Raw genomic sequence first — 144,179 nt, 5'->3', positions numbered from 1 at the left:
AGGGTCAGCCCCAGCTGGGCATATCAGCCATGGCCCAAGCCCAGGACAGGGAGATTCTAGGAGGATACCATTTTTCTCTCTCTCCCTTTAAAATGCATCTGCTGTCTGTATTTCCAGCTACATGGTCAGGTGTAGAAGAAACACCAGGACAGAATGAAGCAGAGGAGAGGAGCCAGCCCCGGCCCTAGGGTGGGGAGAGCTCCCCAGGAGGAGCAGCTACTGACCTAGGGCCAGATTAGTCGCAGACGGAGCCTCCACAGCACTTCTGGGCAATGAACAGACCAAGGGGCCAGTTCACCCCAGGTGTAACAGCCCTAGAGTTACACTCCGGATGAATATGGCCCAAGAACACTGGCGACCTCCCTGCTCTAGCAAAGCAGAGCAAAGGGCTAAGAGAGACCTCATCACAGCCAGCAGGCCAGTCACAAACACTGAGTGCACATAAGCCAGACAGAAAAGTGGCCACCAAACCACACGAGTGGAGCCTTTGTGGAGCAGGTGTAGCCACCAGGACCAAAGGAGTGGGCTCAAGGGCTGCCAGCCAGGCACCAAGCCTTTCCCCTCTCACTGGGTCCAATCCAGCCCCAGCTCAGAGGTGACTACGAGGTATACCTATGTGATACCTATGTGATACTTTTACAGTGCCGTGAACTCAGTGACCTCAGCCTACTTCCAAAGAGATCGGTGTCTGGGTCGCAAAGCCCACTCTATCCAGTACTTGTTGGCAGCCTCACCGTTGACGGTTGGAGCAGAGAAGCCAAAAGCTGATTGTGGCCGATGACCAAACTTCCTGCTCCCCTTAGGCCTGAGCCCCCTAGGAACACACCTGGCAAGGGGCAGCCTGGAAGGGGAAGACGCACTTGTGGATACAGCAGACTTCATTCTCCTGGGTTGTTGGTGCACAAAGCCCTCTCAGAGACACCATGTGAGAGAGACTCCGGCACAGGCCACATGGTGAGCTGGGGACAAGGAGCGTACCAGCCAATAGCGCCCCTGCTTCTGTTCCCGGATGGACGGTGGGCACTCCCTGCTTGATCGCCAAATCCTGTTCCATGAATGCTTGACACAAACCCACCTCAGCCCCAGGGATGCCCACCAACAGCTCATGGCAGCTATCTGAATATTCATCCTCCCAGCTGGGTGATAGGTCGCTTTGGTCACCTGCTATTGTCTATGCCCCCTCATTGGGCGACTCACACTTTTATAAACTAGGAAGAGGGCTCCGACAAGCGGCTTCTGGTTCAGACCAGCCCACAGTGCGTCTGCAAGGCTTCTGCTTCCCACCAACCACCTGGTACGTGAGCATTCACTGAGATGAATGCTCCTGGGGAAGGGCTGCAGGCACCGTCGGAGCAAAATGCTCAGGGTGGCTTCCTCGCAGGGTTTGGCCAGCTCTGGAGATGCTGACAAGACCAGAGGGCATCTCCATTCTCCAGGGGCTTGCCAGACCAAGCAAAGGGGAAACGCAGTGCATCAAGGCCCTGATTCCCCATCAGGCTTCTCAGTGGAATAACCAGCACCCCAGTTCAGTTCAACCCCTGCCCTTCTGCCTCAAATTGCCCTGAGATGCAATTCACAAGGCAGGACCTGATCCTTCACCCCACAGCAGGGCAGAGGGAATCACAGCTGGTGCCTGCTGCAGCTGCCTACAAACGAATGAATGGTGAAGGGACCATGCCCAGGTGCACCGTTGCTCAAATCTTACTAACCAGCTCCGAGGGATGCAATCCTTAAAAGCCAGGCTCACCCCAACCAGCATCCTGGCCATTCCTCACCAGCACCCCCACCCCCGACATTGGGAGGAGCCCTCCCCTCTAGCAACCTCAGCCACTGATGTGTCCCCTTCAGTCAGGGACTCCCAGTTCCTGGCAGGACTCCATTTATGCCACTGGCAGCCACCACCTCCAGCCGCCAACTTCCACTGGCCACCAGCCGGGGCCTTCTCCAGCCAGCACTCCCAGCCACCTGGGCCAGAACAGAAGCCCACATCGGGAAGAACTTACGGCAAAGAATGTCTCAGACCCTGGTCACCCGAACTCCAGAGGGAACCTCTGTGGGCATTAGCACATGTTGCTCTTTCTGAATCGCAGCACCCAGAATAACCCCGAGCTCCTCATCAACCCTCACCCCCTCCAGGATCTACTCCCTGGAGTAGAGAGTAGAGAGCTGTTCTCTCACTTCCTCTTCCCTTCTCCCCTCCCCCATGTTCTCAGCCCCAGGGAAAGAGGAGCCCATATGGTGAGGGGCAGTGGGCTGCACCTGGGGAAGTACTGCCAGAACTGTGAGACCCTGGATGGGGGAGCAGGTTGTTCTGTGTTGGGCTCACACCTGGTAGCAGGATGTAGCCATGGTTCCTGGGAGCCTTCTCCTTCCATCCTCCCAAGACAGGCCACAGCTGCTATCTCCCTCTGTGCCTGGGACCAAGGCTGGCATTCAGTGGGTGCTGGGTTCCTCCCTCTCCCCTGCAGGGAGCCTGGAAAGGGGGCTATGCTCACCAGTGGCCTCAAATTGCCTGCTCTCCTCTGGGACCGACATGTAGATCCAAAGCAGACAGGTGGGCAGGGGAAGTCAGATGGCAAGAGAGAGGAGAACAGACAGGCAGACAGAGAGGAAAACTGCGCAGTGGAAGGGCCGTAGGAAGCTACCTGCTCGGATCCAGCGCATCCTGAGTGCGGGTGACAGCGGATGTCACGCTCCAGCGTCCCCGCTCTCCTCCTCGGTCATCCCGCTGTCTCACTCGGCTTGTGTGGACCCCAGCACTGCTGCCGGCTGGGTTTTCTATTCTCTCTGCGAGGGGTGGGGGGCCAAGAAGGCCGGGAGGCTGCCACCTCTGCGCAGCGCCTCACTCTAACAGGCACCCTCCAGGATTTGGGTCTGCGCGGGGATTACCGAAAGGGCTGGTCATGTGTTTGTGCTGTACCAGCTTCCCCAGGGCTGTTCTGTCACAGGCTAACTCTGCTCAGCGAAATTCTCCACACAAAGCCTCTTAGCTTCCTGCCCGCAACAAAGAGCCCCTAGCGAGGCAGCCACCCTGCGGGGCCACTGTCCCCCATCCTCCTCCACGCAAGCATGGCTGAGCTGGACACCAGCCCCGGAGCAGATGTGTCCTGCATTCGGAGCAGGTGACCCACCAGCTCTCCTGGGGGGCGGCGAGGGGCTTTCTGCATTCACGCACAGGCCAGAGCACCCTGCGGTTCCCCACTCAGTGTCTGCACCCCAACTGGCTGAGGTGTGATTCCCCAGGGAAAGCTCTCCTCAGAAATGGCAGCAGTGGGGAGTACTCAGAGGAAGCCAGTGACAAAGGCTGAGGGGCAGCGGCATGGCTGAGCCAGCAAGCCCTGAGGCCTGGACAGCAGCGCAGCTGAGCTGGCAAGCCCAGTAACCAGGGCTGAGGAGCGTTTGTGAAGCCCTGTTCCTGGATAAATGCAGAGCACCTGCTGGTGTTCAGTATATGGGGCTCTTCCCTCTGAGTCAGGAATGACCCAGCCCCACAGCATAGCCCTACGAGATCCTGGTCTGCTGGAGGGGCCATCTTCCAAACGAGACATCAAACTGAGGCTCTGATCTCTTATGGTCATGAGAGACCCTCACAAGAGGAGGGGTGTTAATCCTGTTTTCTGGGCAAATTTCAATTCAAATAATTATGTTCCGCCAACAAAATGCTCCCTACATTCTTAATTAGATACAGCATCATGGTCAGTTCCTGTCCCAAACTCATATGAAACGTTGCTGTGTGAGCTAAAAGCTGCCACATTCCACCCCAGAGGTGGCTGCATTTCAGTGATGTGGGAAGTGACCCCTACTAAATATACTAAAGTCCTTTGGGAGCCAGCTGGATGAGAGGTGCGGCAGAGATGCAAGCTCCCTGCAGTCCTCTCCCTGCTCTGGTCTCACCTCCAAGCACCACCCCACCCCTCTCCATGGAAAATTCTGCATCACCACTCCCATTCCCACAGCCACCTTTCCTTTGCACAGGGCGGTGGGGAGGATTTCAGAGCCGGGGCACTCTGAGGCTGTGGCGTCAGACGTACAGGGTCACGGATTCAGCCTATATCCGTGTTCACGACACTTCAGCAGTATTGCCTCTGCCTCCTACACAGCATCCCTGCCTGGTGTCTAGGCATGCAGCCTCCAGCTTCCACCCTGGAGGCCCCAGGCCTGAAGTCCCTTTGCTCCCACTATGATAACCCATTTGTGCGAGTTCTGTCACAGGAGACCCCCAAACTGTCCATCTGGGTCCCATCATAAGCCCCCTCACACCCCTGTAGTCCTCAAATCAGCTTCTCTCTGGCTCCTTTGGGACCCCTCAGTCACACCCTCACAACACCCTGGTGGGGCAGGAACCTGAAACTACCGCCTGTCTTGAGAGGCCTCCCTATAGGCTCACTAACAATGAGCCAGATCCTCAGCAGACAGAAATCAGCCAAGCTCCAATCACTTGAGTGGGGATGCTTTGCCCCAGCCGGGGACCCAGTGGTGGGGTGGAATTCTGCTCCATCTTTCTTCAAAGACCAACTGATTTTTGCTCACCCCTTGTGTGACTGCTTATTGTTCCACTGCATTACCCAGTCTACATGGAAACATTAGGGTGACACAGACACAGCACTCAGGAGGTGTGAAAAATTCACACCCCTGTGCACCGCAGCTATGCCGGCCTAACTCCGGTGTAGACATGGCCACGCTGACCTAGCTACTGCCACCCAGAGAGGTGGATTATCTACAGTGACAGAAAAAACCCTCCGTCACTGTGGGAAGCATCTACACTATGGCTCTCCAGCAGCATGGCTGCAGTGGTGTAGCTGTGCGGCTGCATTAGCTATAGTGCAGACATGACAACATGCCAACAAAAGGATAGGGAGTGGTTAGACCAAGGGATGAGAATGGGAGTCAGTAGTTCCAGGTTCAATTGCCTGCTCTTCCCTCATCTGACCTTGGGCAAGTCACCTCAACGCTCTCTGCCTCAGTTTCCCCATCTGTAAAACAAGGATGACAGTCCTGAGCTGCCTTGCAGAGGGGCTGTGTTCCTTAATGATGTCTGGAAAGCCAGCTGAGATCCAGGATGGAAGGCACCAGAGAAGGGCACTGTCTCAGTCCCATTAATACACACACACTGACTAAACATCCACTCGCTCCCTGGTTGATAAACAACGATACACACTCACTCATTCACACTCACAGCTAAGAGATTCCTGTGACCCTTCAGGCAACGACTAACAATTCAACAACAGGGCTACGGCAGCCCTCGTGAGCATGCAAGCAAACACAATCAGTCTGTGTACACACACACACAGAGGCTTGCTACACACAGAGAAACTTTACCCACTAACACCCTACAAAAAGATTTAACAGGCCAACCCTCAGACAGCTGCCAAGACGCTATCCACCCCCAGTCCTGCTTGTTCTTCCTTTTAAAGCCGCTCGGCACATCTTTCCCGATGTACATTCTTTAACTACCTCTTATCTCGTAAATTAGCCGAGAGAGAGAGGGATCCCGAATAGCTGAGCTCTTTCGTAACTGGTTCCGTCGTGTGAGTGTTAGGCAGGGAAGAAGGTAGAGTTTCTAGCAGGATGCCAGCCAAGGGTCAGGCTTTTTATACTCCCCACCTTCCCTTTGATACAAAATACAAACGCTCTAGGTAAACAGTGAACACTGTGCAGAGACCAAACTTAATTCCTTTACCTTCCCCGCCAAAGCCTCCACCATCCCACTCTCTGCTGCGAGGCTTTCCATTTCCTCTGCTGCAGGCAACTCTGCTGGGTGGTAATGTGATGGGCTGTAGCAAAAACTAAGGAACAGTCAGACCCAAACAGCTAGGTTCTTTTGGACTAAGGATAGGGAAACGCCTGTCCAGAGAACCCTCAGAGCATACACTACCAACCCCAGCATCTTCCTTTCATCAGCAAAGCCTGCACCCAAACCTCCTCTAGATGCCTTCAAAGCCTCATTCAATCCAAAATCTCCTCATCCCTCCCAAATCTCAGAGCAACGTCCCAAACATTTCCATTCTCTCTTTATCTCCTTTGTCTTCCCATACCTCCAAGCTCCGTGCCAAAGCAGCAAACTCCTATGGGAGAGAGATGGGTAACTCCAGTCTGACTGAAACCAGGAAATGTCTTCCTGAAATAAAGTCCCAGCTCCTTAGATTTTCAGACCCAAGGGGAACCAGAATCAAGCTCACACCTCACCAGCCGGACCCAAAGCCAGGGATCTAAGGGATGTTCACACACAAGGGAATGGCTGCTTAGGCAAAATGCAAACTTAATGATGATGCTGTGATCCCAGGAAAAGCTTCTATCCCGAATGCCGTATCGACACCAGTTTAAACATGGAAAAATAACCCTTTCCCCATAGAAGATTTCAACAGTTCTCTACAGAAGGATTTTGCTATGACTAGATGTGTAAATACCAGAGGCAGCAATGTGCAGGGAACTGGACTAGCTGACCTCCTGAGGTCCCTTCCAGTTCTATGATTCTATGTCGAGCAGACTGAATATGAGGCTAGGGGTTAGGATCTCGTGGGTTTTAATCCTACCTGCTTCCCAAAAGGTTGCAAGGATTAATTAGTTAACCCTCGTACAGCACTTCGAAAATATCAAGTGCTAAAAGATTATTCATAAATATGGTGGAAGTGCTAACAGCAGACTCGGATCTGGTGAGACTCAGTTTATAGTGAAGTAGAATGGACTCCTTGAATTATTTCAGCATGTTGCAATGTGCAGAAAGAAATTCCCGTTACTGTGAAATCTCCACTTACTCAGAGGGTGCTATGGAGAAAGAAAAAGGAATTCACTCTATGAGGGGAAGTCTTGATTCAAACGTGCAGCTTTCCATGGGAAGCAACAGGGATACTCAGTTTAAGAAGTTAATTGTGTGGATATGAATCAGTCCTACAAACAGAGTTTATCCTTGTAAATGAATACACGTCTAGCATGCCGAGAAGAAACAAGGTATGTTTGTTCACCTGTATACTACCCGTCTGGAGATCACTGACCTCTCAGGACACTGAGATCCCAAGTTAAATCTGACTCCTTGCTGGAAATCTAGCAAGATAGGCACCAACCTTCAGCTCCTAATAGCTGATGATCAGTTTCACCGTTCACTCCTTCAGAACACCCTGGATAGCTGGCATGTATGAGAGAGAGAGAAAAGAATCTCCTCATCACCTCTTTCCATGGGCCGTGATCCTTTGTGCTAAAGCTTACTCCTCCATTCCCCTCTCATCCTCACCTACCACAGTGTAATAGACATGGATTAACACAACAGAACAGGATGAGCTGCCCATGGGAAACAAACTGCCATGCTGCAGGCTGCAGTGCAAACTAAGAGCTAAAATAAAAAAGTTACACAATTGAGCAACTTGCAGATGTGAAAGAAGTGTCCCGCAGCCCCGGCTTTCTTCACTTTCCATTTTCACAGGGGAAGGCAGGGGCACGAGATTTTTAGGGTTCACCAAAAATAAATCAATCAGATGGCTCTCGAAACCCTGTGAAATATAAAACACCCCCCTGAAAGTGACAATGAGAGAAAGGCAACCAAAGTTCACTACTTCTAAATATCACACAGCACAGCACGAGCGGGACAGCCAAGGGTGGGGGGTGATGGAGCTTAGAAGCTAGGAGACTGGTGTTCAGCGGGTTGAGGATGCGGCTGGACTGGGAGTGGGGCCACCAGGAACTATGTCCAACTGGACCCCAACTGAAAACAAAGGCTGACTAGGACGCAGTTTGGTGCATGTAAGAGCCTCTGAAGCAAGGCTTCCTGCCTGGTTAATCCTGTTCCACATGGGACTCAGGATCACGACTAGAAAAGCAAGAGAATCTTTTCCTTGTGAGGAAAAGAGAGAGAGGAGCTATAGAGACAACAAAGGGAAAGATTTCACAGAAACCAGAACAGGAGAAGGAACAGAAAGAGAAGCAGCCATAGTCCAAACCATTAGATAAAGCACCTTCCATTGACCATGTATTCATTTCCCTACCATCTGGGCAGCTTCCATGGCAAACAAGCTCATCATCATTTCCTCATACAATCCCCATCCCCTTGTTCCCCGTGAATACAGTATCAGCAAGCTGCACTCCCCAAACACAGAGCGAGCGAATCTCAACAAAAATACCAGCAGGAGGGGGGCCAAACTCTGGGCTTGATCAATCGATTAATCCAGCCCTCAAGTCAATTGGCAATTATATCGTCACCAGCAACAAAAGCTCCCAGGACCTGCTATAAAAAGAGAAACTGGCTAAGATGATCCTCCATATTTTCCCTTTGCCACAGGCTCTTTGTGCAATGAGCTGAATGCAAAGTGCAGATATTCTGCACATGCACACCTGAAACGTTAGTCAGTTTCCCACTGCTGCCGCCCTTCCCCTAGGAAAGCAAGTTAACAGAGACCACAGGAAGAGGGCTCTTGGGGAGACTCGGGACACCTAACGAAGGGAAAGAGAAAGAGGGAAAGAGGAGAGAGAACAAGAACTGACAAAAAATGAAATGCAGAGAGACAGAGCAAAGAGAGGTGCACAAAGACGAGGCAGTGAGGAGAAACAGTGAGAGGAAAGATGAATTAAAACAAAGGTCAGAAATGGTGGCAGGGCCCCAACTGCTCCATAACCTTCATTCAACTGAGTGATTCTTAATGCAACAGTTTAACTTTACTCACTATTCAGTTATTACTAAATGGTCACGTTCTACCCTTCATCTTTGTCCAGAACCCAGCAAAAGGGGCCTGATTCTCCTCTTGTACCAACATTACACCACCATAGCTCCTCTGGCCTCAACGGAGTCACTCCTGATTCACATTGGCGTTAAAAGGAGAATAGGAGCCAAGGTCTTCTGTGGATTGCGGGGAATCTGTGTCTCTGATTGTGCAGCGCCAGCCTACGGAAGCTAATTAAAATGGTGATTTAGGCCCCAGCCCAGAATATTATTGTAGGCATTATCAATCAGAGGGACAGTTGGAGCAGAGCAGGAAGAGTTCTGTAAGGAGTCCCTTTCCAAGGGGACAGAGGGAGCAGGGGAGGGAACCTGTGCTGATGTCCTTGGTCTGGGAGCAGGGGGATCTATACTGCAAGCCATGGGGTGATGGAGATGTGCTGAGGTCCTCAGTCAAGGAGCCTGACATCCATGGCTCAGGGACTAGTCTGGAGGCCTTTGGTCTGGAGGTGACTGTAGAGGCTGGCCTGGTGCTGGGCTCTGTGTGACAGTGAAGACTACGGTGGTGGCATGTGTCTGCTGGGAGCCCGTGTCCCTGACTTGGCAGTGCTGGGACTGGCATGGCCCTGTTCAGCGGTAAGGAGGCGGCAGGTTGATGGCCTTGTCCCCGTGGTGAGCTGTGCTCACGGGGCGACGGGCAGAGCCCATGCCTAAACCCCAGTCTGGGTGTGGGGGGCTTGTGTTCAACTTCCTCCATCTGCGGTGAGGCAGGTGCCCAGTCACGAGGGTGGCCACCGAGGCTCAGCTCCCCGCTAGGGGTGCGAGGGCTGGGGATGGGCGCCGGTCTCTCCGACCAACTTCTGTGCCCAGGTCCCTGCTTGAGGGTACAGGCGGGGGGGACGGGACGGTGGCCTGCACCCAGGTCCCTGCTGGAGGTGGGTCGTGTTCTCGGGTGCCTGGGCAGACGTGTGGGATCAGTGGGGATGCGGGGGGGGGGGGGAGGCTGTGGCCAGGTGCTGGCTGCGGGGTGTCTGCGCCCCGCTCTGGCCGCGGGTCCCGGGCTGCCCACCGCGGTCTCTCACCTTCGAAGAAGCGCTGCAGAGCCTCCGTCTCATCCACCACCTCCATAGCTGGGCCATGCACCGGGCTGCCGGGCTAGTGGCCGAGCCCGCAGGGGGGCATCCCCCCGGGCACGCAGCGGGGACGCCCGGGGGCTCGGGCCGCGCAGCGCCGGCGGGGACCGGCCCCTGAGCGCTCCGGGTGCCCCGCTCCGCTCTCCCGCCTGCTCCCCGCGCCCCGGCTGACCCGGCTCCGGCGCCCCCGAGCGCGCCCCTCTGCGGAGCCCTCAGCAGCCGCCGCGGCTCCCCCCGGGGGGTGTCGGCCCCGTCCGGCCCCGGCAGCTGCCCATCGGCCTCCGAGAAACAGCAGCAGCCCTGACACTCAACTTGGGCGGCTGGCTCCGGGCGCCCTGCCCGCCGCGCGGCTCCTCCCTCCGGCCCCGCCGCTCCGCCTCCCGGCCCGGTCCGGCCCGGCCGGGCCCCTCTGCCGGCCGCCGCGGGCAATGCAAGCACCCTCCATCGCCCTGGGACTGTCCCGCCGCCTTCCCGGGGGCAGCCGCGCTCACCTTCCTCCCCCCACGCTCCTGCCCCCTAAGCCTGCACAGCGCCTGTCATTCCTGCTCCCCCACGGGGGCTGGGACCCTCATTCCCCCCTTCCCCGCCAGGGAGGGTTGTTGTTATTGTAGGATAGCTCTGGGAGGTCCGCACACCCCCAGTGACTCTGGATAACAACACCCCTCCCCCACCGTTTGTTATTGTAGGGTGGCTTGCATAAACTTGTTTGTTTTTTAATAAGGTCAGTCACAAGCGCTGGTTTGTTACTGGCCTTGCCCTTTGTCGGGCTGAGCTAAGCCCACTGCTTTGTTAAGGTCAGGAACAGTGGTAGGGGAGGGGCTGCACACGGTGCTTTGTTAATGTAAGGTCACTCACAAACACCAGCTTGCCCACACTGTCTCCTTACTGTAGAGTTGTTTGGGGGTTTGGACTGAACACAGGGCTTTGTAGAGTCACCCACAAACACTAGCCTGCCCACACTGTAGGCTGTATGAAGGAGTCTGGACTGCATTGATTCGCTGACAGGAGCTAGACTGCCAGCCCTGCTGAAAAATAACCCCAAAGCGTGTGTTTTGGGACAAGAACATGAGCTAGTTCACAAAGAGATCTGAGAAAGCCCAGTCAGACCTTTGGCCTTATTGCCCAGTTTCACCTCCCGAGGTGAGACACTACTAACCGATTTCTCACTTTCAGAAATGCCCTCTGCGTGTTCCACACAAACTACTTACCCCTCCATCACCATCAGTGTCATGAGAGAAAGCGTGAGTGTCCTGCCACTCCACTTAGGTTCTGAGCACTCAGCTCCCAGCCCTAGGAAGAAGACCCAGAAGGAAAGAAAGACACAATCGTTCCTAGACGCCCCCTTTACAGACAAGAGCCTCATTAACATGATCATTATTTTTGCCAATCACAACTGAAATGTAACAGCAAGAGGCCAAAAACAAACGGTTTGAGACCTCCTCACAAGCCCATGGGTCCAATCCTCATTCTTAAAACTGGTCATCTTTCTTTCTTTCCACGGGGGGGGCAATTTGGGTTTTCTTCCCCAGATGTGTCCACAATCAATAATAATGCCTCAAAAAAACATAGCAGTTACAGTTGCTAAATGAAGTTACAGTTATCTGACCACAGTTAACCAAAGGCAGAGCCCCTGCCAGCAGAAGACTGTGGGCCCATTATCTTCTGGGCAGATAAAGCACACAATGAGGTTTTGTCCATCCCCACAAACCAATTCAGAAGGGCAGATTCTCTTATATATATAAATATATTTTTCTCTCTCACACAGCTGTGCAGTGACCAATTCTTCTCTGGGGAGCGGGGAGGGGGCTGAGGTTTGGGGATAGTAATAGGTCTATTCTTTTGGGGTTGGAAAGCAAGAGCTCAACAGCCTTTTCCCCCTCTCTCTCTCTCTTTCCATTAAGACAATTGTTATTCTCCATTATATCCCATCCCCCCTCCCCACACACATACTCCCCCTGCCCACAGACACAAGCTGCATGCACCCGGGGAGGAAGCAAAACGTTTCTCTGCGGAGGCTGATGTTAGCCACAGGCCTGAATCAAAACCCAGCTCCAAATGCTCCCCCAAAGCTGGATCTGGATGTAATGAAGGGTTCCCCACATGCAGTGATGGACTTTGAACCAGAGCCTTGGAATTAGACACCCCTGAACCTCATGATACACAGAACAAGCTCTTAATTGGCCAGGACCAATTCTAATAAATTTATTTATTTCCCTCTGTTTCTGCTTGGAGATTTGGGCTGTTGTTTGATAGTTTAAGGCCAGATCCAGTCACCCTTACTCACAAAGAGTAGCTACATGCTTCTCATGTAGCACAGCTGCGTGCAGACTAAGTTGCTACTCGGTGTGAGTGCAGGTGGCTGGATCTGGCCCTTCAGAAGCAAGTGCCTCACATGCTTCTCTGCTATTTCAGTTACTTTTCTCTCCCTTATTCTTCTGTTTGTGGGTGGGTTGGCTGATTTGTTCTTGTTTTTTAGAAACTTCCATGATCGTGTTAAGCATTGGGACAATGTGTCATGGGGAAAAGGGGGCTGAGGAGGACTTTACCCCCACCAGCTCCCTGTCCTGCCAGTGGAACCCCGTTTCTGCCCTGCAGGTCCCTGTTCATTCAGATCCTGCACTTCACTTTACTATGGGGCTCCCGGATGAGAAGAGAACGGAGATGTTGAAAGGCAGTCATTCAATGGGGCAGGACTTGTGCTTTAGCAAATCTGCCCCTTGATGTCTGTATTGTGGATAGGTCTCTGAAAACATCTGCTCAGTGTGCAGCAGCAGTCAAAAAAGCGAACAGAAGGTTAGCAATCATTAGGAAAGGGATAGATAATAAGACAGAAAATATCATATTGCCTCTATATAAATCCATGGTGCACCCACACCTGGAATACTGCGTGCAGATCTGGTCGCCCCATCTCAAAAAAAGACATATTAGAGTTGGGAACGCTACAGAGAAGGATAACAAAAACAATGATGGGTTTGGAACAGCTTCCACATGAGGAGAGATTGAAAGGCTGGGACTGTTCAGCTTGGAAAAGAGACGACTAAGGGGGGAGATGAGAGAGGGCTATAAAACCATGATGGGTGTGGAGAAAGTGAAAGTGTTATTTACTCCTTCTCATAACATAAGAACCAGGGGTCACCCAATGAAATTAACAGGCAGCAGGTTTAAAACAAACAAAAGGAAGTGCTTCTTCACACAACGCACAGTCAGCCCATGGAGCTCATTCCCAGGGCATGTTGTGAAGCCCAAAACTGCAACTGGGTTCAAAAAAGAATTAGATAAATTCATGGAGGACAGGTCCATCAGTGGCTATTAGCCAAGATGGTCAGGGATGCAACCCCGTGCTCTGGGTGTCCCTAGCCTCTGACTGCCAGAAGCTGGGAGTGGACAATAGGGGATGGATCACTCAATAATTGCCCTGTTCTGTTCATTCCCGCCAAAGCACCTGGCACTGGCCACTGTCCGAGGACAGGATGCTGGGTTAGATGCACCATTGATCTGACCCAGTATGGCCATTGTTACATTCTTATTCACCTAGATCTGGGCTTCACTCCCTCCCTTACCGCTCTGCCAAGGGACCCAAACTCTAGGCCAGATCCTCAGCTGATGGAAATCAGCGTAGCTGCACTGAAATCAAAGAGACAATGCTGATTTCCACCAGCTGACGATCCACCCCCTGTCCTAAAAGAAGTCCCCTCTCTAGAGGCCAGACATAGATTTAGGGTGGGATTTTCCAGAGAGCTCTGCATTGGCCATTAACTCCACATGCTGTTAATGGACATTGCCTCCACTGTGCCCCCCATTGAAACCAGTGGCTCATTAGACGATTTACTTCAACGGAAGCACAGCTAGGCCAATGCTGGGCACTGACCACTCGCAAGCCTCACTCCTATCCTGCACAGTCCTTGCACCAAGAATTCAGTTAATTAAATCTTTAGCTTAATCCCCCACACACAGCTCTTCCTCCTGACCACAGGTCTTCCTGCAAGACCCCCAAACTTGGCAAAGAGGGCAATTCAGTTTCCCTCGTCACTGCGAATGCTAGGAAAGGAGCGACATAGATTGCCATGTAGGACCAGGAGACTAACAGGCAGGAAAGAGGGGAGAACATTTGGGAGAAAATATGTTAGGTGATCGTGCTAGCTGGCTGCAATTCCAGTGTGGGGGTCAGCCAGGGCTTGGGAAATTACAGGAGCTCCCCGGAGCCCACTGACTCTCCTGTGAAGAACTGGGAGGCAGGAGACAATTTGCAGGAGGGTCTGTAGTCTTGGCTTCAGTTAACCAAGTGTGACAAAGCTACATCAGGAGATCAAGGTTATTGTGGGTCACTTTGCTAGTGACCGTCAAGCAGTGAAGAGACCCTGTAAACAGCCCCAGCCGGAAGGAGAACGAGCTCCTGTCGGTTGTGACAATCTGTCAGGGAGCAGTTTAAAACTGTCGGAAGATACTGAAGAGATTTTAGGGCAGGTTGGCAATAGTATTGATCTACCTTGGGTTTTATACCCTTCTGTTTGCAGACTGTGTAATTCTTTCAATGGGATTCGCCCCCACACTTCCCCAAGTGAAAAATGCCTCAGTGTAATTTGTTTTAAATGGAAAATAAAGAGCCTCCATCCTAGCCACGATGAGAAACCCTACAGCCCTGCATTGTGCACTGATCAGCCCCCACAAGAAACGCTACAGCCCGGGAGTGTGCACCGCTCAGCCCCATGAGAAATGTTACAATCAGAGGGTATACACTGCTCAGCCTCCACGAGAAACGCTACAGCCCGGCAGTGTGCACCGCTCAGCCCCATGAGAAATGTTACAATCAGAGGGTATACACTGCGTAGCCCCCACGAGAAACGCTACAGCCAGGCAGTGTGCACCGCTCAGCCCCATGAGAAATGTTACAATCAGAGGGTATACACTGCGTAGCCCCCACGAGAAACGCTACAGCCCGAGGGTGTGCACGGCGCAGCCCCCCACGAGAAACGCTACAGCCCGAGGGTGTGCACACTCAGCCCTCACGAGAAACATTACAGCCCAGCTTTGTGCACTGCTCAGCCCCCACAAGAACCTCTACATCCTGGCAGTCTGCACGGCTCAGTCCCCACGAGAAATGCTACAGCCCGAGGGTGTGCACTGCTCAGAGCTCACGAGAAACATTACAGCCCAGCTCTGTGCACGGCTCAGCCTACACGAGAAACGCTGCAGCCCAGCAGTCTGCACAGCTCAGTCCCTACGAGAAACGCTGCAGCCCGAGGGTGTGCACACTCAGCCCCCATGCACACATTTCCAATAACAGTGTGCAGAGCCCTGTACCCCTAGCACAGTACACAGGCATGTGCCACAGAGCAGTCGTGCGCTACCCTGCTGACTAGAAACAGAGAGGAGAGGAGATTTTAAGAATGGAGAAAGGCCCTTTGAGAGTATCCTGTTAACTACCTAAACTGTAACAGAGAGTAACTATTAACCACTGGCTAAGTGTCCTCCTACATAGTAACTTCTGAGCATACATTCAGCCTGTACCCTGGAGATGCAGGATAAACACATGCTGGTTTCTGGTGTCTGTTCTACAGAGTTGTTATAAGAACTACCAGGCCAGTGACTTAGAAATAATTTATGGAATAATTTGGTGACTTTGGGCAATAGTATCAACCTTGCCAGGTATTTGTACAGAGCTTATCGCCATGGTATCTGAGCACCTGCTAGGTTCTGTTTATCAGTGTATTATATGATCCTCATCACCACAGCATCAGGGGCACCTCACAGTCACTAATGGAGTTTGTCCTTAAGATAGGGAAGTATTATCCCCCAATTTACAGTTGGGGTACTGAGGCAAAGGATAGATGCAGTGGCTTCCCAACTTCACCCAGAAAGTGGACCTAGTTTTAATTCCTCAGACTTAGTCCCAGTCGAGTGCCAACTTCAGTCTCACTCAGTTTTTTACCCACATTCACTCTTCTCTCCCCATTTCCTGAAACAGGCAAAACCCTCATTCCCTTGCTCACCTTCTTCTACTTGAGTGAATTCCAGCATTGCCCAGAGGCCTTCATCATGATCCCTGGCCTGAAGAGGAACTGCTGCTGCTCACTCTCTCTGGATCTGATTAAGGGTAAGAGATGTGTCGTGCACAGGATGCTGAAGAGGGTGAGGAATGAGCCCAGTTTTAGCTGCTGTGGAAAGGAGGGAGAAGAGTCACTTCCAGAACAAGCCAGGACTTGCCATTACATAGGGGTTATTGTGTAATTAACAAATGAGCTCTAGGAGAGATTTTTAACCTTGTGAAATTAAGCGGTGCTGCTTTAACCCACCACTGTAACCTAAAAAGTAAACCCTGTGAGGGTCTAATCATGGGATCAGACCTTAGGGTCACCCCAGCCGGTGCCTCTCTTTGCTTTTCTCCAGAGTCCCCTTCATGGTATGTTGTTTGCTCTTTTTCTCCCTTCTGCTGCTTTCCTCCATCATTTTCTCTCTTGCAAGCTGTGTCTTCCTCCATCATCCTTCTCCCTCCCTCACACACACACTCCCTTCCTCATTTCCTCTAGGTCCTGCTGTCCGTAAACACTGCTCCCTCTATGTCAGGTACATTGATTCTGAGTGCAAGCCAGGAGGAGGGAGGGGGATTATTCACCCAAGGTGTGGGTGCTGCTCCCTTCAGCACTAAATCTCAAAGTCCAGAATTACAGCAAAAAAATAATTAAACACCCCCTCCAAATCCCAGGGAACGGCCAGGCCTTTCCGACAGAGCCAGAGCCTCAGAGCCCTCGGACCTGGTTCTTCTTGCTGTCTCATCACCAAACCAGGGCAGGGTCCTCATTCCCTGTAGAGTGGCTAAAGGGGATTCCTTCAGGTACAAGGCTGTTGATGTCACCTTCACCAAGGTGGGGCACACCAGCCTATAACAGCAGCCTATGGGTATGCCCATGTCTATTTCCAGCTGAAAGGGGTCAACGGGGCCAGAGGAGCTGGAGTCACTAAGCCAAGCTGTGGGGATGTAAATAGATACTATAGATCCCTGGAATCTCCTTTTACCTGCTGGTGAAGAAGGAGTGAGGGTCATTGTAACCCTGTCTGGGAACTGGGAGCGAGGGGCATTGCTACTGTGTCAGTACTGGTTATTGTGACCCCATGGCCACAGCTCATTACTTGTTATGGGATGGGTCTGTTGCGTTGCTGACACAGAACTGGAGAAAGAAAAGTGTTGTGCTTATAAATTAGCATGCCGAGTGTAGAGCAGTTCCCCCTTTTAATATCGCTACTTGGGTGTTTGGGGAATAGAGCTGTTGGGTTGAAAGAAGCAAGACCAGGGGGGAAAGTGGGCCGGTATGGGCCACAGCAGCATTTTAACCTCATTGCCCCTTTTGCCCCCCCAGGGCTGCCGACGCGGGAAGAGGGGGGAGGGCAAAAGGGGAAGCTGCCCCGGGGCCAGTGATTTGGAGGTGGCCAGGAGCCCCGGCCCCTTTTAAATCGCCACCGGAGCCCTGGGCGGTGCAGACCAGGTAGCGCGGATGGGTTGGTTGGGGGAGGCTGACTCCCAGCCCTGCCCCTTCCGCCCGAGACCGGGCCTCTGTACCAGCAAGAATTTAATCTTACTTTCACCCCTGAGCAAGACCATATGTCACTGGGCGTGGCTCCTTCTACCGTCTCCCCACAGAAAGGGCACATACTCCAGCGGCTGTGCCTTCACCGTGTCTTGTTATTTTAAGCCCCCTCCACCATTTCTACAACAATCTCTGTGCAACAGTCTATTTACAACAAGAAAAGGAGTACTTGTGGCACCTTAGAGACTAACCAAGCTCACGAAAGCTCATGCTCAAATAAATTGGTTAGTCTCTAAGGTGCCACAAGTACTCCTTTTCTTTTTGCGAATACAGACTAACACGGCTGTTCCTCTGAAACCTGTCTATTTACAACAGCACTTTTGGCCCTCTCCCCAGGACCCGAGGGGAACAGAGGTCCCTCCCGAGGTCCCTCCCGCACTTCCTTCCTTCCTATCAGCCTTGGGCTGGTGGGGTAATGAGCTCCTTAGACTTGCCAGCCAGCCAGCCTGATTGTCTAATTACCACCCCATCAGCTTTCTCAAGGGGAACTAATTAACACTGGAGTGATCAGAGTGCAGACGCGCCTGTTTGCATGCTGCACTCTGTCACACCATAGCTTGACATATTTTGTGTGGCGCTTCCCGGGGGCACAATTAAGGTTGCTGCAGTTGATGAAATTGTGTGGATGGGTCCTGTGGATGTCCCTTGAGATAATGTTACCATGGGATGTAGCGAGTGTGTGTGCCTGTTTGTTTAACATTTTAGGCACATATGGATTTAGAGTCTGATCCAATGCCCATTGAAGTCACAGGAAAGACTCCCATTAACTTAAATGGGCTTTGGCTATTTCCTGGACTCTGAAGGTTTGCGTCAATGGCAATTGCACGGGATCCACCTTAGCTCTTTACTAATGATGGTCTTGTGGGAATTCTCTAGGAATGAAGTGGCTGAAAAAGCTGATACAAAACACAACAGCCTGACTGCTGAGCAGCACAGTCCCCATGAACAGAACACCCAGGTAATCTGCTCTTTGCACTGACTCCAGGAATATCTTTGCCCTGATATTCAAAACCTCTCACTAAGTGCTAGCTATCTAAGAGATTGCCTTGGCTTCTGCAGCCATGAGCCTCCCATGACCACTATAGTCCACTGGATCAATCAAACTGTTGATCAATAAAGGGGGCGGGACCAGGAGTGCAAAAGACAGAACTTTCCCAGGAGCTGGGCTGGAGTAGGGAACTCACTCCTGCAAGAGTGAAGAATGAGGAGTGAGAATGACCACTTCCAGAAGCAAATGCAAAAGGCCCTTCTTTGGGTACATCTGGATTAGGCTAAATGGTGTGTGTTTTTAAGAACATGGTGGTTAGCATGTTATAAAACTCTAGAGCAGATGAGGCCAGTTGTACTTCGGCACACACTAGCTGGTCAACTTGAAGACTTAGGCAAGTACAACTTGCCTCAGAATGTGTTAGTCAGAGCATCATAGGTATCATGTTCTAAAAACACCTTTTATCCCAATCAAGACAAATCCTTTGACTTATCCCTCAGTAGGGTCTTCACATATGAACAGGCATTTAGCACGCTTGTAAAAACTTAGACAACCTAGAGCAGTGATACTGAGAACTCAGTGGTTCAGGAGCCAAATTAGCGATCAACATTACCCAAAAGAGCCACATTAGTGTGAATTCATCATTTGATTTACTCTCTCTAAATATATGAAGCCAGGTCAATGACTGTTTACCAATAAGAAGAACTAGATGATCAGCAACAAGTGAAGGAATGGGATCTCCCCTGCAATAGCGGCTGCCATTTTGGAAGTCTTGCAAATTCATTCCTAACCGGCAGTGGCTAGATGTATTGGGGCCCATGGAGAATTACTCTAGTCTCAGAGCCTTATTGGGCAGTGGCTGCTTCTCTGTGCCCTTTCACTGGAAATGCCACTTCCTGGGTGGGGTCAGTTCTGTAGTAGACAGTAACAGCGCCAATGAATAATACTTGGCAATTGGCACTTTCCATCTTTCAACATTAATCTGCTCCAGCATCCTACCCTGAGCCCATGTTCAAAGACCCACACTCAATAAGTTATCTTACAGCCGCATGTGATCCACAAACTGCTGCTCGTGCACCTCCATCCTGTAACCTCCACACACAAACAAGCCCCCCTTAGTGGGACACTTCTACACAGCCCCAGCACAGATGGACACACTCCCTTGTGCGACCTCCTTTTATTTCTTTTAAATCAATGGTGTAATTTTTGCCATCTCAGGGACAGGCATTCGTGGTTAATGAATAACCAACGGGAGATTTATCAGTGCAGTTCCCTTGCTGAGAAGAGATAACAGAATAAGCCCAGCTCTGCTTCCGTCTCAGCCAGCGAGTGGGCACGGGGGTCTCAGGGCGGGGAGCTCAGATTTAGCCAGTGAGGTGTCCCTACACAGATGGACTTTCATTCCCAGCACTTGGGAGGTCCACATCAAACCAGACCACCCCTATGGAAGGACCCTCTGCTTGGACAGACCTGACTGTGCCCGCCTGTCCTGTCCATACTAGCGTACATTCGCCAGTGTGCGGATTCAGGGGTGGATTACTGACAGGCTTGCTCGTGTGTGTGTGTTTTCAGCTGGCACGTGGACATGTGCCCTTCCATCATGGGCTGTGAATAAAGATGCTGATGACTTTATGGCTATAAACCAGGGGTCAGCAACCTTTCAGAAGTGGTGTGCCGAGTCTTCATTTATTCACTCTAATTTAAGGGTTTGCGTGCCAGCAATACATTTTAACGTTTTTAGAAGGTCTCTTTCTATAAGTCTTTAATATGTAACTAAACTATTGTTGTATGTAGAGTAAATAAAGGTTTTTAAAATGTTTAAGAAGCTTCCTTTAAAATTAAATTAAAATGCGGAGCCCCCAAACCGGTGACCAGGACCCGGGCAGGGTGAGTGCCACTGAAAATCAGCTCACGTGCCGCCTTTGGCACATGGGCCATAGGTTGCCCACCCCTGCTATAAACCATGCAAAGTGCTGAGGGACACCATCCCTGGCTTTGATTACCACTGGCGCTATAGGGGAATGTCGGTGGGGCCCACTGCAGTGGTTGCTAACGGAGTATGGGGACTGTCTGTGAATGGAGTACGGCTGTTCTCCTTTTGCACCCACGCTCTGAATCTCTGACTTGAAGGAGCCCACTCCGAGAGGGATTAGGTGCCTCTGCCTGACTGCTCCAAAACCGTCTGCCCAAAGGGATGCGACTTGCACTGTGTTCTGAAGACAAATGCTGCTCATAGGAAGTGAGGATCCTGAGTTTTCTTTGCCCCCCTGGGGCTGGGGCGAAGGCTCCTGAAGAGACGCTGTGGAGTTCCAGTTTGCCTGAAGCACTAGTGAGAGGCAGCCCAAGCAAGCAGGGTTTTGTTTAGGTGGCTGCACAACCCACATTATGAAATGGAAGGGTTCTGCACAGCTGGCCGGGGACTCCCATAATAGCCATGCTCGCTGACAAGGGGAAGAATTGCAGCAGTGTTTGAGGCCAAGGGATGCTATAACACAGAGATAAAAGCTATCAGGCAGCGCAGAGAGAGACCCACACACGCACAGAAAGAGAGAGAGATGGGGGTGGGGAGGAAAAGAACTAAATCCAACTTTAATTTTATAAGGCTGCTTGCCCATCACCGTGGAATCTGAGTGCCTGAGAGGGAGAGATCCATATAGCAGAAGGCATGCTGGGGAGGCCGAGCAGAGACAGAGTCCTGAAGGGCAGAAATGATATGAAGACAAAGACAATGAGAGAGACCACGAAATCTGGCAAGATATCAGCATGCCCTAGTGTGAGAACTTATACAGTGACAGCAGACTGTACCATTAGGGCAGCTGTGAGCTCCTGTTTTCCAGTGATACTAACTCGGTGCTTAATTCATTATCCCACAAAAGGGAGAGGTTCCTCACGGGCATGAGACTGTGGAGATTTACAGACTGTTGCTCTCCGGTCTGGATCCTCTTGTCCAGCCCTTAGCACAAGTTCGTGGTGTGGACCGTCAGGGAGAGCTCTCAGCAGCTGAGGTGCTGTGACAGTGCCATGGGAGGGGAGCGTCAGACTCGGAGGGAAAAGAATGGAAGTGCCTCGCTGGCACCAGCAGGGAATGCTCTCACGAGGCAGAGCTATGGATGGTTTATTTCCTCTCTCAGCCTCTTTCTCCATTGTGTGGAGATGGGCTGTTCCCATGGTGCAGGATGAAGGTATTCTGGGATGTACTTTACGTCACCTGTGTTGTAATCATTGCTAACTAGAATGTGCGAAAGCCAAGGAGGCCAACGACCTGGGAGTGAATGACACTGTCCCCTCTACTGCTCCAGCACTTCCTCCTGTCGGTTCCCACACTGTCATATACTCAAGACACCACATAGAAGGGTGGCTCTGACAACGCTGTAAGTTCAACAGAAGGAACCTCCTTAGAACAGCGCAGTTACAAAAAGCAGGCAACGTTCATAAGCTAAGGTTCCATAAGCTTCTACTCTGCCCTGGCCCCTGAATCCCTAATCCAACACCTCTGTCTCTGAGATGTCTTTACACCCACCTTCCCTTTCTTTCCAATAGGAGCCATGGATGCCTCCCCACATATGCCCTCCAGTACCAACAGAGTGAGACAATGTAGCTCTCATCTACCACCGCACCTATCAGTGTGATAGCAGAAACCCTCAATGCACTCACGTAAAAGCCAGTCCACTACCTCAGCCACCTAACCAACCAGATGCCCTCCACCAATTCACTCTCCCTCTACCAGCCAGCTGAAACATCTCCCTTTCAGCCCACCATACACAGACCAAAGTCCAGGCCCTCCCCTCCCCTCCTACCCTCTGTAGTCAAGAGACCATAAAATATGAATTATATCCCATACATGCAGTCCACAATGTCCTCCTCTTCAACCCTTCCGCTATAAGACACAAAGCCCAATCTGTCCCATGCAACCCCTATCTACTTACCTTATTCCATAGCCCAGTGACTTCCCCTCCACATAAAAACAATTAGCTACCTTAATAACTTTCAGTCGTCAGATACTGGCTGCAGTATCCACAGCACCCCATTCTACCCTGAAGACCTGATGAACGATGGAGTTGGCTGCTCTACACCGAAGGATGCCATGCATAAAAGGGCTGCCCTGGCCATCATTGAAGTCAATGGGAGTCACTGACTTCAGTTTGAGCTGGGTCAGGCCAAAAATGCGTCGTTCATTGTTCCTTTCAAAAGTTAGAAAAGTGAGTGATGTTTCAGAATCATCCTAACCCCCGTTACATGGGTGGGGCAGCCTTGCGGGGTTTGTGCAACTTAACTCTGAATTTTAATTTTTTTAAAACTACAATATTCGAATGTGGTTCTGCTATTCCATACTGGAGTGATTCCCAAAGGCACACAGGGGGTTCAGCACCTAACTCCCATTGGAAGGTGAGGGGTTTGGGCACCAAACTCCCACTTATGCCTTTTGAAAGCCTCCCCTTAAGTGTGTAGGTAGAGAGAGGAAATGTGGGATGGTGTCATAGAAAGGGTTTACCCACACAAGTCTGGGATGGCTGCAGTATTCACAAGTAGCAAAGCCACACAAGAGAGAGGCAAATCATTCCAACCAGCCTCTTCTAAAACTTCCATTCCACAGTGACAGATACCGTCTCTTTATGTACATATGGAACCAAAACCACACTGGAGGTATTCTGTGTATCTCCCCTATAAAGCAAGGTGCTGTAGTTGCCATCAGCCCAGCTGTGTATGGTTCAAAGGGAGCCATAAAAATAACTTAAAATAGTTTTAATACATCTAATCTCAAATACCTAAATGTAAGGTCTGACATGTTGGAGGCGTTCAGAGGAAGAAGCAAGTGCTGCTCCTGTTTCTAGTGCCCCAACCGAGATCAGGGCCCCGCTGGGCTATGTACATATTAGCCCTTGCTCCTAAGAGCTCACCATCTAACTAGACAAGACAGTGGGGATACAGAGGCACAGAAGGTATGTCTACATTGCAACTGGGAGTGTGAGTGCAGCATACGTGCACACTGAGCATGCTAAATCAAAATTTGCTGCTGTTGTTACTCGAGCTAAGACTTGAGCAGCATGAACACAGACCAGGGGCCTGGTCTGGCAAGGCTGGCCCATGCCACCGTGGCTACACTGGTAGCTATATCAGGTATGTCACAGCTCCTGATTGTACTGTAGGCACTAGAAAGGAATGGGGTCAACCAAGGTCACCCAGTAGACAGAGGATTAGAACCCAGGCCTCCTGAGTCCCAGTCTCGCACTCGATGCACTGGGGCCGCGCTGGGTACAGTTATGCAGCCCGCAGAAGCTAATCTTCCAGACCAGAGCGAGAGATTTGGGCTCTCAGGGCTCACACTAGCACTCCGGAAATAACCACGTAAACAGTGCTTTGAAGTCACAGCCTTGAAGTTACTGCACAGGCTGCAGCTTGGGCTTTGAAGCCCACCCCACTCCCTAGGCGTCAGAGCCCAAGGTCCAGCCTGTGCGGTAACTTTCAGAGAGTTTTGAACTTTCTATTACTACTACTCTTTCATAAGCCTCCTGCTGTGCAGCTAGGCTGACTTAGCATCACAAGCCCAACTGCACAGATCTCTGAGGGAGGGGAGCATCATAACTAGTACAGTTTAGAAACCTCTGAAAACTTTGGATCTCTCTTCTATATAAAAAAGTCCTGTAACTGTATCTATATGAATACAGAATACAAGTGCCTGATACAGGAGCACTGGTCAGGGGCCTAATCAGGGAACCACCTCTGCAAGCCCCCAGAGAACTTTCCCACAGACTGAGTGAACAGTACTCTGCTCACTTGGCTGTTGGCTCAGAGCAGCGGGGAGCCTGAAACCTGGAGGGAGAGGTGATTCTGCAATAAGGAAGAGCAGTGGGTTGAGTGCAAGGGAGACAGCGCCACCTGCTGCAGGAGAGAATGTTTACCCAACAGATATTACTCCACTGGTGTGGCACTGGGCATCTCTTCCAGTCTAAAAGCCACAGTGATCAAGGTAACGCTACATAACTCAGTTGGAGGCGTCATAAATCATTAATCTACCCTTCTCAAATAGATACTACACAAAATAGGGCCTAACCAATGGTTCTTTGAGCATCCCATTAGCACTTTTCTCCCCACCTGACATACTACCATTTATAATGGCTCTCGTCTACTTACAGGCCTGACAGCCAAGACCATCTGAATGACATTTTTAAGTAAGAGTTTGTAAAATACTGTCTCAAATGATTTAGTAAAAACTCCTAAGTACAATACAACTACACAGGTTATTACTAGTGTTGTTGATTAATTGCAGTTAACTCACGCAATTCACTCAAATTAATTGCGATTAAAAAAATGAATCACGATTAATCGCAGTTTTAATCGCAGTGTTAAACAATAGGATACCAATTGAAATTTATTAAATATTTTTGGATGTTTTTCTACATTTTCAAATATATTGATTTCAATTACAACACAGAATACAAAGTGTACAGTGCTCACTTTATATAATTATTTTTATTACAAATATTTGCACTGTAAAAATGACAAATAAAAGAAATAGTATTTTTCTGATCACCTCATACAAGTACTGTAGTGCAATCTCTTTATTGTGAATGTGTAACTTACAAATGTAGGTTTTTTATTGTTACATAACTGCATTCAGAAACAAAACAATGTAAAACTTTAGAGCTTACAAGTCCACTCAGTCCTACTTCTTGTTCAGCCAATCGCTAAGACAAACAAGTTTGTTTACATTTACTGGAGATAATGCTGCCCACTTCTTATTTACAATGTCACCAGAAAGTGAGAACAGGCATTCGCATGGGACATTTATACCCGACATTGCAAGGTATCTACATGCCAGATATGCTAAACATTCGTATGCCCCTTCATGCTTCAGCCAACATTCCAGAGGACATGCTTCCATACTGATGACACTCGTTAAAAAAATAATGCGCTAATTAAATTTGTGACTGAACTCCTTGGGAAATAATTGTATATCTCCTGTTCTGTTCTACCCGCATTCTGCCATATGTTTTATGTTATAGTAGTCTCTGATGATGACTCAGCACATTGTTCATTTTAAGAACATTTTTGCTGCAGATTTGACAAAATGCAGAGAAGGTACCAATGTGAGATTTCTAAAGCTAGCTACAGTACTCGACCCAAGGTTTAAGAATCTGAAGTGCCTTCCAAAATCTGAGAGGAATGAGGTGTGGAGCATGCTTTCAGAAGTCTTAAAAGAGCAACACTCTGATGCAGAAACTACAGAACCCGAACCACCAAAAAAAAAAAAAAAAAAATCAACCTTCCGCTGGTGGCATCTGACTCAGATGATAAAATAAACATGCGTCGGTCTGCACTGCTTTGGATCATTATCGAGCAGAACCCATCATCAGCATGGACGCATGTCCTCTGGAATGGTGGATGAAGCATGAAGGGACATATACATCTTTAGGAAAGCTGGCATGTAAATATCTTGTGATGCCGGCTGCAACAGTGCCATACAAACACTTGGTCTCACTTTCAGGTGACATTGTGATCAAGAAGCGGGCAGCATTATCTCCTGCAAATGTAAACAAACTTGTTTGTCTCAGCAATTGGTTGAACAAGAAATAGGACTGAGTGGACTTGTAAGCGCTAAAGTTTTACATTGTTCTATTTTTGAACGCAGTTATTTTTGTGCATAATTCTACATTTGTAAGTTCAACTTTCTTGATAAAGAGCTTGCACTACAGTACTTGTATTAGATTAACTGAAAAATACTATTTCTTTTGTTTTTACAGTGCAAATATTTGTAATAAAAATAAATATAAAGTGAGCACTGTACGCTTTGTATTCTGTGTTGTAAATGAAATCAATATATTTGAAAATGTAGAAAACATCCAAAAATATTTAGATAAATGGTATTCTGTTATTGTTTAACAGTACAATTAATCACAATTAATTTTTTTAATCGCTTGACAGCCTTAGTTATTACTTTGTCTGCCAGTTTTGGAATCTGATTAACAATTATCAAGTTCGTTTGGTGCAATTTGCCCTGTATTCACTTCATACCATCATCTCTTAGATAACCCCTACAGCTTTGCTCTCACTATCTCTTGTTTAGGAACAGAAATTACTTTCCAGATGGTAATTGCCAGGATCATCCTTTAATTTTACTTTTTGAAGATCTGTCATCACATTTGCTTCTCTAGTACCTGCACAGTACTCCATTTTTCAAAAATAATTCTCAGTGCTTCGTTAGCTAGTTCCCTTAACGCTGAAAGATGTTTAACATCCAGAGTGCCTGCTTTGTATATATTCACATTTTTCCTCACCAGTAGCTATATTTACATGGTTATTTGTTCCTGTTTATGGATTAATATAAATATAAACTCCTTTTTTCTGTTAGACATTTTTATAAGTAGTTCAATAGCTTAGTCATTTTAGGAGTTATTAATTCCCCCAACAGCCCTGGGTCTCACCTGGGAATGACCATAATAAATATTCAGAGAACTATTCCACTTGATTTATTAATCATAGAATCATAGTGTTAAAAGGGACCACAAAGGTCATCTAGTCTAACCCTCACACAGGGAGTTAATGGGGCTATTTTCTTTCTAGCACTCTTTCCCTCTGCCCATATATTTCTAACAGCTGATCATGCCCCTTTGTGCAGCATGATTTCATCCAGATTGCTCCCCATATTCTCCTTACCTGTGTATTCTTGTCTGGTTTCCTTGCTCCTTTTCCATTTCCAGGACAGGTTTACTATTATTATTCCTAAAAATAATGTGAGCAGCACTTTACATTCACAAACAGCTTTACAAGCATCGATTAAGATAAATCCTTTGTCTTGAAGAGCTTTTACTCTCAGATCTCTGTGAAGCCACACTGGTCACCACTTCTACCCTGCATGTTTCTTTTGCAGAAGGATTACGGCCTCTTTCTGATGCCATCTTTCCAGCATTCTTCCACACTGGTGGGTTTTCATACTTTTTTCCACTGCACACCTTTTCCCCAAAAGAGTTGTTTCTTTGAATCTACTGCCTTTGCTCATGTTAACCCCATTTTTCAGCATGTTGATTTCAGATAGCTGATAGTCACTAGCAGCAAACTGCCTTGTAACCCTCGTGTTCTTAGTCAACTCCTCCTTACTAGGAAGAAGACAATTAGGTTGCATTTTCTACTTTCTAGCTCATGAAGTTTCCTGTCGCTATCAGGATTCTCCTTTATGATCCATGTTGAGCTGCCCAGTGACACAGAGAGGCTGGTATGTTCAGGGAGAGATACAAGGCTTAGAGGTCAGAGTGGGTGCAGGGGATTGGGAAGAGGAAAGGAAATACAGGACCACAAGTATCTCCAAGGAGAAGAGGAGATACCAGCTCTAGAGCTGTATGGGGGAGAGATACAGAACCCAGGGATCTATAGAGGGGAGATACATGGCCCTGGAGATGACCTCAGCATCATCTGAATGCCTCTCCACAGAAAGACCCAGGCAGCTTTAATGACGAAGTAGTATCTGGTTGTTGCCTGGGCCTTGGCAATAGAGATAGGGTTATTTTCTCCCAACTCTCTCATCCTTGCTCAGTCCTTTAAGACATCACATCAGTCAAACTACATGGCTCTACCATTCTCCAGGCCAAGCTTGGGGAGGCACATACACCAGCCATACTCCTACATCCATTTTATACACAACTCTATACAATATACAGAAACCTTTATATACATATATCTTTATATAATATGCTATATTAATTTGTATCTTTCTTTACAGCAATATTAGTTTAGATCTTTCATACATAGGTACAAAAAAGTCGCGTGAGAATGGCACATGAAGAGAGCTTGAGTTTCCTTATAGCCTTCATGCTGGGGCAGTGTGGAGCAGGGATCCAGCAGGCAGCATTCCTGGGAAGGGCAGTGACCTCTTGAGTGAGTGTGAGAACATGGGCTCCTTTACTGCTTCCCCAGTGATTGCATATGAAGGCTCTCTAAGGCCCAGGAGAGGGAGTCGGAGCAGCTCAGGGCTGGATAGAAGGGGGTTGCCTTCTCCCCAGTGATACAAAGACTCTAAACAGGCGGGTGGGGTGAATGAGTTTGCTAGAAATTGCCCTGGTCCAATTTGCCCCAGCACAAGATGTGAAAAAGGGTGAAAGAAGCAGGCAGTGGGGCTTTCCTACACAGAGTGGCCTCGACTTCTGTTGAAGGGGGGGGAATGGGGAATGGAAAAGGAGTGTGATTTCCTGTACACAAACCTTTCTCCATAGCAACCATCATTTGGTAAAACCCCTCCCAAGTGCGAGGGCCCAAAGGCCCCATTAGAACAAAGCTGGGTGTTCTGTAACACTGAGTCCATGTAACTCGGCTCCATCCCAAGGGACATGCAACAGGGAAAGTGAGCAGACTAGGGCATAAAGAAATCTTCATCTGGGCTCCTCTATTCTTGCCATTTGCACATGAGCAGCAGCATACTTGGGAGGCCAGGCAGGCAGGCAGTTCTCCTTACAGGACTCTCCTGCAAAAGGCCAGACTAATTGAAAGAGTCTTAAAGGGCAGCAGCATCCCTTCTCCTTAAGGCCACCATTCTGACCACAGGGATGGGGATGTGACTCACCACCTATAAACCATTCACTGGATTTATCAACAGAGTCTGTCATTGGAGTGGAAGCTCGAGGCTCTTGCTTTGAAGTGACCTCTACACCTCTGACTGCAGCAGCTCGGCGAGGGAGCTTGGAGCAGAGGCCTCTGCATCGCAGATGAAGTCACTTCTCCACAAGACAGTGGCCACCAGCGGGCGCCTCAGACATGCTGATATGGGCATTGAGACGTGATAGGGTACAAGGGAGTGATCCATCAATCATACCTCTGATGCAAGTGCTTTGTATGCACCATGCCCCCAAAGTGTGTATTAAGACAAGACAGACCACGTGGGCGACTGTCAATAAATCAGTCTGAATGTTGAGTAACATATATGCTATGTGGGAGTGGAAAACGCCCCTCCAGTACTGCCCATGTACCATGTACTTTGGAACATCAGAACTTCACTAGGACTATGACAAACAGCAGAGAAGTGGAGCTCCAATCAAAATTGATGGAGGTTTTTGCCTACATTGCATTGTATTTATTTTTGCAAAATCATTTAAACTAGTGGCAAAATAACCATTTCCCTCTCTCATGGACATAATGGCTGGACGGACCCCTCCTATGTAAGAGAAAAGCAAAACAAGGCATGGCCATGTTAGCAGGGGATTCAAACACAGGGATGAGAGGAGCAGAGATCCCACCCCACTAATGTCAGAGTCTGGCATTGGAAAATCACTGTTCTAGAGCCACAGTCTAAGTGCAGTCAGTTACACCATAAATACAATGCACAGTTTAAATATAGTAAGTTCCTTTCATCATGAAATCTTGCAGAACAGAGCCATAGTTAAAAACGGGGGCAGTTTTGCTTATTATGACTAAATCTTCTGACCACCAGCCAGGGGACAAATACAGAATTGCATGACTGGCTAGACATAGTGCATGTCAGGGGTCACTTTCCCATAGTACAGCAGGAAACTGTCCTTGCCCAACACAAGATACCAGACTAGATCGATCCAGAAGGGTGACTTATATACTTGTGTGGATATGAGAAGGAGACCTGCTTCAGATCAGTCAGGCTTTGCTATTGGCACTTTAAGACAACCTGAGGGAGCAGGGGACAGTGAGGAAACATGGCATGGCCTAACCAAGATGGGAAAACAGAGACTGGCAGCCAGAGTGATGCTGGTCTAGTCCCCACCTGTCATCTCCCTTCCTTCCCCATTCCCAGGTAGGAGCACTGTCTCTGCAGGTGGGAAAAGGAAGCTAGTAGGCCAGGTGTCCTGTCCCAAACAGGATCCTTACATTGCAATAGAAAACAAAGGCACAACAAAGACATGAATCTAAGCACAGAAGCAATGAAAACATAAATGGAGACAACAAAGTGCTTGAAGGCAAGTTCGTACATTTCCTGATGTCTCCTGGGACCATTTCCTATGACAAAAGTCATATACATCTGGGAACTGGATTTGCTCTCTCCCTGGTTTTGTTTTGACTTTCCAGTGCATATGCCTTTACAGAGCCAAAGTTTATGCCAACAGCATCCTCACCCCCTCTCCTCCTGCTCAGGGTACAGAGTGAGATGGCTCTGAGAGAAGCACAGGGCATGAATTTGGTAGGGAGATGCTGAAGCAGAAACCTACTATAGTGAAATGTGGGAACAGAAGCAGCAAGGCAGCATGCTGCCTCTGGTACACCCACCTCCTTGAGGGAGCTGAGAACCCCACAACTAGCCTCTTGATGTGGGGAGACCAGCACCCCACACTTCTGGGACTAGAGTTCTAGTCTAGGGGCTTCCTTTCTAGAGAACTCATCACAATTCCAGTTACACAGAGATTTATACTCACAGAGATTTGGGTTTGAGTCTTTGCCCACCACATTAATATGGTTTCCTACCATCTTACTTGGCAGTGAAGCCCCTGACTCTTAAGAGTGGGGTGTAAAACACTGATCAAAGCAAACAGGAACTGCAGTCCCCATGGGATGATCCCTGCTGTATCACAACTTCCTGTCATGGGGGCAGAGGTGGTGCCAGGAGTGGCCTCTATCATAAGGGATTCTAGTAGTTAGGAAGGGAATATTACTAGCACATAGGAGACACACCCCAACAGGGGCTTGAGGCTGAAGGGAAAAGAACGCTGATCAATCCATTTCACAGATTCTTTATAAACTTTTCTGCAAGAGGAGGATGATCTAATGACTTGAGCACAGGCTTCAGAGCCAGGAACTCCCACATTCTAATCCTATATCTGAGACCTGGTCTACACTATCGCAGTAAGTTGATCTAACTTACGCAACTTCAGTTACGTCAACAACGTAACTGAAGTCAACATAGTTAGATCCACTTACCACGGTGGCTACCCTGCACTGTGTCGACGGAAGAGCAGCTCCCGTCAACTTCCCTTACGCTTCTCGGTTAGGTAGAGTACAAAAATTGACGGGAGAGCACTCTCCCATCAATTTAGCGTGTCTTCACCAGACCTGCTAAATTGACACTTGCTACATCGATTGCAGTGTATCTACTGGTAAGTGTAGACATGCCCTAAGAGAGACTCACTATGTGACCGTGGGCAAGTAACCACCTCCCTTTCTCGCTTTTCCTGCCTGTAAAATGGGGATAATAGTTGCCTAACTCACAGCAGGACAGTGAGGCTTGCTCAGTCACAGCATGTGCAATGGAATGTAACCTTGTACAATTCAGGAACAACAGTGGAGGTAACCCAGGGACAAGAGATGTGGCTCTGACATCCGTTAGTTTAGTTTCTCAGTTGACTGCAAATCTGGACATTAACAAGAGGCCATGAGATGCTCCAGCTCGGAAGAGAGTGGTGGTGGGAATATACAGAGACCTTAAATTCCACAGTAGTTACTGAAAAGGAAGAGCGGAGTTCCTGGTTGTGCCAGTCCTGCTGGAGGCTAGAGAGGGGAACAATCTCTCATATAGAAGACCAGAGGAGAGAACATCGGTGAAAAATGAGCAGTGGATTTCTAGATCATTCCTTCAGACAGCGTAAGAGGGGTTGTGTGCACTGCTTGTGAGGAATGAGTGTGTGTGTGTGTGATCTCTCAGTGACAATAAGGACTATTTGCTACTTGTACCAATGCTCTATCAGGCCTTCTCTGCTCCTGGCTGGAAGCGTCAGCACCCTGACACCACCCTGCCTGAAACAAACCCACTCAAGCTTGGGTACCACATGACTTAGTCCTCCATGAGCCTAGAAGATCTAGAAAGAGACACTAACCAATCAGGAAAGCACAGGCAAATTAAGAAAGTTTGCCTGCTTCATCCCAGGAGGGGTGGTGGGTGGAGCTGGGCCAGTAGAGGACTTCCTCAGTCCTAACCTAGAACCTGGGCTGGGTCAGGACCTTCATTTGCATGTTATGACCAAGCAGTTACTTTTTGTGTTCGTTTACAAGTTTAAAGGTGCGGAGAGCCAATTTTGAGTTTAACTTTACTTAACTATGAAAGGACCAACACCGTGCTCACTGCACATAATGCCTTGCTCTAGGCAGGCTGCCACACTGTTAAATCTATTTATCCTGTTTCCTTGTTTAATAGTTCATGTAATGTATCATTTTGTACAGCGTCTACCACACTAGTCATACGCATAATTATAGTATCCCTGTTTGTTCTATGTTGGGTTTTTCTTTTACACTGAGTCCTCAGACTTAATACATTACCCATTTAATCCATTACTCTTTTACTTCCCTCTGCTCTTATGATTACTAACTTTTGTTGCTAAGGAACAATAGAGAAGGAGCACGCACTTAGCTAACAGTCATTTACTCCCCAAATCACCCTAACCTGAAAGAAGAGGGATCAGAGGGATTGTCCCTTCACTCTGAAAAAATGCAGAGAAACTGAACACATGAGGGTTGGGGCAACATAACGAAACAATAACCCTCTTAGCAAAAACCCAGCTTCGGGTAGATTCAGATAGGCGATGTCAATGACAAACTGGGGGCAGTGCGGAGGGATATTCAGAAGAAGGAATCTGAGACTTAAACCGTACTACAGACCGAAAAAAAAGAAAACAATTAACTCTGCAAATTGGAGGAAGGCTGGAGGGACTTCGATAAAAGGCAGAACTAGCAGAGGTTTGCAATAGGTTAACTTAGGATGTCTTGCCAGCAAGTATTATAGGCATTTTATTTACTTAATCACCTTATCAAGAAAGTATTAAAATCTATGTGCTATCTACAGAACATACAAATCACACAGAGCTACTGTAACCAGAAAGAGTAGATTAAAAGCCACTGTCCTTGCCACAGAGTAGGAAAGTCTCTGCAGCCAGACTGTCTGTATGTTGTGTATATGGGGAAAAGGGATAAACTGGGGTTAGCCTTTTGGTTAAATGTAAGCATGCTTGCTTTACTTAGCATAATGAAGACCAGGCTCTAGCAAAACACGAGCAGGGGGGGAGTTCCCAAGGCATCTATTGCAGAGAAAGCGCTGCTCATCACGATGGGAAATTAAACATTATACTAGGCTGCCCTCCTGCACAATGTGAAGTGAGACTTAGCTGGAGCAGGCGGCATTTAAAAGTACACAAGGTACTTGCAAGTGTGTGCATGCGCGTGTACACAAGCAGAGGAATGGCAGATAGCCTAGAACTGAGCAGTCCAGGATACTCCAAGCAGCCACACTGAATTTATAATAGACCTACTTGTTCTGCAAGTAAAACATGCAAAGGAAAATATGCACATTTTGCATAGGCTGGGTGATATTTGTTCTGCCTTGTTAGTGGGGTGCTCCCCAGATTCCATACGAGAACCAGTGCTATGTAATATATGGAACAATGATCTGGAAAACGGGCAAGCAGTAAGGTTAGAACACTAGTAGATGACCAAAAAAAATATGTAAATTAGCCAAGATTGGAGAAGACTAAAACCTTAAGGGATTTCAGAAGGGCCTAGCCAAGAAAGGCAAATGGGAAACACACCAGCAGCTGAAATTCAGTGTTGATTAATGAAGCTAATGGGCATTGTAAGGAATCATTTGAACGGCTCATATGCCTTACTGGTTCCAAAGTAACTGTCACAACTCAGGGAAAAAGACCTGGGCATCGGTGCGGACAGGTCAATGAAGACCTCTGCTCAATGCCCAGCTGTGGTCAGCAAAGCAGACAAAACGTTGGAATGCACGAAAAATGGGAGAGAGAAAGATACTGAAAATATTATATAATGCCATTCTATAAGTCAATGAGATACCCTCCCCAGGAATACTTTGTGCAGTTCTGGTCACCCTATCTAAAAAGAGAATAGGGCAAGAAATAGAGGGGGGTTCACAGATGGGAGACAGAAATTATCAGAGGCATGGAAAAATGTCCATATGAAGAGATGGGTAAGATTGGGACGGCATAGGTATAGAGATGAGACAAATCAGAAGGGGACATCAAAGATATATAAAATACTGAATGATATCAAGATGGTAGATAAGGTGTTCCAGTACGAAGGAACATTCAAAAAAATTGAAAGGGACCGTACCTTTGACTGGGTAACAAGCCTTGTGGATGGGGGGGAAGCGGTACATGTAGTATATCTTGACTTTAATAAGTCTTTTGATACTGTCTTGCACGACCTCCTCATAAACAAACTAGGGAAATACAACCTAGATGTAGCTACTATAAGGTGGGTGCATACTGGTTGGAAAACCATTTCCAGAGAGTAGTTATCAGTAATTCAAGGGGGGTCCCACAGGGATCAGTTCTGGGTCCGGTTCTGTTTGAAAAAGCACAAGAGCAATATCCATCACCCAAGCACATACGCCCTTCATGGATCCTCACTACTTTCAGAGACAGGATTAGAGCCCATCTCTCTTTGACCTAGGAGGTATGGGAGTTAAACCAGTGCTGTTACAATGGTTTAAAGCCTCCCATGTTGTCCCTGAATGTTCCAAGGTTTCAGGGTTACAGTCCATCACAGTCTGCTATGGGCTTTGAAGATAAAACTTGCTATGCAAGTGCTGTCTCATTATTATTCAGCTAACCACGAAGTGCCTAATTGGGGAGGTTTCTTTGTAGGACTCTTTGGCAAAGCTGCATTGGTGTATTAGGTTTCACTTTATACATTTTAATTTTTAAGGTGCAGAAAACCCAGTCTCTCAGCTCCAGCAATTTGGGTGCCTTCTGCTCTGACTGTTCACTGGAACGGCACTCCAGTACTAATCACTCACTGATTGGGACGAAAGGCAAGAGTGTGCCCCAAGAACTGACACAAACGATTAACAGCTTAGCTGCTCTCTAACGTGTCAGGTACATCAAGTACTGACCCAGTCACATTATGATGTCCCACTGACCTTTCAATGGACCATCCAAACATTAAAGGCACAAGGTGGCTGCACAGGAGCTGCAGGATAAGATCCGGCAGTCAAGCAGTGAAGGAACCTTAAGTGCTAGGTATAGTTGTCTCAGAAAACGTATCAGAGTAGAGGAAAGACAGAGAAGGTGGAGTGCAGCATGGGATATGTATGGCGGATTAGTGACGGGCTCAGCGTTAAACACGAACACATCAGATATGTTCTTTTGGGTGCAATGGGAGGCTGCGTTTTGCAAATGCTCTCTATAATGCATAAGACAATGGGGTGGAGTTATGCATCAGTCACTTCAAGGGGGAAATTTAACATGTGTTTGGGCAGTGCTGGTGCAGAGAGCATGGGTTTACTCTGTGATTTCCCAGGAGGGGACAATGAAAAATGACTACAAGAGGGGAGGCCATGAGATACTGTCATTGGAAACTTTGCTAATTGGACCCTCTCACACCTCAACTCCCCTCTTCTTTGGTCAGTGGCAGCCCTGGGACACCAGAAGCTGCATATTTCCAACTTCTTGGCAGAAGCCCCATAGCCACAGAGCATGTAAACTGGGGAGCAAGAACACACCCTGCTGGCCAGATTCCTCTACCGCTGGTCAGGGAGAGAGCTTCTGAATTCCCTGTAATCCAATGGCTTGGAAAACGTAGACAGTGTTAAAACATACAACCGCAACAAAGCGGTGCCCAGGTCAGACGTGACATCTTAGTGCAGTAGTGTGACTCATTAGTTATAATCTGGTCACTTGTGAAATCACTTAGATGCTAACAAAACCTTCACTAACAGGGAAGCTATCTGATCCCATAATTTCTGTGACTCTGACCCCCTAATCTCCCAAAATTGGGAACTGGCTTCACCTAGCCTCAGCAGATTCTCCGAGGCATCTCCTAATACAGTAGGTACGTACCTAACTACTAGGGGTTGGGATGATTCCTTCATTAATGTTTGTAAAGTGCTTTGAAAATATAAAGCGCTAGATAAGTGCTAAGTGTTATTATTACTACCCGACCTCAGCCTACTGGGCAAGGCAGGAACATGCGCCCTTTCCCCAAGGCTAGCAGATGGCTTGAGGCAGGGTGTCACCCTGTCCACACTGCAGCACCCTCAGCAGACTGCTGCAGGTGGTGAGCCTAGCCTGCTAGTCCTACTCCCTAAATTCTGCAAATTCCCCTTGTTATTCTAAACTGTACTGCTCATTGTAATGCCTTCCTGAAAATCACCTTTTAATTCCCTTACCATGCGTTCTTGCCCTGCACTTCCAATGGAGGATGGTATTCATAGATATTAAGGTCAGAAGGGACCATTATGATCATCTAGTCCGACCTCCTGCACAATGCAGGCCACAGAATCTCACCCACCCTCTCCTGCGAAAAACCTCTCACCTATGTCTGAGCTATTGAAGTCTTCAAATCGTGGTTTAAAGACTTCAAGGAGCAGAGAATCCTCCAGCAAGTATTAATACAGTTGTTCTTGTACAGGTGCCAGAACCATTCATGTTGTCAGCACAATGCTGGTCAACTGTTGCTGCAAAACCAGCAAGGGGAACACACCACACTGCTCTTTTTGGTAGGGCCTATTTAAAAAAAAAAAAAAAAAAGAAGGAACTTTGTTGCTCAGCAACTAATAGATTAAAAAAAAAGATATTTAGAATCTGAAGGACATTATTTCCTCTGATTGCCGGAGTTTTAAGAAAGGTCACATCTGGAATCTAAACTACTGGGACAGTTAAAAAGATTTTGTTTTAGTATTTATAAATGGAAATGTCTGCACTCCCAGTGACTAAGCATTTCATGGTAGGGACTGGGGAATCTACCCTACATGATATTGTCACACTGGACACATAGGAGCCAATTCAACATTGTCATGCTGAGTGGGTGTAAAAATGTTCCTGTTCTTATTTGGTGCCATTTTACACTATTTTTTGTTTGGTGTTTGTACAGCACCTAGCACAAACAACCAACAACACACATGTACCATGATGGTGAACTGGACCCATCAAATCCTGTTGTGTAATGGGGCTAACCTATCAGAAGCATGGAATTCTCACTGTCCTGGGAATTGCACAGCCAAGGGCTCCGGTATGATGGGGGCATTTTACAGCTGACTCAAACAGGAGATTCTTTTCCGGTGAAGGAGGGCAGAGCTGCAGAGACACGGATTGATTCTGCAGAGTTCTGATATGAAGTCTTTTTCCAGTTAGAGGACTCTTGTAGGTCACAGTATGTTTAACTGCCTAGGCAGTTAGTCTCCCTCCTGCTTCCATCATCGGAAAATCCCTTCCATTCATTCAGTAGAGCCAGCAGGCTACCCTGGGCACTGGCATTGAGAGCAACAGGACTGGTTGCTCAGTCACTATTTTTGTTGACAATATATTGGGGCTTTTTAACGAGTTGTCGTGCAGCAGGGTGAAGGGGATGAACCCCTGTGGGGAGGGAGGCATGCAGCTTCCCCTTGGGCTTGGATCAAAGGGCCTCCACTTTGAAACAAGGATTTGCAATAACAGCACCTCCTGCCCCCTCCACTCTCCCCTCAGCCCCCACACTGAGGGAACAGCAAGGAAGGGGAAACAGAACATTCTTCTTGCTCCAGGAAGGCTTTCCAATTTGTGTAATGAATACCTTCTGAAAAGCTTAGCAGCTCTGTAAACATACATGAGATTTCAACACTTGGTAAAGGTTCATCTTTTCCCTGAACTCCGAGGGCAGAGACCAGTGTTGGTCTGTGAGGAAGGTGGACTGACGACCAGGAACAGGCCCAAGGAGGCTCCCTGGCACCACAGGGACCTGGCAGATAATGCTTGGCACTGGCAAGCCTTTTAAATACCAAAAGCTAGTTTAAACCAATCCATCCATGCGGTATTGAGATGAAAATCCTGTCAGTCTGTGGTGGGTGGGAACATCACCAGTTCCGAGTGTTCCAGGGAGCTGTGAAGTGATGAAGGCGAGACCCAAGAGACCTTCCCCACCCCTCTGGTGGAGGACGGATGCAGCAGTGGCCTTCGGCTCTCTAGTATATGGATTTCCTTTCTTCTCAGAAGAAGCCTGGTAGTCAGTGAACTCAGAGGTAATCAGGGAAGCGAAAACACACAGTGCCAGCCTGATTCTCGCTGCGCCTGGTCAGGGAGAGGGTGGCTGCATTCCCTGGGAATACAGATCCAATGGCTTTAAAACGGGAGAGAGTGTCTTATAAAAACAAACACCATGAAAGGGTGATGAATTGGTGCTTGGGTCAGACGTGACGTGTTAGTGCAATTGGGCCCAAAGTCGCAATCTGCTCACTATTGACACCACTTAAATGACAACGGGAGGTGATACACCCTTACTTCTGATAATCCAGTCCTCTCACCTCAGGGAATTCACCCCCTGTCTCCAGCAGACTCCCTCAAGCAGGAAATCTGAGCCCTGTGCCTCAGCAGATGCCCTGAGGCAGGGAATCTGCCCTCTGATTTAATCCAGTAGGCTGAGGTAGGGAAACCAAACATCTAACTCCATTGATGAGACCCTCTTAGTGTAGCAGGCTTTGAGAGGCAGAACATCTTCTCCCAAACTTAAGCATATGACCCAGCATACGGAATCCATCCCCCTGACGTCACGATGCCACCAGCAAGGCACCCCAGAAGGAACATTCTCAGGCGTCTCCCCCACTTCCGAACTGCCCAATGACCAGCTCCTCCAAGTGTTATCCCAGTATTCAGCTCATGGGATTGGCTCTTGGAGCCTCACCCCTCCACTCCTGCACTAGAGGGCTGAGATCATGAGGTCCTCCTGCTTGGCAGGGCTGGTCACATGACCAGCTGGAGTGGAAGTCCGGATTTTGTCAGTGACCAGGCATTCCTGGCTGCTCATGCCCGTGGGAGTGATGTCCATAAGCTCTCCAGAGGAACTCAGAGGGAATGAGGGGGAGACTGAGATGCCAGAAGAGGGATCTGCTGAGCCAGCAAACAACCTAGGGGGCTTGGGGACTAGGTTGGGCTCATACTGTGCTCTCAGCAGGATCTCCTGATCACTGACTGACTTGGGCATCTCAGCAAAGTCACTGGAGCTGTCAGATACCATCATGCAGTAGAGGTCCTGGAAGGAGCTGGTTTTGCTGTCCAGGTTAAAGAGGCTGTCTATAAATTCAGCAAACTCCAGCACTTGTGGACTGGGCACATCAGTAAGCCGTCCATTCTGGAGGGTCAGTTCCTCCTCGGGGACGAAGGAAACGTGGTCCCCTTCACTACCAGCCCCTTCCTCACTGCCGCGCCGCTGGGGGGTAATGCCACCACTGTTGTGCAGGGCCTCCGGGGGCTGGGTCTCCTGGGAGTGTTTGGAGAGGCTGTCGGCAGCAAGCAGCTCTGTCCGTGAGCTGAGGGAGGGGTTCTCCTCGGGGATAATGGGGTCTATATAAAAGCAGTGCGTCTCATCCTTCTCCATGACGACGTGGAGGCTGGGTGAACCGCGGATGCTCCGGAATCCAGAGGAGCGCCTCGACTCAAAGCTGTAGATGGATTCATTGTCAGACAGACTCTCCATGGTAGCGAGAGGAGCACGACGGTCCTGCAGCTCCACAGACAAACGCTCTTTGGTATCCAGAAGCAGTAGCTCCACAGGGTCCTTCTGCACAGGAGAAAGGAGCTTGGTCTCGTAAAACCCCTCCAAACTGATTTCAGAATGGGACTTGCTCCTGCAAAGAGACAACAGAAACATGAGGCAGCTGCATGACTCTGAAACCTGACTGATACCAGCTCATTCCTGTGTAAATGAGGGAGTCCCAGACACCATCTCTCAGCACCAACATAGCTCTGCTTACTGAGTGCATGTCAGACACCACCTCTGGGCCCAGCACCGTCACATATACCTTGGCAATCAGCATCTCACTCTCCACCTCCTACCTCCCAACACTGTCAGTTAAAGTTCTCGCCTGCCACAAATTTAACCCATCACCCTGTACCTAGTTCCCTGAGTAGCCTCTCACCTGGAAGGAAATGATGGAAAGTGAAGCAGCAGCAGGCTCCAATCCTGGACCGCCCTATCTCTGACCCTCCCTTTCACAGCACAAGGCTTGAGAAAGTAACCTCCTCTCCCCTTCACCCACCTCCAAAACAAGAATGGCCTCATATTATTCCACTCTAGAGTCTGCTCTGGCTAGAACATGGAAGTCTCGCTCCTCTGGGTAGTCAACAGCCTCTTCCTCCTCTCTGCTTGCTCCTATCTCCCTCTTTTTGGCTTCATTGTAGCCTTCACTAATCACAGAATCAAGGACTGGAAAGGACCTTGAGAGGTCGTATCTAGTCCAGTCCCCTGCTCTCATGGCAGGACTGCTCCCTCCTCTGGCTCCTCTACTGTCATGGTTCTGCCCCTGCCTAGCCTCTCATTCTGTCTCTGGTGATGGCTCCTGCTCAGGGCCTAGAATCCCTCTGTTTCCAGTCTTCTCCTCCCTTCTCATCTCCTCTTTTTCTTTAACTTCAGATACTACTCAGTTTTATCCCGGGGTGCAGATTTCAAAACCCTTAATGACTCCATCATGTTTGGCCTCCCTATCTGTCTTAGCCAGATAAGTGCACGGCTTCCTCTCAGCTTCCTTTATCTGAAATCTCAGAAACAGAAGTCCTTTTCTGGGGTAGAAGTGGCCCCTTCAAGCACAGCTCCGTCTCTTCACCCCCATTTGCTCCAACTGTCTATAGTCTTCCTACTCCATCTATCATGTCTGCATACTGGCCTATCTCCAACACAACCATGTCCATAAGTCACTCCCTCAACTTCATATTTTCTGCAGTCTTCATCCAAGTCCTCTCCTCCTCTCACCTTGACTACTTGCAACTCTCGTTCTGTGAACTCCCCAGTCCCAGCTCTGCCAACCCCAGCACGTGCATATGCCCCAACCCTCACACATGTAAAAAGGAGTGCAACCACACTTCTTCCCTTTCCCCTACACAACTCCACTGGCTCCCCATTCACTTCTGGTTCTGACTGAAAATTACCTTCCTTGTTTGTATAACTCTCCATGGTCTGGCTCCAGGCAGCCTCACAGTCACTGCCTACTCCCTTCCCAACTCTTTCTGCCCTGGCCTGCTCCCTGTCCCTCACTAATCTGGCCTCCCTCACTAGGACAGCCTTCTCTGCAGCTCCTGCCAGCCTTCCTGGGTTCATCTGCCTTACAGTCTCTCCATTTCACATCTCAGCTGGGAACATACCTTCCCCCCTTGCCCATGCTTCTGTATTTCTCTCTTCCTCTGCAATTTTCTGTAATAACGTTATTTACTCTGTAAAACATTTTGGGATACACTTTACATGAAGACCTATACAAAATGTAGCATTCTGCTCACCATGACCATCTCAGATCGTATCTATTACCATTGATACCATCTATTACTACCAACACCATCATATTTACAGGGTACTGGAAAATAGAAATCTACTCTGCAGGGATGCAAGCTTTGCCCCACCACCGAATCCCAGTCTTGTCCCAAGGGAAACCCCCCCTTTGTCCTGGAGTAAGAGGGAAAGTTTCAATGTCCTTTCACCATTGGGTTTCATTTTGCTGTATCAGTGGACTTTTAGCATGATATGGTCTTCGTTTTCCTAGAGCACTTGAGCAGCCACTGAATCTACACTGCACGCATGGGCCAGTCACAATTTTCAAAGGGTGCTTGTGATGCTGGCAGCACAGGTGCCAGCTCATGCCAAGACCTTAGGTCTCAACTGAACACTGACAAATACAGAACTGGAAACCAATCTGGCTCATGTGTGTTGGTATCATTAACGTAGGTCTTAGAGTACATAAGTGTGCTTAGTGTTTAGACTTTATGAAATGTTTGTAAACTGATGCATGCATTAATCTCACTGATAATACAGACTAACACGGCTGCTACTCTGAAAACTGATAATATCTGTATCCCATGTTATAAGTTAATATTTAAGTGCTTGCTCTATAACTGTAAAAGTATTTGCTCTGTAACTGCAAATTACCAGACAGGAGAGAGGAATTAACGAAAGCTAAATACTACTTTGCCATAGGAGATGTTAGCTCCTGCCCACCAACACCAGACAAACCATTGTGGAACATCAGAGGATGAAAGATTTTGTTCGTTGCTTCCGCCCATCCACCCCTGGCCCTGCTCAGGAAGAGAAGACAATTCCTCCCAACAGTTGAACTTGCAACTCGAAGCACAAGTGAGGAAGGAATAAAAGGCCCAAACAAGGAGAAACAGTATCTTTTATGCTGCTTGGACTCTGAGCGGCAAGGAAGACTAAGCATAAGCAAAAGATCCGCAGTGCCTAGTCTGTGTTAGCCCTAAAGGACATAGAGAGCTTGCTTATTATAGAAGCTTTTATTACCTTTTGAAATTTAGCACTGTAACTCATTTGTGTGTGTATGTGTTTAGCTCCTTTAACCTTTGTAAATAACTCTCTTATTTCCTTTTCTTAGTTAATACATCTTTAGATAGTTTATTATAGGACTGGCTACAAGTGTTGTCTTTGGCATGAGATCTAAGATGCAACTGACCTGGGGTAAGTGACTGGACCTTTGGGATTGGGAATAACCTGAATATTACTGGGATCTTTGGTGGGAGGAACCATCTATTGAAGGTAAGCTTACCTTGGTGCCAAAATAGATCCGAGTTCGCAAGGGGACTGTCTGTGACTCCATGTTAAGGCTGATGTAGTGCTTGGGGAGTTCACACTTGATAATAGCTTGCTGAAATTTAAGTACAGAACTCACAACCAATTTGGGGTTTGTGCCCTGCTCCTTAACAATCTATACAGGGGTTGGTCTCATGCTCTTGAGCCACTGCAGGACAGCTTCACAGTGATCAGGCATCCTGTGGGAGGCAACAACCCCTCCACAGGCCTTGGGTAAAGCTTTCAAGGAAATTAAAGGCACATCCTTACTTGACGCTGCTGTTCCTTCTGTCCACTGTTATGGCTCCAATCCCGATCTGTAATGAGGGTCCGCTGGGCAGGGGCTGATTCTGGAAGATCAATTCCGGGTTGAGATCCACTTCTGTTGGACTCACCATCACTTTGGCCGCAGAAAGCAAGGCAGTTTTGCCCTTGTTGTAATTCTCCAGGACCTAGTCAAAATAAGATCAGCTTTGCTCAGTGACCATTTCTGTTCTGACCTCTGAACTTCACCCAGACAAGCATACTTATCCCCTGATTTGCTTCTTATCAGCAGCCTTTGCAAGCCTAGAGGGATCTCAAAGGCAAGGATCATACCTAGGATCACACACTGATATTATATAAATATTGACACTAAAGCCACACTGTCAGTAAAAAGAAAAGGAGTACTTGTGGCACCTTAGAGACTAACCAATTTATTTGAGCATGAGCTTTCGTGAGCTACAGCTCACTTCATCAGATGTAGTAAGTACCGCTGGAACCCAGCAAGGGGAAAGCAACTAGGGACCTGCCTGTAGTAGCCCCACAATTAGCAGGGCCTAGGAGACCTGGGTAAAGCTACGTGCCACTGCCTCATGACTAGGACCTGTATTTGTACCATTCTACAGACCTTACCCATGTGTGCTAGTAGGCACTCAGATGAGCAGTCCCATTGACTTAAATAAGGGTTGTAAAATCAAGCCCAACGACTTGAGACACATCCTGCTGTGTGACATGCACATGCCTAATATTGGAAAGATTCTGCAGAGGCTCCAGCATGTTGGCAGGTGCTGGACAACTCAGGGACCTCCAGGTTATTAACTGCTGCCCCACTGCGGAAGTTGTGGCTTATTAGATTAACTTTGAATACAGAAGCAGTCCTTTGCCAGAGAGAAGCAGGGTGTGGGATGGGCAGGTTCTGAAGGAACCAAGGAGCAGACAAGATTAAGGAGACAGCTGTGGCTGGGGTTCACACTGTGCTGTTTTAGAAATGCAGCATGGTCAAGTGGACAGGGCACTTAATTGGGACTCAGAAGACCCAAGTTCTATTTCCAGCTCTGCAATGAATGAGCTATGTGATGCTGGGCCAGACTTGCCCACTCTGTGCCTCAGTTTCCCCTCCCACTCTTTGACTATCTTGTCCATTTAGACTGTAAGTTCTCTAGAGCAGGGACTAGCTCTTACTATGTGTATGTACAATGCCTAGTACAATGGGCACCAATCTTGGCTGGAGCCTCTAAGCATTACTGGAATACACTACTATGTATAAGAATTAATAAAACCAGGTGCCAGCACGTGACTTTTCGACTCTCCAACAAGTGCGTAGCTTTGGCTTGCAGCAGCTGAGTGGGGACTCCACCAGCTTACACCCTCGTTGAACCTCCCCATCTCCTGCCACTCCCAGGGTCTGGGACTCAGAAGCTATATTGCCGTGCTGAGTCTCCCCCTGCATTACCTTGTTGAGCCCCTCCATGACCACATAAGGGAGGTGTTCATGCAGCATTGCTGGGGAGATGATGACTTCATTAAACGCTTTATTGTCGCCCCAAATTGCAAAGTAAGTGGGATCCTCCTGTTCACAGCAACTGGAATAGAAGTCAGGGATCAAAAGAGAGGGAGAGGTGGAGACATGGGAGAGCATGTGAGTCAGAGAGGAGGAAGAAGGGAGAATGTGAGAAGGAGACAGTGGGGGTCAGAGACAGAGAACAGGAGAATGGGAGGGGGAAAGTAAAAGAGAAGAGACGCCGAGTTACATATACTGCTGCCACTGCTCCCAGGACCAACACTAACCAATCGTGATGCAAGATCTCCCCTCCTATCTCCTCCCCAGGACAGACACAACCATCACAGGATGGTGCTAAATAACTCCCACTTACAGACAAAGCAAGCTGCCAAAGAATGCCGTGGCTTTCCTGAAGGCTATCCTGTTGGGTCCCTTTCCAAAACTGAAGCGTGCCCCTGCACCCTGGGCTGGCTTGCAGCATGGCTGCAGCTCCAGCTGTACTTACCAGCACTGCTCGGCAGGGTGATTGTGCACCACATGGATGATGCGGCCGGGTGGATAGAGTGGCGTACTGGCAGACAGGGCAATGGTTAGGTCACTGGGGTGAGTCCAGAGACGGCTACTGGTCACTGAATTCCCTTCAGTCTCTTCCGGGAGCTCTGACTTGGGTATACACTTTGTGGCCCCCACAATGATTCGCCACTGTCCAAGAAGAGAAAAAGGAGGAGGAGGTGATGCAACGGATCGTGATGCCAAAATACAGAAAGGAACAGCGTGGCGATGAGAATAGGATAAAAAGCCAGGGGAGAAGGGGGCACACAGTGTCATATTCCTAGGGTCACTTCACATTAGATGGTTGCTGGGTTTGGTTAAACAGGATACATAACACCTTAAAAAGAAAAGAAGTACTTGTGGCACCTTAGAGACTAGCAAACTTATTTGAGCATAAGCTTTCGTGAGCTACAGCTCACTTCATCGGATGCATGCAGTGGAAAATAAAGTGGGGAGATTTTATATACACAGAGAACATGAAACAATGGGTGTTACCATACACACTGTAACAAGAGTGATCAGGTAAGGTGAGCTATTACCAGCAAGAGAGCGGGGGGGGGGGGGGGAGGGTGGCAGGAGGGGGAAACTTTTGTAGTGATAATCAAGGTGGGCCATTTCCAGCAGTTGACAAGAATGTGTGAGAAACAGTAGGGGGGGGGGAATAAACAAGGGGAAATAGTTTTACTTTGTGTAATGACACATCCACTCCCAGTCTTTATTCAAGCCTAAATTAATTGTATCCAGTTTGCAAATTAATTCCAATTCAGCAGTCTCTTGTTGGAGTCTGGTTTTGAAGTTTTTTTGTTGAAGAATTGCCACTTTTAGGTCTGTAATCTAGTGATCAAAGAGACTGAAGTGTTCTCCGACTGGTTTTTGAATGTTATAATTCTTGACGTCTGATTTGTGTCCATTTATTCTTTTATGTAGAGACTGTCCAGTTTGGCCAATGTACATGGCAGAGGGGCATTGCTGGCACATGATGGCATATATCACATCGGTAGATGCACAGGTGAATGAGCCTCTGATAGCGTGGCCGACGTCATTAGGCCCTCTGATGATGTCCCCTTTATTTTATTAAATCTCCCCACTGTATTTTCCACTGCATGCATCCGATGAAGTGAGCTGTAGCTCACGAAAGCTTATGCTCAAATAAATTTGTTAGTCTCTAAGGTGCCACAAGTCCTCCTTTTCTTTTTCCGGATACAGACTAACACGGCTGCTACTCTGAAACATAACACTTTAAAAGTGTCCCAAAACAACAAAATCGAGCTTGTGCCCTTATTTGCTTAATCAGAAAACAAAGGAAAGTTAAAAGGTCTCCCCACTCCCCAAGTTTTTTTTCCTGCTTGTTTTTACCTTAGAAATAGCTAAGTCTTGTCTTCCCTGTTTTTGCTGAAGGTTTCCTTAGAGGAGCCAGAGACATGGCGTGGAAGTGTTATCAGCCCTGCATTGGAGGGCCAGGTATGGTGAATCTTTTACAAAGAGATATTTTCTCATACCTATTTATTAGGCATTTGAGTTAAGTAGACATTAGCAACAAAAGAAAGAAAACAAAGTTCTAAAGAATCTGCATGAAAACCACTTCCCCTCTCAGTTAACCAGGTTTCAGTTTCCTGGTCCTTGTGAGATCATAATCCCAACAGTTTCACATACCCACAGAATACTGCAAGACAAGCAGCATAGACAAGAGCTGAATTTTCAATGTGAAAAACAAGCAGAGAACAAACACCACAAACCGACAAAAAAAACCCTTTTCAAGCATGTCACGCTACACAACCACACAAAAAGACACAGAGTCCTTTTCCCCCATTTGCAGGTCACCTTTAAAATCCTTGATATTAAAACTGCTACTAGTGTTAATAAGGCTTCTGTTATCCCTTAGATCAGGGGTGCCCAACCTACAGCCCACCAGAGCATTTCCGACGGCCCACAGCCTGCTTCAACATAATATATATTAATAGCCAATTCATTATTGTTTGTTTACCTCATTTTAGTTTACACAAGTGTGTAAATAGACAATACTGTACATAGAAACAACCTATCTAAATACATATGAAACAAGCTGAACTTAAAATATAACTCAATACGGGTGACTTTAAATCTTATTAAAACAGGTTGAATCTGTTTGGCCCACATAAGGTTGTGCTTAGGTTTATGTGATAATAAGGTTGGACACCACTGCTTTAGAATGCTGGCATTTCTCAGTCTGCTGGAAATGAATCTTTACGACATAATATACATATAAATCCTCCATCTCCAAAGTGTTAACATAATCCACTTAACCCAAAACTGCACAACCAGACAGAGACCATGGAGTCATGGGTAGAAAACTCCACACCTGCTCCATTACTTAGTCCATTACTGGCTATTGCTCTCTAAAGGCCAGGAAGAGCTAGAATTGGAGTGTGAGATCTTAAACAGGCTCAGCTCAGGACACCACCTATTTGTTCGGTCTGGTGTTTCCATGAGAATAATTGTCATGGCTTTTCATTCCAGGTGGATTTGAATCTTCTTACCTTTGGTTTGTTACTTCTCTGGAGAACATCAAGAAGCTGCCGGCGAAATCCCTCTAGCTGTGAGAGACCAATCCTGGAAGAGAGAGAGAGAAAGGGTGTTAGCTACAACTGCACAGGTGACTACCGAGAAGTAAGCATCACAACACAGGTACCAAGGAGAGGTGGGAATGACAGAACAGAAAAGTGAGATACCACAATACAAGAGATGCTACAAAGATTTGGGAGATGCCACGATACAGATGACCCAAGAAACATCACAGAGGTGTGAGATTACACAATATAGATAATGAGGTGTAAGAAGCCACAGATAAATTGATAAGAAAGTGTATAGGTATGAGACATGACAATACAGATAACCAAGGAGATGGATACTGAGGTGTGAGATGGCATGAGACAGGTAGATAGTACCTGGTGTGACATCACAATATGAGGAACCAGGAAAATGGTTCAGAGATATAAGAGACTGCAAAACAGGTAAGCCAAGGAGATGGTACAGCAGTGTAAGACACCACTATACAGATCATCAGGGAGACAATGGACAGATGAGAGATGTCATCATACAGATTACCAATAATAATACTCAGTACTTCAGGGTGCTTTTCCTCCAGAGATCTTAAAGCACTTTACAGAAGTGGGTCAGTATCATAATCCCCATTTCAAAGATGGGGAGACACAGAGTGAAATGACATGACTTGTCCAATGTCACACCATGAATTGATGGTGGAGCTGGAAATAGAACCCGGGTCTCCTGGTCCAAAGCCCCAGCCATTAGGCCACACGTCTCCAAGGTGATGATAAAAAGGTGTGAGATGTCCAACTCTAGGTAACCAGGGAGAGGGTACACAAGTGTGAGATGACAGAGAACATGGACCCAGGGAGACAGTACACAGGTGTGGGATGACAATACAGATACCATCAAGATGGCACAGATATATCAGATGTAACAATGAACATAATTGTGAAGTCAGGATATTCACCTTTTTACTCATACAGGCAACTGAGAGAGAGGGGAGGGATATGCCAATACACAGGTGTGTGATACACCAATAAAAGTGTCCAGGTAAAAGATACAGCAATACAGGTAACTAGGAAAAGAGGGACAAGTAAGAAGCACATGAGGACAGGTAAATGAGGAAACTGGAGATAGATATGATGTGGGGGGGTTCAGACAGGAAACGGGTGCCTTTGGTATAGAACAAGTGGATACTAAAGTGAGGAATTCAGAGATTTTTCAACTTGCCTGGGAACTAGATCTTTGCCAAGCACGACAGCAGTCACAAACTCTTTTGAGTACTCCATGGCATCCTCACTGGAAGAGAAATAGGATCCAAGAAGAACAAGTAGGATTTCACTAGCAAAGACCAGGACTCCATGGCCAAATTGCTCTTGGCCTCTGAAGGGTCTGATTTCCAAGAGGCTGGATTTGGGGAATTGTGGTGTTGTGCAGGCCACAATTTCTGTTCCTCACAGCATCTGGGGTTTCCACCTTGCTCCACAGATGCAAGGCTTGAAATCCATTCCTTATGCCCCAGGTACTAATAGCCCTAGCATACATTTGGGAAAGGAAGTACTCAAATATTGTGCCTCAAATTGAATGTCCCAAAGTCTTCAGATGGCCAGGACCCTTGAGAGAGGTAGGAAGGACAGAACATCCCATGCCCTTCTGAGACTGACATTACATGGTGCTCGTGGGATTAGGAACATCACTTTCTGCACCACACCACTCCCGCTGGCCCAAGGTAAGTGAGCCAAGGCTCCCAGATCGCTGTTCATTATTGAGATTTACATCTTCGTTGGCCTCTCTCTGAATCGTGGATAGATTCACAATAGCTAGAGGCCAACACTACTGACAGAAGTAAAATGACAGAGTCTACAGACAACACTGCAAACTGTGTTAGAGTGCAATGAAGATCAGAAATATGATAAGTGAGGGCACCCCCTAGAGCTATTGGATAGTCTGAGGTTTAACAGCTCACTCTAGCCATGGTTGTGTCCACCACAGCCTAATGGATTTCTGCCAGGGGAAATCCAAATAGATAAGCTACAGAGTTCCCTCAGTGACCGTCCTGGGGAATAATTCCTTTGACAGTCACTGCAGAGGACTCTCTGTCCAACAGATACTGTGGCAACTCCTATCATGGTAACGGACCTGAAGGATAATGCCCAGAGTGATTACCCTAATGGGAACCCCCCCTGGGTGCTACAGAGACCCAGGACTAACGTGATGGACGAGTCTCTGCAGCTGCCGTAAATACCCCCTGCAGTGACAGTCGTGACTACTCAAGGGACCACACCCCTTTCTATGTTGTTCAAGATGGGTGATTTTTTTTTAAACTCCTATATGAGTCACCTGCTGTAAATCTATCTACAATGGACAGAGGAGCACAGCGCCCTGAATCACATAATATACAGTGAAGGATTTGGGAAGGGAAACATTGTCTGGGCTGCCAGCCTCTTGACTGTGACTTGTGCTTGCTACTGTAAACAGGGTGAAGCTACAGTATTATCCAGGGGACTCCTGTGCCATGTGACTTCACAGATTTAGTGAGTGTCTGGGGCAGCTGTCCACCTGGCATCATAATCAAGATCCAAAACCAAGACAGATAGAACCAGGCCTGTTGGACACAACCAACAGCAACATCAGCTTCTATAGTAGATCGCCCCCCATGGCTGTAAGTTCTTTAGGGCAGGGACCGTCTCTTGCTATTTTTCAGTACAGCACCAAGCATAATGGGGCCTTGGTGTGCTATCATAGTACAAATAATACACAATAATGATCAGCTGCAACCCCCCAGTCAGGTCTCATCTTCCAACACATACCTCAGCAGCCCTCCTGGGGGAGAATAGGCATAGCACTTCAGCGATGGGTACTGCGGACGCAGCAGGAAGGACAGAATGGCAGCTGTTCCTGCCCCTAGGGAATGGCCCACCACAATCAGCCCATAGTGTTTTGTTCCTCTGCCCTGCAAAACAAAGACCAGCTGAGATACTGGAAGAATTTGGGCACCTTCCTACAATGCTCCCATGGCTTACCAAAGCTGACTCTCCCATGCACTAGTGCTCCAGACCTTCTCTCCTTCCACCAATGGAAATTAATTATGGCCTGGTAGGATGACACCTTCTGGAGTGGTAGTGGAATTCAGATTCCATGCTGCCTTAGTCTAGGCTACACAATGGACAGTTCTAGCAAGCAAATCCCATCCCTGCCCCAGAAGGACCCTTCTTCTGAAGTGAAAGTGGAATTCCCTCAATCCTAGGAGTCACATCCATAACTTTGCAGGGCCCCAACTATGCCCCATCTGATGGATGGGAGTACGACAGTTTTGTTACTACCTGTGAATTTGTCTCCTCATAGCAGGGAATCCATCAGCCTGGAGATAGAATGTGGGTAACCACATCCACTACCATTCACAGAGGCAACTTGAATAATTTTCAAGACAAGGGGGACAAGTGCCAGAAACCTTTTCAGAGGGAAACCTTAGAGATATGTGTGGCAAGAATAACCACAGATGCATATCTAACAGACTGGGCTGCTCCCAATGGGTGGCACACTTGTCAGGGAAAATGGTCTACTCTGGAAAGGAGGATGAATATAAATTTGCTGGAATTGAGGGTGATCAGGAAGGCCATGAAATGTCTAGTTCCCCTCTTGACCTTGTCTAGGTTCAGAGTGACAATTATGTAATAGTAGCTAACATAAATGGCCAGGAGGAATTTCAATCTCTCCTCCAAGAAGAGAGACTCTACGCATTTTATACTGGTGAAAAAGTGGAAGCTGCTGGTTTTGGCCACCTAAGTACAAAGCAAACACAACATTCAGGCCAACAGACTCTGTGCCCATGGAGAATAGAAAATGAATAGACAACCTCCATCAGTTCATCTTCAGAATGGAGAACTCCACAGATCAATTTGTTTGCCTTGTTGGACTTTTCTTGTTGCAGTCACTGGTAGAGGAAGGCATGGAAAAATTGATGCATTCTCAGTTCAGCAGTCTGATCCCCTAATGTGGGCATTTTTTCCTTTCCCACTCCTTGCTCATGTAGCCAGAGTACTCCTGAAAACACCAAGATCTGGCCCCACAGTCCTTAATTTTCCTAGCTCCTAGAAATGTCAGTTTGTTCCCTTGAATTTTATCTCCCACTAAAGGTCCAATCAGATGCCAAAAACTGAGAAATTCAAACTAGTGCTTGGAACTTGGATGGCTGCATCTTCTGGAGTTCAGATATTCTCAATATCTGGCAGACTTACTCTTGTAATAAAAAAAAATCCACTTCTGACCTTTACTATTGCATTGGGTGTATATTCAGAAGTTGAAGCTCTAGGCATGGCCTGAATCATAAAGCTTACCAATAAAAAGCTATGTTGGCTTTATTAAAGCTCTGAGTCTCAGTTCTCTGCATGACCAACAGCAGCACTAGGGGCCCCTAGGCTTTCTAGAGGAAAGGAAGGTCTACCATCACATCCTCAGTACTCCAAGTTTACCAAGTCAGGGATCAAACCTTTCCCTCCAGTTAAGATGGGAAATCAAATCTGGTACTAGGACACAAAATGGAACCATTAGAAACAATCTCTACAATACTGTTTTTGTTTTTCTTATCAGTTTAAAGTAGCATTCTTAAATGGCCAGCGCGTCTATTAGGAGAATAAGTGAAACAAATGCTTTGTCCATCAAGGAACCATTTCTTCAGCTTCTTTCTGGTAAAGTTGTCCTTCAGACAGCACTTGACTATTTCACAAAGTTGCTTCCCTGTAGCACGTTAATGGAGACATCTCCTTAACTTTTCCTGGGCCAGATCCTACTGAGCGACACCAAATTACACCTGCTGAAGATTGGACCCATCATATTTAAAACAATCTTACCAAAAGGCAATCAAATTAAATTGTCTTGATGTGTGATGGATGAGCAAGTATTATTTAGACAGGAACAAAAACAAGATTTGTGTGTACAATGTGCAGGAGAGAATTAAGGTATCAGAGCTTCTAACACCACTATATTCTTGCAAGTCTGGGCAGCAATTATTGAGATCTATGGGACAGCAGGAAAATTTCCCTCTCATGAGTAAGAACTCACTTAATAAGGCCAATTTCCACTTTCTACGGCGAAAGGAATAGAGCATCATATTAAGAAATCATCAGAGTAGTGACCCATGCATCCCTCCATACGTTTACCACACATTACAAGGTGGAAATCTCATTGGGGTATTTGGCTATCGAGTCCTGCAGTCTGCCATCCTTCCTTGATCCCTCTTTTCCTTCTTCCTCTCCTTTTTCGTTTCTAGATTCCTTGCTACATCCCAATAGTCCGTCTTCAGACCAAGGCCTTCTTTGGGCACGAGAACAGGGAAATCTTCTCATGGCAAGGAACCTGACAGTCCAGAGAAGCCCTCCCTTAGCTAAGAGTTAATCAGTCTGTCAGTGTGGTATAATTTACATTCACTTTGGAGGACAGCATTCTGGAGTTGTGGTATGGTCTTCTTCATGGTACAGGAAGATCAGCTCATGCAAAAAAATATATCTGAGCTGTCCAGATGAATGCTAGTGGGCACTGCTCCCCAGTCGTCTTTCTCTAAACTAATGGATTCCATGGGCATGAGATTTTAGTCTTATTGATATGTTTCTCTGCTCAGTGTCACTATGGGATGACTTCCTGTTTTTGCCTTGCCTTGAAAACTAGCTCTGGAGCTATGCAGTACTGGTGTGGAGAACCCTTCAAAACAGGGAGCATGGAGGAACAAGGACATTGGAGTAACGGGTAACAAGTTGGTGCTCTGATGGCTAGGATCAGCAGGAATCAGAAGAAAGCTTTGAGTGCCTGGAACCAATTCTACTACAGATGGTTCAGGGAAGTGTGGATGGAGGGACAATATCAGTGGCACAGGAGAATCCTATCTCTTAAACACTCTGCATGGGGCACAAGAGAGCAAGGACTCACCAAGTCACGTCCAAAGGCTTGAGAAAGCACCATCTCCTGCTCCAATTTCTTCTTGATGTACTCAGCAGACAACACCATTCCCTGAGGGCAGACACCAAGGAGCATAGACCAAAATGTGATCATTAGCATATCAGCACAGTCTCAACACACAGAGGCTAGCAAATTACTGCAAGGACCTAGTGAGCTTTCCAGCTAAGGCTCTGGACTGCACCCAAGGCGTGATGGGGGAAAGTACTGCCTCAGCCTTTCACTTCATTTGGAGAGGAATTAATTGGGGTATCAGCAAGTATGTGTCTAGTTAGCATGGTTGTGAACTGCTATACAGTAGCAGAAGAATGGTTTAGTTCACCCCTGTAATTATCTATAGTAGGAGCAAAAGTAGGGGGGAGTGATAGCTCAGTGGTTTGAGCATTAGCCTGCTAAACCCAGGGCTGTGAGTTCAATCCTTGAGGGGGCCATTTAGGGATCTGGGGCAAAAATTGGGGATTAGTCCTGCTTTGAGCAGGGGGTTGGACTAGATGACCTCCTGAGGTCCCTTCCAACCCTGATATTCTATGAAAGTAATAAATATTTATATTATGGTAGCACCCAGAGGCTCCAGTCAGGACTAGGGCCCACTGTCATTCCAAAGTATGAAACCAACATGTCTTTGAAAGCTTTCTGACACTTGGAACATTAGGCCATCTATCTTTGGTATTTACGGTCACACAGGAAGTCTCTGGCAGAGCAGCGAATTGAACCCGGATCTCCTGAGTGCTAGCACCTTAACCATGTTCCTCTTAATTTCAATCTGTAAATAAAAAATGTTAACTATTCTAACAAGTTAACGGGAAAATAATGAGAACATCAAGGTTCTTGTTATGCTTACTAGCAACAGAGAGTGAGAAAACTGTCTAGAAGCCCAGATGGGTAGAGGAATGGGTCCACTGGTGAACGGATACTGAACACATCAGAGTGGGTTTGTAGTTGTAAACTATTTGGGGGACTTTAGTTAGGTAGAATCTAGAAACTTCTGGAAGGTGGCTGGGGAACTGATAACACAGTTCTATAGAAAGCTGGCCAGCTCATCTTATTTGTCTGCCTTCAGTCTACACAGTGTTGAATTCAGCACACGGCTGTTTCTCATTCTATCCATAGTAAATATGGAGGCTGCTGATCCACACTGCAAGAGATGATTAGTGTTTAGTGATCAGCTAACACCAACGTATGAATGTGATGGGGTATACAAACCCCACACTGGGATGGAAGGGGTTAAAGGAGTTCCTGGGCCCAGCTAACCCTGCCACTCCAACCCAAGAGTATGGAGACACAGGTTAAAAAGGGAGCAACCCAGCTCAGAAGGGAGAGGCTGGGAAGGAGTGCAGACCTACCCAGAAAGCCAAAAGGAGCTGGAGAAGCCTCCTAGAGGAGACAAGACCATGTGCAGAGCCCAGCCAGGGCCAGCAGGTTTTGGTTTCCTTCTTTTTTCTTATCTGAGACCAGAAGCAGTGGTAGGAAGTGACCCAGGGAAGGTAGCTCAGAGGGCCCCCTGCTGGATGCCAAACACTGCTAACCTTCCTAGGACCCTGGGAGCCCAGTGGATTGGGCAGGCCCAGACTCCCCTACCACTGCCCCCGCAACGAGCCGATACTTACCGCTAGGCCCCTCTGCCCCCAGAGGACCCTATTACAATGAATCACCTGACTCAATCTGCCTAAAGGTGAACAATATGATAGGAAACAAGGGCCTGGATGGCCTGAAATAACTAAAACAGCTCTAAAGTAAAAAGTGAACATTGTCAAGTGTTGTCCATTAAGATATAAGGGATCCATGCACATTGCAAAAATGTGCAGCAACTTGGGTTTCTTCAAATTCTTCAAGATCAAATGTACCACTGAACTGAATGAAATTGGTAATGAAAGGGAAGAGCAGAACACTTATGAGTTTGTAAACCTACAAATGAGACATCTGTGATGCTAATATCATCAAAAAGTTGCTATCAGGATCATTTAAGTCTCTGTTCCAGGCCTTCTGACAATTCTTCAACTTCAACCTCATTCAAGAACAGTCCCTGTTCATCTTTAACTTCAATGGGAACGTCTGAAAATCAGGTCACTTATTTAGATAACTAACATGGATTTTAGGCTCCTATTTTTGAAAATCCTGACCTGAATCCATGATGATATGTTATTACTGGGTTGAATTAGTCAGCCTTATAGATATATTCTTGATACTGATAGTCTAATACACACAGTCATTTTACTATTATGGAACCATAGTCATAGCTTCATCATTATCGTTAGAGCTGCATTTAGTTTTCCTGTTAAACTGGGATATCATTCTGTAAATTATGAAGGAATAAAAAACGGGGCCTAATTTAAAAACTGGCACATCACTGGTAGGGGGCAGAAAGGAGAATTTGGGGAGTTACAAGAAAATACTTTGTACTGTTCTGTAGTTCTAAGGAGTTAAAAATGACTCCTTTTTGTAATCTGGGGAGTCTAATATTACTTTGGATCCCTCTAGCTCAAAACCCCTTCACATTTTCTACAGAGATAAATCTTTCTGAAAATCCATACATAGGCTCTACTGGAAGAAGAGAAGTTGTTATTAATTGTTATTAGGAACTGTTGTATCTAGCTGTTATAGTTAAAAGAGCATGATATTTGTCATAGCCATAACTTTTAAGGCTTTTTGTTACAAGACATGGTCCCTGTCTGTCACCCTGGCTAGCTTGCTACCAGGAAAGATTCCTCTGTTACCTTATTATTTTATTTCTTCTTTAGCTATTTGGCTCTAGATATGTTCATTGCACTGGACCATGAAAGAATAACCTAAGTTTTAAGAAGACAAGATGGGTGACGTAATATCTTTTATTGGACCAACTTCTGTCGGTGAGAGAGACAAGCTTTCGAGCCACACAGAGCTCTTCTATGGTTCGAAAGCTTGTCTCTATCACCAGCAGAAGTTGGTCCAATAAAAGGTATACCTCACCATCTTGTCTAATATCCTGGGATCAATATGACTACAACTAGATTGAGTTTTAAGGGCATTTTGCTCAATATAATGTAACCCTATGACTTTTTTTAAAATTATTTTTCCCATAGACTTGTGATTTTACACTACTTTTGCAATGATAACTGGCCAACCTTGAATATAGATATAGTCAAGGCCCCAGCAATAGCACAGGTCATTCTTAACTAATGAAACTATGACAACAGATGTGACTCAACCACTCCCTTCCTATTGTAGTTGTAATGAATCGGTGGTGAGGTCAGTACAAACCTGTCAAGAGTTTCCAATTGTAGATCACATGATAAACTGTACATGAAACAGAACAGTGAACTGGCTCAGCAAACGGAGGTGGGTTATTCCTGTTACTTGTGTATGTGTGAAAAAGTAATCAACACAAGAAAACAAAACAACTTATGGTAAGTCCCAATACTGCCATATACTTTTGTCAAAGATACATGTGAGTATGAGTGAAGCACTTCATTTATTTTCACATTAACTTTTGATTTTTATACAATATATTAAAAATGTATCAAGAGACATACAAAATATTATCTTATTTAGTCTTTCTTGGGAGCCAATAGCTTTTAATTATCTAGTAATTCATATTAATAACAGTCAGGACCGCCAACAGAAATTCTGGGCCCCAGGCCCAGGGCCTTCCCTGAGGGGGTGGGGCCCAGGGCGGAAGTGACAAATCCGTCACTTCCAGGACTGCCCATGCTGGCCAATCACACTGGCCTGCAGGACCCGGAGCGGTCTCATGTGCCTAGGAGCCCTGCGGCCCGTTCCCAGATGTCACCACTGCTACTGTGGCACGAGCTGGGAGCCCCTGGGCCCTTTTAAATCGCCCCCTCCACCCCCCGTCAGCAGGCCTGATAACAGTATTTTAAAATACAGTTGTATACGTCTTTGCTATTTATTATTGGGGGTTATCTAAGATCTGAAAAATATAGTCAAATATATTTTATAATTATAATTTGTTTTTATAAAATAAAAAACAAACTAAACTTCTTTTAGTTATATCTGAAGTTGCGAAGCCATTAATCAAAGAATAGCAAAGAAAATTTTAATAAAAAGGCCAAACAAAAATACAAAAAGAAAAAAGCAAATGCTCTGATAAATATGTAATAAAATCAGACATATTTATGCAAATATTCGAAAAAGATCAGTCAAGAGAAAATCTTTATCTCTAACATGGATTTTAGATTTGAACAATAGATAATAAGATACTTGTAACTTAGATTTTCAGTTTATTAATGTCATTTTCATTTGGATTTACATTTTATCTTTTTTATTTCATAAAAATTGTTTACAATTATTATTATACTATGTAATTTTGAACAAAATGCATTAGTTGAACAGCAGGAGATGTTAGCGCTAGCTCCTTTTGATAAGCATAATATTTAGTAAATGAAACGAGCAGCACAGACTTTAAATTTCTGAATGCCAATTATATGATAAAAACATTACTTCATTTATTTCTGAATATTATTTTGTTATGCTGATTAATTTTTGTTACTTCGGAAGCTTAAAACACAGCATTCACATTTACAAGAGCAAGAATGCAACCTTGGTTTCAACAATATGGCCCCATTCTGAAAGCCTATCCATAGATATAATCCTTAACCAAACACAAGAGTCCCAGTGACACCAGCTACAGTATGCATGTGAATAAGAACTACCTGCACGAGCAAGTCTTCACATTATCACAGAATATCAGGGTTAGAAGGGACCTCAGGAGGTCATCTAGTCCAACCCCCTGCTCAAAGCAGGACCAATCCCCAATTTTTACCCCAGATCCCAAATGGCCCCCTCAAGGATTGAACTCACAACTCTGGGTTTAGCAGGCCAATGCTCAAACCACTGAGCTACCCCACCCCCCCTTCCGGATCAGGATATTAGACCTCTATCCAGCCAAGGACTTGAGCATGTGCTTAACGTTAAGCATGGAATTAATTAGTCCCTTTGACTAAGATACTCATGTATTTAAAATTAAGCACATGCTTTAAATTTAGCACTTTGCTGTACTGGGGTCAAAGGTGTTGTCTATACTAACTAAATCGATTTAGTTACACCAGGCCAGATCTCTAATATAGACATGCTGCATCAATTTTGTTACACCAGTGTAAGTTTTCTCAATAGAGATGTGGGTGGGTCAGTGACCATCTGCCTTGCAACACTGAGACTGTTACACTCTGTCAGGGCTAAATTTATTTTTCTTTCGACTGAGCTTATCAGAATTTGCTGTCAGTGATTTTGTTTTCCACCTTAACAGATTCCTTTTATTAAAGTCGTATTTTTATTAATTGTGTATCTTTCTTTTCTTTGATTAATGGCACAGTGACCTTAGAAGGTTTTGGGGGTTTTAATAATGCCACTTGGCCATGGTACAGCCCGTTTTTTAATCCAAGGCTCTCAAATAATTAATGAATCTTACAACATTTTGGGGGACAGGGGTTGGGATTACACTGTAAAATTAGAAGGCCAAAATAAGCAGCATTTTCTGAGTACCTTGTGTCCCAGCCAGGTTCCATGGTGACCTTCAACTGGGAGGCGCTCTGCATCCCCTGTCAGGTCAGTCAGGGCATCCTGGAGGGAGAGAAACCAATACAGTTCAGAGACTGAGAGAAAGAAAGACAGCAAGAGTGTGAAATGAACTCTCTGCTTGTACCAAAGGAGATTCCCAAGGACCAAGCATAAGCTGGTGCATGCTAGTGAGGGTGAACGCCAGGGGACTCCCATCACAGAGCACCCATACCTTTGGAGACAGAGTTCCTCGGATGCTGATGACCACCTTCTTCTTCTCATGGTCCACAGCCACATAGAAAGGAGTTTCATAGACCTGGGTAAAATACATTACCCTGTTAAAACCTTCAGCCCCACCTAGCTGTGATTCCCCCCCCACACACCATCCCCACCCCCGCCACACACACACACACTTTCCCTCCCAGCTAGAGGGAAGCAGACCATCTGCATGACAGATCTCCTCTCTGGACTGTTCAAGGTCAGCAGGAACATAAAGACTTGTATACACATTGTGCGGTCAGTCCGGAGGGGGATCTCCAGTGTCGGGGGAATGGCTTAAGGGCCTTCCAGCCATGCTAGAGAGCACATAGCTCTCATGGGGAAGTGGCTGGGGAACATGTCCGGAGCACAGCAGGTGACATAGAGTCTCCTTACCGCATCATGACAGGAGGTGTAGACAATGTCCACGGAAGTCATATTCTCATCTAGGAAGTGGCGACGGATAGCGATGGCGTTGCAGCCACAGCAGTTATCCTCCTCAATGGTGACACTAGGGGCATAGCGGGGCCGCGAGGGGCAGAGACAGCAACATCTGCAGAGAAAAAGAACTACTCTGAGGAAAAAGGAAAGGTGGGGAGAAGTGGGGCTTTGGGAAGAGGGGCGGGCAAGCAGGAGAGGCACTGAGCCGAGAAGGGAAAACAGAGGGAGATACTATGTGGGCTTGAGAGACTCTGCATGCGAGTCTCTGGCCATTGTTTTTTATGCACTGGTGCCATGAAGCTGTATCACAGCCAAGAAGGAACAGACATTTTTACCACCTAACTGTGACCTGAGTAGGTTTAGATGCCATGGCGGTAAAAATGCCCGTGCTCCCCTATGCTACAGGTGGAGCTGCACCCATGCCAAAAAATGCTCAGTTTTTCCCAGAGTAGACACACCCTCTTTTTCAGTGTCACCATGTAAAATCATCATGAGGGGGTGCAATGTTGCTTGTGGACACCAGGAGGAGCAACAGTGCAACTAATGACCGAAGAATCAATGGTTTCAGAGTAACAGCCGTGTTAGTCTGTATCCGCAAAAAGAACAGGAGGACTTGTGGTACTTTAGAGACCAACCAATTTATTAGAGCATAAGCTTTCGTGGGCTTTCGTGCATCCAATGAAGTGGGCTGTAGCCCACGAAAGCTTATGCTCTAATAAATTGGTTAGTCTCTAAGGTGCCACAAGTACTCCTGTTCTTTTTGAAGAATCAATGTGACTGTGGGATCTTTGAACCCTGCACAACTTTGCATGCTTGGAGGGATGCTATACCTTTGTTACTGCAATCCCAAATGTCTTGTAACAGAAAAAGAGGCCATCCCTCATTCAGGTCTATGTCGGTAAAAAACAAAGCAGTTCTGGAGGCTAACCACCAAACCTAACCACCAAAAGGACTTGAAAAATGTGTTTCCCTACACCTCATGCACAAATGACTGAAAAGTGGACAGACTCTTATTAAAAACGTTCCTAAAAATCAAAACAACTTCTGGATTGAGACCGTGCCTGAAAAGCGTAGCTCCCCTCACCCCCCCCAAAAAAGAAAATAATGAGAAAGTTCCAAGCAACTGAAAATATAGAATGTTTAAAATGAAAGTGCTACCTCACTTTAACTGCAGTGCTGCTACCTGGAGGTGACCATGCTACTCCTGGAGTCAGAAATAAATGCCAGACAGCAAGGAGCACAGATCCTGGCCAAATCTCATTCATGCCAAATGTCAGCTCCTTGCATTTCTGTGCTTCCCAGAGCTGTGAGATGGCAATTCTGATTCAGTGAATATAGTCTTAATCAATTCCCCATTCTGGCTGTATGAAGCACATAGGTCTGGCAAGGTCTTTAGCATGTCAGAGAGGGCATACTGAGACACAGCCTGGATTATTTAATAGGGAGGACAGATGAGCAGTTGGGAGTAAGGGACTGAAAAGAAAGGACGGGAAGGGATAGGGAAAGTAACTGAGCAGACGAGAGGGAATGGAGCCTGAGAGGAGAAAGAAAAGAAAGAAGGAAAGAAGGAGAGGTGAGGAGAAGAGAAATGGATGGAAAGGGGAGATAGATAAAGAAAAGGAGAAAGAAGGGAAAAATGAGAAAAGGGAGAGAGGAGGCAAAATGGGGAGAGAGAGAGAGAAAGTGAAGGCAGATGGAGAGGCAGGGAAGGCCACTCACGAGCAGGATCTAGCCAGGCGACAGAGTCCACAGGTGGGCTTCCTCATCAGGTACATGGGCCAGCCATAGGCTGCCAGGGCAAACAGCATATAATAACAGACCTCTTTGTACCGCAGCATCTCTTGCTGAAAGAGATGAGAGATTAAGTGCCCTTCATATTCTCTTTGGTGGCGCTTGCCTCACCTAGCCTCCCTTATCCAGAGCTTTCCCCACCAAGAACTCCCTAACATGTGTTAGAGAAGTGCATCATTGTTTCCTCTTGGTGTCTGCACATTACATCAGGCCTCCCTATCCCCACCACCAGAGCAGCTACAGACCTTGGAGTACATCATCAGTTGCCTTGTGGAGGGCACATTGGTTATCCTGGGCCAGATCCTCCACTGGAGTAAATCAACCAAGCTACAGCAATTAACACCAGCTGAGGCTCTCACCCATAAATGTTTAATAACACTAAGAATTAGATCTAAAGATATTCCTGCAGTACAACAGCAAACTATCAGACTTTTGCAAGGGAAGCCATCCCACAGTGGTCTTAGCTCAATTACACTGAGGAGGTCCCAGTGCCAGTCCCAATCCGCACAAAACCCAGAGTGCCCTGCACTGCCCTAATTGAGGAGAGGAGATACTAGGTTACTACTTGTCAGTAACAGGATCTCTCTAACACAGGGGTTCTCAAACTTTATTGCACCGCAACCCCCTTCTGACAATAAAAATTATTACATGACCCCAGGAGCGGAACCGAAGCCTGAGCCTGCCCAAGCCCTACTGCCCCGGGTAGGGGGCCAAAACCACAGCCTCGCCACCTGGGTGGAGGGGCCTGTAACCTGAGCCCCACTATCCATGACCGAAGCCCTCAGGTTTTGGCTTCAGCCACGGGAGGTGGGGTTTGGGCTTTGACTTCAGCACCAGGCCCCAGCAAGTCTAAACCAGCCCTGTTGACCCCATTAAAACAGGGTCCCAACCCATTTTGGGGTCCCAACCCACAGTTTGAGTACTGCTGCTCCAACATATTGTTCCCATATAGCCACAGATGGTCATGGAGATGCACAGAGATGGAATTGTAAAGCCATTTTTCAAGTCTAGGGCCATGTGCCTCAAAGCACGTGTGGAACAGTGCTGACCTTGTCTATGAAAAGAGACACATAGGCAATTATCCACCTGTCTATAATGAGAGGCAGTCTGAAGACAAAGTGGAACACAGTGGAGCAGAATGGAACCACAGGTAGATTAATCACAGAATCACTTGATCAGAAAAGAAGCGGATTGGGTCATCCACCTCAACTCTTTTGCAACAATCCAGGAAGATGGTCAAAGTGTGCCCTCTCAAGGGCTGCAATGGCAACATGCCAGGAAACCAAAAGCTAAACAGAATTTGCACAAAATGGGACAGATTTCAGCTGTCTTCACCTTCATTAAAGAAATACAACCTTCAGACACTATTGGTTCCAGCATGCAATGTTCCATCTTGGTGTAGGTGGCCTTCTGCTCTGATCGTGATAGAACCCTGATCTTTGCTGACAGCACTTCTGTATGAAAGTCGTCTATTAACACCCTGCCTGTGTCACGGACTCCTCATTTGTGGCCTTGGACAAGTCAATTAATTGCTCTTTCTCCTCCGTGTGGGATAATACCACCTACTTCATAGGGACATGGTGAGGATAATGCTTTAGAAAGCTTTGAAAGACCCAGGCAAGAGCTAAGCTTTATTGTTATCATCATCTAATAGGTCTTTTTCATCTTTAATTTCCTTGATTACGTGAGACAGACAGAAATAAATGAAAGAGCAAACACCATCTAAGAGACAAAGGGAAACGAGCTATGAGAAGACAGTCAGTTTGCTGTTTGTTTTATTGCTCTGCACAGAGCAGGTGAGCTCATGGGCCGGTGACTTACCGAGTTTTTCAGATCCAGGTACTTGGTGTTCCTGGTCACTGGCATCCCAGACAGAAAGGCCAAGATGTCATTGTTTGCCTGTAAATCACACACACATATGGGTGAGTTCCCTCCATCCACAAAGAAACAATGGCTGTGCACAAGGGAAGGCAAGGTCCCATTGTTCTGTGCCAACACAACTCGCAGATGATGAGATCTTTTTTCCCTACCATCTGGTCAGTTTTCTGAGCTTATTTTTGTTCCAGTTCCCACCCAGTCTGATCTCTAGTCCCCTGATTTTGAATCTCTCTTATCACTAGCATGACAGCCTTGGAAAATTGGGGTCCTGGACCACTTTGCTCCCATGGCATTTTTCTGCAGGGGTATCAATTAGCCAAGTTCACTTTCATTAACTCCCTGGGTACAGTAACTATCCCTAATATTCCTCCTGCCATTTTGGCTGGATACAGGAATCTTCTTTACACAAAAGTATAGAAGGGGGCATAATCTTGATGTACATGGTTAAATAATTATAATGTACTACCCGGGGGTGGGAAACTAAATCTGCATATATCACCCACCTACAAAAAGAAAGGGGTTATGAGGTTTAATTCTTTAATGGAATCATAGAAATGTAGGACTGGAAGAGACCTCAACAGGTCATCTAATCCAGCCCCTTGCACTGAGGCAGGACTAAGTATTATCTAGAGTAGACCATCCCTGACAGGTGTTTGTCTAACCTGTTCTTTAAAACGATGGAGATTCCACAAGATCCCTAGGTAATTAGTTCCAGGGCTTAACTATCCTGACAGTTAGGAAGTGTTTCCTAATGTCTAACCTAAATCTTCCTTGATGCAATTTAAGCCCGTCCATTACGTCTTGTCCTATCCTCAGTGGTTAAGGAGAACAATTTTATCACCCTCCTTTTTATAACAACCTTTTACATACTTGAAGATTGTTATTATCTCCCCCTCAGTCTTCTCATCTCCATACGAAACAAATCCAACGTTTTCAATCTTTCCTTGTAGGCCATGTTTTCTAGACCTTAAATCATTTTTGTTGCTCTCCTCTGGACTTTCTTCAATTTGTCCACAACTTTCTCAAAGTGTGTAACCCAGAACTGTGTAGCCCAGTACTCCAGTCGAGCCTTATCAGTGCTGAGTAGAGTGGAAAAATTACTTCTTGTGTCTTGCTTACAACACTCCTGCTAATACGTCCCAGAACAATGTTCACTTTTTTTGCAACAGTATTACATTGTTGGCTCACATTTAATTTGTGATCCACTATAAACCCCAGATCCTTTTCTGCAGTACTTCTTCTTAGGCAGTCATTTTCCATTTTGTATTTGTGCAATTGATTATTCCTTCTGAAGTGCAGTACTTTGCATTTGTCCTTATTGAATTTCATCCTATTTATTTCAGATCACTTCTCCAGTTCGTCAAGATCATTTTGAATTCTAATCCTATCCTCCAAAGTGCTTGCAACCCCTCCCAGCTTGGTATTGTCCACAAATTTTATTAGGGCATGTCTACACTACAGCCAAAGTCAATATAACTTACATCGCTCAGGGGTGTGAAAAATCCCCCTACAAGCAACGCAAGTTTCCCACAGACATAGCTTCCGCTTCTCACCGAGGTGGAGGAATTATGCTGACAGGAAAGCACCTCTCCCGTCGACATAGTAGTGCATCTTCACCAGATGTGCTACAGCGGTGCAGCTGCATCAGCAGAGCTGCGCTGATGTAGTGCTGTAGTGTAGATTTGCCCCAGGTTTACTTGCTATGAAATTATCCAAACAATTTATGAAGATATTGAATAGAACCAGAATCAGGACGGATCGCTGTATGGAAAGCACTTTGGGAGTCTCAGATCAAGGTGTTGCAGAAGAAGTAAGTATTTTATATTTAATTCACAACCCAATGACTGGTAACAGCCCATCATACAACCGAAATGAAGTGGGCAGAGCCTGAGGCAGGTAAAAGCAAAGGTAAAACAGGGGCCAAGTGGAAATGAGTGAGATACACGCAGTCACAGAACCCGCATTGGGACCGTGCAATCCAGACGCACTCCATGCACTCACCTCATCTAGCACTGCATTGCGCTTTGCCCTCTGCCTCTGACGCAGGAGGACCAGGCCCGCGATGATGTCAGATGGGACTATGTCAAGATCTCGGAAAAACTCAGCAAAAAGGTAGGCAATTTCAGAGTATGCATCCTGTGGAATCCAGGGAGAGGGGAGGGTTAAGGAAGAGGAGTTTGGGGGAAGAAGCAAGAGGGAAAGAGTGAGTGGGAATCAGTATGGCAGCAATGGTCTCATTCCCAGAGTGCCCTTTGAAAACATTCCCAAAAGGACCTCATGGGGAAAAGTCTCTGGTCTAATAATTATTAATATATATTATTTATATTACGGTACCATCTAAAGGCCTCAGTTGAGATTAGAGCTACACTGTGCTGGTTGTATGTAGGGACTGTCTCTTAACATTAAATCAAAATAGACAAGACAGACAAAAGGGGAAAGAAAGGAAGTATTCTTAGCCCCATTTTACAGATGAGGAACTGCGGCACAAAGAGAGTATGCTGGGAACTGAACTTTGGTCCCAGTCCAGTGCCTTAACCTCAAGGTCAGCCTTCCTTTTTAATGCTGATTTAATTTGAACAATTCATGTTAGTAAGAAAATCCCCCATATTTCCTCTACTTGTTGACCCCATCATTCTCTAGCTCAGAGTCATAGGTTGATCACCTCTAGTAAACTGAAGCCAGACAGTCTCCCAAACCCTGCTGTCCCAGCCATACTGTGAAGAATGGGGGGAGATAGCGTATTATTTTTATAACAATTATCTGATTGCCATCATGTTTGTTACATGGTTTCAATGAGTTAAGTCAATCATGGGTGGTTTTGTACATCTGCAGGAAGATAAACAATGGCTATGGATAACCCCAGTCACCCCGACTTAAGGGGACAATACAGATGACAAACCCTTTAAGTCTAGCTCAGACTATGTTGAGGCTCACCACCTGCAGTGACACAGGGGAAAAATGGAACAAAGGACTCTGAAACTGTTAAAAGCTGAGCCCCTGACAGACAAAGGGGGAAGAGCACTGAAAGAAAGAGAAGACTGAGCAGGAGGAGCAACATGCAGGAGGATCCTCGAGTCGCTGAAGGACACTGCTCAAGACTCAAGTGACTCTGTGCAGGACTGAGGATCTTGCAAACAGGTGCTATTTTTGCTTAGATTGGTAACTCCCGTGTAACTGTATGAGAAAAGGGGGTATGGTTTAGAAGTTCCTTTGCAAAGTCTGTGCGTTCTATGCTTTAGTGGTCACATAGTCCCCAAAGAGTTAAACTGTTAACTCAGGTACCTAGGAGGGTGGAGCTCTGGGGAGAGCATGCCTATGCTCTTGGGGAGACATGGGGGGCCAGCACTGGCCAAGGGCAGTTGGGCCGCAGGGCCCCATATCCCAAGGAGGAGTCTAAACAGGAGAGGCCAGATTAAGAGAGAGTATCTGGATGCTGCTCAGATCCAGCAGGCTTAAAAGCAATGGGATCCAGAGGTTTGGTCCAATATAGCAACCTGGTATCTAACCACAAAGGGGAGCTCAGCTAGCGCTGCAGCACATACCTAGCCATTACTTTGGCTCTTCCCCATCACTTAATCTTTCCTGGAGGTTTGTCACAGTCTTTACCCTGAACTGTCGGCCCACAACTTTCAAAGGGACCTTCACCCAGCATCTAAATTTACAGCTGTGATTTTGTGTGCAATTGATCTGCATGTGTGAATGTGGTCATTAGACATGTAACTCCCTGACTGGAGAATGTGCTTGAAACCAGAGTCTGGTTTGGAGAACATGGTCTCCCTTCTCCTGTCCTACCCACTGCTTGGAAGCTCTTCTTTTCCAGAGGTAAATGCCTCCACCTCTGGCAAACTACGAAGGGCAGGCTTCTGGGGTGTGAGATTATTTCCCTCCATCTCTGGCACAGTCTGTGCTAGAGATCTCTATCATCAGTGACTGAACCAATGGGATTTCAAATACTAATGATGCACAATCTCTACACTAGCTATATTGATTTAAATACAGTTTTAACCTGTACCAATCCTTGCATTGCACTGCAGCATTATAATCGCACTGCCTTCTGGAAACCTATCCCACAGGGCCCTGAACCAGTGGCATGCGGGAAATGCAAAAGGCCTTAAGGACAAGAGGGGAAATTCCCATAAATCCGAGGGAACTGGTGAGATTTCCCAGACCTTTTGTCAAGATGGAGAGGCCAGCGTAAAAGTTGAGTTCTTATTCCTTGCTCAGCAAGAAAGTTTTGTGCTGGAGCTTTTCAAAAGTAGGTACAAGACCTCTGAGATGACTAGAGAGACAGTGTACATTGTTTGGGCAGGACCTGCAGTGCTCAAGACCAGCACTAATAGACTCATAGTTGCACAGGTCACTCCCCAATCCCACAATAACCATCTCTGTCCAAGTAGTTCAGGGTGATATCCACTTGGTGACACTCCACTTGTGTGTCTAGACAACAACCACAGGTTTCCACAGACTGATGGGGACAAGTTTTCCTTGAGGCCTGGGCCAGGCAGCCATGACTACAAAACTTCAGAATGAGGACAAAGACTTTTCTTCCCTCTCTGTGGGGAGCTGTCCCCAATCTTGCAACACTGGATCACAAAGATAGGAGCTCCTATCCCCATACAGACGAGACTAGTTTTTGCTAGAGCTGACAGAAGAACAGAACTTCCATCTCATAGAAAATTTTGATATTTTTACATTTGTTCTCACCCTGAATCAGGCCACTGAAACTTGTCACATAAAGAAAAGTACAAAAAAAAAAACCTGATTCAGAAATGTCAAAACAAAAAATGTTCACTTTCCTCAATCAGAATGTTTCATTGTGGGTTATTTAGATCTTAAACTATGTCTACTTGAGCCACTACAGTGCCGCATGGGTGCTGTAGTTTGGGTGCCTCCTGCCCTATGGGCTGGGCTCCCCGACTGCCGCACATCTCCAATGGTGCGCCTCAGTTTCCTCTCATCCCCTGTGATGTATCTGGGATGGGCAGGCACCAAAACTACAACTCCAGGGAGACGTCGCAGCAGCTCAGGTGGACACAATGGAAGAATGACTCAAACGAAAATGCTCAGATTCAGAGCAATCTGACCTGAAACAAAATATTTGTTTTTCCCAGCTGGATCTTCCATCCAGCAATTGACCTGTGGAAACTGGTTATGTTGGATAGTTACTGTCAGTTGGGAACCAATTTAGGGCTTGGAAGTTCCCAGGAAATGCTATGGCATTTGCAAGGCATTATACCCAGTACTGCAGGGGCATGTAATCAGGGTGGCCAATTGTGCCAGTCTATTGGGGGATTTCAAAAGTGACAAGTGCCTGATACTTTGGTGATTCTCATTAAGCCCCGTGCGGCTTGGTAACAACATCCCCAGGTTAGTTACACACTATCGAACAAAGCCTTCACTTTAATCTCTGATTTACAAATAGGACAAATAAGAGCATTCCGGTGGCCTTCTCCAGACCATCCACTATTTTACAGTGCTCTGAATCTTCTCAACCCATCTCCTCTCCAGGGTAAAGAACATAAACAGCCCCACATTTCTTTCAGTACCATTCTCTGCACCTGTCCTGTGTCTTTTTTTCTGAGATTAGGATACCAAAATTGCAAGCTGTAATTAGTGCAGATGTACTATTGATTTTGAATGCCCTCAGAGTTTTTCCATATTGTTCTCTATTCCCTTCTAATGCAGCCAAGAATCTTTTCTGATTTTTGGCCACCGCTGTACATTGACGTCTTTGCTGAACTGTCCTCAATAACTCCTAGATCTTTTCCTGAGAGGTTATAGCTAATTTAGAGCCCATCAGCGTGTACAAGTAATTTAAATTGTTCATTGCAATGTGTATTAGCTTGCCCTTATCTTTGATGACTTTCATCTGCCATCGGTAACAATTCCTTCATTCTGCCTGATCCTTCACAAGTTCCTCACAAATGCTCCATAGTTTTGACTAACCTAATTATTACTGTGTCCTCTGCAAAATTTGCCACCTTACTATTTACCTCTCCAGAAGGCCATTAATAAATACAGTGAACACCAGATCTAGTGCATGAATCTGCTCCCGCTGAAGTCAATACGAAAGCTTCTGCTGACTTCACTGGGAGCCAGGATTAAGCCATTAGGCCAGATCTGTGGGGGAACTATCTACAGCAGTGGTTTTCAACCTGTGGTCCACGGACTCCTGGGGCTCTGCAGACTATGTCTAAGCTTTCCAAAGGTGTCCACACCTCCAATCAACATTTTTTAGGGGTCCACAAATGAAAAAAGATTGAAAACCACTGATCTACATTATAAAACTTTCCACACTGAGAATTGGTCACTGTCTCCTACCTCAGTTTGTAAGCCACGACAAGACTTCACAGGAACACTTAATTTGACACTGAGTCACTGTACTTAGCAGTAGTTTTAGGCACTCCATCTGCCCGTAAGAGACCTCCTGCCAATTCTGGTGGCTTTGCACTTTCCTATTTTTAAGATGTCTCTCTTTCTCTCCCTTGCTGCTCTTTGAAAGGATCTCACAAACAACAGGGAAAACTGAAGTAAGTATTAATGATGAAGAAACAGGGAAGCATCAAAGTTCATGAAATGCAGAAAGTAAACACAATAAAAAACTTTTTTCTGCTCTAATCTTCATTTACAGCAATCTTAGGTGCTACATTTAACAACAGCAGGTAAAAAAGCTTCAGGCAGAAGTGTGATTTTAAAGCTGACAGCGTCCCTAGGAACTACTAAATTTCCACATACATAACCTTTTGTGAGGGAATTTCTTCGAAGGCTTTTTCAAAGTCTAAATGAACTATATCAAGTGTTTCCACCTTAACAACTACTCAGTTAACCCTTGCAAAGAATCCCAGCGCTCAGACATGATTTTCCCCTACTCAAGCTGTGTTGGGTTCTCCCTCTCATATTGTACTCATCTAGGTGCTACGTTATATCATGGAACTAAGGGATGGTTCACCCACACCCAGGGTAAGAGACTCTGAGCAACAACTGGACATCACCATAGTGATATTCAGATGGGACACAGCTGTATTAAATAATACTGTAAGAGAATGCCCCCTTTTATTAATCCTGGTCCCACGACTCCATAATTTCCAGGATCAGATGGGTAAAACGCTATCCACCTTTAAGAGACCATCACCCTGGCTGGGGACCTGCCTCTCTGGACCTGGTTATAGCAGTTATATATAGTCCTTCCTGTGCCGTACAGGGATTGGGCTCAGTGATCCAGGTGATCACCTTCCAAACCGATCCTCTAGCTTCTCTTATCGTTCGTATTCCTGACAATCAGCCAGTCTACTCTAGAAAACCTGTAACTCAAAGGAGGATGAGGGGACCACCATACTGCAAGACTTTGCACCCACCTATTCTGAGAGCTGTTCAGTTTATTGCTCCTAGAGGAAAATTTCCACTGTTCTCCTCTCCCACTGCACTTAGTGCCCCTAAATCCCAACCAGGTGAGAGTGCCCTCTGCTGAAACCAGTGAGACACTTCCTTTGTCAGTCCTGGGGATTCTCACAGTGCTATGCTCAGAAAAGCCCAGGACAAGGCTGGCTGGGCCTGGAATTTGCCCTCTGATGCAGAGCTGTTTGTTACTTACTGACTGGGAGTCCTTTGTCCGTGTGCAGCAAAGGAAAACTTTGAGCCGGCGAGTCCAGCTGCTGGCCTGTCCCTCCTCAAGGCGATGCCTGCATCAGGGAAACAAAGAATGCATATGGACAAAGGAAAAGCAGTTGCATAGCAGAGGTGCAGGAGTAAAGACAACAGCAACAAGAACACAGAGAGACAAGCACTAGGACCTGGTGTACAAACCATGCAGACTATGTGCTGTCAAGGATAATATACATAGAGAGCCTAATTCTCATTTCCACTAAGGCCCCTATACACTGCTCTGGCAGCAGTACAAAGGGGACTTAGTGGATTTGAGAGTCTGGCCCATGCTGTATATAGACAAACATACACAGGGCAGGGGAGATTGTTTATGAGACAGCACTCCACGTATGACTGATTGACAGCTAGTAGAGTGTGTTGGGAGGGAGGGGGAGACATTTGTGAAAGTTCTGACTTGTCTGGCCAGTGCTGAGCCTCAGTGCTCACATACATGATGTCCTTTTCTGATTTGGATGGTTGTAACGAGGACATCAATGTTCCATGGTCTGCTAGAAGCAGAATGTCCAAGGATGTCTCATTCTTTGGAGCTTGGAGGGGTACCTAAAGGTAATTGTTTGCAGGTGAGGTGCCTTCCCTAGGATTTACTGCTATTCACAAGGAGAGAACTTTTACCTCTATGGGACAAACTGACTCCTTTCAAACTGGATTTTACAATACACCATAGTGAAGCTCAAGTCAAGCCCAGGTGCCACTGGCCTTGGGGAACTACATTTTGTGACCAGTTCCTTTCCTGTTTTTGACTGAGGCACATGCAAAGCAAAGAGGATTAGATCAAGCAAACTGAAATTCATCTCACTTTAAGGCTGGGGATGGTAGTGCCTTTGATTCTCTGCTGAAAGTCTTTTACTATAGGGATCATCCCTTGGTATCCCAATCGGATACTTGCTCTGTTGGTGCCAGCACAGATGAATTAAGGTTTAATGTGCTTCAGTGTGATTAAAAACAAGTCACCTCAACCCTGTTCTCCAGGCACAGGATCCTGATTGGAAAAGCTCATGAGTACAGTGGGTTGCTTTTGGAAAAAGATTTTGGTAAGCAGGATGACTCCTATAAAAGCATGGGACCCAGTCAAGCAATTCAACATATAGTGCCAGAAAGGGGATATGTAAAGGTTTAAAAAGTAGCCCATAACTTGCAACTAAGATTCCAAAAGATGAACAAGAATATAGTTTTAAAATGGAGTTAGCACTGTACTGTAACTGAGCTAGAGAAAATCATACGCTTCCTGAAATGCTAAGGAACCCGGGTGGCAGAATTTTTACTTCCTCTGTCAGTTTCAAGGACTTCACAACTGCTCTAACAGGCGGGAGCAGGGGGGCACAAACCAGCCTTTCTGGGCTGGAATTTCATGTGTTTAGTCTTAGCCCAAAGGTGAATTTGTCAGGTAAGTCTGAACATAATTAGTTGAACTATCTTTGACTTCTGTGAGCATGAAAATAGCCATATAACACAACAGAGAGTCTAATAACAACAGCTGAGTAGCACAAAAAGGAAGCCACCAAAAATGAACTGTCCTAAATGTGACAAATAAATCCAAAGGAAATCTGTCATCTTGACAGGCTCTGTTAAGGGTTAAGACAGCGAAAACACAGCTCAAGTTTTAAATGCATTTACAAAGGTCACATTGACTCTTACATGTTACAGGCACTTGCCACTGAGGACTAAAGGCTTGATCCTGCAAGGCGGAGAGTGTCCTTAACTCCCTTTAATCCCAATGGGAACTGACAATGCCTGGCACCTTGCAGGATTAGGGCCAAGACCAGAAGATGATTTAAAAATAAACCTTTTGGGGGCTGTTGTTTTAATAAATAGATAAATAATAATAATAATAATAATAATAATAAATACATCATAGCATTTTTTCCATATAACATTATATTGCAGCAGATCTCTGGTTACATACACCAATCACCACTGAAATTCAGCCATCTCTGGGGTGGAAGGCTGTAAACATCAGGTACATAGCTGAGACGCAGCAGGGAGGGGGGAGTGTTGACCTGGGAATGTGGCAGGGAAGTTTCACTAGGAGACCTGAGAGCCTGTAACCTGAGCCAGGAGGGGGAGGGGGAGGTAACACCTCTGTCCCCGGAACGTGAACACAGGCTGCAGGAGAGAGCCTGCTAGCGGGGGTTTAGTTTCAGTTTGGTGCTGGGTGGTGGAACGCAGGGAACCCCAGGGCTGGGGTCTAAGCTCCCTGCTCCCCCAGAAGGACTTGACTGAGGGGTCCTGGTTGTACCCACAAGCTCTGCTTGAGACTGTGTTCCTATTGTTCAATAAACCTTCTGTTTTACTGGCTGGCTGAGAGTCTCAGTGAATCCCAGGAAGAGGGGTGCAGGGCCCGGACTCCCCCACACTCCGTGACAACTGGTGGTAGCGGTGGGATCTACTGCACCCCGTGGACGGTGCTTCCTGCCGTAAGTGACTGGGGAGCAGTAAAACGAAGGGGGATTGACGGGGACCAGGCGTGCTGAAGATTCAGAGAGAGACGGTTTCAGGGGGCGGTTAACCCCTGGAGGTGTGTGACCAGAGAGAAGGACTTTTGCAGTAACAGGGTCCCCCGGGGGATTGCAGCGAGTGGTCCCAGGGGCGGAGGAGTCTGCAGCTCAACCCTGGCAAAGACGTGGTGACCTCAAGAAGGACTGGCACACTAGGGGTTTTTCCTGGAAACCTTGGAAAGCTGCTCAGGCCTGCGAGTGGCCAGCAGGGAGATGTACGCTAAATGCCGTAAGAGCGACCTGGTGGAGCTGCGCAGGCAGAGGGGGCTGCGCATTGGGAGGTCCACCAAGGAACAGCTGATTGCCCAGTTGGAGGAGAGGGATCGCTTGGATGACCCGATCCCTGTCCCTGAGGGAAGCCGCCCGGTGGATGCAGCGTGGGCCCTGGGGCCTGACCGGGCTGGGAGGGGTCAGACTGCTGCCGAGGACATCCCGAGACCCTTCCTACCTATGCCTGGGTAAGGGGTTGGGAGAAGCCCATCGAATACCGAGGGCACCCTGACCCTGGCAGCCAGCAGGGGATCCTCCCAACGGAGCTCCCCATCCCTGGAGTGGATGCGCCTGGAATGGGAGAGGGAGATGAAAATGAGGCAGCTGGAGGGTCATGAAAAACAACGTCAGCATGAGCAGGAGGAGAATGAGAGGGAATGTCAGGAGAAGGAGAAACAAAGACAGCATGAACTGGAGCTGGCCAGGCTGAGGAGCAGTGGGGCCCCGCTATGGTGAGTGAGGGGGGACCCAAGACTGCAAGGAGCTTTGATAAGTGCTTCCTGGCCCAGCGTAAGGAGGGGGAGGACATAGATAGCTTCCTGACGGCCTTTGAGAATGCCTGCGAGATGCACAGGGTTGACCCTGCCAACAGGCTCCAGTTTCTCACCCCCTTACTGGACCCCAAAGCCATGGAGGTGTACAGCCGAATGAAAGGGCCGGAGGCAGGGGACTATGAACTGTTCAAACAGGCCCTGCTCCATGAGTTTGGGCTGACCCCCGAGATGTACTGGAAAAGGTTCCGGAGTCAGCGTAAAACGCCTGAGGTCACATACCTACAACTGGTCAACCGAATGCAGGGATATGCCCGCAAGTGGACAGCTGGAGCCCAAGCTAAAGAGGACCTGCTTGACCTAATCGTACTGGAGCAACTGTATGAACAGTGCCCTTCCGACCTGAGGCTATGGTTGGAGGACAAAAAGCTAGAGAACCCACAGCACGCAGGGCAGCTGGCCGACGAGTTTGTGAACAGTCGGTCAAGGGGTAGCAGGGAGGATGCATTGCCGATCCTGTGACCCCTGTCAGAGGGTGGGGAAGGCCCGGGACAAGGGGAAAGCGCCTTTGAAACTTTTGCCCATCATAGAGGAATCTTTCCAGAAGGTGGCCATGGACATAGTGGGACCTCTGAGCAAGACGACCCGGTCGGAGAAGAAATACATTCTGGTGGTGGTAGATTTTGCCACCCGCTACCCCAAGGCAGTGCCCTTAGCTTCCATTGAAGCAGACATCGTGGAGGATGCGCTCCTGACCATTTTCAGCCAAGTGGGGCTCCCCAAGGAAGTCTTGACAGACCAAGGATCCAACTTCATGTCTGCCCTGCTCTGGTGCTTATGGGAGAAATGTGAGGTCCGGCACAACTGGGCCTCAGCTTATCACCCCCAGTCCAATGGGCTGGTGGAGAGGTTCAATGGGATGCTAAAAATGATGCTGAAAACCTTTATGAACCAGCACCCGCAGGACTGGGATAAGTACTTACCTCACCTGTTGTTCGTGTACAGGGAGGCACCCCAGGAGTCTACCGGATTTTCGCCTTTCGAACTGTTATATGGAAGGAGGGTGAGGGGCCCCCTGGACCTGATGAGAGACAAATGGGAGGGGAAGGCCACTCCCAATGGAGAGTCAGTGGTGGAGTATGTCCTGATCTTCCGAGAGAGACTTGCTGAACTCATGGGCCTGGCCAGGGAGAATCTGGCCAGAACCCAAAAGAAGCAGAAGATCTGGTATGACCGCACGGCGCGAACCCGCGCCTACGCCACCGGGGATCAGGTGATGGTTCTCATCCCCGTGAGAAAGAACAAACTACGGGGCGCCTGGGAAGGCCCTTTCAAGGTTGTCAAGCAGCGAAATGAGGTAAACTATGTGGTGGAGCTGTCGAACCGGGCGCACCACCACTGGGTGTACCATGTGAATATGATGAAGCCATATTATGCCAGGGGGAATGTGGTGTTGGCCGTGTGTGGACATTGGGAGCAGCAGGGAGATGACACTTTAGTAGATCTATTCCCTGGGACCAGAGCTGGTTCCCCCCTGGAAACAATTACCCTCTCGGATCAGCTAACCCCTGCCCAGCAAGCTGAGATCAGGGGGCTGCTGCATCCGTACCGACAGCTATTTTTCAACCAGCCTGGACACACTAATCTGACTGTCCACTGGGTGCAGACAAGGTTGCACCTGCCGATAAGATGCTCCCCCTTCCGAGTCACAGGGAAAACTGCTCAGGACCTGGAAAGAGAGGTCCGGGACATGCTGGCTTTGGGGGTGATCCAGCTATCTGCCAGCCCTTGGGCCTCGCCGGTGGTGCTAGTCCCCAAAAAGGACGGGTCAGTCCGGTTCTGTGTGGACTATCGGAAGCTCAATGCCATCACTGTACCGGATGCCTACCCCATGCCCAGGCCTGATGAGCTCCTAGACAAGCTGGGAGGAGCTCGATACCTTACCACCATGGACCTTACAAAGGGCTACTGGCAAGTGCCGCTGGATGCAGATGCCCGGCTGAAATCAGACTTTATTACCCCTCTGGGGCTCTATGAGTTCCTGACCCTGCCTTTCGGCCTCAAGGGAATGCCAGCCACCTTCCAGTGCCTGGTGGATCAGCTACTGAGGGGGATGGAGAGTTTTGCCGTAGCGTACATTGATGACATCTGTGTCTTTAGCCAGACCTGGGAGGACCATGTGTCCCAGGTTAGACAAATGCTGGACCGATTGTAAAAGCAGAGAAGTGCAAGGTGAGGATGGCTGAAGTATCTTACCTGGGCCATTGGGTGGGGAGCGGCCGCCTAAAGCCGGAACCAGCTAAGGTGGAGGTGATCAGAGACTGGCCTGCTCCCCACACCAAAAAGCAGGTCCAAGCCTTTATTGGGTTGGCAGGATACTATCGAAGGTTTGTGCCCCGCTTTAGCGCCATAGCCACCCCCATCACCAAGCTATGCAAGAAGGGGAAGCCAGACAAGGTGGTCTGGACTGAGCAGTGCCAGGAGGCTTTCCGGGCGCTGAAGGAGGCTCTGGTCAGCGGCCCAGTTCTAGCAAACCCAGACTTTGACAAGCCCTTTATGGTGTTCACCGACGTCTCAGACACGGGACTGGGGGCGGTGTTAATGCAGGAGGATGAAAAGGGGGAGAGACACCCCATCGTGTACTTGAGCAAGAAGTTGCTACCCCGGGAGCAACACTACACGGCCATTGAGAAGGAGTGCCTGGCCATGGTGTGGGCCCTCAAGAAACTAGAGCCATATCTCTTCGGGTGACACTTCACCGTGTTCACCGACCACTCTCCCCTGACCTGGCTGCACCAGATGAAAGAAGCCAACGCCGAACTCCTGAGGTGGAGCCTGCTCCTGCAGGATTACGACATGGACATGGTCCACGTGAAGGGAAGTGCCAACATGATAGCGGATGCGCTGTCCTAGAGAGGGGGCACTGAACTTCCCCAGGTCAATGGTCAGAGTGACCCCGCTCAGTTCAGTCTCGAAGGGGGAAGAGATGTGACACAGCAGGGAGGGGAGAGTGTTGACCTGGGAATGTGGCAGGGGAGTTTCACTGGGAGACCTGAGAGCCTGTAACCTGAGCCAGGAGGGGGTGGGGGAGGTAACACCTCTGCCAGGGAATGTGAACAGAGGCTGCAGAAGGGAGCCTGCTAGGGGGGGTTTAGTTTCAGTTTGGTGCTGGGTGGTGGAACGCAGGGAACCCCAGGGCTGGGGTCTAAGCTCCCTGCTCCCCCAGAAGGACTTGACTGAGGGGTCCTGGTTGTACCCACAAGCTCTGCTTGAGACTGTGTTCCTGTTGTTCAATAAACCTTCTGTTTTACTGGCTGGCTGAGAGTCTCAGTGAATCCCAGGAAGAGGGGTGCAGGGCCCGGACTCCCCCACACTCCATGACAATAGCACACTGCATAACAATATGGGGAGGAGAAATTTGGTCAAGGACACTGGGACAAAGCCATACCCTGACTGACGGTGCCCTGGGGCCTTTAATATCCACAGAACAGTGACTTTTGAGATCTCAGGCAAAAGAAACCTCTCAGACTGCAGAGTGCTCAGTTTCTCTCTCTTTCAGGAGGAGGAAGACCTGAATCAAACCTGCTGGGATTTGGCATGTGGTCTTAGAGCTGGATCCTGACCTACCCGGGACCGTCTTGATTTCAACGGAGCAAGTTTGAAGCATGCAAGATAGACTAACAGGGTACTGAAGAGCCCTGGATTTCCAGAACTGATGCAAGTGACATGTTGAATGGTAAGGAGGGATCTCCCCATTGAAAAAAATCCAAACTCCTTAAAGGGTACATGAGTTTGCTGTATGGCTCTTTGATGGTTCAAGGGTCTTTCCCAAAACATGAACAGCATTTGAATGATCCCTTTTCAAGTCAAAGTTGGAGCAAATGTTTGGAGCACCACCCCTCACTGTATATTCTTGATCTGAAACACATGACTTGCAGGCTATTTTCAAATGGTCATACCTTTGCACATGCAAAAGGAAATGTCCTCAACTGGCAAAGCCACATTCCTCACCAAGGGCTATATACATGTCCACACTGCAGGTGAAAACAAAGCCAGTTTGTGCTGTCCAGCATTTTAAAAAAAATCCAAAACAGAAATCTTACTGGGTGAAAAAAAAACCTCTCCTCTATTTTGGGTTACTCACAAATGGCACAATGGGTTCTTAATTATAATGTCTAACTATCAACACAAAAGTAATTGCTTCTGGGCTGAGACAAAGCATACCAGAGGGGAATAATTAAAAAAAAGACAAACAATGAGCAAAGAAAGGAGCTTGGAATGAAGATGCTGTCTCAACCTTAACTAGAGCATCAGTGTTGCAGCAGTGTAGAAGGGCAAACAGCCAGGCAAAAGGATGACTGGTATAGGACATTATGCACTGCCGCACCAGGGCTCACTGGGGACAGCAAGACCCTGGGCTTACATTGGGATCCAATCAGACTGCTCACTGCAGACACATACACTGATGTACATGTGCTGCACAGCATACATATACCGGAGCATCTGGCCTGTGTTCTTTTGAAATGATGCTCAACAGAGAAATGCACTGATGCTTGTAGTGGAGAGCACCCTGAGGTAGGATGGGAAAGAGCCAAGAGTTGGACAGATCAATATGGGCTTCCGGACCTCCTCTTTCTGGAGAACTGTGCCCTGCTTCCTTACCGCAGGTTGTACGTCCTCAGGTTGCGCTGTCTCCTCTTTGTGGCTCGCAGTTTGACAAAGGTCCGTCCCGTCGGGTCAAAGACACACAGAACAGTGATGCAGACACTCAGAATGACGACCCAGTTGCAGACGACCATTCCTGTAGAGAGAGAAGAAGGGGAAAGTCGGGGGGTCTGTCCTGGAGCCACAGCAATGGCTCATCCACCCTAATCTCTTGTGTGCATACCAGTTCATCTTTCCATTTCTGCAAAGCGAGCAAAGAGATGGCATTAACCATCTCACTCTTGCAGAGAATTCCTTTGGGAGGGTCTCTGATCACAGCTGGGTTCTCCAGCCTCAGGATTCTTGCTTGGAGGTTACCCACACAGAGGGAGACACCTAAATATCTGTTCAATACCTAGAAGGATTCCAGGACATATGTCAGGACCCCATTAAGACTAGCTGAGATCCTGAAAAGAAATCTGGGTAACTAGTTAAGTCTCTGCAGAACAAATTGTAAAGAACAGTGTCCTTCAGATTCACCCACCAGACCCAATGCTGGGAACTTGGATTCCTGTCCCTCTGGAGACAGCTCAAACATATGAATACAATGCCTGCTCTGTGCAGTAACATAGCCAGACAGCAAGCACTATATTCACAGTGACTGTATTTCAATCCATTCCCAGGGGTACCTCCCCATGTATGGAGTAACTCCCCAATAAGGAGCACCCCCTACGTGCACAAGAGCACATGAATGCACTAACTGAGCACTACATTCAGGACACCCGAATACATACCCAAGGTGACACTCTTGGCAGTGAGGTCATTGCAGGAGGAGTAGTACTGTGTTAACCAAACGATGCCCACAATAGCGTACACAAACTCGATCACCAGGATGGCTGAAACAATAGGAACACAGAGCGCAATAGCAGCAAATTTCTAACAGTTAAGCACTGCTTCTCCCCAGAAAGGTGGGCATCCTCCTAGCCCCAGCTCTGTCAATCCCACCTGTATCTCATATCAGCAGCCTCATGCCAAGAGAGAAATCCCAGTTCCTAATGCTAAATGAACTCTAACCAGTGGCTGGTTCATGCCCCACTAGAATAGGCACTGCTCTCCAGCAGGAGAGCAGCACAAAACAGATTTTGGCCACGGTGCTTTCCGAGTTCATCCTCAAGGAATAAGTACAGAGATCCACTAGCTCCTCAACGGCCCCTACCCCTATGTTACACCCTGACTGTACATACACACAGCTGCAACACCCGGCTTGATTCAGACACACAGTCATACCCCACCTTGTCTTTTCCCGCACCCCCACTCCAATGCACAGAGACTCTCCTACATAATGTACCACTGTGTAACCATGCATCTGCCTCCCCATGATACACGGCCTGCCTGATTTGGAAGGGAGAGGTTAATTCCCTTAGGCAAATTTAGGAGGGTTTGTATATGTGATTAATCCCACCTTGTACATTCTGGCAAATCTGGTGTGTGTGGAAGGGAATTTATCTATTTTAGGTACTTATATAGCCCCCGTTATCACAGTATCTGAGCACCGCACAATCTTCAGTGTATTTATCCTCACTACACCACTGTGGCATAGGGAAATGCTATTATCCCCATTTTACAGGTGGGGAACTGAGGCACAGAAGCTAACTGACATGCCCAAGCTCACACAGGAAGTCTGTAGTACAGCAGAGAACTGAAGCCAGGTCTTCCAAGTTCCAAGTTTGCATCCTAGCCACTGGACCATCTAGCAGACTCACAGCGTGCGAGAAGGGCAGAGGAAGTTAAGCCCCCAAGCCTGGCAGCCTCGGGACACAGATAATCCCTCCTGCATCTGGCAGGTTCAGAAAGGGGCATATAGGGCGGGGTTAATTTTCCATGGGCTCTAGCAAACCTAGGAGGATGTATGTGTAACGCGGGGTCTGTTCCCAACTAGCTTTGGCAGACTTGAGAGAGAATGTGGCGTGCTCACCTCCCTTGGGCTCTACCAGATTTGGGGTAGGGATTATACCCCCTCAACTCTGCCAGCTCCAGGAGCAGGGGATGCTCTGGCAGACTCAAGGTCTGTTCTAGTCACATGCTGCCACTTCTTTAAGGCCAGAACCCTCTGTCTTCCTTGAGCACTTTGGGTACTACTTCCCTCACCAGTTGGTACATCTCAGCCACTGGAGTTGTTTCCCTCAACTGAGACACAGGCACCTGCCCAAGACATTGATCTGCTGTTTCTTCGATTAATTGCAGACCTGTCAGGCACTCACACTCCTGTCATCTCTAGGGCCATGGGCTTGCACCATCCTACTGAGCCTGGTTTAAATACACTTCCAGCAAACACTTTCTCATGCTGTTTGGCCAGCCAGTGGCATGTTTAAAAACTGTGCACTAGGCCTTGTGTTCACTGGCTCTTTCCCCCACAAATTCCTACCATTGCTACCATCACATCAGCTCCATCCATGGGAGCATTAGCATAGACAAGACTTCTGGGGGCAGAGACACAGGGGCCTTGACTACACTAGTGGCAACACCCACACAGCTAATACCAGAGGAACTGATGAAACTGTGGTAGCAACAGTGAGAAATTTTGGAAATTAAACACAGACAAGCCCAAGACTCAGTTTCAGTATAGTTCCCTAATACGGAATAAGTCCAGTGCATATATGGTATTAAAGGGCTTGGTGACTTCGCAGGGAGCTGGTGTGGGGGAAAGAGATCTCTCACTTGGTTTTTCCCTTTTTCTGCCCCTTCCACTCAACCTTGATTTAATACAGTCAGTCTCAAACTGCCAGGCTCCGCTCCTTTCCCTTGGGAGACTCCACAGTGTCTGGGAGAAATGGAGAGAGGAAGATTTGTTTGCTTTGCTCGTTAATGGTTTGCACTTAGCACTCAGCAAAGACGGAACTGCCTCCCATATGGAGAGAGCTTTCAAGAGAGGATGCTGGGCTTTTGATAAGTCCTAAGTGGAAAGAAGCCAGCAAAACAAGGACAGGCAACAGGCTGCCCTGCCCTCATGTTTAAAATGGGCACAACTCCTTGTCTACCCAAAAGATTTCTCCACCAGACTCCTTATAAAAATACTTCCCCCAGGGAAAAGATGTGGTGGCCTAAATACATTTCCATACCTTGTGGGATGAATGGAAGGATAGAGTGAGAAACCTTGTGTTGGGATATCCCAACACCTGCACAAGAGACCAGTGTCTGTTCCCCTTTCTGGTATGACTCTGAGGAGCTCAGGATGGGTGACAGGGGGAAAGGTCTTAGGAGGAAAAGAGGTCTGTATGCACATCTCAGGAGGAGGGGAGGCATCCAGTAAATATAGTTATCTATATGGAGGTGGGTTATGTACGTGCACACTGCTAGATGGGTATGCGTATTGAGAGGTGGCCTTTAAGTCGGTGGGTGAAGGCTGGGTGACAGGCACGTGTTGTACTGAGGCATATACTTGTGTTATTGGAAACCTTGTTGCGAAAGAGGGGGCAAAGGTGTAAATGCGTCACAAAGTAAGTGTACAATTGTATTGCAGGAAGAAGGATGAATGTATTTGTTGTAGGGATGGGGTGTACACGGTGTCACAGAGAGGGGAGGATGAATGAAAGGTTTGCTGGGAGGGTGTTTTGGGTGGCGGGTGAAGGTATGTATGGGAGGACAGGGGGTTGTGTACCCATTCCAGAAGAGCTCCATAGCTATTCATGTGCATGTCACAGAAGAGTGGCTATCTAGGTGTCTCTTAGGGGCTGTGTATTTGTCAGGGTGTAGGGAGGAAAAGTCTTCTGAGAGTGACAGATGGCAGAGTGGAGGGTAAATGGTTAGAAGGCCCTATGCTGCTGCCTCTTACCCAGTCTGACATAGAGCACATACTGCATCGAGTCCCGGGGCTCTGTGTACAGGATGCTGCCACGCATGCTGAGCCAGATGATTGCCACCTCTGCGATCATGCAGCTGAGCAGGATGCCCAGGTAGCCTCTGCCATGGTCCACCAGGTTAAGGGAACAGGTCTCGTTGGGATTGTACGCCAGCCCGAAGAGCACCACGGAAAGGATCACAAACCTGCCATGCACAAGCCAACTATTTACCAGTGGCAACACCAAGCAAAGCAGCCCAGCATCTGGTAATATTCCCTCAGCTAGAGTCTCCTCACAGCCAGGTTTTTTATCCTTAGGACTAAAAGAAGGAACCCTAGATGGCCTGTACATTTCCTGCTAGTTCTCCCACTCACCTATAGATCATCTCTATATTAATTTGGTCCTGAATTCTCTTTCCCAGCTGCTGGGAGACATGCTGCCCAGATCTCACCTTGGTATCCTGCATCTATTTGGCAGTTCTGAGATATCCCCTGGGACACACCAGAGGCACCACACTCAAATCTCTGTCTTGTGGGCCCCCCTAAAGAAGCACAACCCCAAATTTCAATAGACGACTCAGGATAAAGGGTGGGGATGTATCTGGAGTTACAGGCACCAGGCTTCTAACAGAGGCTTCCCCTGTGAAAGTGGGACAAGGGCTTTGAATAGCACTGATCCAAGGAAAGGGGAAAGCAAGAGGGACCAGAAGTTCAGAACAATTTGGTACCAGTCATAAGTGTCCAATACAATCTTCCTGCGCTATACAGGGGAACTGAAGAGAACTCCAGCCACTGGAGATGGGAGTAGCAAAAGGAAGTCATGAGTTGCTGCAGAGCAGCCTTCTCCTGAGCATCTGTGCTCTTCACTTACCAGGTGGTGTGAAGGAGGAAGAGGAAGATGGCTGGCAAAACGAGGTCATCGCTGCCCACAGACCAGCGACGGCGGAACACCACAATCCCTGGCATGGCTAGCGGGTCTGAGGAGGCTCAGCAGGCACGATGCTCATCTCCTGAAACAGGAAAGCAGGAATGAAGGATGCAGGTCCCCTCCAGTTCCTCAGTGCACCCCTCCATCTGCCACACACCAAGGAGAGGGTCCTGTCTGAGAGTCCTTTCCATCCCACTCCCATGACAGCATCATATTTCCTCCAGCCATCACCAGCAGACGAAGAGGGGTAGGCATACCAAACTCAAGGTGGGGAGGCGGGGAGAGAGAAAGGCAGTCAAAGATCGTGGGAAGCATTAGCTTAAACAGGTGTGTAGCTCATGCTGAATGTAATTAACCCTCACTCGAACACGATGAGTTGGAATCCTGTTACAGAGCTCTGTGTTTGTAAGTGATCCCTGCTGGGCACCTACGACAGGTTGTGCCAGCCTAAACTCTGTACAGCTCGCTATTACCGTGTTCTCCCACACATCTGCCACCAGGTGCTTCTCTCAAAAGCTTCCTCACAATACCTTCCTCTCAGCTGGCCAGGTGCTCCAAAGCATCCATTAACACTTGGCCCTCACACACCACCTGGAGAGCTGTACATTTCCTTCCCATCTCTTGGGGGTGTGCACCCTACAGCCTCCATGGTGTGCCAGAGCTAAGGAAGCAGCGTCCAAGGAGATCTCAATCTTAACTGCAGACTGTTTAGAAGCCCCGTTTGCTCTGCCCTCACTTTGCCTCCTGTATGCATTAAATCATTGGAGACCTAAGGGACAATTGCTTCTCTCCCTTTCTCTCTCTTTTATTTATTAGTTTTTCAACCTGATAATCCTTAATTAGCACTGGCAACAGCAGTCAGGGGTTATACAAAGCTCCCCTGCATATGCAGCTCTGCACCTCAATCCTGCCCTGCAACAATTGCCCCGCTATTCTAGTCCAAGGTTACCCCTTACACAGCTCTGCCAAAGACCCTCAATCCTGCTCTGCAGCACCCCCTGCTATTTCAGTCTGAAGATGCACCTCAATAGCGACCTGCAACACCAGTTGTAAGACCTCTGCTTGGCTTTGTTAATGTATTTCTATCCGGACCTGCAGCATCTCAGGCTATTCCACTTCTGGCTTCCACCAGCAACCCACTGTGCTCTGCCAGTGTACATCCATGGTGATGTTACAGAATCCTTGGCAATTCCAGTCTTGCCTTCACCCTCAGCTTTGTCAAAGCACTTCAAGGCTGACCTGCAGCTTCCTATGCTATTACAGAGTCTGCCCATGCACCTCAACCTTAATCTGCAGTACCGCCTGCTATTCTAATCCTACTCCTTCACACCCAGACACTGGAGACAGTGCACCTCAATCCCAAATTACAGCAAATGTGCGAGTCCAGTGCTGTCTCTGAGAAGTACTGCCAAGCAGGATAACCCAGTCAAGCGTCCCAGAGGCAAAAATAAAAACATCTAATTTCTATTACTTGTGATATAATCAGGATTTGCATCAGGATTTCAGAGGGCACAAACTACTACACTAATCTGCCAGGTCCCATTCCTAACTCAAAACTGATCGTAACTCTTTCACATTAAATCTCAAAATCCAGTTCAAATACTCTGGATAAAATGACTTGATGAGTTATCACATTTAAATTAACTAGAATCTTCAAACCACAAAAACATTTGCAGCTTATGACAGGCCCCACGAACTGCCCTAGCAGCACCACACAGCTATATTATTAGAACGCCTGATGTTACAGCAGGTCACATGATCTGGCATCTTGTACCTGTCAATTATGTTTCTGCTCTCTAATCTGCACACAAGAACTGCAGCTCATCCCAGAACTGGGCAGCATTTCTTGTCCCATGTCCACTGCCAATTGCTGTCACCCTGGTCCAGTTGGATTTGCTCTCCTACACATGCTGTCACGCAGCAGAAGTGACTACACACACACCTCTAACACTTTTCAGGAAATGCCACAATTAACATGCTGACACACTTCCAGCCTGTTACTCACTTCAGTAAAGGCAACACTGTATTCCATGCTCAGCAGAACAAAAAACAACATGAAAAAACTACACACCATTTGGATTCACACTCCCCTAGCACACACTTGTTAGCGCACTTCGTACATTTCAAACTGCTCACTCCACTGGCCATATGGCAATACTTTCTAGCCTGATCATGAATAACCCCACCATCTACCACTGGTACATGGTGGTACTTTCCAGCTTTACCATGAATACTGCTACCCTAAATCAGTGCACACAGAGATACTTTTTACCTTGCTCTTACACACTGTTGCTCCTTGCCCATGAACACAGTGGTACCTCCCAGCCTTTCCCTCCCTGTAACTGCTCTTTATCCATGCAGACAATCCCAGCATTCCCTGGTTTACTAGTGTACCCCATCAATGTATATTCCACCATTTTTCTGCACCTAGCCGTACATGCAGTTGTACTTTGCAGACTTTCCTGCCTACTACCAGTTTAAGCAGTGATATCTTACAGAAAAAAATGAGCCCTAGGGTAGATTCCTGATGAAAAGCAACAGGTAGGCTTGGAATGGGGTATCCAACCTTTCATTATTGAACATGATAAATACTGTGGGACTGATGCTGCTAGTCCTCTCTTTTACGAAGACCCTACACATAACATGGAAACCAGAGGTAGACAGAGTGCAATTAATTTCTAATGATTGTCTGTGTGAAATCTAAACCAGGAAGCCAGGGGTCCTACCCCTTGTGTTACAAACAGCAAAAGAGAGAGTGAGAGAAGGCCTGTTACTATCATACCTGACTTACAGCAAGATAGAAATAGTGCTCTCAGGGGGAGGAGTCCTGGAATCTGGAACCCTGGGATGCAGCCAAAGAGTTATATTTGAGGAGGCCTGAAGACATGAACCTAGCAGGGGACTGGGGAAGGAGGAGAAGAGTCGGAGGACTGATTGCAAAAGAGCCTTGGAACCTTAAAACAGTGGGTTAGAGACTGCTCCGAGTGCAAGGAGCCCCAGACTTTGCTCCCCAGGTTACAGCACGCAAAAGCACTTACGATACAAGGAAGCCCAGCAGCCTAAAACCAGGGTCAGAGATTGAGAGAGCACTGAGTGTGAGAAGCCCTGGGACCCTTAGCCCCGCCTAGGGGGAAAGCACATGCATGCACAAGTGCTCAGTGCGAGGAGCCCCAGGACCCTGACCCTTCAGGCCAGAGTTAGATCTATGGGAATCGGAAACGCTTACATGGCAAGTGGTCCAGCAGAAGCACATTCTTCTCTCCCGAGGGGGTGTTTCAGGGAAAGTTCACGTCCACGGAGACAGACATCACGAGTGAAGGAGGAAACCACGAACTCTTCATGCAGCCATTGAAAATCCCAGTCAGAAGAGGAAAGGACAGCTTGATGACTGTCTGCCAAGGAAGCCAGGCATCATCTTCAGAGCACTTCCCTCCCTCCAAGACGGAAACCTCATTTATTCAACTGGGGCTGCTTGGAGCGAATGAGCCGGGGTCGTGACTTCCCCCCCTTCGCACACACCCCTCCACACACTCTAGAAGGAAGTGACATCATCCCTGTTCTGAGGAGATTGTGTGTGAATTGTGGGAAGAAGGATTGAAAGCGAGAGCATGAGATGCTGTCAGAGTCATGGGGAGAGAAACACACAGAGAGATGGAGAGAGGAGGGAGCTCTCAGCCAGCAAGTGCAGCAGCACGGAAACCGCCTCCCCTCTGCCACAGGGAAACAGAAAAGATTCAGCTTGCTGCAGAGATCCTTTGGGAATGACCTGGAGCTTGGCTGCCTGCAGGAACCCCCCTTCCCCTGCAGTGGATGGCATCAGAGTCGGTGCTGCTGGAGGAAAGCTCAGAAAGGCTGTGGGACACTACTCTATCCCCTGGCATTCGCTGAATGCAGAGGGGAGGCGGGGACAGGACATGAAAGGGGCAGCCAGGAGGGGCCACCCTCCTGGTCAGAGAAAGGAGGGACTGTTCAAAAGGAACAGCCTCTCCCAGGCCTTGTTAGCCCTTAATTCCCTGTGACATGCTCTCTAGGGTATGGCAGGACATGGGGGAGGGGTAGAGAAAGCTGTTGGGTGAAGGCTTAGAGAAAAGAGCAAGAGAGAGAGACATGCTACAGCGAGACAAGATTCCAGCTAAACCTAGATTTAGTTTAATCCAACATCCTCATGTGTCTGACATTAACCACAGAAGAAGGTATACAAGTAAATACATGAGCTGAACACAGCTGCAATCTAAGGAAATAGGTTCACACATATCCCATTAGACATTAGACACCACCTGCATCCACACAGCCCCTGACAAACCAACCCAAGAGATCACCCACTCCCCACTAGCCAAATCCACAGAGGAATGAGCTGTCACGCTCACACCCTCACATGCAGACACCCAAGGCACAACACCTATACCCACACAGTCTCTGACACAGCAGCCTATAGTAATCCCCCATCTGAAACTCCCCCCCGCCCCCCACCACCAATCCACACAGGCAATGGGCTTACTCTCACGTATACCACCTGTATAATCCTGAAACTGCCGACCTGCTATCAGCTCTCCACTCAACCCCATGTCACAGAATCATAGAATATCAGGGTTGGAAGGAACCTCAGGAGGTCATCTAGTCCAACCCCCTGCTCAAAGCAGGACCAATCCCCAACTAATCTGCCCTCTCCTGGGAAACAGAAGCAGGAAGCCCTCAAGTGACCAAACTCTGGTTTCCCTGTGGCACCAACAGTTTCTTAAGGCTCAAACAGGCGTGCTGGAAAGAGAGAGTCTTGCTAGGGAACGTCCGTAGAGAGGCCCTGAGATTTAGTGAATCTGCAGTCCCGAGGCATTCGCCATCTCCATCCGTGCATGAGATAGCAGGCTGAGTGTGGCATAACACAGGCACTGAAAACCATCCCTTACCAACCTCATCCATGTGACACACTTGTAACCCCACCCCCACCCCCGCCGTCAACCCATCTCCCCAACCCCAGCTCCAGGAGGGGCTCGCAGCGTTTAACGGAAAACCCAAAAGAGAGAAAACAATTGCGTTCTGAAATCCTCAGCTAGGCCTTCATTCCTCTGCCTGTGACTACAGAAACTCCTTTCCTTGTGATCCTGGCTCCAGAGACTCTGGCATGTGTAAAATGCTGCTGCCATCTTCTCTCACACACTCACAGATGAATGAGCACATTCACCCCAAAATACTCCATCATCTCCCCACTCATTTCAAGGTTAGGTTCAAAACTGTCCTCAGTGTTCTTAAAACCATCCCAGGACATGCTTTAGGTGACTTCAAAACCTTCTCTCTGCCTCCACTTTTCATCTAGCCTTGACCTCTTCTCTATCCTGCCATGCAGTCTGACCACTGTAGCTGTAAGAACCTTCTCTGTGGCATCTTATATCTCTTCGCCTCTCAGATGGAATCCTATTGTCCCTTGCCTGTACACTTTTATTTCTCTCCCCTTTTGAAATTATTTAACTCTGTTAAATCGGTTAAGGTTGTTTGTGTATTTTATACAGATGCCACAAAAGTTGTATTGTACTGAAGAAAATAATTAAAAGTGTACCAGCAGTTGAAAGCAGCCAAACAAGTCTATCTCTGGTGCCCAAAAGCCAATGAGGGGTTCCACCACTCTCGCTATACCCTGAGCGTTCACAGGATTAAAGCCCACTACCACACATCCCAACAAGCCACATCACCACTGGACAGGTTTCCAGCTCCACCAGAGTGTTCTCCTGGGACTTGCACTCCCCCGACCATGCAAGTGTGCCAGATATGGTACATGCCCCGTAACTCACGGGCTGTGTGACCACAAATGCCGCACACAGAGCCCCTCCCTGTTCCTGCGAATACACCAGACTACACGCACGTACTTGTACTGGACTCCAGCGGAAATCGGCAATTAGAACTTGTACAAAACATGATCAGTCTTCAATCGGTTATTTTTAAAGCCCCTAAATGGAGCTCTTTCTGCTTCAGAGTCTGGATCCTCACAATCTGGGAACTGTTCTTCCACTGGGGGGGATGTGATTTCATCTTTAGGAAATGTCTTAAGGTTGGTGGGGAGGTGCTTTCTTGCCTATGGCTGCACACTTACAAAGAAACATCTCTTCCTGCTGAATCTCGTGTGAGGTTCACAGTGGGCACTCTGAAGGCATGCTAGTGTCCATTGAACAGAACGGCTGCATTCCCAGATCACTCCCCTGCACAATTTGCCCATGACAAATGTAAGCATTAGTAGTACCTCCAAGCAGCATTGGTAAAACAGCAAGGGATGAACCCCAGAATAATGAGAAAGTAAATTCCCCTTTCATCCCAGAAGTAGAATGTGTCTCCAAGACAGGGCTGGGTCCCAACCTGGAAGCAGCATGGGAGAGAAGCTAAAGGCTGAATAAACAGGGAGACTGAATTTCCTTGATACTCTAGGAGGGCAGGGCTGTGTTTTACTGGTAGAAGACTATATATCTCTTGATGGAAGCCCACAGCAACCGCCGGAAGAACCTCTCTGCTTCCCATAAGAGGAGCTGGTGTGCGTGTTGGTGGAGCGTTTGGAGAATGAGCCCGTTACTGATGTAAACAGTTATTAGGAATAAAAAAAAATCCACCTCATTTTATTTAGATCTAAAGCTCCCAAAGACATGGGTTCCTGAATATGGGGTAGGGAGTAATGGGTAAATTGATGGGGACTTTAATATTGGAATTTATCACAAGTTCCAACTTCACACCTGATTTTAAAGGTTCTCCCTTATACTTCTCCAGTTCCTTTATGCTGGGAGACACGAGAGGGAAAATGAAATGAAGCAAACAGAAGAGAGACAAGACTAAGGGTGTGTCTACACTACAGCTGCTACAGCAGCACAGCTATGGCACTGCAGCTGTGCTGCTGTCGCGTAGTAGTGCAGACACTTCCTACACCAATGGAAAGGGTTTTTCTGTTGATGTAGGTAATCGTAGAATCATAGAATATCAGCGTTGGAAGGGACCTCAGGAGGTCATCTAGTCCAACCCCCTGCTCAAAGCACCTCAGCCAGGGCTTTGTCGGGGATGATTTAGTTGGTGTTGGTCCTGCTTTGAGCAGGGGATTGGACTAGATGACCTCCTGAGGTAATCCTCTCCAAGAGGCAGTAGCTAGGTGGACTGAAGAATTCTTCTGTTGACCTTGCTGCATCTACACCAGAGGTTAGGTCAACCTAACTATACTCCTCAGGGCATGACATTTTTCACAGCCCTGAGCGATGGAGCTAGGTCAATCTAAGTTCTGGTTGTAGACCAGGCCTCTGTTCCCCAGTTGAGAAGGGAAAGGCTCAAGAAGCCTCTTTAGGTCAAGACTCCTAGGGTTGGCGGATTTCAGACGTATGTGGCCCAAGACAAAGCCATTACACCACAACCCAACCTAGTTTATTAATAACACTATAATAATGTGCTTATGTCTAGTGCAGCATCACTAACTAATGACACAGATACCCAAAGTAAATTCTGGAAATCAAATTGACCTGCAAGCCCCAAGGAACAAGCATTTATCTCCAGATCAAATACTGCTTAACTTATGAGATCTGGCAAGATCTCACTCCTGGAAGTGGAATGACGTAGGCCACAAAAACAAAAGATATGGTTAGGAGCTAGAAAAGACCAACTAGCTGGCCCAACGTATTGCCCCATCTCCAGTTTATCTTATTCCTGCCTTCTGCTTTCTCACAAAGTCCTTTTCCCAGGCCTCATTGTGCTGCAGACACAAATCAAGGTGTCTTCTGGGCACTGCCATTGTCCACACTTAAATCATCCCCTTGGTCCCTTAGTGCAAAGTAGCTCTCCCAAGTTCCCTATTTCCTCAAGTCGAGGTAATGTTTTCTACATAGCTGAATGCTCCAGCAGCTTTACTGACTTTATTGACCCCTTTTGGAATTTCAAAAGTCTCCATCAGTCTCCCCTAGAAGGCCCCCTTTCCCTCATGAGAATAAACTAGGGCAGCCAATTAATCGCAGTTAACTTGCGCAATTAACTCAAAAAATTAATCGTGATTAATTGCACTGTTAAACAATAGGATACCAATTGAAATTTATTAAATATTTTGGGATGTTTTTCTACATTTTCAAATATCTAGATTTCAGTTACAACACAGAATACAAAGTGTATAGTGCTCACTTTATATTATTTTTATTACAAATATTTGCACTGTAAAAATGATAAACAAAAGAAATTGTATTTTTCAATTCACTTCATACAAGTACTGTCCTGCAATCTCTTTATCATGAAAGTGCAACTTACAAATGTAGATTTTTTTTGTTACATAGCTGCACTCAAAAACAAAACAATGTAAAACTTTAGAGTCTACAAGTCCACTCAGTCCTACTTCTTGTTCAGCCAATCGCTAAGACAAACAAGTTTGTTTACATTTACAGGAGGTAATGCTGCCCGTTTCTTATTTACAATGTCAACTGAAAGTGAGAACAGGCGTTCACATGACACTGTTGTAGACTATGTTACAACTTATGGTGGTTTTGGTCCAGGGATCGGAGGGAGTTCTAAATGGAGACAATCAATTTCCTAGCTAACTACACTTTTGCTAATTGCAATATTGCTCTTCCCTCCCAGACCTTTACAATCAGCAGTGATGGAGGATCAACCAAATTAAAGAGAAGTTGGAATGATTTCTCTGTCTCTGAAGGCACCCTCTCTCTGGATACTGCCAAACTATCCCTGAGCAACAGGATTTGTCCCCAGGACTCCTATCCTTAGCAGAATGCACCACATGACTCCATGCAAGAGAACATTTTTTCAGTTGTGGCTATGAGAAAGCATTTTTGTCTAAATGGGAAAACAAATGAGTTGATTTCTCAGTCCCATACTCTCCCTTCTATGAGTCGACACACCTAGTGCAAGGATTTATCAAAGAACCAGGAGGACATTTTTCAAGGAAGGGGGGCACACACACAACATATTAAAATATTGGCAGCACATCACTGGCAGTTTGTGACAAACTAGTCAGAATATGCCTGCTAGTGATCACCAGGAGTGAAGAAACTAATCAGGTTTCTAAGTCCTAGACTGGCTTCCCAGGTCCAGGAAAGAGGAAATTTTGTGAAATATGGAAACTGCTGGCAGTGGCCCAGTCCTGCTTCCACTTAAATATTGGGACTTTTGCCTTTAATTTGAACGGATCGGATTGATCTCAGAGTTTCATATTTACTAGAATAACTGAACACAAAACATCTCCATGTATTACTCACCAAGGAATGACTTTGACAAACCCAACAAATGCTGCTGCCTTGGATATGGTTAAGACTAACCATTGCATTTGGAAGATGATCAAAGTCTAGTGACACTAATTTGGTTAAAAACAACACACAGGTGTTGTGTCAATGCCAATACGTCTGCAACCACCCACATTTGGTGCTTACAAGACCAGAATCTGAGCAGATTATTCCAAGCTTGAGCTAAAAGACCATCCTAGTAATTGCAGAAATCTGTGTTTAAAATGACAGACATTACAGGAAGAAAAGGAGTACTTGTGGCACCTTAGAGACTAACAAATTTATTTGAGCATAAGCTTTCGTGAGCTACAGCTCACTTCATCGGATGCATCCAATGAAGTGAGCTGTAGCTCACGAAATCTTATGCTCAAATAAATTTGTTAGTCTCTAAGGTGCCACAAGTACTCCTTTTCTTTTTGAGAATACAGACTAACACGGCTGCTACTCTGAAACCAGACATTACAGGGTTTCGCTCCGGCCATGTCTACACGACCACTTATGCTGACAAAATTTATGTCACTCGGGGGTGTGAAAAAAACACACCCCAGAGCGACATAATTTTTTCTGGCATAAGCGCTCGTGTGCACAGAGCGATCTTGGTGGAAGACCTTCTCCCACCGACATAGCTACCGCAAACCATTTAGGCGGTTTTATTATATTGACGGGAGAACTCTCTCCCATCGGCATAGAGCAGCTACACGAGTAATCTTGCAGCAGTGCCGCTGAAAGTTCGGTAATGTAGACATGGCCTAAAACTTCTCCACAGAGCTCTACAACCTGCCATGAGCCAACAGGCAGCTTTTAGGGATAGTAGCGCCTGATGGTTCCATCACTGCGAGTAGGATAGGGAGAGAGTGTTGAGAGAAGAAATAAGATTGAGGGTGTGACACTTGTAAGAGTTTGCAGATGCAGCATGGACCAGATTTTCAGATATACCGACCGCACACAAACCCAAATGAAGTTAATGGGAGCTACAAGTGTTCACTACGTCCGAAAATCAGCCCGTGTGTGTATGCGACAAAGGCATCAGCCCAAAGGTTGTTAATTTTATCATGACACATGCACTGGAGATGGTAGTTTGTGGTTTTGTTGTAATATCCACTGAATGCATCTGATGAAGTGAGCTGTAGCTCACGAAAGCTTATGCTCAAATAAATTTGTGAGTCTCTAAGGTGCCACAAGTACTCCTTTTCTTTTTGCGAATACAGACTAACACAGCTGCTACTCTGAAACCTATCCTAAGAGTGTATTCAAAATATACTAATTTGTGCTTGTAAACTATACAACTCTCAACTTGTCTACAGTAAGAAAAACAAAGGGCTTGGTGATGTCTGCCAGGGCTGGCTACACTAGGAAATGATACTTATGAAAGAGAATATTTGAGTGCCAATTAGACTGCCTTATTTACTTTAAACAGGCTATTTTCTTACTACAATACTGGCAAATCTGAAAGTCATCAGATCAATCATCTCTTAGAAAAACAAAACAAAAGAAGAGCACACTTTAAGGCAAAAAATTAAATATCAGAACACATAATTGGTATACCCCAGCTATGACTAATTCTCCCTCTAGAGAAGGCTTTGCCACCAGTAGGTATGGAACCATGCTACTATAGCCATGCTCAAAAACAGTTTTCAAAAACAGAGCATGACAACTTGTTCTCCACATAGTTGTGGCCTTGTTTCCCTGCTTAAATAACCATGCCAGTGGGATTTCCATCCTGTGCGTCATCATGGAATCATAGAAATGTAGGGCTAGAAGGGACCTCAGGAAGTCATCAAGTGCAGCCTCCTTTGCTGAGGCAGATCAAGTAAACATAGATCACCTGACAGGTGTCACCAGGGGTCCCAGAGAGGAGGGTCCATAGGTGTGCAGACCCCTCTTATAGTAGGGATGCAGGAAAAGCAAGTGAGGAAACAGTAGACCAGTGCCAAGCTCAGAAGAGCTCCTCCCTCACCAAACTCCCAACACTGAGGTTGCTGGTCAGCTATGGAAAGTGCCATTCAACAGCACAGAGAGGGAGCCCCAGACTCAGCCAGCAACGAGAACAGCTTCCCTCCTTACAGCTGCATGCCAAAAAAGGAGGAACTGCTGGTTCCCCCCACGTGCTTGGCCAAGTGTTGGAGAAAGAGAAAGCATCTCTGGGTTGAGAAGTGGCTGGTGGTTGTGTTTGTAAAGATAGTGTTGTGAGAGAGAAAGCCCTCCACAACATCACCACTGAGAGAGGGGATCTGAGGTAGGATGACTCAGAGGGGACATGTGGGAAGACAGAGAGAATCCTGGGAGGACAGCAAAGTGTCAATTGGCTGTCACAGAACAGTCCTTCTCACTCCACCAGTTTCTTATGTAACTCTTAACCCAGTAGCCTCAGCCTTGCCTCTCCCAAAAAAGCCCCCCCACCCTGCAGCACCAGTACCTCCACTTTTTTGATCCACAACCCACAAAATGGTTGAAAACTCATCCTGTGAGCTAAATCCTTTGCACTCCCAATGGACTGTGGGATAGGATGTGTCACTAGAAGATTTTTCAGTCATTCGGTTGGTCACAGGCCAAAAACATTGAGAACTTCTACCGGCTAATCCCTTACGTAGTCTCTGACGCTGGTAAACCAAGTGCTGGCTCTGGCCAAGGCCGTAGGCATGAGTGAAGAACCGACAAAGTCATACCTGGAAACCAAACCAGCTCACCTATATGTTAGTTTTGCTTAAAATAGGTATTAGTCTCAGAAGAATGTTTCTAGACTCTATGAAATGCCTGTAAATTGCTGCATGCATTAATCTCACTTTTAATGTCTCTATTCCATGCTATAAAGAAATATGTAAGTTTTGCTTAATAAGTTTGAAAAGGTTTGCACTGAACTTGTGAACCCAGGCATGGGAATCATTCTCCCCTCCCCCATCCATTACGAATACCTTTCAAGATTCAATAGGCCATTAAGGAACATCATGATACAAAGGATTGGTGAATGGCCCTATTACGCTTTGGAAATCCTATGTGCAAGGAAGCTGGTCTCATGGACTGGAAGACTAAATGTAAAAGATAAAACAGAGTTACAAGACAATTTTGCACCTCCTTGCTGTTTGAACTCTCACAGGATCAGAGACTCTAAAGTAAGGCAAAGATCTGTAAGGGTTACCCCTGAGTCTACCATGAAAACATTTTGAACTGATAGATTACTGCATCGTTGTCATCTTTAGGAACCATATACGATAACTAATGTGCATATGCCTGCTTGCTTTAACCTGTAAATAACTCTAATTTCTTTTTCCTAGATAGTAAACCTTTAGTTAGATTATTACAGGATTAGTTAGAGTGGTTGTCTTTGGTGTGAGATCTAAAGTACAGATTGATCTGGGGTAAGTGACAGGTCTCTCGGGACTGGGAGCAACCTGAATATTTTGTGATTTTTGGTGTACGTGACCATTTATCACTAAGTCCAGCTTGCTTGGGTGGCAAGATAGACTGGAGAGCCTAAGGGAGAGTCTGTGACTCCAAGGTTGTAGTGTTACAGTGATCTGGGAGTTCACATTTGTTACTGGGTTGGAGAAATCTAATTACAGAACACACCACCCATTTGGGGTGTCTGCCCTGAGATTGGCACTAACGGTCGTGAACCGTTCCAGACAGCGTGACATAGTCTATAGCAGAGTGGTCCTCAAACTTTTGTTGTGACCCCCAGCCTTACCCTGTCCATGCCCTGCCAGAGCCAGGGCCAGGAGCAGGGACGCGGCTCAGGAAGGGAGGGGGAAGACGCAGACAGGGGTAAGGGGCCGAGGCTGGGGGTGGGGCTGGAGCTGGGCACGGGGCCAAGGCCAGGATAGAAGCAGAGCTGCAGCTGGGCTCTGGTGGGGGTCAGCAGCCAGGCCCCCAGCTGGGTGCGGCTCCACTCCTGGCCCCACTCCAGCATTACCCTTCGCCGGGAACAGAGCCGCCGTCGGGCTGTGGTGGGGGCCAGCAGCTAGGCCTCTGGCCAAGTGTAGAGCCGCACTGAGGCTGGGAACGGGTACAGGTGCAGAGCTGGGACCGGGGCTGGAGCAGAGCTGGAGGCAGGGTGTGGCTCCCTCCCTCCCTTCCTTGGCTGTTGGCCCAGGCCCACAATACCCCCCAGAACATTCCTCCACGCCCCCCCTAGGGACACACACCCCACAGTTTGGGGACCATAATGTGATTTTTTTGTATCAAAGACAGATTCAAACTCTATTGCAACCCTTTTAGGCTGTAACTATGTTGGAAAGTGGCTTCAGATACTCTTATAACACTTATGGTGGATATGCTTTTATGCTCATTTACTTCAGCTGAGCACTGGGCTCAGAGGTTCAAAGATTTCCCCATAATCCTATTTCTGATCAGTATATGTTGGCCTAATAGTTCCATTTATAATTTAATGCCTGGGCCTTACATTGGTTCATTGGTCTCAAAGTTATTTTACATTTGCACCGAATGGGTCATCTGCTGATCTCTCAAACCAGCTGAATCTTATGGAGACTGGTTGCTTTGTTTCACATTCTCTGCTTTGGAGAGGAGGAACATGCATCTTAGACTCCTAGAAATTAGACACAGAAAAGACCTATTAAGGTCATCTAGTTTCTAGTCCATATACCCCAGAACCAATGCAAGACTGTCTCCTATAGTTAGGCTTGGAAGGATTTCATTTTTACTGGTAAATGTCAGTAAACACACATTTCACTGTACACACACAAACCAAAATTATTTGCATCTATAATAATCAAAATCTACAGATAGGCAATGTATGAAAAATGCTGTATGAGAACTTAGAGTTTGATTTAAGGATATTTACTTTGTATATTTGACATGTGATGTTAACAATCTGTGTTTTAATGATTATAAAGCTTTAACTTTTTGAATCTCAACATCTACTGTCTTTAAATAATTATTGTCTGACATTCCCCCATAATATCCCCCCAACTGTGAACATTTAGATTGATTAAAAAATAAAAATGATTAAAACCCATAATTTTGTACAACTGTGAAAATTTAAGTTGATAAATAAAAAATGCTTAAAATAAACATCAATATTATCTGTCAAAATTATAAAAAAAAATACACATCTAATTCTGACAAACCTACCTGTTCTATTTATTACTTCCTGAAAGCACCTAGATTACCTGGGATCTGAGTTTGGGATCTCTCTTTCTACGTTTGTTTTAAATGACAAACAATCAAGCTTGAACTACTTCCTTGGGATGCTCTTCCAGTCCACTCTCATCATTAAGAAATGTTTCCTAACACTCAATATAAATTGTCCTTTGCTCAATTTTAGCCCATTATTTTCCCACGGACAACCCTAAACACTTCCTCTCCCTCCTAATTTTTATGTAAGATACTTGAAGACAGTTACATACCCTTCCCTCACCACTGTCTTTTAGTCAAGCTAATACATACTTAGCTTTTAAAACCTTTCCTCATAAATCAATCCCTCCAGCTCCCTTAATCTTTTTCTGTTTGAAAGTGCTCTTGAAATTCTCTCGAATTATCTACTAAGGAGGAACCTAGGACAATTACATATTATTATAGAGACATCCTTCAGGATAGGAATAACTTCCATTGACCCCAGGTGCCATCTTATTATTATCAGTCTCTGAAAGAGGGGCTACCAGCTGGCTTCTCTGTGGCATAATTCCTCTGCAAAATCCCAGTGTTTTTTGCTGCCATACTGCATTGCAAACACATATCTACATTAGCGGTTCACTGTCACCCCTAAGTCTCCCTCCACATTCCTGCTCTCCAGTTTTCTCCCCTGCACTAGATTATTCTTAGAAGTATTAGCCTGCATTTTTCTAGATGGAATCTCATTTTATTTCCTGCCCATATTTCTGGACTTTTTAGATGCCTCTTTATTATTTCTGTGCCCCCCCTGCTGTTTGCAATGCATTCCAATTTAGGACCATACATAGATTTCATTTATTCTTGTCTTCTTCATCATTAATAAAATGTAATACAGCATCAATATTTACAGCACTCCCCCCCTTTGAAGCTTCTCCCTAACTCTATATATTGCATCATTTCCCACCTGGATACAACTTTCCAGCTACTTTTCACTCCATGTAACTGGTCCCTTATCTAAACTAGCTGGAATTCAATTTTCCAGTAAGATTCTGTGAGACACCACACCGAATGATCTTCTTAAATCCAGAGGAACACTGCTTTTCAAGATAGGGCTTCTTTCAGCTCAGGACTAATCTAGGCCACATAACATCACAAGGTGTACAGTTTCACTTTTAACATTTTCCCTACTGAATTAAAGAAGCAGTGATCAAATGCCAAAGTAACAAGAGCTCTGTCTAGTGAAAGACGTGCATGACAATGAATAAGCATGAGTGTTTGCATGTACAGGCTAGGGTGGACGTTTGGACCTGTACCTATGTTTCCATGAAGTGCCATAAGGACAGTATTGGCACAAGAACAATGGATATAAACTGTCCATGAACAAATTCAGGTCAGGAATTGGAGGAAGGTTTCTAACCATCAGAGTGAGGTTCTGGAACAGCCTCCCCATAGTTATGAACAATTTAATTAGTTTTAAGAGAGAGATGGATAAATTTATGAGCAGGACTGCATGACAGGATTGCTTGTGATGGTGGGGCAGGGCTCAGCAGCCTTAGGGGAACCCTTCTAGTTTGAGTCTTATGTTCCTAAAGCGCATGCTTCAGGGTTTCAGCTGGTCACCTGAAGGAGTCAAGAAGGGATTTTCCTCCCAATGTATTCTGGGGTTTGTTTGTTTTTTCGTCTCCTTCCTCAGAAGCATCAGGGATAGACATGGCTGGTGATGGCACACTGGACAGGGTGGGCCAGTGCTCTGAGGTGGCACTGAGTAGTCTCTCTGTCACCAGCTTAGCTAGTTGTTGCTCATATGCTCAGGATCTAACTGCCAACCATATATGGGGGCTGGGAAGGAATTTCCCTTCAGCTCAGATTGGCAGTGTGACCTTGGGGTTTTCTCACCTTCCTCTGCAGCATGAAATGAGGGCCACTTGCTGGGATTATCTGAGTATATAGATCTCACTTAATCAATTCACTAGCATTGCAGGGGCCTTGGTGCACCTCGCTCCCTCCTAGTCTCCACCTGTGGCACATAACAGTTTACTCTTCTGTGGGCTGTAATATTTTGGTCTAATTTTGGTTGTTGGGTTTAATGTGCGAGTGTTGGTTGGTATTGGCGACCTGTGGTACACAGGAGGTCAGACTAGATGATCTGGTGGCCCCTTCTGGCTTTAAACTCTCTGACCCTATCAATTTATGCATGTGCTCTTGTACTTTCCAAGATATGCAAAAATGGATCTGAAAGCACAAGAACTGCCCAATTTTTGCAAAAGGCCTGAAGCACAACACAGTTGCAGCCCCAACCTGAAATTTTTTTTCCTTACTCAATAGTGTTATATTCAGAAGGGGAGATGCCAAAGAAGAAGCTGCTAGTGTCTACTGTAGAAATACACATGTGCAGTGTGTGTATTTTGGACCTGTGCAGTGACCCTTTTCCGCTATCGCTCTGTCCTTTTTATTTGCTGCATTCAACAGGAACCTTTTCTGTTTTAAAGAGGAAGCAGATTCTAGAAGAAAATGAGCACAGAATGCCTCCTATCAGCAAACAGGTTGTTCCCACGCCTGAAAGCTAAAACAGACAGAATTATTTTAGCTTCTCGTTCGACAAACAAATGTTGCTGTCACATGTAAGCCCAAAGGGAACATTTAGGTTCTGATTGTGGCCCCTGGAAAACAGGGTTTTCTAGCTGAAACTTAAGAAGGGGTCTGCAGCAATACCTGTTCCCTATGAATTCTACCTCGGAATCTGGGTGCAGAAAGTCGCTCAAGACACAGCAGGGGACACAGTTAAAGAGTCCCGGAGGGTCAACTCTTCTCATTCCTGTATGAAGAATGCTGTCTTTCCAAAGGAAGATGCCAGCTCCTGACTCCACTCATGGAAAGCTCACTAATTACAGTGAAAATCAGAAGGAAGAAAGAGAGGGAGGGAAGGAGACTCGCTCTCCAGCTCACACAAATGACAGCTTGAGCAAACTTTTCCTGCCTCAGCGGCTGCTGCTATAAATAACACTCTCCAGGGCTCAGCACTGCAGTACGACAACCCAGAATCCCAGTCACCTCACACAGACCCTCTAAAACCTGCACTCCCCTATGCATAGGGCACCTCTCATACACACACCCAAGCACTAAAAATTGCATTCCACTCCACTGTAAACACACATCTCCGCTACACATAGTATACACACATGCATTGCCGAAAAGTGCTGGATGCTCCCTCCCTGCTGGCACTGAGCCCACTGTCTCCACAGCACACCCCACTCCTTGATGGCCAAGGAAACAAAAGACCAAATTGACACCCAAACTACTGCTAATGCTGACAACACAACAGGTGCAGTTCCCCCTTGCTCTGTCAGTCTCCCTTTCCTACCCCACCCCTCAGTGGATTGTGCCTGTGCTACTGAGGCTGATGCTATTCCTGCACACTGCATCTTCACAGAAGCAGTCAAATCCTCCCAGTTGAACTCTGCGCCACAGAGGCCACAGATGAAAAGGAGAAGCACGGGTACCAGCATCACCCTACGCTGATGCTGATGGGGGCGCAGAGACTAAATGCCTCCTTTTCTCCCAGGAGTTCCTATTGGTAGCCCTTCTCTAATGGCAGCAGCTGCAGCAGGGTAAGAGGCTATCATTCTCATCAGTCTCACTCTGCTCCCGGTACGTAGCTGGAGAACCACCTGCTATGGATGGGGGCAACAAAGACAGCACTCTTCTTGCATGTGAGATTTGAAGATGTCTGGGGTAGGGAAGATAAGGCAGGAAACAGATTCTCACCTACTTCAAGCCCAGGATTTCTGTGAACTTCTGTCATATTTAAACTACATCTACAGCCTCTGGCAACCCAGAGCTAAGAACCCTTCTCTTCACAAACAGACCCTCCAATCACTACACTTCTGAATACCCAGCACACACCCCTCCTCCACAACGCCCACACAACTCACACAGTGCATTCTGAACACACACACACACAGCACATCATCTGCATACATATATCTTCTGCACAAACCTATGTAACAGGCCTCTGACCTCTGCCTGGTCCTCTGATTACACAGAAAGTGCTTCTCACCACCTCCAACAACCCCTCTCCCTGATCCCCGAGAGGAGATGATGGCAGACAATGGGAAGCAGTTTCTAGACCATTTCTGATTTAATCAGATAACCCAATTTTAAAAGATCTATTTAAACTCTCTGATCCTCTAATTTTCTAGTTATGAGCCCTGTGATCATCTCTGCTGTGCCTGATGGGATATTCTCCCAAACCTCTTTATCTCTTCTGTCGCAGCCACACCCTCCCCTACCCCCACCCCCACTGCCAATCCCTTTGCTTCCTCAGTAACTTTCCTTTTCCCTGGAGGTCTCTGGAGTCTTTATAATGAACGAGGGTTGGCAACTTTCTGCTCGCACAAAATTGAATACTCTTGCCCTGCCCCCACCCTCCCTTTTTCAGAGGCCCTGACCCCCGCTCACTCCACCCCCTTCCATCACTCGCTCTCCCCACTCTCACTCACTCCCTCATTTCCACCAAGCTGGGGCAGGAGGGGGATCAGGGCTGGGGCAGGGGCTTGAAGGGGGATGAGGGCTCCAGCTGGTGGTGCAGGCTCTGGGGTAGGGCTGGGGATAAGGGGTTTGGTGTGCAGGAGGATGCTCCTGGCTGGGACTGAGGGGTTTGGAGGGCAGGAGAGGGGATCAGGATTGGGCCATGGGGTTGGGGCACATTACTTCTTTTCTTCTGCAACCCTCAGCTGCCATGGAACCTCCCAGGTCTAACATGCCATAATCCTCTAAAAGGAGCATTATATTAAAAGTTATTTTCTGCTGATTTAACTAATCAGGCTCCAGAAGAGAGACTTACACAAAGGGGCCTGTGTGGACCATGGTGGACTCCTTTACACAGTTCCGGGGTGTGTATGTTTCTCAATGAATTGTACAGTCCGGTATATAATCAAAGTATTGATGGAATGTCCCAGCTGATTGCCTTGATGGTTTATTAAGCCAAAACTATTTTCCTCCTTGCTGCCATCTCTCCCCCTCATTTACAGACTTTTCTCCAGCAGCTGCGGACATGAGAAAACAAGGAATCACTGAGCACTCAAGTGTAATGTCAGGATGGCATGTCACTGCAGGAGTGGCATTGCTTCAGCGCAGTGTCAGAAGCCAGTCAGTAAAGAGAGGCAAGAGTGAGGGGATGGGAGGCAGAAGAGAACCTCTTGCATAACTCAAGGAGAGGGAGAGGGGAGCTGTAGCCCCAATTATGGAAATAAGAAAACTTAGCAATACAGCTCTCTAGTTTCAAACAGCTGTGCAGACTTTAACTATGGGAGGGAACAAAGACAGAGAGGATAAAATACTTGCCCAAAATCTTAGTGGGAGAACCGGGATCAGAAAACACAGTCACATTCTGACTTGCAATCCTGAGCTTATTTCCTTAGATTGCACCAATTCTCAATGGTCATTAACATTTCTAGACTGAGAGTACAAATTATAAAGTATCTATGACCAACAACAAGAGACCAACTTCCAGGTGAGGAAAAGCAGATTAAGAATTCCTGGTCCATAAACTAATGGTACATAGGAAACATGGGCTAGCCACACATAGCAGGATTCCACTACGCCCAATGGTACAGGCTGCAATGAGTCTATCGTAGGAAGTCTGAAAAAGCAGCATGAAACCATTCAGAACAAAAATCAGATCCAAGGTTACTAAAACAAAGAAGAGCATGTGAATGAGACAAAACCATTACTCTCAACAAAAGGAGCTGAGCTCACCAAAGAGAAGTGGTGTGCGGGAAATGGGAACTTGGTATCTCCTCCAGCCACAACTCCTGCCTACCAGGCCTTTAGATTGTTTAGTTAGGAACTCCATCCAAAAGGCATGTCTGTTTTGGGCCAGCGCACAGCAAGTGAAGAGGAAGCAAGATCTGCTGCCTTACCCAGGAGCAAATAGAGTGAGACGAAAAGAATTGCCAGACAATAACAGGTCAATGGCACAGCTCATCTGGTATCCTGTTCTAGATGTTTCAGATAAAAGGCATGAAATCTCTAAAATGAACCTAACTGTGCAGTTATCTATGCTTTTCTCACCAAAGGGTGGACTATTGCAATAATACTGAAACAGCACGAGGTTAATGCGCTCTCGGGAACTTTTACTTCACACTAGCTGGATCTACATGGGCTAGTTAGTGCACAACTTGTTGACGTGCTTTCGAAATCACTTCCTGTTTAGTGCACATTGCCAGCCATGTACACAATCTCTTTGGACTTTTTTTGCCTCCATAATATCATGTGACAGCAAGTTCCAATTATACGTTGCTTTTGAAAAAAACTTTATTTTTACCTGGTGCCAATTCACTCTCTTTCTTTCTATTCCTTGGTAGCAAAGAACAATAGTAAACAAGCCCAGAACATAGTGAAGTCTGCTACAGTATTCAGCTTTTTGAGCAAAGTATCTTGTCCAACACTTTGTGAGTCTGAGCTTCCTTAAAGGAGGATAAAACGAGTGCCCACATATTCCTCCCTTTCTCTATTATATCCTTCTCTCAATCACAGTTCGGCTCATAGTGTGCAACGGAAGAGCAGGCATTAGCACGTAGGATCCTGCTTCGCTTGAGAAGATAGTCTTTGTCAACAGTCCAGAAAGATCATCAGAAAGAGAGAGGAAACAAAAATGCTAGCACAATGAAGTTATCAATAATTCATCAACAGTCCACTGATCTCTCCTGGCATCACTGAAACTTGAAAGATGTTCCAGCTGTCAGGCAGGAGTACACCTGGGAGAAATGCCCACAGAGGATACAATAAGAACATCCTCACTTCCTTTCATTGGGTAGATCTTGAGCTCACAGGCACCAGCTTCCAATTTTCCCCAGGGGTGTTTAAACCCGCACAGCACCAGGCCCTGCCCCCATTCCACCCCTTCCTCCAAACCCCCATCGCGCCCTGCCTCTTTCTGCCCCCACTCCGTTCCCATCCCACATCTTCCCTGCCTCTTCCTGAGCATGCTCCTCTCCCTCCCTCCCTCCCGGCGCCTCCTGCACACCGCGGAACAGCTGACCCATAGCGGGCAGGAGCGCTGGGAGGGACGGGGAGGAGTTGATCTGCGGGAACACCGGCAGGCAGGAGGTGCTGCGGGGGAGGGAGAGGAGCTGGCTGCTGGGCGCATGCTAAACACCCACTAATTTTTTTTGGCGGCACCTGTGCTTGAGCTGCAATTCCAGCAGCCCCTCCACTGCACTCCACCCCACCCCAGCAGGACAGTGAGGAGACAAGTAAGAGGGACTAAGCAAGATGCGAGAAATGGAAAGCCACTTCCGAGGGTGAACACATGTGCTGGCAGTGGTGCTAGTGGGGGTAATTCAAGCCTCTGAAACACTCCACAAATACTTACCTTCAGACCCAGACAGAGGAAAAGGAATTGGGATAGCCAGGCTTTCTTGAGTCAAGCAACTCAAAAGCAAACTATCACATAAAAGACCATATGGAAAGAAGCTAGAGAGTAAAGAGATACAGAGCTAGAACAGCCATCTTAACTCCCCTGCCTGCTGCAAGCAAGTTCCTTTAAGTCACAGGAATAACACTTGGCATTCCATTACCCAGTCAAGAGCAGGCGGCAAAGTGGAATGAACACTGCATTAGCCACCTGTAAAGAAAGCAAAGAGACTCTGATGTACTGAGATTATAATGAATCAAGGCCCACTTTTCAAAAATGTCCACTAAATTAGGTTGCCTCAGTTATTGGGTGCGCAATCTCAGACACCTTAAAAACCAGGTCTCATGAGTCTCAACAAAAACTGAGGCGCATAAAATAAGTGAACATCTTTGAAAAAGTAGGCAGAAATATCTCTCTCTCTCTCTCTCACACAAAGATTTTACATTGCCTAGGTAACTGCCCTCATCAGTTCACAGAGGCTGCAAAGAAGGTGAGTACAGTGCCTGCCTGCAGACTAAGAAACCCCTGAATTGGGCCACTTTTGGCAGGTTTTCTTCACAACCATGTAGTGTAGGACTGTAGTTATTTAAATGAAAAGTGAAATTCTACAGAAAATGTGAAAGTTTAGGAAACAGGAAAACATTCCTACTGACTATCAATGAGTGAACTTTTTCAGTCCTGAGCTAACCATTACATATACCCCCTACTAACAACTCAAATTAGCTTACAGAGTAGCAGCCGTGTTAGTCTGTATTCGCAAAAAGAAAAGGAGTACTTGTGGCACCTTAGAGACTAACAAATTTATTTGAGCATAAGCTTTCGTGAGCTACAGCTCACTTCATTGGATGCATGCAGTGGAAAATAAAGTGGGGAGATTTTATATACACAGAGAACATGAAACAATGGGTTTTACCATACACACTGTAACAAGAGTGATCAGGTAAGGTGAGCTGTTACCAGCAAGAGAGCAGGGTGGAGGGCGGGAGGGGGAACCTTTTGTAGTGATAATCAACGTGGGTCATTTCCAGCAGTTGACAAGAACGTCTGAAGAACAGTGGGGGGTGGGAGGGGAATAAACAAGGGGAAATAGTTTTATTTTGTGTAATGACCCATCCACTCCCAGTCTCTATTCAAGCCTAAATTAATTGTATCCAGTTTGCAAATTAATTCCAATTCAGCAGTCTCTCGTTGGAGTCTGGTTTTGAAGTTTTTTTGTCGAAGAATTGCCACTTTTAAGTCTGTAATCGAGTGACCAGAGAGATTGAAGTCTTCTCCGACTGGTTTTTGAATGTTATAATTCTTGACATCTGATTTGTGTCCATTTATTCTTTTACATAGAGACCGTCCAGTTTGACCAATGTACATGGCAGAGGGGCATTGCTGGCACATGATGGCATATATCACATTGGTAGATGTGAAGGTGAACGAGCCTCTGATACTGTGGCTGATGTGATTAGGCCCTATGATGGTGTCCCCTGAATAGATATGTGGACACAGTTGGCAATGGGCTTTGTTGCAAGGATAGGTTCCTGGGTTAGTGGTTCTCTTCTGTCGTGTGTGGTTGCTGGGGAGTATTTGCTTCAGGTTGGGGGGCTGTCTGTAAGCAAGGACTGGCCTGTCTCCCAAGATCTGTGAGAGTGATGGGTCCTCCTTCAGGATAGATTGTAGATCCTTGATGATGCGTTGGAGAGGTTTTAGTTGGGGGCTGAAGGTGATGGCTAGTGGTGTTCTGTTATTTTCTTTGTTGGACTTGTCCTGTAGTAGGTGACTTCTGGGTACTCTTCTGGCTCTGTCAATCTGTTTCTTCACTTCAGCAGCTGGGTATTGTAGTTGTAAGGATGCTTGATAGAGATCTTGTAGGTGTTTGTCTCTGTCTGAGGGGTTGGAGCAAATGCGGTTGTATCGTAGAGCTTGGCTGTAGACAATGGATCGTGTGGTGTGGTCTGGGTGAAAGCTGGAGGCATGTAGGTAGGAATAACGGTCAGTAGGTTTCCGGTATAGGGTGGTGTTTATGTGACCATCGCTTATTAGCATCATAGTGTCCAGGAAGTGGAACTCTTGTGTGGACTGGTCCAGGCTGAGGTTGATGGTGGGATGGAAATTGTTGAAATCATGGTGGAATTCCTCAAGGGCTTCTTTTCCATGGATCCAGATTATGAAGATGTCATCAATGTAGCGCAAGTAGAGTAGGGGCATTAGGGGACGAGAGCTGAGGAAGTGTTGTTCTCAGTCAGCCATAAAAATGTTGGCATACTGTGGAGCCATGCAGGTACCCATAGCAGTGCTGCTGATTTGAAGGTATACATTGTCCTCAAATGTGAAATAGTTATGGGTGAGGACAAAGTCACAAAGTTCAGCCACCAGGTTTGCCATGACATTATCGGGGATACTGTTCCTGACGGCTTGTAGTCCATCTTTGTGTGTAATGTCGGTGTAGAGGGCTTCTGCATCCATAGTGGCCAGGATGGTGTTTTCAGGAAGATCACCGATGGATTGTAGTTTCCTTAGGAAGTCAGTGGTGTCTCGAAGATAGCTGGGAGTGTAGGGCCTGAGGAGGGAGTCTACATAGCCAGACAATCCTGCTGTCAGGGTGCCAATGCCTGAGATGATGGGGCATCCAGGATTTCCAGGTTTATGGATCTTGGGTAGCAGATAGAATATCTGAAGAGAAGAATGAGGGGGGATTTGATAGCTGCTTTCAACTACCTGAAAGGGAGTTCCAAAGAGGATGGCTCTAGACTGTTCTCAATGGTATCAGATGACAGAACGAGGAGTAATGGTCTCAAGCTGCAGTGGGGGAGGTTTAGATTGGATATTAGGAAAAACTTTTTCACTAAGAGGGTGGTGAAACACTGGAATGCGTTACCTAGGGAGGTGGTAGAATCTCCTTCCTTAGAGGTTTTTAAGGTCAGGCTTGACAAAGCCCTGGCTGGGATGATTTAATTGGGAATTGGTCCTGCTTTGAGCAGGGGGTTGGACTAGATGACCTTCTGGGGTCCCTTCCAACCCTGATATTCTATGATTCTATGATATCCCAGGTCGGGGTTCCAGGGGTGTGTCTGTGCGGATTTGTTCTTGTGCTTTTTCAGGGAGTTTCTTGAGCATATTTTCTGGGGACAATGAGCTAGACCGACAGACCTTGATGTGGCAACAATCCCCCTTACAACAAAATGAGAAACAGGACCTCACAGCTGAGCATATTTAAAAGTACTAAGTGTACCACATTCAGGTTGCATCTACACTGGCAGAAATGGGACCTGTAATTCCCAATGGACAAAGCTGCACTGATTGTAGCTATAAATTCAGAAAGGGCTCAGACATTTTCACCACTGTATCATCTAAACTTACTTAAGACAGGGTTAGACAACAAAGCATTATTTCCCTGTCTATGCTACAGCTTCCACTTGTTCTACCACCACCAGTGGCGAGTTACAGGTCCTAATTATTCCTCAGAGTGTAGAGCAAAGATACACACTTGAAGCCAGAACATGTGGCTTGTACATATGCTTGTGATATACAAGGTAAAGCTTCATGGGGCACTGTAGCATTCTTTCTGCAATGGGTGCAAGAGAGATTAATCTCAAGAGAGATTAATTACACCTATATCGAAAAGGAATCAAGATCACAAGGTTACTTCAGTCTCAGGTCAAGGCCCTGTATAAGGCAACTCCGGGATTTTTCCTTGATCCCTTTGTAAATGCAGCTGTGAAACTCTGTCCAGGCCAGCAGTACCTCCCCATCTGAAGAGGTTTAAAAATCTATTAAAAGTACTCCCCCTAGTCTCCCTTGCCATTTCCTTTACAATTCCAAGAAAGAGTTCAATCCAGTCCTGGGATTCCAATCCGAGCTCAATCACATAATTCAATCCCTTTGCCAGGGGATACAAACAAACCTCATATCACCGAACTCCTTATGAATAAGGAAAACTTTTGCTTACAACAAGTCACCTGATCGCCTCCATAAGAGGTCAGGCACACTAAGACTTCCAGTGTGCAAAGTCCAGAATGCTGAGGCCCTTCCAGGGGAGAGCAGCATTTACTGGGCATCTTTCTGAACAGTGTACTGTAAAACAGTGCAATGGGACCAGCAAATGGGAGCTCTTGACTGCATGTGTTCCCTGCTCCAGTGGGGGTGGAGGAAATGGATTCAAGAAAGCCCTTTGGAATCACTCTGGGCAAATCATTCTGGAAAGGTGAAATGAAGGTCAGCAGACAGAATCAAATGGGGGAAACGACACTAAGCCTATCCTTGGTGCAGAAGATATGATACAAGCTCTGCCAGAAGCTCAGCTGCTCCCTGGAATAAAGAGTGTTGTGTGTGTTCTAGTCCTGAGGACATGCGCTGTCTTCCGCCGCTCCCTCCACACAAAAGGAGCAATTGAACTATCAAGTCCATAAAACAGCAACAGGCTGGATTCCTAAACTTCACTGTCCACTGTGAGCTTAACTCTCTGTAGCACTCAAGAATAGCACAGAGTGCTGCACAACCTCGAGGAGAATGCATCAGGAATAAAGTCTCTTCCGTTTCCTCCCCCATCCCAGTCACAGGAAAATGCAGCCCCTTCATTCCCTCCCTGATCCATTCCTGGTTGGAAGAAAAATCCAGCTCTTCATCAGATTTCTATCCAGACCAAAAATTAACCCGTTCTCCCAGCATTCCTGACAAAGTCCCATCTGGATGAAAATTCAAGCCCCTGCACTTCTCATCAATTCCTTGGAAATGGCCAATGAAGAAAGAACTGTTTCCAGCCTCTGAACTCCTTCCCAACAGCAGGTGCAGGTGGAGCTAAGGAAACCACAACAGCCACGAACCTGTGATTTCAGGTGATGCATGGAATATCACAAACAAGCTTTGGAGGGAACTTCCAGAACTCTGGAAGCAGCAGTTACATAGTCCGGGAAGGGTGACTGAGTCTCGGATATCATCAAATCTGCCTTCTTGTCCTTGCCTTGCCCCGCACAGCATCCCCAATCTTTCCTCTGCCACTTTGCATTTCCAAAAATTGGGAGAGTTTAAAAAAGCCTCCACTGTGAAATACAAACTCCACGAAAAACCTTCTGCAAATAGTCAGCAGTCAGGTGAAAGGCAGCTGAGCAAACACTGCCAAGTTCATCCTAAAACAAACACAGGAAAAAACAAACAGACATGGTAGCAGGACCTTGTGCTTCTTTAGGCTTAACACATAAGGGACTTCAGCATCATATCCTCTGGCTCTGTCCTGAAGACTTATGTTTTCAGATACAGAAGAGGATCAGTTTGGTACCCCTACTGCCAACATGGAAGCTTCAGCCCAGAAATCTTGGCTAACTGGAGGTGATCCAGAATGGGATTAGAGGAGGGAGGGTGAGGGGAACACAGTGTTTACTCACTCTATCCACCAGCAGATTTACTTCCTCAAATGTCAGTGCTAAGTGAAACACATTAGTGAAACTATGCCAGTTGAAAGGACTGAGAGTTCAAATTAAACACTTGGTACAGAGTCATTCTTAAGGAGTGTTCAGTCCTTATGGTTTACACCAAAGCCTGAAAAGCTGTGATTTCCCAGGCTAGTCAGCAAAAGGAGAGCTTTGGTACTGCACCAGCTAACTTACAGTCCAACAATATGCAAAGCAAGCCTATCTTAAGTCAACACTAACACTAAGACAGTTTTAGCTGCCTAAGTTAGGTAATTCAGAGTGAAACTCCTCCATTTGCCTTAGATCTGCCATCTTCTGCGTTTGTGTTCAAGAGGGTCTCTCTTCATGCCCACATGATACATGGCCAATAATACAAAGTGCTCAATATTTGCATTTACAACTATTGAAACAAGTGCCATTTCTTCCTATTCTACTAGGCTGAATTATTTTCCAAACCATACACTATGTTGCACAGTACTATGATCCCTCACTAAAGCCCCTGTTTCTCATGCACCCATACAAGAGGGCAATAGGGTTACTGCTTCTTGTCTTTTGTCCAACTAAAAGCTCAGCAATTACATTGTGTTTAAGTCGTCTTTATGCTTATAATTTAAATTACAGTAGAAATTCAGAGTTACAAACACTTTGGACATGGAGGTTGTTCATAACTCTGAAAAGTTTGAAACCCTGAACAAAATGTTATGGTGGTTCTTTCAAAAGTTTACAAGTGAACACTGACTTAATACAACTTTGAAACTTTACTATGCAGAAGAAAAATGCTGCTTTTGACCATCTTAATTTAAATGAAACAAGCAGTTTCCTTACCTTGTCAAATCTTTTTTTAAACTTTCCCTTTTTTAGTAATTTACGTTTAACACATTACTGTGCTGTATTTGCTTTTCTTTTTTTTCTTTTTTTTGGTGTGTCTCTGCTGCTGCCTGGCTGCATACTTCCAGTTCCAAATGAGGTGTGTGGTTGACCGGTTAGTTCGTAACTCTGGTGTTTGTAACTCTGAGGTTCTACTGTATAAGGAAAAAAGGTGTGGGAAGGGGAGAGAAGCAACTGAAACAGCAACTGGAGATTCTGAGAGGGGCAAAGTAGGAGCTGCAGTTTCCTGCACAGAAGATACCATCTTGCCTACTGCACAGGGATGTTGTGAGGATTAACAGAGTGATTTGTTCCTTTCTGCACAGTGCTTCGAAGACAGAACATGATGGATACTGACTGTTACATGGATTCCTCCTTTCTCTTTGAGTTCTCCCATCCATTTACTAGGCCCAATCTTGCTTAGCTCGAGGAGCTAATCAAATCATCACCGTCTATGGTAGAAGAGTCTAGCTAATTATTTTGACATCTAATTTGATATAAATAATAAAAATGGTCTAACAGAATTTAATTCAACTCTCCCCAAACAAGTCCACCTGCTCTAGACTAAGGCCAAGCACACAGATTTTCAGCTCAGAAGTTATTTTTTGAAAGTTATAAGACACTAAAATCAAAGGTTTAAAATGGAAGTGCCATCTCAGCCTTACCTATAGTCTCCTTACAGTTATGCAATAGTCTTGCAGTACAAAATAATGCTTAGTCCTCACCAGCATCTCATTCTGCCCATTGCATGAAGAAGGCCTGGCTCTGCTGCATCAAGAATTCAAGCCCTGCAACGAGTAATTTCCTCTTTGTGTTTTTGTTGCTGGCAGCCTCCTCTGCCAACCTACTTCTAACAAGCGTCTCGCTGTACTCAGCCTGCTGTAGTGCTTCACTACCCTACGGTATGCTGAGACATCTGTTAACCCTACCCTGCACTTGCAGTAACTCCTCCTCAATTCATCAGTCCAGGAAGAATATAGCTGCAGGTGAACAAAGTGGCAACAGGTGATGGGAAAGCCCTGGCATGGGAACAAAGCTCACCACAGCATGATAGGCTGCATTCCTTCTGCTGCTTACCACTCCCTGCACCTGCCCAAAGGCAATTATACTATTGTGTCAATACATCACAAAGTGAGTGCAGCATGTCTCAAAGGATAATGATCAGATATATGACATGCCTTAGAGCTCCAAACCAACACAAAAGCTAGACTGCTTCTAGCTAGCCCAAGAGTTCAGTGCCCAAGGAATCCATAACAACTTCTGCCAGCACATACAGATACAAACACACCCATATAAACAGCTGAGAAGAGAGACAGCATTAGCTTCCCCTGCTTCCTTGGTGTAACAGACGAAACAACCTCTTTAGTAAGACAACTCGTCTCAGATGGATATACAGATACAGTGCCCATGCACACCTTCACTTGACAAAAGTATATGGGCATACGTACATGCAGACATACACTGGAGACTTAATTGGCAACTTCCAGGCAAGAATACGAACATACCACTTCTACTAACATGCAAGCACAAATCCCCTTTTCACTACGGTGACCAGATGTCCCGTTTTTGGGGACTTTTTCTTATAAAGACTCCTATTACCCCCCACCCGCGGTCCCATTTTTTCACATTTGCTATCTGGTCACCCTACTTTTCACACACCTGCTAATGCACCTTCACACTAGCATGCCAAGTACATAAGCACAGAGCTAGCTCACCTACCTCCATGCAAGCTACCATTCACATGCACCCACCCATACACATGCACATCTCCAAAGGCACACACCTACTGACATATACACGAACGCCTATATGCTAGCCCATGGGCACATCTCCCCAGGAAACATGTAGACTCTGCAGATATACTAATGCATGCTCTGATAAGGAAACACTTCACAGGCACACACACCCACCACACTTATTTCTGCAGCAGCCCACATGATGTCTCCTCTCACCCTGGTAAATGCCTGCCTCACGCTCTACAATCCAAGAAAGAACAAAAGAAAGAAAGAAAAGACGTGAGGGGGCCTCAGACAGATCAATGTAGATGCCCTTCCCAACAGCAGCAGGTTGGAGCCCAACAAAATGAGGAGGAATGATTAACTAGCTGTACAGGCAGGAGCACCTTTCTGTAAAACCCAGTGCTTGCTCTTCCAGGCCTAGAACCTTTGGAGGCATCTGGGATGCTGCTGCGCTTGTTTAATGGCCCTGTTTTTCCAGTTCAGTTAAATCAGGCTTAGGATCCAGAGGTCTTCACAAGGGTTCGGTTCTATAAAGGCCAGGAAAATCATGCCTCCCTTTTTCTTCATGTCTCTCAAGAAGCACAGAGCATGGGAATGGAATACAGAAAGTTATACTGATCCAGGAATATTACAAAGGCATGAAATACAGGGAGAGAGTTGCCTGGTGGAAAGACGGGCTTTCATTACTATGTGATGCGCTCAATAATAAACTCTGCTTAGTATGGACCTTCCCCTGCTCCCATTTGGTGCTGCTGAAGTTCTGGTGAAATTCTACTTTATTGATTAATAAAGCCATTCTGTAAAGAGAATCTGCTAACTATGTGCAAACAATAAGACTTTTTAAACCACAGTAAAGCAGGTGTTTTAGTTGTTTCTAAAAAGTTTTGAAAATTAAAAGCACTATATAACTGCTAAGTATCTGACAGGTACAGAGTACATAATCACCATTTTCTTAATGTGCTCACCAATCATATTGGAGCACAGACACCAGCTTCTAATATTCCCCGGGGGTGCTCAACCCCTGCTCTGCCCAAGCTCCACCCCCTTCCCCTAAGCCCCCACTCCCACCCCAACTCTTCCTGTCCCCGCTCCACCCCCAGCCCTGCCCATATTCCATCTCTTCCCCCAAGGCCTCACCACCACCCCACCTCTTTCTGCCCCCTCCCCCAAGCACACCTTGTCCCCGCTCCTCCACCTCCCTCCTAACACCTCCTGGACGCTGCTGAACAGCTGTTCCAAGACGTGCAGGATGCGCTGGGAGGGAGGGGGAGGAGTTGATCAGCCGGGGCTGCAGGTGGGTGGGAGTGGGGGAGAGGGAGGTGAGCTTGGCTGTAAGTGGGTGCTAAGCACCCGCTAATTTTTTGGAGCACCCCTGGAGTCAGCGCCTATGTATTGGAGATTTGGAAGAGACAGTAGCAAGACTCGGTATACATCTGATGAAGTGAGCTGTAGCTCATGAAAGCTCATGCTCAAATAAATTGGTTAGTCTCTAAGGTGCCACAAGTACTCCTTTTCTTTTTGCGAATACAGACTAACACGGCTGTTCCTCTGAAACCTGTCAGTAGCAAGACTGAAATCTTCGGTGAGTTTAAACACAAAAAGGAAGCTTACAAGAAGTGGAAACTTGGTCAGATGATTAGGGAGGAGTATAAAAATATTGCTCGAGCATGCAGGGGTGTAATCAGGAAGGTCAAGACACAATTGGAGTTGCAGCTAGCAAGGGATGTAAAGGGTAACAAGAAGGGTTTCTACAGATATGTGAGCAACAAAAAAAAGGTCAGGGAAAGTGTGGGACCCTTAATGAATGGGGGAGGCAACCTAGTGACAGATGATGTAGAAAAAGCTGAAGTATTCAATGCTCTCTTTACCTTGGTCTTCACAGACAAGGGCAGCTCCCAGACAGCTGTCCTGGGCAACACAGTATGAGGAGGAGGTGAGCAGCCCTCAATGGTGAAAGAACAGGTTAAGGACTATTTAGAAAAGCTGGACATGCACAAGTCCATATGTCCAGATCTAATGCATCCGAGAGTGCTGAGGGAATTGGCTGATGTGATTGCAGAGCCATTGGCCATTATTTTTGAAAACTTGTGGCAATCGGAGGAGGTCCCGGACAATTAGAAAAAGTCAAATATAGTGCCCATCTTTTAAAAAGGGAAGAAGGAGAACCCAGGGAACTACAGCCTCACCCCAGTCCCTGGAAAAATCATGGAGCAGGTTCTCAAGGAAACCATTTTGAAGCACTTGGAGGAGAAGAAGGTGATCAGGAACAGTTAACATGGATTCACCAAGGGCAAGTCATGCCTCACCAACCAGATTGCCTTCTATAATGAGATAACTGGCTCTATGGATATGGGGAAAGCAGTGGATGCGATATATCTTGACTTTAGCAAAGCTTTTGATACAGTCTCCCACAGTATTCTTGCCTGCAAGTTAAAGAAGTATGGGCTGGATGAATGGACTATAAGGTGGATAGAAAGCTGGCTAGATTGTTGGGCTCAACGGGTAGTGATCGACGGCTTGATATCTAGTTCGCAGCCGGTATCAAGTGGAGTGCCCCAGGGGTCGGTCCTCGGGCTGGTTTTGTTCAACATCTTATTAATGATCTGGACGACGGGATAGATTGCACTATCAGCAAGATGACACTAAGCTATGGGGAGAGGTAGATATGCTAGAGGGTAGGGATAGGATCCAGAGTGACCTAGACAATTTGGAGGATTGGGCCAAAAGAAATCTGATGAGGTTCAACAAGGACAAGTGCAGAATCCTGCACTTAGGACGGAAGAATCCCATGCACCGCTACAGGCTGGGGACCGCCTGGCTAAGCAGCAGTTCTGCAGAGAAGGACCTGGGGTTTACAGTGGATGAGAAGCTGGATATGAGTCAGCAGTATGCCCTTGTTGCCAAGAAGGCTAAAGGCATATTGGGCTGCATTGGTAGGAGCACTGCCAGCAGATCGAGGGAAGTGATTATTCCCCTCTATTCAGCACTGGTGAGGCCACATCTGGAGTACTGCGTCCAGTTTTGGGCCCCCCACTGCAGAAAGGATGTGGACAAATTGGAGAGAGTCCAGCGGAGGGCAGCGAAAATTATCAGAGGGCCTGGGGCACATGACTTACAAGGACAGGATGAGGGAACTTGGCTTGTTTAATCTGCAGAAGAGAAGAGTGAGGGGGGATTTGATAGCAGCCTTCAACTACCTGAAGGGGAGTTCCAAAAGGGATGGAAGTAGGCTATTCTCAGTGCTGGCAGATGACAGAACAAGGAGCAATGGTCTCAAGTTGCAGTGGGGGAGGTCTAGGCTGGATATTAGGAAACACTATTTCACGAGGAGGGTGGTGAAGCACTGGAATGGGTTACCTAGGGAGGTGGTGGAATCTCCATCCTTTGAGGTTTTTAAGGGCTAGCTTGACAAAGCCCTGGAGGGGATGATTTAGTTGGTGTTAGTCCTGCTTTGAGCAGGGGGTTGGACTAGATGACCTCCTAAGGTCTCTTCCAACCCTAATCTTCTATGATTCTAAGACAGCAAAGAAGAGAGTAAGAAGATGTACCAAAGGTGAGGACAATAGAGGAGATGGCAGTCACAGGGTGTGCCAAGGAAAACCAATTGATTTGAGGAGCTATAATTATTATCAGTGTAATCTTTGAGTTGGTGGGAACCAGAGGAACATCTATAGTGAAATTATATCTTGCAAGAATTCCCAAGACTTGGAGAGAAGGTCCACGTTGCCTCTTCTTGAAAGAGCCTTAACCAGTGTCCACTGGGAGTCACTGAGAATATTTTCACTGACTTCAGTGAGCACTGGATCAGGCCCTTTGACAATGGATATTACATATTATGGGTTTTTCCCCCATTCAGCAAAAAAGATGGTGGTTTAGATTAATAGAGTCCAAGGCCAGAAGTGACCATTGTGATAATCTAACCTGACATCCTGAATAACACAGGCCAGAGAACTTCCCCAAAATAATTCATAGAGCAGATCTGTAAGAAAAACATCCAATCTTGTTTTAAAAATTGTCACTGATTAGAGAATCCACCACAACCTGTGATAAGTTGTTTCAGTAGTTTGTTAACAATTTGTTTTATTTAGTCTCAATTTGTTTAACTTCAACTTCCAGTGATTGGATCTTGTTATACTTTTCACTGCTAGACTGAAGGGCCCATTATCAAATACTTGTTCCCCTTGTAGGTCCTTACAGACTTGTTCCTCTTGTAGGTACTTACAGGCCAAATCACCCCTTAATCTTCTCTTTGTTAAAAAAAGTATATCGAGCTCTTTCAGTCAATCGTTATAAGTCATGCTTTTTAATCCTTTACTCATTCTTGTGGCTTTTCTCTGAATTCTCTCCAATTTATCAACTTTCTTCTTGAATCATGGACACCAGAACTAGACACAGAATTCCAGCAACAGTCACACCAGTGTTAAATATAGAGGTAAAACAACCTCTCTACTCCTATTTGATATTCCCCTACTTATACATTGAAGGACTACATTAGGCCTTTTGACCACATCACCACACTGGGAGCTCATGCTCAGCTGATTATCCACCTTCACATAGAATCATAGAATATCAGGGTTGGAAGGGACCCCAGAAGGTCATCTAGTCCAACCCCCTGCTCAAAGCAGGACCAATTCCCAGTTAAATCATCCCAGCCAGGGCTTTGTCAAGCCTGACCTTAAAAACCTCTAAGGAAGGAGATTCTACCACCTCCCTAGGTAACGCATTCCAGTGTTTCACCACCCTCTTAGTGAAAAAGTTTTTCCTAATATCCAATCTAAACCTCCCCCACTGCAGCTTGAGACCATTACTCCTCGTTCTGTCATCTGCTACAATTGAGAACAGTCTAGAGCCATCCTCTTTGGAACCCCCTTTCAGGTAGTTGAAAGCAGCTATCAAATCCCCCCTCATTCTTCTCTTCTGCAGGCTAAACAATCCCAGCTCCCTCAGCCTCTCCTCATAACTCATGTGTTCCAGCCCCCTAATCATTTTTGTTGCCCTTCGCTGGACTCTCTCCAATTTATCCACATCCTTCTTGAAGTGTGGGGCCCAAAACTGGACACAGTACTCCAGATGAGGCCTCACCAATGTCGAATAGAGGGGAACGATCACGTCCCTCGATCTGCTCGCTATGCCCCTACTTATACATCCCAAAATGCCATTGGCCTTCTTGGCAACAAGGGCACACTGCTGACTCATATCCAGCTTCTCGTCCACTGTCACCCCTAGGTCCTTTTCCGCAGAACTGCTGCCTAGCCATTCGGTCCCTAGTCTGTAGCTGTGCATTGGGTTCTTCCGTCCTAAGTGCAGGACCCTGCACTTATCCTTATTGAACCTCATCAGATTTTCTTTTGGCCCAATCCTCCAATTTGTCTAGGTCCTTCTGTATCCTATCCCTCCCCTCCAGCGTATCTACCACTCCTCCCAGTTTAGTATCATCCGCAAATTTGCTGAGAGTGCAATCCACACCATCCTCCAGATCATTTATGAAGATATTGAACAAAACCGGCCCCAGGACCGACCCTTGGGGCACTCCACTTGATACCGGCTGCCAACTAGACATGGAGACTAAACAACTAGACTAAACAATCCAAGACAGAAGGCTATACAGCCTGCAATGCAGTGACAGTGCAAACGGCATATTTTATTGACTTAGAGTTTTGGGGGGTTGTTTAGGGGAAGGATTGTTTGTTTTTTTTAAAAGAATATCTAAAGATATACTCTTAAATGTGCTCAGTCTGATTATCAAAAGAGCCTTCTACACAGATCTAAGGTTGTATAAAAAGTTATGATATATTGTAATGGAGAAACAGCGTGAGCTCCCGAAATTACAGATTGTACAGTAATGACACAGGTGCACAAAGCTGATGTAGAGTTCAGTCTTCACCACAACGCTAAAATGCCCTCCTCCTCAGTGAGGGCTATTTCCCTACCTTTTAGTCACTTTCAGCATCCAGCCATTTTGAGGCTCTTCATATAAAGATGGCAAGCTTTTTTTTTTTTTTTTTGCTTTTTTTCTTTTTCTTGGTAATAAACAAAGTAATTTTTCACTTTATGGAAGGAAGGTTAGGGCACTAACTAGGAAATGGGAGACCTGGGTTCAAGTCCCTACTCTGTCATGGACTTCTTGTATGACCTTGGGCAAGCCACTTATCCTCTCTAAGCACGTCTACATAGCAAACAGAAGCCCACAGCAGTGAATCTCGGAGCCTGGGCTCATGGGGCTTATGCTATGGCACTAAAAATAGCTATGTGACTTTCAGGCTCAGGCACTGAAGCCTTGGGATAGGGGATGGGCTTCAGAGCCTGAGCCAAATCAGCTAGGAGGACAAATTTAGTCAGAAAAATGTGAATGATAAGTGGGAATCACTTAAGAACACTCCAAAAGTCACAATCCCGCAATTGAGGAAGAAGATCATACCAGTTATAAAATCAACCTGATTTAGTGGGAAAGCGAAGGCAACAATAAAACAAATTTTATATAATATAAAACAAATATAAGAAACGGGAAGTTGATACTAATTAATATATATAAATCAGAAGTTAGGAACTGTAGAAAATTGATAAGGGACACAAGGAGAAGTCTATGGCCAGCACAGTTAAAGACAGTAAGAAGGAGTTTTTAAGGTATATTAGGAACTAAATGAATCTTGACACTGGTACTGGTCCATTGCTAGACGTAAATGGCAGAATTACCAATAATAATGCAGAAAAGGCAGAAGTGTTCAATAAACATTTCTGGTCTGTATCTTGGGGAAAACAGCTGATATAATCTCATCATATGGTGATGATAAAACTTCTTCCATTCCACTTGTATTTCTGGAGGATATTAAGCAGAAACTACTAAAGTCTGACATTTTTAAATCAACGGTTTTAAAAGAGCCGACTGAAGAGCTTGTTGGAGCACTAATGTTGGTTTTAAATAAGTCTTGGAACACTGGGGAAGTTCCAGAAGAATGGAAGAAAGCTAATGTGTTGTGCCAATTTTTTAAAAAAATAAAAGATAAAACCTGTGAAATTATAGGCCTGTCAGCCTGGTATTGATCCCAGGCAAGATAACAGAGTGGCTGATACAGGATTCAATTAATAAGAATTAAAGGAGGGTAATATAATTAATGCAAATCAACATGGGTTTATGGGAAATAGATCCAGTCAAACTAACTTGATATTTTTTACTGATGATATTATGAGTTTGGTTGATAAAGATAATAGTTTTGACATAATATACTTAGACTTCTGTAAGGCATTTGACTTGGTACCACACAACATTTTGATTAAAACACTAAAATATAAAATTAACATGGTACACATTAAATACATTAAAAACTGATTAACTGAAAGATCTCCAATTGTAACTGAAAATGGGGAATGGTCACTGAGTGGGTGCATGCCCAAAGGGATCCCACAAGGATTAATTTTTTGGCCCTATGCTATGAAACATTTTGATCAAGGTCCTGGAAGAAAACATAAAATCACTGATGAAGTCTGCAGATAATATAAAAATTGGGAAGTGGTAAACAGTGATGAGGGCAGGTCACTGATTCAGAGTGATAAATGTGTTAGTCTCTAAGGTGCCACAAGTCGTCCTTTCTATTTGTGGATACAGACTAACACAGCTGCTACTCTGAAATCTGGATTCTTTGGTTAACTGGAAGCAAGAAACAATGTTCACTTTTAATATGTAAACATTTTCATTTAGCCCATCTAGGAACAAAGAACATAGGCTATACTTGCACAATGGAGGACTCTTATCCTGGGAAGCAGTTACTCTGAAAAAGATCTGGGGATGAGGGTGGATAATCAGCTGAACATGAGCTTCCAGTGTAATCCTATAGCCAAAAGAGCTAATACAATCTGGGAGTGTATAAACAGGGGACTCTCGAGTAGGAGTAGAAAGGTTATTTTACCTCTATATTTGGCACTGGTGCGACCACTGCTGGAATAATTTCTCCAGTGCTGGTGCTCACAATTCAAGAAGGATGCTGACTAAGATGGAGAGGGTTCAGCGAAGAGCCAAGAGAATGACTGAAGCATTAGAAAACACACCTTTTAGTGATAGACTCAAAGAGCTCAATCTATTTCATTTAACAAAGAGAAGGTTAAGGGGTAACCTGATTACAGTCTGTAAGTATTCACACAGGGAACAAATATGTGACAATGGGCATTTCAAGTTAGCAGACAAAGGTATAACACAATCAAATGGCTGGAAGTTGACACTAGACAAATTCACTCTGGAAATAAGGCATAAACTTTTAACAGTGAGAGTAATTAATCACTGGAACAGTTTACCAAGGGTCATGGTGGATTCTCCATCACTGACGGTTTTTAAATCTGTTTTTCTAACAGATATGCTCTAGGAATTATTTTGGGGACATTCTCTTGCCTGTGTTATATAGGAGGTTAGACTAGAAGATCACAATGGTCCCTTCTGGTCTTAAAATCTTGGCGGGGGGAGGGACGTCTGTGCCTCAGTCCCCGATCTGTAAAATGGGCCTAGACTTATGGTGGCTGGCAGTCTAGGTACCGAAGACATGAAACTAACAGAAGTCAGCCCTATCCAACATTAGTGTTGGAGACAGGAGATGATGATGTTGATGATGATTTTTCACTTTCCACTTACTCAAAAACACAAGAACGATTTTTGCTCAAACTTTCCTAAACAGAACACAAAAAAGAAAAATCACCTTTGGACAAAGATCAAACTTGCTACATTTTAGCCCCAAAAACTAGTTTCAGAAAGATAAGAACAACTGCAAAGCTTACATTTGAAACCAAAGGCAGACTTAACTACAGTAGCTGTGACCGTTCCCACTATAATAAAGCCAGATGCCATATACCTGCATTCTGGCGGGAATAAATAAAAATGACAAAGCCTTATGTGGATAATGGTACAGAAAGGAGAAAAGAACCTAAGTATGTCAACTTCAAGTAAAAGAAGTTGCTGGTGAGGAATCCATTCCAGCGGGAATCTGTATCCAAAGCTATCCATACACAGAATTAAAAGGTAATCTACTTCTTCTGTTTCTGATAGTCCCGTTAGCTCAGAATCTGGGGCACAAAATGCACTTTCACAGACTTTTTTGCCCTCTCTGAGGTCTCCATCCAAGTACTGACAAGCCCCGCAGCTTTCAAAAGCTGATGAGAACAATTTCCACTTTTTCAAGGATCCCAGCTGCTGTCTCTTTAAACACAACTTCCCACAGCTCCCATACTTTATCCAACTCAGGATGCACTTATTCATCTGCTAGAACATTATCTGATTCAGTGAGGCCATTAGCTTTAACAATTTATAAACTGCTGCTCAGGTGGCAAGTTGAAAAGTTACATAGGGTGATTTATTAGAGAAAAAAACAAGGTGAAGTCAGACTCACCAAAGGCAAAGGTTCTCACTCTAGAGTGGATATAAAATTTTGCTATACAAGAAGAAGAAATAGCTCTAGAAACCCTTACCCCAATGGGAAAGCAGAAGAGAATCACCTGCTGTTATACTGCAAGACAGATTGACAAATCATATCTGGACCTGTAAATGTTTGGAGCTTCACAGTCTATCATCTCTCTCTGCAGTTAAAGCAACTAATGTACTGTGCATGTTGAAGTCAACACTTTCAAGGAGGGAAGGTGGGCCAGGGTACTAACCTAGGATTTGGGAGACCTGGATTCAATTCCCTGCTGTCCAACAGACTTCCTGTTTAACCTTGGGAAAGTCACTTAGAGCATCTTTATGCCTCAGTTCCCATCTTTAAAAATGAAGATAATGCTTTGCTACCTCAAAGGGGTGTTGTGAGGACAAAACACATTTTAAAAGACTGTGAAGTGCACTGAGATCTACTTATGAAAAGCACTATATAAGAACCAGGTATATTATATAATAATTATTTCAAAGTTATCACTTTTGTTTTTCTTCAGGTATCCCACTTAATAGTTCTTGCTCAGAAGGCACAAGCACATACCAAGATTGACGTTTTAAAGCAAAGCATTTTTTGTTTGTTTGTTTTTATTGGACTCAATAATTTACAAAAAACAGCATCTGAAAACTTTCTTTACAGCTTAAAAATAAAACATACAAAAAACCCACACATTTCCCACCCTCCAAATCTAAAACGGCAGAACTTTTTTTGAGTCCCTTCCCAGAAAAATTCACTTCTGGACTGAGACTAAGCATGAAAAATTTCAGCTCAAATGATTGTTTTAAACTAAATGAAAGAAGCCACTGAATACAACAGAACCTCAGAGTTACGAACACTAGAGTTACAAACTGACCAGTCAACCACACACCTCATTTGGAACCGAAGTACACAATCAGGCCACAGCAGAGACCATAAAAAAAAAAGAAGAAAGAAAGAAAGGCAAATACAGTACAGTATTTTGTTAAAGGTAAACTACTGAAAAACAAAACAAATGGAAAGCAGCGTTTTTCTTCTACATAGTAGAGTTTCAAAGCTATATTAAGTCAGTGTTCAGTTGTAAACTTTTTAAAGAACCACCATAAGGTTTTGTTCAGAGTTACAAACAAGCTCCATCAGTTCCCGGGGTGTTCGTAACTCTGAGGTTCTACTGTACTGGCATTCAAGCCCTCTCAAGATTAACTCTATCATCAAAAATAAAAACACTCAATCTAAATCTCACAGGGATAATATGAAAATCTGTGGCTGTCTCATTCAGGTCCCCAGGGGAATCCCAGGCAGCTGTAGAGACAGGAGCACATACAGCAGAAAGCTATGGACCAAGAAATGTGCAAGTAAATTTGACTCATCAGAAAGGGCAGCTGGAGGTTCCAAGTTTATATCTTTAGCATTCAGTAAGGGATGCATATGACGTCAGTGGGTAATATGGAGACTACGGCAGCAGAACACCCCCTGTGGTACCTGGCACAACAATGAATGAAATATTAGTTCTCCCATCTAACCCCACAAGCAGACACACAAACAAATGAAATCCAAAAATCTTTATTGGCAAGAGAATTTATACAAGTATTGACAAAGTTTGAGAGGTAGTAACATCTACTAGACGCAGTACAATGCACTGAATATCTGCTTAGGACAAGCCTTCCGAAGTAGGGGTGGGTTTTGTTCTGGGGGTTTTTTTCGGGGGGGGGGTTATTACCCATGTCCACTTTCATCCATTTTTGATGCAGTTACAGATTGTTATATATCTTGCTCTGCCATGCTTCTCTTTTCTCCTAGTTATGCACATTTCTTTCACACTTTTTAAAGGAGTCTTATTTCTGATCATTTCAGGAAATATCTCTTCACAGTCCTTCATATCTTAGACGCTGGAGTGGAAAATATCTGTTTCAATCTCTCCTCTGCCTTACTGGTTGCACAATTGTTCCTTTCCGTAATTCCACTGTGCTTTGTGTCTCCCAGTTCCTCCTTCTAGCTTAGAGCAGAGAGTCTATATTTGGTAAGAGTCACTCTGAGTTTTGTGCATTTCAGTATGGTACGATCTGGTGCTAGGGTGAAACTTCTTTGTAGAGACATACAGCAGCCTAGTTTTTGTGACTTTTGATCTATTCTTTCCCAGTAGATAGCAGACAGTCTTCTCAGTGATAGGTCCAGGATCTTGAATGTAATTCCATTTTTGGTGAAGTTGTTTTATCCTTTTGCTTTTAGAGGTCAGCACTGGTGAGTCCTGTTAGTGATGCCATCTAGAAGTGGGGCATGTTTTGTCAAGTTTATGGTTCCTTCACACTTGATTGTGGTGAGCATATACAGTACATCGGTTGTGATGGCATCAGAAGATGGGTTGTTAGGTTTTTCTGCATGCAGATCAGAAGAGGGCACATGTCCCGGTTCTGTTCTGCAGAGTCCTAGTTTGGGGCACATGAAGTATTTGCTCACAGAACAGCAGATGTAGGATGGGTTTGTTGGAGTTTCAGCCCATTTTGTGTAGTTTTCAGTCATAGTTGGGTTCCAGACTTTGCTCCTTTATGATAAGATGTGTTGAAGAGCACTTAACAGTTTTAGGAGTAGTCTAACCAGGGGGCTGTAGTTGTCCAACGCAATTTTTATGGCATAGAAGACTGATACCCAGCCCCATTGACAACCTAGGTCAGGAAGATGACACCAATCCCCAAAAAATGACCCCACCTAACACACACACACACAAACAAACCTCCATATAAATGTAGACACCTCTTCACCACACACACAGCCCAGCAGAAACCAGTATCAGAAACAAAGAGATGAAATATTTGTTTTTACAGAAACCACATGCAGGAGTTGGTAACCACATCCTGCAATTTCGTTATCTCCCAGCCACTACTATTTCACTTATCCTGACCACACAAACAGTGACGTTTTCCCCTATCACCAAGCATGAGCTGTAACACCGTCCCTGACATACCAGAAAACAACCACCAGTGACCTTCCTATTAAAGCCTCACACCTTTAGCTGGCTATATGTGGCTTTGTCCTAACAAGCATTTAACCTCCTTCCTACCTGGAAGGATGCTTATATTTTCCTTTTAAGTATTTCTATTTAATACAATGGCTTATAGCTCTCTAAAGTAAGGATTCTTAATCCTTTTCATTGGTCCTCCCCAGAGCCCCCACCTTCCCCAATCTAACTTCACCTTCAGCATGGAGGAGAGACCTATGGTGCCTATTGGAATCACTGTACAGTGCTCCACCTTGATCTGACTCTAGATACAGGGCTGCACATTGGGAGCTATAGTCTCTACAGGCACCATAGCCATGTATAGAGGTGGCAACTGCAAACCGCTCTAATAAGACACCTAAGTATGGTCCCCAGAATCCTTGGAAGGGCCCAGAATGGCTCTTGGTTGGGCAAAGTTTGGGCATCCCTAAACTATAGGATGTATGGGTCTTACCAGTGTGGTTCAGCCTGTGCTTTTACATGCAGACAGCACTCTTGATTTTCACTGTTGTGGATTTTAAGGACAGATCTCATGACCTGCCCAGACTAGAAAAACTTTGGCAGAATTCATACAAATACTTTTGGGATGAATAAATGTTTCCAAATACTGATCCTGGACCAGTGAAGAGAGGGGAGAAAAATTATCCCTGCATCAAATCATCCTAAATATAGCCTCAAAGTCTCCTATTCCAGCCCTAGAAAGTGGCACTGTTATCTAATGCTTCTAAGGAGTAGAGTTGATGCTACTTGCACTGATAGTCAAACACATCCTTCCACCACAGCATGGGCAGGGATTACTTGCTAGGATCGTCTGGGTATAGCTCACTAACTCAATTTCCTACCATTGCAAGGGTCTTCGATAATGATGCACCTCAGTTCCTGCTGTTCTCTGCCTGTGGCATATAATAGTTTAGTCTCAAGGGCTGTAATACTTTGGTCTAATTCTGGTTATTGGGCTTGGTGATGTTGTGACATTCTCCAGGTACAATCTGGACTGCTCAGCAGTTGTGTTCCCTCAATTCTCTAACCTGGGGAGCCTTTTACACACAGGAGTGAGAGTAACCACTCCTGGCCTACTCACACACAGCTTCTAGCATGTAAATTACTCCCAGCCATACTGTATGAGTGCTGAGCCAGCCACCCATGAATTACGTTGCAGAATGACACCAGCAAATCCCAATCCCAGACATGTCCCAAAATGTTTGTCTTGTACTGCCCAGCTCTTTCCTTCTGGACAATACAAGCTCATAGTAAGTCCATCATTTTATTAATAGAAAATGATATGCACAAATCCTGTTATCTCAAATGAAGTTTCCCAAACACTTCGATCCAAAGACACTGGTTTAAATCAAACAAGTTTATTAACTACAGAAAGATAGATTTTCAGCGATTACAAACAATGAGGCATAAAAGTCAGAATTGGTTACAAAGAAATAAAAGGTAGAACACAAACTAATACTTAACTTATCAAGCTAAGTGAATTCAAGGCAAAGATTTCTCTCAGCACTTGCTTTAGCAGTCTTACTGGCTGAAGTCCTTACAGACAGGATTCCCTCCCCACCTCAGTTCAAAGCTGTTTCTTTGTGCCTCGGGTGTCGTGGTTGATGTAGAGAAAGGAGGAATGTTTTGGGGCCTCTGTCCTCCTTTCTTATAGCTCCCTTTTTCTTTGAAAATCATCTCCAGCTGAGGTTCAGGCAACAGCCAGTCTATTTACATGGGACCCCAGCTGTTCCATTCCCAAGATGTAAACTTCTCATTTACACCCTTCTTCCTGCCAAACAATGGATACTTAATCAGGTGATAGTCCATTTGATTATGCTGACACCTGTTTGAAATACTAGCTAGTCTTATGTCTCTAGGGAACTGGCTAGAAGTTGTTTCTCAGACTTGGAACATGTCTTATACAGCAGAATTTACCAGGACCACAATGATCAGCAGATTATGAGTTTTCAAATGATACCTCACAAAGCATACTTTGTACAAAATATATCAAGGTCTTGTACAAAGGATGAACGTAAGGGTACAAACTGTCACAGATGTTTACTGACTGGTGATAAACAGGAGTTCAGATTAGATGATCTGGTGGTCCTTTCTGACCTAACACTCTCTATGAATAGGTCAGCTGACTTGGGCTCCTGGGGCTCAGGCTGTGGGGCTAAGAATAGCAGTGTAGATGTTTGTGCCCCAGCTGCAGCCTGGCCTCTGAGACCCTTCCTCCTCGCACAGTGCAGGCTCCACCAGACCAAGCCCAAACATCTACACTGCAATTTTATAGCTCCGCAGCCTGAGACCGGGGAGCCCAAGTCAGCTGATTCAGTCCAGCTAAGGTCATGCTGTAGGTCTTTTATTGCAGTGCAGACATACACTCCGACTCTGACTGTAACCCTTCTTCCTCATATACAATATTCCACACCACACAAAGGACCAGTGGTTAGAGCCCTGAACTGGGACACCAGTGACTTGGGTTATAATCCTTACTCTGCCACTGATCTGCTGCGACACCTTGCCCAAATCATTTAACCTCTCTTGGCCTCTGACTCTTTGTGTTTTTTGTCTATTTACACTGTATGCTCTTTGGGATAGGGGATGTCTTGTACTATAAATCTGTTCAAGGCCAATCACAATGGAACCTGTAACAATCATAACAATACGACAGGGGCACATTGAGTTTGGACGTTGCCTTACATAAAAGAAAATATTTCCGGTAAATTAAAGGCGGAATTACAACGCTGAAAGACCCCCGAATCTCCTGAAACTAAGGGATTTCCACTCATCAAATAAGAGGAGAATTCTCTCCCTAAGCGTGGACTCAAAATTCACACACATACAAACTGCAGCCCCTGAACTCAAGACAGAAAACAGTAAGAAACAAACAAACCAGAATACACAAAGCAACAGGAACCAAAGAGGGGATACACAACCCTCGCTCCCACAAAGCAGCAGCAAGAGGTACCCCAAAGCAGATTCCACACATCAACTCTAGGGATCCGGCGAACTCCACTATAAACTGGGAAAATGAATATCTTCAGAGAGAGACCTCACCCTTAAAAGCCCCAACCACAGGAGGCGACTAAGCCCAATGCCCCTCTGTCAAGTCCCGCAACGGGGACCTCTCCTGACATGAAGCCACATGGAAAACACACCCACGAGGCGACAAAGACTTAGCTCCCTCCCAGCCCCACTTCCTGGCCCACCCCTTCCTCCGCTCCACGCCCGGGGGCCACCGCCTCATCCATCCCCCGCGACGGGAGGGGGCAGGGGGCACCTCCTCGCTCCCAGGCCGGGGGGGGGGCGCCCCCTAACCTCCCCTCCCCCGTCGGGAGACACCCCGCCCGCGGCGAGGGCCGAGCCGGGCACCTCCCGCTGCTTCCCGCCCCGCACCTCTCTGCCGCCGCCTCCGCCGCCGCCGCCAGCGGGCCAGGGCCAGGGCCGCGGCCGCCGCCTCCATCCCGGGTCTCCCCGGCCCCCCGATTCTGCCCCCGGCGCCTCTGCCCGCCGGGCCGCCCACTGCGTCAGCTCCGTAAGCCCCGAGTACGCACCCAGCGGTAACCATGGCGACGGCGGGCGCCTGCAGCGCCCCCTGGCGCCAGGCAGCGCGGCCTGGTTCTGAAAGCAGCGGTGGGGAGCGGGCGCTCGGGGGGGCAGCGGGGTGGGGGGTGATGGTTGGGGTTTGGGTGCCCAGATTCCTCTCTTAGCGGGTGTTCAGAGAGGGGCCCTGTGCCCTAGGCCAGGGGTCTGCTGGAGGTGTAGGAAGTGGGGTGTGACAGCTCAGCCCTGACCTTGCTTCCTCCCCCCCCGGCACGATGCGCAGGTCTACACTTAAATCGCTGCAGGGGCTGTGGCTCTGCGCCGCTGTAGCACTTCGGTGAAGACAGGAGAGCGTCTCCCGTCGGCGCAGTTAAGCCACCTCCGCGAGAGGACATCGCTACATTGATGGGAGAAGCCCTCCCATGGACACAGCACTGTCCCCCCTGCAGGTGAAGTTGGTGTAAGTGCATCCCTCAGAGGGGTTGATTTTTCACACCCTTGTGTGACATAGTTACACCATTGTAAGTTTATAGGGTAGACCTGGCCTAAGACCACATCACCATTAGGGTTTCCCCATGAATAACAGATGAGGGGCAGCCACTGGTGGGTGAACCCCCATCAAGGAGTGCACATTCCCTACCAACAGGTCCCCTTGCATCTTCGGGAATTTCTTTATTCAAGAATAATCATTCTGTAACAATAATAGGATTTCTATAATGCTTTATGTTCTCAGAGTACTGCATAAAATTAATTAAATAATCCTCCCACGGTGATAATTGGATACATATTATTCCCTATTTAGGGGGACTGGGAAGACAGCAAAGTGAATTTACTTAGCTAAGGCCATGCATTTAGCCAGTGCTCTAAGGTCAATCTCATTTTAGTTCCTGAAATGTTTGGACACATTTTCCCTCCAGCTTCCACTTTCCAGGCAGAAGCAGAAGTTCTAGATATCTCCAGCAAAAGCCTGTTTGCACCAGCTCTCCAGGCTGAACAGATTCAGATAAACATCCACACCAAACCCGGGTGTGATGCTCTTGCTCCAAAACTACATACTTGACCTAAAGAATCTCCTTTAAATTAACAGCACAGGGGCCTATGAAACACCGATAATTCCATTCTCCTACTTGAGCTGGTAGGATATGATAAATTAAATAACATATTTATTGAATATTGGTTTGCATTTTTACCAGCTCTATAGTTAGTGGAGTAATATAGTCCATCAATTCTACATTATTAATTGAGGTCCTGTTCGTGTTTATGCTAAAACTACTTTAGATTGCTCTGGTAGTGCACAGGTGACTTTCAGAGGGCATAAATTACATCTACACTCATTTTAAGGCCTCTTTACTCTGCTGAAGGAATATAAAGTGGCTTTGGTACAAATAAAAATCAGGCCCTGAATAGAATCATAGAATATCAGGGTTGGAAGGGACCCCAGAAGGCCATCTAGTCCAACCCCCTGCTTGAAGCAGGACCAATTCCCAGTTAAATCATCCCAGCCAGGGCTTTGTCAAGCCTGACCTTAAAAACCTCTAAGGAAGGAGATTCTACCACCTCCCTAGGTAACGCATTCCAGTGTTTCACCACCCTCTTAGTGAAAAAGTTTTTCCTAATATCCAATCTAAACCTCCCCCACTGCAACTTGAGACCATTACTCCTCGTTCTGTCATCTGCTACCATTGAGAACAGTCTAGAGCCATCCTCTTTGGAACCCCCTTTCAGGTAGTTGAAAGCAGCTATCAAATCCCCCCTCATTCTTCTCTTCTGCAGGCTAAACAATCCCAGCTCCCTCAGCCTCTCCTCATAACTCATGTGTTCTAGACCCCTAATCATTTTTGTTGCCCTTCGCTGGACTCTCTCCAATTTATCCACATCCTTCTTGTAGTGCGGGGCCCAAAACTGGACACAGTACTCCAGATGAGGCCTCACCAATGTCGAATAGAGGGGAACGATCACGTCCCTCGATCTGCTCGCTATGCCCCTACTTATACACCCAAAAATGCCATTGGCCTTCTTGGCAACAAGGGCACACTGCTGACTCATATCCAGCTTCTCGTCCACTGTCACCTCTAGGTCCTTTTCCGCAGAACTGCTGCCTAGCCATTCGGTCCCTAGTCTGTAGCGGTGCATTGGATTCTTCCATCCTAAGAGCAGGACCCTGCACTTATCCTTATTGAACCTCATCAGATTTCTTTTGGCCCAATCCTCCAATTTGTCTAGGTCCTTCTGTATCCTATCCCTCCCCTCCAGCGTATCTACCACTCCTCCCAGTTTAGTATCATCCGCAAATTTGCTGAGAGTGCAATCCACACCATCCTCCAGATCATTTATGAAGATATTGAACAAAACCGGCCCCAGGACCGACCCTTGGGGCACTCCACTTGATACCGGCTGCCAACTAGACATGGAGCCATTGATCACTACACGTTGATATATAATCATTTTACCCAGTGTGCAGCCTTACAAGGTCTTCCAGCAGTGCTAACCCTGTTATAAGCAGGGTGGCAAAGATTTGGCAGGCATAAACCCCCAGAAGCTCAAGAATGTAGGAACAAATGGAGGCAAACTTGTGATAAGTTTTTTTTTAAAAATCATTTTTATTAATAAAGTCTACAAGTAGCTGTTCTATTTAGAATTTTTAAAGTCAACCACTTTCATTTCAACACTGGCCCACAAAATGCTTAAGGGGGACAGATCCTACAAATCTGTAGATGTGACTTTACACGTGAGCCACCATCACATGTGATGATGTCTGCTGCAGTTTCCACGGTATGCATCCGATGAAGTGAGCTGTAGCTCACGAAAGCTCATGCTCAAATAAATTGGTTAGTCTCTAAGGTGCCACAAGTACTCCTTTTCTTTTTGCGAATACAGACTAACACGGCTGTTACTCTGAAACATCACATGTGAATAGCCCCATTGAAGTCACAAGCTTTACGCACAGAAGTAGTCTCCTTTGTCCCTGATTGTTGAACTCACTGGAACTACTGCATAGATGTGTTTGTAGGGTCTGGCCCACACAAAGTACAGCAAAAGGCATTGAATGTTACATGTAGTGTAACAAACTAAGTTTTATTTCAGAACACTTAAGAAACTGACACAGCTGATAGATGATGAAAAGTGAATTTAGCTCTTTTGTGGCTCTCTTTGTGCACTCCTCTTTCCCGGACACCTTTGAACCACCCTTAATCTTTTCTTTTACATACAGGTCATCAGCCTCCATTCTTTTGGTTAATTCACGTGAGAGCAGCTGGTGGTGTGGTTGGGGTAATAATTATAGGCCAGAGGCAAAGCAAAAAAAGTGAACTGCTTTAATAAAGGAGATTAATTCAACTGCATGAGCAGGAGAGAGGAAACTTTTTCTGAGTCCCAGAGAACCACTTCAGACCAGTTTAACTGAATCCCACCCCCATCATCTGCAGTAAGAATATTGATTTACAAGCTTCACCACCTTAGAACAAGTGGATAAGAGTTCAGGTCTGGACAGTTATCAGGGCAATGGAATGGTGGTGCATACCCATCAGTAAGTGGTGCAAGTTACAACTCCATCCCCATCATGGCATGTAACAAGGAAGGAAAATAACTAGGAGTTGCAAGTTAAAGCACCTTCCAATACACCCAAAAATTATCGAACATCCTCCTATTAGTTTTTCCTGCTACTCCATTCTCTTGCCCCCTCATCAGGTAAATGACACCAATTGCTGATATGTAATTTACACCACCATTTTAGCAATTTCTGAATATGGTCCCACTTGTCCAAAACCAGGTTCAGATAGGCCACTGGGGTCTTCAAGGTGTCCCAGCAGCACACAGCTGGAGTTAATCAGTGAAGAAACAAAACAAGTTCATATATTTCTTGGGCCAAATCCTGCTGGCCTTACTCACAGAAGCATGCTAATTGAAGTCAATGGTATTCTGGGGCTAGGAACAAGGATCCACATCATCCAGGAAATCTTAAAGAAAAGAAAATCTATCAATGATAAGTTTGAAAGGATGGCGAAAAGGAACTGAAACATTTTAAAAACTCATGATTCATAACAGACTGTGCATTCGTAAGGTTTTGGTGTATTTCTTAGCCGGCATTGCCCAATCTACACCCTGTTATGACTAACTGCTATTATTGGTTGATCAGTGAGGGGAGAACATTCCCACCTAACAATACCCCTTTTATCCTAGCACTCAAACTGCAGGTATCACTGAACATCACAATGAACAATAAAATAAAAATCAGAGAAAGTCCATTGAGAAAACCCTATCAGGAGTTTTCCTAGAGCAAAGAGGGCTGCTTGTCACACAAGCTCTAATGCTCACAATATCTGGGCCTGGTACAGTCTCATGATTTTGCTCTGTAGCAGCTCTTATGTTATGGTGTATGCCTCATCATAAAGCTTAGAGCTTTGCAGCCACATGTCATCACTCTACAAACTCTCGCAGCCAGATTCACCCTCGCACTGCACTAGTACTAATGTCAAGGGGGTGCCAGAGCTCCTAGAGATCTTGCAGCCCTGAACCACAAGGACAGCTAAACAGCTTCTCCCACCCTGGAATACCCTTAATAATATAGGTTCTTTGGGAAAACTGAAAACCAGCTCTGTACCTACCACAGAAGTCCTCTAGGCCATGGTAACTCCCCCACATGGGCCTTATGGCTGCTTTGAGATCTCTTTATGCCGGCACAGGTGGTGAAAAGCGTCTATAAGTCACCACCACCTGACTAGCCATCTAATTCACATGAGCCTTTATGTACTTCCCCATTTACTTCCACTAAGTTGGCACTAGATAGAGGATCTTTTTTGCTCCCTGTGAAAATAGCTTCTGAGTAATAAGAGATCAGGAGAGCAAAACAGGTACCTATCAGCTGGAAGAGAAGGAGTTGCATCTATTAGCCACAAAATACCCCTCTTAAAGCTGCCACTGTTTGGCTTTCCCAATTTTAAAGGGCCAGTAGCAGAAAGGCATACTGGGGGGGAAAAGCCATACTAGTTCCTAATAATTCTTCCTATTCTAAGTCACTAAGGGATAGGGATATCATATATTCACCTTTTAACCAATTTTCTTCTATGAGGAAAAAAGCCCTAAATATTTCAAGCCCATCTTCTATACCTCCATGTAATTGTGTTTGATTGGTCTCAGACTATTCAATTTGGAGGTTTTACCAAGGTAGAGAAATGCTTCATTGACTTTTCCTCAAAAGGTAGAAATGTCAGACAAAATCAGAATCTCTGAAGTGCCGGAAGATACCAGTGCTAAGTCTGTGGCTTCAGTTTCTCTTTAGCTGGAGGAATCCCTTTAGCAGCCCTTGCGTCTAAAGCAAATTATGCTACCATGAGAAAACAAGGTGTCATTGCTCAACACATTCTTTTAGGCTGTTAAATGGTTCTTTCACGTTATGCTAGTGCATATGTGTGCATATCTGCAATTCCTCCTGGTACTAGGATAGCTAAATAACATTATTATGCTATTACCAATCATATAACCACCCCACCCCACCCCCATTTGCCTCCTATGCCTGCTCCTTAAGGTGCTGAATGTTGATACACATTAGCGTGCTGTGCCAGAATAATCCTCTTATTTTATAAAAAGCTTGTATTTTATAGGTAACAGGTAAAATATGCAAGTAGTACACACAGATGGTGATACAAGTTTTAGATGTGGCATTATACTACATAGATAAGAATAAAAGGATTCAGAAAAGTGTTATTGTTTGCAAGAATACACACAGGTACTTTAGTGCAGTATTGTTTTCTGTGAAAAGCAACACAGTTATTTGGTGCAGCATTGTGACACATGCTGTGTGATATCGGGAGTGGGATTGTGAGACACAGGTAGTTTCACAAGTAGTTGGATTTTTGTATGCAGGGAGGTATATAGTTATTTAGTGCAGCATTGTTAGGCCGAGGTGGGATGCAGGTGTTCCTCATTCAGCACATGAAAATGATTGACAATTTCCTAGCTATAGAACAGGGCTCTTTTAACTAGAGTGCTTGTCTTTGTTTCTCATGTGTTACAAGTAGCTCATTGGCTAAATGGAATAATCCTTTTAATGCATTAATGCCAAGGTAATGTTCAGATTTACTATCCAGCACCACCTGCTGGTAAGCCAGTATCAAATCTGATTTGGAGAATTTTATTTTCTTCTATGAATGTTGAAAAACAATTAGAACTGGGTTATTGACTTACTTCTAAACCAAGGAGTGCAATCTCCACGCACATACCGTTTGTGTCAGGTCCAGACACACGGTCATGGTGGCCCATCACTGTGAACAACAGAGGAGATTGTCCCTGCATTTTTTCAGAGCCCTGAGTTGCTGATGCACTATAGTTTTTAGGGAGAGAGGCACTCAGCACCTATTGAAAATCAACAGAAGTTGGGTGTCTCATTCCCCATCTGTGCCTTTGAAGAGCTCCTTCTCAATGCATAAAGACACTAGTGTAACTTTATGGAATTTTTGATTGGCTGGTTCTGTCCCTGGTCCTTTCAATGCTTGTGCTTCTGTTCCTTCAAACAAACCTATCCCTGATATAAAACAGAGGCACATTTGAGCACAGTTCTCCTGAGTCAGCCCTCTGATTAAATCTTGATCAGTCTAAATTTAGCGGTTGAGATTCTGTACTGTGCCATCTGGAAGGTGCAGCCCACGGGGCTTCATGCCCTCAGGATTCTAAGCTGCTCCAGAGGCCTTAACTCCCCCAACATAAATTAGAACAGCCACAGGGGAGCGGCCTGTAGGCTGATCTGTAGTGCCAGGCAGCCCAGAATCTCTGTCATGGCATGCACTAAACAGACATGCCTCCTGCACAGAGATTTGCCAAGGGGGCAGTGTAGAGCTGCTTACATCAGCTCTACCCTGGGTCTGCACCACCAGAATTTTCCTCAGGCTTCTGTGCACAAGGACTAGGGTGGGGAAAAGAGTCTATTCCAGAGTCTCACACCGTTTTTACCTTTATCCTTGGATGCAAACCAGTATTATATTTCAGAGTAGCAGCCATGTTAGTCTGTAGCCGCAAAAAGAAAGGGAGTACTTGTGGCACCTTAGAGGCTAACAAATTTATTTGAGCATAAGCTTTCGTGAGCTACAGCTCACTAGTATTATATTTGCCACCTGTGGCTGACACCATTCAGTGGCATTTCCCTGGGATTTCTAACTGCTATGCTGTGGGTTGTGTTTTCAGAGCTATACAGCTGGGTTGCAATTTAATTTTTTTTAAATAATTTTACTCTTGAACACAAATATTCAGAAGCAGACATTGTTACCCCAGGTTTTCTGCTCTGAACATCTGATCAGAGTGAAGCTCTACACACTCAGAAGGCATGTTCATTACATAAAAGTCCCATAGCTGCGGATTGTTGTCTCTACAGGTCCTTTTGCACATGACAAGTAGAAAGCAATGCAGCACCCTGCTGCTAGATACATTTATCTTGTTAACGTCTCTAGGGCACATTGTTTGGGAACAAAGTCTGGGTGATGGCTCTGGACGCTTCCCCCTTCTTGAGGATCATATTCGCATGCAATTATATATGTCCACACTGTAAACATGCCCAGTGCTGCAATTTCATAGCGTCAAGTATCAGAGGGGTAGCCGTGTTAGTCTGTATCCACAAAAACAACGAGGAGTCCAAATAAATCTGTTAAAGTCTTTAAGGTGCCACCGGACTCCTTGTAATTTCATAGCGGTAGCTTTACAGTGAATACCTGGTTCCAGGCACGAAATTGTTTCCCCAGCGACTATTTGTGCTGCTGACTATTTGTGCTGCTTTGCGTGAAGTACCCTAAACTGTATGAAAGAAATCTTTAAAGCTCCCAGCCTGGGAAGTGTACAGTGGTACACACCCATCCGATCTTTGCATGCCGTGTCCTCCGTTTTCAAAGTTGTTCATGATTTCCAGACTTTTTTGCTGAAGACCAATTTTCCCCATAGGCTGCACATGGTAATTCAGGGCAATGCTTGCTACTAAGAATTCTGTACACACAAACGGATCTCTCAGCTGTTTTTCTAACTTTGTGCCAAACAAATGCAGAAGCCAAGCCTTTGCAGACTTACTATAAATTCAGGCAGCGTTTTCCCCCAAGTGCTAGCCAGCGTCATAGACACTGTAACTTCTCAGCTATTTCTTGCAGGGGAATAACAGTCTCACTTTAATGAGAATGTTGAACACAGTTTTGCTGAGTTCTCTCAGTCCCACTAAGTCCTTTAGCAGAGCAAAGCATATTTTGTCTAACCCTCAGTGAAAGGTGATCTTTCTTGCTTAGAGGAAGTTTGATCTTGTGGCTAAGTGACTGGATTGGGCTTCAGGTGATCTGCATTCAAGCCCTGGTTCTGCAAAAGACTTCTTCTGTGACCTTGGGCAAATCCCTTAACCTCACTGTGCCTCACTTCCCCCTCTGAAAAATGGAGATACTGCTGCCTTCTTTCTGTCTGGTCTATTCAGAGTGTAAGTGCTCCAGGATAGGGACTGGGTGTTACAATGTGTATGTACAGCACCCAGCACTGTGAGCCCGCAATCTCATTTCGAACCCTTAAATGCTAATTGATACAAGTAATTAATTATAATTGACAGGAACGCTGCTCTTTTTCTCTACTCTTGCTCGGATACTATGGTGATCGGGGCCCTACAAGGACCCAGATAGTATAAGTAGTATGTTATCTGCTTCTAAAATCTCATGTAATTGTTTCTTGTGAAAGCAGAACTGTTGCCAACTCTTGCCCTATTTGGTATATTTCTTGGTGCACATCTACACTGGAATAAAAGACCCGCGGCGTGGCCATGGCTGGCCTGGGTTCACGGGGCTCAGGCTGCTGGGGTAAAATTTGCTGTGTAGACATTTGGGCTCCTCGCAGGGTCCCAGAGCTCAGGTTCCATCCGAAGTCTTGAACCTCTACATAGCTGAAGGAACAAAATATGGACACTGTGTAGAATTAAGCACACTGGTTTATTACGCACAGCGCTGGCGGAGTGTAATAAAGAAGAAACAGGGCCCCTTTCATTGAAGGGCTAAAATCTATATGCTGTTTTTGTTACAATCTGATACATAGACTGTGTCAGCTCTTTTTACAGGCCCCAAAATCCAGAGTTTGGTCAAGAAAACAGAGGCCTAGCAAATAGTGAACAATATTAGCTAAGAAGCAGAACAAACAAAGAACAACTTTGCTTTTTGCTAAAATAAGCTTGGTCAGCAAGAAGCTAGGTGGAAATTATAATTGGGGGGAAATTATAATTTATCTCAAAATTGCAAACAGACCAAAGAAATGAAAGGGGCTCTGTTTCTTCCGTAGAAAAGGTGCCCTTCTACACTTCCGGCCTTGAGTTTATGGAAGAGGTTCAAACATGTCAGTATAAGATATAATATCCTCCCTCTCACAGATGTGCACCTCTCCTCCAAGCCATTGCCAGTGCCTGCCTTAGAAACACAAATGAACAACTAAAAGACAATCTTTATTGCTATATACTTTTCATTTGTCCTTTTGCTTTAACTCCTACACGTGTACCTGTTGGACAGTCAGGGGAGCTACTTCATTCCTATGAATTCCAAATCAGAATTCAACATATGTATTTTATACTAACACACTCTATATCTTGTTTAATGAAAAACACCTATGTACTAATTAAGTGTCATATGTAAACTTGAAACCATGGGTGGAGACATTACGTAACTTTTTAACCATTGGCTACTGTGCTTATCTTGTCTTGCTGCTAGATCTATCCAAGGGTTTGGGACTGCCTACCCCATCATTTCCCTCCGCCCATGGAAAATCCATATAATCCATTGTAATCAATTGTTTGGCAGTGTCTTTGAGCCTAATAAGCAAGGTGACACTCCACCTGCGCTGTGTGTAATAAACCCACGTGCTTAATTTTACACGGTGTCCATATTTTGTTCCTTCAGGTGGGGGCTCGTCCGGGATGCAAGCTTGTGAACTGATTGAGGAACTGAGACTGAAATCCAAAAGGAGGTGAGTATGTTTAATTTACCACCTCATTAGGGCAGGGATAGAAGTTTCTCATCCCCTTTCAGACACATCTTGTTCCCACTTTTTAAATTTAAGTGCAAAGGAACCTAAACACATGTAGTATAAGCAGAGGAGTTAATAAGGGTACCAGTTGGGAGGGGAGACATGTGCAAGAGGGTTATGTACTGTTTAAACTAAGGGGTGTGTTATGGAGGACTTGGATAAACCACCAGCAAGCGATTGGCCATGAGTTAAGCCCAGGACTGGCTGGGTATGCGAGTGGTAGGCAGTGCAAACTGATGGTCCCATTTCCTCATTGCACGTAACATTGCAAGCCTTAGGGGAGCACCCCCCAGGCATGTAACGTACATGCCTTCGAGTAGCGCAAGTCTCCAATAAAGCTGGCAATTGTGTGTAACCTAAGACCGTGGTATTCAAAGAGGGGGGAGACATGCATCCCCATCAAAGCTGTCAGTGTGGAGATTTAGACCACAGTATTCAAAAGGGGGGAAACATAAATCCCTATTAAGGCTGACATTTGTGGAGATTGAAACCACAGAAATAAGGGGGAAGACGTACATTCCCAACAAGGTCAGCAGCCAGGGTGAGTAAAAGACCATGGCATCAAAAGGAGAGGCAATAATCAGCTCTCGAGAATATTTGGAGTATAAACATGTCAAAACCCGACAAACAGCAACTAAAAAAAACAAACTATTCTGCTGCTGAACCAGAGGCAGATCTGGTAACTTGGTGGAATAATCAGAAAAGTGACAAAACAGACAAGGCAGTAATAGTGTTATTGGTTATACTCAACCTAAAAGAAAGAGAAATTGCAACTTTAAAATCTGAGAATCAGGCTCTGAAGGATAAGAGCTTGTACTTTAAACCATGTAATTGTCAGGAAATTGGAAAAGATCTCAAAACAAAAGAACTACATTCACCATGCCTGGGACACACGCCCAGAGCAGGAGGGGGAGAGCCCACTCCCTGCATTTGTCAGCCAACAGCACCACTGATTAACTATCTGTGGGAAAACTCACCAGCACAAGACAAATGGGAGGAATCAGAACCCCCTTCATACATTATTTTGTGCAAAAGGCCAAATTTTAGCCCCCACAGAGATAATGAAGGGACACCACAAGGATTAATTGCCCCAGGGGAGCAAGTACAGCATATGGCTCCAATCAAAACGCAGCTAAGAAGGTTCAGAAATGTTAATGCAGAGGGTGAACCAGGAAGGGGACTCAGGACAGAAACCACTAAAATCTACCGTCCCTTCACCCCCAGGAAAAACAGGCACTGTTGTCTGATTTAACCAAACTCTGGATTTTGGGGCCTGTAAAAAGAGCTGACAGTCTATATATCAGGTTGTAACACAAACAGCATATGGATTTTAACCCTTTAATAGCAATTTTACAGCCCCGCAGCCTGAGTCCCATGAACGTGAAGCGGCTGCCCCTGGCCAGCCATAAGTGTTTAATTGCTGTGTAGACGTACCCTTAAAGCCCCAGCCCCAAAAGTCATGTGATTACATGAGACTTTCAGCTTCAGTTTTAAGAGAGTACATTTCTAGCCCTCAGGTTTGCAGAGGAAAGCTTCAAAATGTGAACCCTGAAGCCAATAAGCACCCACAATTTATCGTTTTTTAAAAGGTCATGGTCTTGGAGACCCGACTCATCGTTTTCTTAAAGCTTAGTGTTGGCACTACTGTAACCCTGGGGCTTCATTGAAGCACCTGCCAAACTTACTATTGAAACACCCAGTTTTCTTCCTCTGTTTTATTCCTGTCAACTATTTACTATTTCTTCTTGTCCGTCCCCCTCCTGCCCCCGGCTCCCCACCCACACGTCCCCTTTATACCCTCGGTTCCATCTTCAACACTAAAGTATTGTTAGGAATAACAGTTATAGCCAGAGATGAAGCAGGAAATATAACAACAGCTTTGTGAAAGTGGGATGAATTCAACTCAATGAACAGGAGAACTGCCCTAGCCTCAAAGCTCCAGAAAACCCTTTCAGGCTTATTCAGCAGCAAATCACCCAGGCAAACTCTAGAAAAGATATTAAGTCAAAAGAATTGACATAATCAGAAGAGTCACTGGCTGATCAGGGATCCTGAGGGCAGGGCTCTGTCACCTGCCAGTTTCAGATTGCTCCTTAACGCTTTTTCACAGGTGTCACAGACACGGGAAAAGTTTACAGGTCACCCATGTTTTGCTTGTCTCGGTTCTCGCTTTGGGAAATTTAGATGGTATCTAAGATGGTTCATAGAGCTAGGTGTTCCATTTTTCCATATACAGACACTTTCAGTCTGAATTATTGTTGTCTTAGATGAAGGGAAACAACAAAATAAGAGTGATAAGAAATAAAGTCTCCTTGGGGAGACCACAGTGTGTGTGATTTCTCTGTACCATGCAGCATCAGCTGTGCCAAGCACATTTCCCAGAACTTTAAAGGGGCAATGCACAAACAACGTCACAAGCTACATACACCCCACAAAAGCTGGCTTGTTGAGCTTGCTTTATCGGCCTCTTGCCATCAGCTGAGAGTGACTGAGAGCATCAACAAGAGCCAGTGCCATTGGGAGATTACTTACAGCTAAACGCATTGCCACCCAGTCTTCCTTGGAAGCTGTGAGGGGGCTGCATTAATTTCTGGAGATTTGTTTATAGTGCTAAAAGTGAAATAGTCTCTATAAACAAAAATATTCTCAAATCAAAAATTACTAGATCCTAACTCTAGTAATAGGCACCTTTCCCTCGGCCACTAATAGTTCCAGCAGGGCCATTAATCAGTTTCCCCAGAATGTTAGCATATACGCAGCCCATCAAAACCCCGCCCCCAGAATGTTAACATATATGCAGCACATCCAACCGATAGAAAGAGGGAACGTCATGTTTCTATGTAAAGAATCCGTACGACAGTGACAAATGAGAGGGGTCCTGAGACAGCCAAACGCAGGAGGGGAAGGAGAGAGAAAAGTGACAGAGGGTTTGACAGGCAGACTCTGCTTTAGACGCCTAACCAAGGAGAAGAAAGGGACAAATGGTTGATAAGGGAAATGGGACAGATGGTTGGAACAAACAACTTGCTGACTCTTGGGGACTTAAAACTCTCCAGATTCTGTGAGGAAAAAACAGGCAGCAAAGCAAAAATCCTTAACACTTGTTTCGCTCTCTAAATGTCATGACAGATCATTTCCTAGCACGAAAGGACAAAAAGCAACAAGTGGAAAGACAGTTGGACTTAATACTCCAGCACACCTATAGTTGTCTCTCTGTCCATCATCTTCTCTCCCTCCTTCCCTCTCTCCCTATTCCTCCCACTCCTCTTCTTTTACTCTTTCACCAACACTCTCTTCACCATTTTCTCTCCTGTTTCCCAAAGACACCATGGCAGATACGACCGCCAGAGCCCCCTCTTGGGCTGCCGTGCAGCATTTTCCATTGCACTCCATCAAGTATGCGAGTCACATTTGAGCTGTGTAATATCACGGCTCTGGGACATGAAGCAGCTGAGTAATGTCACAGCTCTGGAATTCAGAGCAGCTGGGTAATATCATGGCTTCGGGATACTGTAAGACTGTACAGTAAGACTGTGATATGATGACTGGAATTCAGAGCGGCTGGGTAATACCATAGCTCTAGGACATATTGTCCTTTGGGGGGTGCATTTACACCTCTCGCTGTTGTTCTCATTACAGTGCCAGGTCTTGTCTGGCTCAGAAGTCTCTGACTTGAAGAACTGCAATTGCATGAAACCAACAGGTCCCTGAAATCTCTGTCACAGAGCAAAGGGGATGAGGGAGAGGGCAGGAGATACTGCAATTTGCTGGGGATGGGACACCTGACAAGAATTTGTCAAGTTCACTGACAGCAATAAACAATCTCTGAAGGAGGGAGCTGAAAAACTTTGCCAGCAGGGAAGGCAGAGTTCACAAAGCAAGATACATATCATCAGTGTAATATTCAAGATCATCTTTGGACTGAGATTTTTTTGAAGCATGGCCTAGTGGACAGAGCCCGGGACTGGGTGTTGGGAAACCTGCATTCTATTCCCAGCTCCACCACTGACCGGCTGCGTGACCTTGAACAACCCACTTTGCCTCTGTTTCCCATCCCATCCTTTGTCTGTCATGTCTATTTAGATTATAATGTATCACCAGTAAGAGAACTCTCCAAACTCAAGAGATCTAGAAAATCTAAGTTCAGGTTTTCAAGGGTCCCTGGAGGCAATGACCCTGTCTCCTTCTTTCAGACCACTTTTAAGATGCCCTTGACATAAGATCCTTGTAGAAGGTTCCCCCAGGACCTTCAGATCTGAAGTCAGCATTGAGTGAATGCTTCACACACACCAGGGAGAATGCTGAATGACAACCACAGAACTGGCCAATTGGCCAGATTTCTCCCCCAGCATGTCACCAAGCAACAGAGAGCATTTACTCTTGTCATCTGAGTGCTCCAGGGATAGCGCTGCATTGCACTCACATACTCCTGCTCCCTCGTGCCCAGGTCTAGGGCTATGTCAGGAGACACTGCTATGAAGAGTTCTCCTTCATCAGGAATACCAGCCAGCAAGGGGCTATGGGGACCATCTCAACAGCTTTACAGGCACTGGTTCCCGGATGCTCAATAAAGGGATAAAGCATCGTGGTGGATATGTGTGAAGTTTTTTCTACTGCAGCTGATTGTGGAAGGTGCCACAGTCAGGCCAGGCCAGGCATCACAGTACGCTCTGTTATATCTGGCAGGTGGCCGGAGAGATTCACTCAGGCCAAGTTGGATGAGCTAGAGCTGGGCAGGGGGACTTGTCGTGTTGTGAGACGGTGTGTATCACGTAATAG

At 46.2% G+C, this 144,179-nt stretch overlaps 2 protein-coding genes and 1 long non-coding RNA gene across 7 annotated transcripts; 1 reads left to right on the top strand and 2 right to left on the bottom strand.

The window, feature by feature from the left end:
• Positions 1-28,006: 28,006 nt before the first annotated feature.
• On the bottom strand, positions 28,007-129,329 carry DAGLA (diacylglycerol lipase alpha). 4 transcript variants are annotated; one of them, XM_075129270.1, is made up of 21 exons: positions 129,237-129,329; positions 86,985-87,150; positions 83,702-83,840; positions 82,825-83,036; positions 79,787-79,888; positions 79,011-79,149; positions 71,022-71,109; positions 65,432-65,566; positions 63,374-63,451; positions 61,481-61,605; positions 59,717-59,873; positions 59,295-59,378; positions 59,048-59,125; positions 53,543-53,623; positions 50,431-50,573; positions 48,851-48,919; positions 47,611-47,683; positions 45,048-45,244; positions 44,495-44,624; positions 43,051-43,232; positions 28,007-39,841 (listed from the first exon to the last, which is right to left on the bottom strand). In XM_075129270.1, the coding sequence occupies exons 3-21, from the start codon at positions 83,794-83,796 to the stop codon at positions 38,914-38,916; spliced, it is 3,096 nt and encodes a 1,031-aa protein (XP_074985371.1). In that variant the 5' UTR covers positions 83,797-83,840; positions 86,985-87,150; positions 129,237-129,329; the 3' UTR covers positions 28,007-38,913. The 4 variants fall into 4 exon arrangements, with proteins under 4 accessions (XP_074985371.1, XP_048710139.1, XP_048710138.1 ...); XM_048854182.2 differs by lacking the exon at positions 86,985-87,150 and having other exon boundaries at positions 129,237-129,323; XM_048854181.2 differs by lacking the exon at positions 129,237-129,329 and having other exon boundaries at positions 86,985-87,832.
• On the bottom strand, positions 106,299-112,167 carry LOC142072472 (uncharacterized). The gene is made up of 2 exons (XM_075129269.1): positions 111,700-112,167; positions 106,299-110,592 (listed from the first exon to the last, which is right to left on the bottom strand). The coding sequence occupies exon 2, from the start codon at positions 107,672-107,674 to the stop codon at positions 106,571-106,573; it is 1,104 nt and encodes a 367-aa protein (XP_074985370.1). The 5' UTR covers positions 107,675-110,592; positions 111,700-112,167; the 3' UTR covers positions 106,299-106,570.
• Positions 129,306-143,967, top strand: LOC125638442 (uncharacterized). Of its 2 annotated transcripts, none has more exons than XR_007357228.2 (4): positions 129,306-129,386; positions 129,667-129,832; positions 139,274-139,340; positions 143,040-143,967. It is a non-coding gene; the product is annotated as an uncharacterized LOC125638442 (long non-coding RNA). The 2 variants fall into 2 exon arrangements; XR_007357229.2 differs by having other exon boundaries at positions 129,667-129,843.
• The last annotated feature ends 212 nt before the right edge of the window (positions 143,968-144,179 follow it).

This window comes from Caretta caretta, chromosome 6 (assembly GCF_965140235.1).
Source record: "Caretta caretta isolate rCarCar2 chromosome 6, rCarCar1.hap1, whole genome shotgun sequence".
NCBI classification, from domain to species: Eukaryota; Metazoa; Chordata; order Testudines; family Cheloniidae; genus Caretta; species Caretta caretta.
This window is presented reverse-complemented; position numbering and strand designations above follow the sequence as displayed.

Coding starts and splice junctions, on each gene's coding strand:
- DAGLA (XM_075129270.1), bottom strand. CDS start 83,796: ATGCCAGGGATTGTGGTGTTCCGCCGTCGCTGGTCTGTGGGCAGCGAT. Junction 59,126..59,294: donor GAGGAACTCTGTCTCCAAAG/GTATGGGTGCTC, acceptor CTCTCCCTCCAG/GATGCCCTGACTGACCTGAC. Junction 48,920..50,430: donor CCCCCAGGAGGGCTGCTGAG/GTATGTGTTGGA, acceptor TTTCTCTTCCAG/TGAGGATGCCATGGAGTACT.
- LOC142072472 (XM_075129269.1), bottom strand. CDS start 107,674: ATGCCCCTACTCTACTTGCGCTACATTGATGACATCTTCATAATCTGG.